We start from the raw sequence: 144,179 nt of genomic DNA, 5'->3' as shown, positions 1-144,179 counted from the left end.
TCGGCACAAGTTGCTGTTTTTTTATTCTTGATTTTGGCAGAGATATTAAGCATTTTTCAGCAAAAAAAGGTTAATAGATTCAGTAAAAGTTTAAAAATCACGAGTTTGAGTTTCAAAACTGTCCTCGTAAATGTTTTTGAAAAATTCATTCTTAAAAACATAAAATCTTAATAAAAGTAGGCAGATAAATGTCCTCCATTTATGTTTTCCTTTTTTGATTGGATAAATCCTATAAGCTTGATACAATTTGTAATCAGACCCTTTAAAAAAGTTTCTTAAATAGCATTAACTAGGTGCTATTAACCACTATAAAGTATTTAATCATCAGGTCTGAACCATGTTTCTCCTTAAAGAAATAGTATCGTTATAACTACCTGATCTTCTGTTAGTGTCATCAATATTTCATCGAAAAATATCCCTGGTTCGTCTTTTAAAAAATTATAAAAGTCATTTTCCGTTATTTACTGAGCCGAAAAATACAAAAGCATGCAAGGTAGCTATCCACCTTTTGGGCAGAATTGTTTTTAAGCCACCATGTGGAAAACTAAGTTTCTGATAAACAAGATTAGAAAGTAACGAACTAGGGCAGGGTGAAATTAAAAACAACTTTCCTTCAAAGTTTAATTTTCGTCGCCAAACTTTAAAAGTACGACGCCATAAATAAGGAAATAAAGTACCAGCGATGGCGTGAGAAACGTTAAGAGGTAAAGCATCAGGAAAAAAATAATAATAAAGAGGGTGAAAGTTCTATGTCAATATCTCGCCATTACCGAAGTTTTAAGTTCACCAAAGTTACCAATATGCCTTTATCTAAACTTCAGCGGCATAATAATTTCTACACCAGAGTGCGCCACCTTTTACGATGCAGTTAAGAAGAAGAAGCAAAAGGGGTAGGGAGGAAAGAAGGCAGTTAATGCAGTTACCAATATATTAGTTTTGGTAGCCAAAAGAATATTTTTATAAAACTTTTCTGCATTCTTCGAAATGGCTCATTCTTTTTGGTGTCGCTCACAGCCTATCTGAGAAAGAACGTTTTTCGGAATAAAAACTTACCTTCGCTCGTTTGGCAACAGTCTGGACTGGACGGTTTCCATGGGAATGGCTTGGGGTATAAAAATTTATTATGGAAGCCATGTATCAATGTTTCTTAACGAGGACGGGAGTAATTAAGTCATTGGAGATTCGGTCGATGATTTACTAAACCCCCTATTTCAACTGTTCATAAGTTCGGGACGGTTATGTGTCACGTGAAGATAGGGTTATAATGCGTGGTTATACAGTATTTTTTTTTCTAGTTTTTAATTCTGTGTTGCTTATCTCAAGTTTCTGTTGGAAAGGAAACTCTCACTTTTTTTTCGATTTTCTAATTTATTCTTTTTAAATTACTGATGGAGACTTTAAAGACCACTTAACGCGGCTTTTATAAGAGCTAAAAAATAAAATACGGTGTGAAAATAATTTGCACTGGCGCTTTCAGCACCATTTAGTTTTTTTTTTCTTTATGCACATAATCAAGATTTTGACTCAGAAGTCTTAATTTACTTGTAACAGAAATTTTTAATTTAAACTTAATTTCAAATGAAATACCATACTATACGTGGAAATTTTAATTCAAATATGTTAGTCAATTACATTTCTTCAAATGTTGATTAGTTTCGTTCTATTCATTCTTAGTTATTTACATTTGAAAAATCATTTTTATTGTAACCATTGTTAGTCATTTATCTTCCAAAAAATGCTGATCAATTACATTCTAACCATTAGTTGTCGTTTACATTCCGAAAACCATTAGTATTCAACCATTTGTAGTCGTTTACATTCTTGTAATTTACATTCCAAGAAAATTTCATTCTATAAATTTACAGCCCAACAAATTGTAACAAATTGTTGCCTTCATTCTATCCATTGTTATAATCATTTGTATTCTAGCAAATCTAGTTTTTCCTTTCTTTTTTTTTTCATTTTAGGCATTGTTAGACCAACAAATTCTAAATTTCTTCATTATAACCTTTTTTTTTCCAATGCCCGCCTTGGGAATGACCTACGTCATACAGGCATCTGAAGGGGAGATTTGTTGGTCACTTTTCCAGGGGCACCATATTAGATGGGCCAACGTTGCTCCCATAGTAAGGACAGATAGTACAGAGAATGAAAGAACATCCATGCTTTGCCCGAATAGTCTTTGCCCATATCCCTTCTGTTACAAGGCCAGTTCCCCGACCCCTACACAGACCGGTCGTTGCTGGTCATTCGAACCACTGTCAGTCATTGCATTACAACAACTTCCATTTTCTTTCGTCTTACCGTTGTATACATTTTGACAAATTAGAATATATACAACGGTTTGGTACCCCGATGAAATGCGCCAAGTTGTGCGCATTAGAGTAGAACAATTTAACAAAGACGTCTAAAACACTAGAAAAACCTCCGCCAAGAGAGACATTTACATTCTAACTAATATTAATTAGTTTAATACTAACTATTATCAATATTTATCACTCGTATCTATTTGAAATTTCTAAAAACTGTTGAAATGAATAAATATTGTATCCTTACAACATTGTTTTTTCTGTGTAATGCCGGATAATTTATAGTTGATTTCAATAATATGTGCTACGTTTTAGATACAAACAGATTTCTTCTATGAGCCATACTCATAGAAAATCACCAGAACTAAATTTGAAACTATGCAAAATTCGCTCTTTGTCTACGGAAGAGAAAAAAAACTACTGTCTACTGGCTGATATTTTAAACTGATCGCTTTGATATTTGGTATGTTCACTTTAAATACTGAAATTATTTCTCGTTATCACTTTAATTTTAAATTTTAAAGTTACAGCGAAGCTAATTTGACTCCGCACAAAAAGTTACTAAACTTTGAAGAGCTACTCCTTGAAAGGAAAAGTCTTTAAGAAATAGGACTTGTAGAGAAAATGTTAACTTTTTATTCAAAATAAGTACTTCAGATTTTAATCGAAAACATTTTAAAAGTTCCAAAAATAGCGAACACGGCATTTTTTTTTCGGGATTAGGGGAATAACAATTAATGCAACTTAAATACGCCGAATCTCTAAAATTAGAGAAACGCTGCGTCCACACCCGAAATCAGCTTTCTAAATCGACAAAGCCTTTCTAAATTAAATGAATAATCTCAAGAAATGAAGTGGAAGTACATACTTTGATAAAAACTTCATTGGCTTAATAATATGTAAAAATGGTAAGAAAAGTCGGCATGTTTCAAGCTCCTCCTATTCTCCCATTCTCAAGACTTGCAAGAAGAACGAAAAGAGTTCCTCTCTACCTCTCCTTAGCTCTTGGAAATGCATTTTGCTCCTGTGTGCCTCTCTTGGAAGCTGATGTTTTCCTAGTTTTTTTTTACCGTAGTTTAGTTTCTAGTTTAGTTTACCGTAAAGTGCCCGACTTGGCGCAAGTCGTTGCGCTGCGAAAGCGGAGGAGTCTTCAATTCTGCAGAGGATTAAAATCGTGATGGCATGTCTTCGGATGATGTGTGATTGCAATGGCATTCTCGGGGATGCTTCCCAGACAGTCGCCAGTAGTTCATTGTGCAACTCTAACGTGACATAAGAAAAACTACTACTATTTTTTATTTATTTTTCTGCTTCCCTCTCTGTTACCACGATTGTCTTAGCTTTGTTTTGAACTTTATTTTACCTTTTTCATTGGTAACTTTACGTTTAATGTTTCAAATCACTGTTGTTTTATTTTCATTCGCAACTGAACTGACTAGTTTGGTGAATGGGTGCCTATTTTTGAGCACTTGAAACATGTCAACTTTTTTTACTCTCTTAATTGTATGTTGGTTTGTATAATCGTTGAGTAAAATGTAACATTATAGTTTTTAGTGATATACTATTCTACATAATTCATATTGTTCTACTCATCATTCGAGCTATGATTACAAAACACATTTTATTTCATTTTTCAATTCGGATATACTATACAAGGCTACCAAATTCAAATTTAACTGTAAGAATATAAAATTTTATATTGACAAAATTCTTGGATTAAACGAGTAAACATTATATAGGAACAAAAACTACTAATAAGCATACCAAAAGAATTTTTTTTTAAAAAACTATATTCAAAATAAATGTCAGATTTTAGTTTTATATTTCAACCTAATACTTTCTCAATAGATGAAAATAAACTCTTAGAGCTGAATATTTTTTCCTATATGTTAAAAAAGCTTTTCAACCATACAAAACTTGGAGAATGAAAAAAAAATGAAATGGGGGGGGGGGAGAGAAACACCCACTGTCCAAACTTCTCTTCTTACAGATAGTGCGCGTATTCAAAATGGCCTTACCATTAGGATTAGCCCGGAATATATATATTGATTTTACTTTTTATATTTGCCGTGGATCAACTCTGTTTTGTAGCTCCCTTTTCCAAATAGTTTTTTTTTTCTTCTTCCCTTTATCATTCAGTTCCTCTATTTTCCATCACCCTTTTCACACTCTGAAAGGGAAAAAAAATCCCCAGTTGACTAAAATCGCCTAAATTCTACCCAGTTCCTCTTTTTATTATTATTCCACCTTCTGCATATTTTCTATCAGCTTTTCCCTTCTTGCACCTTATTTCTGAGAGCTTTAACTCTTGAGGAGACTTGCATATATTCAGGGGGCCTTATGTATAAGATTCACACTGCTATAGACCTCCCTACTCCCGACTGTGCAAAGTTTTATATGGGAACTTCATATATTTTGATATTTATTTATTTTATTTTATCTTTTTCACCACCCTTCCCTTCGTCATCATCTTTTCCCCTCTCTTTCCAACAAAAATTCCCCATTCAAAGTAGGGAAAAACTCTATTTTCACATAGACGTTACCTTCCGTTTACCCCTTATCTTATTCTAAAGGGATATAGAGCATTCGAAGAAGGGATAGGGGAACCCGGTTTATTTCTTCTACCGGAAGAAAAGAACTTGACGAAAAAGAGGTAAGGTTCTTGACACAATAGAAAAGAAAAAATTCTTCAAATTTTTTAAAATCTGTAGAAAAGTATGAAATGTGGAATGAAAAAATAAAAAAAAAAATTGACTAAAAAATCACTTTTGGCGATATGGTTATATGCTTTATATTTTCGCCACTCGATTTTACGAATCTTTCATGAAAAAAACCATGCATAAACATTCGCGTAACTGAAAATACTTGCCACTCTTTACAGTGAGTTAATGGATTTTTATATTCCATTTTTTCTCGCTTCTTTCCTCGGCGATTGGGACGATTTTAAGATTGGAAAAGTTCAAAAGAACTTTCTTGAGGGGGTATTCTGATTTTTTCTTTTTTTTCTGCAGAAGGAAAAACTCATCTAGTTTTTCTGCAACCTAAGCAAATCGCGATGCCTCTCCGATATCTTATTGATTTCCAAAGCATTTTTGGAATTGGAGATGTAGCCAGAACGTTTGAGAAAAAAAAATGTCGGTTAAGATTTGAAATGGTTTTTGTTGAATGGGCGAAGAAGATTCGAATCTTCAGTTTTCGAGAAGATTCCAATTTCTGTCTTCTTTAAGAATGTTTATTTTCCATGTGAAAGAGGTTCATTTCTCGTAATTTTAATATGGGGAGGAGAATATGTTAAGGTAGGCTATTGGTAAATCGCACTTTAAATTAGAGGGGCGTATCCTATCATATATTTTAGACTCAGTTAACCTCTTTATGATCATTTATTGCTTCTTTCATAAAAACTATAACAAAAATACACACTGCTCAGAGCCGTGGTAGCTCAAGAGACAGAACGCTCGTCTCCCAAATCCCAGCGATGATTGGCCGATAAGAATTCTGCTCTCAACTAGTATCAACCACAAAGATGACGTAAAATATCCTCAGTGGTAGACGGCTAATCGAGGGAGGTTTTCTTGGTTTTCCTCTCCATGTAACGCAAATACTGGGTAGTTTCCTCCAAAGTCCATCACGAAGGCAAATTTCTCCCAATACTTGATCCAGGAGTTCTCCTGTCCTCTGGACTGGATTCAGAATTACAAGGCTACAAATTTGAATATTGTAGTCGCAAACTCAAAATTGGGTGGGCTGTTTAACGACTGATGTATACTTAAAAAAACAATAAATGAAAAAATAAAAAATAAAAAACAGATTATACTGAACTTCCAAAATTCCGTTACCATTATAGTTGAGTCAGCTTACCACACTAACATGAAAATAATTATTTAGATAATTCAATTTTTATTAAAAAATAATTATTTAGATAATTCAAAACTTCCATAGCATACATATTCGAGAACTTTGTCTAAAAATATAAGTTGAAACCTATATTCTGAAGAAAAACGATTTTTTTTTTTTTTTGCTTCCAAACTTTAAATAGTGTTTTCGAAAAATCTTGAGTGCAATAATTACTTTAATTTTCAACCGATTTAACTTAAAATGTTGTAATTAAAATATTAATAGCTATACATGTAACTAATGTAATTTCTATCCGTTTGTTTGCAAAATCTTTTATCACTACTACACGCATCGATGTAAAAAGCAACTTTTCATTTTTCACTTATTTCATTTTTCCCATTTACTCTTAGGAAAAGTAAGCTCACTGTCAAAATATGTACTAAAAAAATCTAAATAAATTAACTTTTCCTAATTTTAAACTTAATATTCGGTTTTTCTTTGGGGGGGGGTGACAATTTTACTTTAGTGTTTTCAATCGATTCAGTTTTATTAAATTCCATTATTATACTCCATTATTTTTTCATTAAAATTATTGTCATAATTTTTAAATGAAAAATTAAACCAGGCACTATTTGAAATAAATTATTGCTTTTATAAAAATAAATAAATAAATAAAAAACGTTAAATGACAAAATTTGGGTTGGTAGGGCTTTTATATTTAACCTATACCTTATATTTGATACATATCTATTATATTTAAGATCTATATATTTGATATAAGCCATACTGTCTATAATACGAAGATTTTTCTATACGAACTTTTTATCTGGAGCTACATTATCAAGCAAATATCCTAGTAACTTCCAAGAGTCCGGCAAAAGAATCCCAATTCCCAAACCACTCCTCCAGGAAAATAGAATGGATCTTCATCCTCTCAATCCCCAAGTATCAACTTCCTCTTTTACAGTATTAGAAAGAAATGAAGTGAAAAGAAGAAGGAAAAAACATCATAGTGGACGAAACAAATGAAAAGTTTTCTAAAACTTAACCTCGGCCTTTCATAAAGTTTTGAACAGTAATCCTCTTTTCGTCTCCTGCCTAAAACCACATTGAATTTTTCCCCCTCCATTCTTTAATTACAAAAACAACAAAATGAAAAAAAAAAGAAAAGAATTTCAACCTACAGTAGTTTCCTATATTAGGAGGTCTCCTGTTGCCCTTAATCTTGCATTAGGGTCCGTAGGTTAAGTTACAAAACAAGGTAAAGTTGTAGTAAAACGATCTAAAATTCAACAACTCTCCTCCTGTTACGCAGGATTTCCTCCCCCCCCCCCTTTTCTTTTTTTAATCCTTCTGAACTAATCCGATCTGAAACACTGTATTGAGGGAGGTAACGTCCCTCAATTTTAATCTCCTCGATTTTTGAAAAATAGTTCCCCCTCTTGGATTTTAGTCTTCCATTCATTCAGCTTAGAGTTCAAAGCTAAAATATAGAAAATAAATTTATTGTACAGTGATCCCAAAAAAGAAAAAAAAACTGACCACTTTGAATAACTTTTAATCTAATGAACGGAACATTTATTTGCGTTCTAGAACGAAATCTTAATGATTCGAAGGGGTGACCTCAGTTATGCTAACTAAATAGTGTACACGCTATTTTAAGTTGCGAAATCAGACACAAAAACGTACTTTCTCTGAATAAACATGCCTTTTTTTTAAAGCTGATTCAGGTTTCTGAACCAAAAGATATAGGGGGTGGCCATAAATCGAGAACTTTTAAGCGAATCGAAAATTTTTCGCACACAATCATAAAACTTATTTAACCAACGATAATCCCGTGCAAAAAGTAAATTTTAGCAAATATTTATTATTTTATTTAATGATAGTCGGAAAATTTTTGAATCGTATGGTAGGCTATTTTTTGCATCATTTTAAAAATAATTTAAATTTTTCATAGCCAAATCCAAAATTTGAGCGAAATCGGTTGCATAGTTCCTGAGAAATCGAATTTTAAATAAAGGACTTTTTTTAATATTCTATTTCTCAAAAACTATTTGACTAATTTCGTTCATATTTAGTATTTTGCAATGTTAATTTACATTCTTTAAAATGACTTAAAAATTGAGTACCTTATAATACATTTTTCGACTATAATTAAGTAAAATAATAAATATTTACTAAAATTTATTTTTTTACAAGGAATTATCTTTAAATTACAATTTTTTTTTAATTGTGTACAGAAAAAATTTCCAATTCGCTTAAAAAACTTCAAAGATATGGTGAAATACGCAAAAATTCGAATAAACATTAAGGGTTCCAAATTTAGGACCACTATCCTGACCAAACTATGGGGTCCATATTTTCCAAATAATCCCCTTCCAGGCTACCCTCTATATTTTTAAGGGCAGAAGCCCGCATCCATTTGAAACAAAAAGGCAAGTTTATCCAGCGAAAATACGTTTTTGTGTCTGATTTCGTAACTTTAAATATCGTCATTAATTAATTAGCATATTTGTGGCCACCCCCTCGAACCATTAAGATTGAGCGCTAAAACGTGAAGATCTGATCAATAGATCAAAAGTTATTCAGGGTGGCTCATTTTTTTGGAGCTATGCACAAATACATATAAAAAAGTGAGATCGATGGTGTAGACTTACAGGGAACTTTTTAAGACCTATTGTTGTTTCTAATGCCACTAACCAGCAAGCTACCTTATGTTATACCAGCAAGTCTGCTTGGTTAAACCAAGCGAATTTAAGGCAGAGGGTGCGTTTCTCTTTGTTTAGTGGCGCCATGTATGGCCAAAAACATGACTCCAGCCCCACACACATCATAGCCCGCTTATAGGGCGGACCCATTAATTCATCCACAGATCGTAATTTTGACCTGAACCAGAGAACGATAAATCTCCAATTCAGTACCCCCATCGGTGTGATTTGTTATGGGAATATGAAGAACTTTGTGACCCGACATATTTAACGTGCACCAGTCACCGTTTATTACATGGGAGGGTTTGGGTTGGAGGGGATCGAACTCATAACCTCTTGGTCATGGGTCCAATACCCTACCAACCAGGTTATCCAGGTCCTTTCAAGATCTACTGGAGCAAAACTATTTGACTTATTTTCAGTTTCGAATAAAAAGAGCCTTTGTTTCAGTCGAAAACATAAGAAAGAATGTTGTTGACGAAAAGCCATTGTTAATTCTTTTTATGACACATTTTTTTTCTTCCGAAATATGTAAAACCAGAAAAATCTAACTACTCATCCATTTGTTTATATATTTAATTTTTATGATTTTAAAAAGAAAAAATATTTTTCTTGTCTATAATAATCTGCTTATACAAAATACTGTCGATATCTCAAAGTTGAGAGGACGCTAAAGAAAAATCGAGATAACAAGTTCACAACCAAATATGTTCTAAAAAGTAAAAAAAAAATTATTCTTAAATAATACTCTAAAACGCAGAGTCATGGTACGTCAGAATAAGTACTAATAACGATATTTGCATAATAGTTTGCAATAAGTCTAAATGCAGCAATGATAATGTCATTTTTAAATGAAACACAAAAATAATTATGCATTAAATGTAAAGGAATTCGTTTACAATAAACTTACATTAATAGAGTTTATTTTAAAAAAAATACCATTGTGGCAGCATTTCTTCCTTGAAACGCAGTAAAAGGTGGTGGTAGGCGTTGATTTTTCTAAAAAAAAATCCTTTTTTGCTTCAAAAAGTTTTCAACATAACAAGGTTTTGACAAGAAACTCTTCGACTTAGGAATTCAAATTAATATTAGTTGGATATGTAAGGCTAAGAGGAAAAACATTTTTTATTTTTTTGACAAAACAAGGTTTTCGAGATATCGAAGTTCGAGCTATCGAGATTACACGATTTCGAATTAAAAGAAGTCCTTACTTTGTTCAATATCTAAATAAAATAAGAAAAATTCTCAGTTCTATATTATTAAGTTATATAAATATTTGAACACTGAAGTTGATTACGTAGTGATTGTAATGACTATATTCCATACAAATAATCACACCAGATTTTCATAATAATAAACTTAACTTTATTAAAAATTAAAAGAAACTAGTCATTATTTTTATATTCGAGCATCCAGCTCTTAAACAACCAAGGGAGAACCTCTCCCGACCAAGATAAACATACCTCTACCTCGATTCCTAGCATGCCCCCGAAGGGGTGACACAATGCGCCAAGTGCGCCTGAACGATCGCCAAACAGTTGCCAAACATTACACCTTTCCCCCTAAGATAATGATTATATTACACAATAATTAATCGTTAATCTGAAAATTAAAAAAAAAAACAACTGTTTGCGATCAAAAAAAATAATAATACAGAATGATACATACGATAAACATGATTATGCAATATTTCCAATGACAACATAATAGGAATAATAAACAGATGAGATATTCAAACTACTCATATATAAACTCAATTATCATTAATTATACACTATAACGCTAGCAATCAACAATTCAATCCTATATAACCTTTTTTTTTATAGCAAAAATAGTTATAAAATAATATCTAATACAAGAATAATTATCCACCTTAACTATACCCTACTGAAACACAGTAATACTAATAATATTTAATACTCACATTATTAATTAAACAATTATTGCTACAAACCAAAATAAAAAAAATATATTTTTAAACCATAACACCTTAAAGATCATGTATAAACATTACAATTCAATAATTATACTTCCATGGATTTTAATCATATCTTAAAATTAAGCATATAAACAATGAAATTTACTATTTTTCAAACACTAAATCATTCATTTTTTTTTTTTTTTGAATTATAAAGATCTTACTTTAAAATATGTTTTCAAATTAATTAAGCACTTACCTCAAATATCTGTTATTTTAAATTTATCCACAAGTAAATATCAATATAAGCATATAAACACTTAGAGTCTCTAATAAAATAATATAAGAGTCATGAAATAACTTTTAACACTAACTGACCAAGTCTGCATTGACCTCGACAGTTTATTTATTTTTAATCACCTGAGATTGGGAGTCTGGAAAGGGCATCTGCGTTTTTAAGATTTCTTCCCGGACAGTGCTCGATACTTAAATTATATTTTTGTAGGGCAAGCGCCCACCTTTGGAGCTTAGACGATTGGGGAGCATTTTTAACGATGAATGCCAGTGGGTTGTGGTCGGTCACAATTTTGATTGGGGAGCCAAATATCCAAGGTTCGAATTTCTTCAATGCCCATACTATTCCATAGGCCTCTCGCTCAATAGTGGGCCAATTCTGTTGAGATTTAGAAAGCTTTTGGCTGGCATAACACACTGGTAGTTCTGAGTCGCCTTTCCGTTGAGACAAGCAGGCACCTACTCCCACCTGTGAAGCATCAGAGTGGATGATGAAATGCTCGTTGGGGGTAGGGGTAATCAATTCCGTTGTTTTCGCCAATTTCTCCTTGAGCCGTTGGAAAGCAGACTCATGTGTTTCTCTCCATTCAAGCATCTCCGGTTGTTTTTTTCTCGTGAGCTCGGTGAGGGGGTATGCGACGTCCGCATAGTTTGGGATGTATTCCCTGTAGTAATTCGTCAGTCCTAGAAGGCTTTTCAGATGAGTTTTCGTCTTTGGCGATTCCAATTTTTGAATGGCTATTATTTTCTCCGGGTCAGGTTGGTGTTTTCCTGATCCAATCACGTGTCCTAAATATTTGATTTGAGGTTTCGCAAAGGAACATTTCTTCACGTTGATGGTAAATCCTAATAATTCTAATTTTGTAAAGACTTTTTCTAAATCTTGAAGATGGGTTTCGAAGTCTTTTGAGAAAATAGCAATATCGTCAATATATGATCTTGAAAATTCCTTGAACTCTTTTAGTGACTTGTTCATAACTCGCTGAAAAGTGGCAGCGGCATTTTTCAATCCAAATGGGAGAACTTTAAATTGATACTGCCCACGGTGAGTTTTGAAAGATGTAAATTCTTTGCTTTCTTCCTCCATAGGAACGGCGTAATAACCTTTGAGAAGATCAAGCGTGCTTATTACATTGGCTCTTCCTATATTGTACATTAGATCCACTGCATCTTCCATCGGAAAATCGTCTGCTTTGGTAACCGCATTCAGAGCTCTATAATCAACACAAAGTCTGATGCTTCCATCTTTCTTGTTTACACAAACTACTGGGTGAGCTATCTCAGCTTCACTCTCCTCTATTAGTCCTGAGCTTAACAAATCTTCTATTTCGGCATCAACTCTTGTTTTCAACGCTTCTGGGATCCTATATACATGTGGTTTCTTTCTTTCTACATTTGGAATTAATCTGATCTTGTGGGATTCTACTTTAGCCATTTTTACTTTTCCTGTAAATAATGCTTGATGCTGGTTGATGAGGGTCATTAAACTATTCTTCTGAGTTTTATCCAAATTTTCTAGATCTAAATTTCCTTCAATTTTTAAATACTCCAAAGGGGTAGATAAGTCTTTTCTTGGTAGAGTTATGACTTCTCCAAAATCTTCTTCATTTTCGAATATCACTCCAACGGCGTTGACACGAGCTTGAAATTTTCTTATTTTGTTGGAATGAACATGTTTTATTTTTCCATCTGGTAGTCTTACTTTGTACGAGTGAGGAGGAATAAGACTCACTATTTCTCCTGGACCACTCCATCTAGCATAAAGCTTGTTGTTAGAGTCCGGTATAAGTAAATAAACTAGGTCACCATTCTTGAAACTTTTTGGCACGGATCTTCGATTGAAATATTCAGTGTATTTTTGTTGTTTTCCACTTGCGATCAATTCAGCTTGTTCTGCAGCTTGCTCCATTCTTATTTTCAACTGTTGTAAGTATTCGACAGCTGATTCACTCAAATTTGGAGGAATGGGTATTTCACCAGACCATGATGATTTTAGCACTGCCAAAGGTCCTCTTGGCTGTCTTCCATACATTAATTGAAAAGGTGATATTCCAGTGGTGCAGTTGGGGATTTCCCGATAAGCAAATAACAGGAATGGGATATGCTTATCCCAGTTAGATGGGTCACTCCTTATCACATGATGTAGCATCTGCTGTAAGCTCCTATTCCATCGTTCAACTAGTCCATTGGAAGCACTGTATCCAGGGGTTGAAAATCTAGGATGGGCACCCAATCTTTCTTGAAATTCTTTAGTCAGTCTTGACACGAAATTTGTACCATTATCACTTGCAATAGTATGCGGGATTCCTGTTCGCATGAATATTTCGAGGAGAGCTGTGCAAGTAGCTTTTGCACTTAAGCTCTTCAGAGGAATGGCCTCCGGCCATCTTGAGTGTTGATCTATAAGACATAAAACATATTTGTGTTTCCTCGCAGAGGGTGGATCGATGGGCCCAATAATATCGATGTTTACTATTTCGAATGGCAGTCCAGGTCTTGCTACTGGGGTTATTGGAATTTTATCCGACCTTTTCTCAGGGCTTCTTAATTGACATTCGCTGCATGTTTTGCAAAAGTGTTCCACATCTTGAGAAACTCCTGGCCAGTAGAAGGAATACCTAATTCTCTCTTTTGTCTTCCGCATGCCCATATGACATCCAAATACCGAGTTGTGAGCTAGATCAAGTACCTTCTGTCTTCTACTTAATGGGAGAACTAATTGGCGTATTTTTTCTCCAAACAATTTTTCTTCATGATGCAAGAGTCCGTCCATAATAAAATAGTTTCCCTTCTTTTCCTTCGACAACTTCCAAGGCTCGTGCAGAGTCGGGCATGCTTGTTGTTCTATGAACAGCTGTTTGGCTGTCGATACAGTAGACTCGATGGGATTGGATGTTGCATTATCCTCTAGCCACTCCCCAAAGCTTGACTGGTTGCCAGGGGCAACTGATGCAATGCCCTTCTCCCTCTCCTCCACCTCTTCATTTCTCTCTTCTGTCGTATTTTGTTTCTCTTTTTCTGTTTCAGTAAACAAAACGAACATTTTTTCTTCTTCGTTCTGACGCCTTTCTTCTGCGATGTCGGAATCCATGTTCTTTTCTGGGGGGTTGATCAACAGTTCATGTATTTCGGGAGTTAATAAACAAGGCACATTTAATTCATCCGTCACAGCAATAAAGGTATCCACTGAATTAAATAAGTTAGTTCCATCATTTCTTAAATAAATCGGCGTACGGCAAACTTTTGCTTCAATCTGTTGTCCGAATGCAGAAGTTAACAAGATTTTCCCTCCATCTCTCTCCTTTACATCCGGAATGAATGACGAATGTAGAATTGAAATCTGAGTTCCAGAATCGACGATTGCTTCGATTTCTTCGGAGTTGATAAAAATATTAACTTTCTGCAGGGGTTTAATAATGGTTTCTCTGACGTCACTCCGTAGATGAGATGAATCTACTTTCGCTACCACCGCTTCTTCTCGGCTTGATACTTTATTCGAATTTCTTGAAATTTTTGTGTGATCCCTTTCATTTCGCTTTCCCGTCATTTCATTCTTTTTCTTTCTATCGGAACAGTCTCTCGCAATGTGTCGATAGCTCCCACAAATGTAGCATTCTCTTTGCCTGACGAAATTGTTTTCTTGTCTCGGATATTCTTTTCTCAGTTGAGGGGGAACATACTTTTCGGGTGAATATGTTGCGTCTCCAAATCTCGGGCGTTTTCCTTCACTTCGGTATTCATCAAAAGATTTTCTTCGCGCTGAAAAGTAAATATCACACTCTCTAGCTAATTCCTGAGGCTTCAACCATGTATTTCCTTGTCGTATTGTGATATGGGACGCTGTTTCTCCGTCTAAAGTTTGGAATATCTTGTCGGATATAATTAGTTCTTTAAGTGTATCAATATCTTCCGCATTTCTTAATTTACAGTAATAATCCCATGTTGCGGTCATTCGTGAAGCGAACTGGATGTGTGTCTCTCCTGAATATCGTTTTGCTCTTCTGAAATTTTCCAAACAGGTTTGGGGGGTCGGTTCATATTCCTTCAGAATCAGTGTTTTTACTTTTTGATAGTCCTTTAAATCTTCTCCCTTGATATAAACAAGAACATTGGCAGCTTTATCCCCAATTAATTTCAACACTATCTCTGCTTTGAATTCGTCCGGAACATTCTTATGTTTAAATGCTCTTTCGATCGAGTCGAAAAATATATTCCATGCTTCCGCTTTCTTCGGTACTGGAATCGTCAAGGTTTCTACTCCTTTTATCAGTTTATCCAGGGAAATTTCGCTTTCTCCACGGCTGTGTTGAGCGTCTGGGGTTGAACTTCTGCTTTCGATACTTCGTGTCGTTCGGATCTTCGCCAGCTCAATTTCGTGTTCCCGTTCTAATCGTATTTTTTCTTCTTCTAATTTCGCTTTTTCTGTCTCTTCAGCTCTCTTCCTGTTTTCTACTGTAGTATTTAGTATTTCTTTAACAAAGTCCGGATCGTCTAAGTATTCCTTGCTATTTTGCAACATATGTTTCAGCTCCGTTAATTTCAGTTCCAAACTGGCTTCTTCACCTATCTCTGACAAAACTGTCACCAAATCTTCTTTTCGTACGTTTTTGAACATTTTTCACTCTGATCAGAATTCTCCAACTAACTTCTGATTCTACTTCCGAAATTGCTTTCTATAAGTGCAAATCTCTGGTGTTCGAAACGAGAGCGTGTTGTAATGACTATATTCCATACAAATAATCACACCAGATTTTCATAATAATAAACTTAACTTTATTAAAAATTAAAAGAAACTAGTCATTATTTTTATATTCGAGCATCCAGCTCTTAAACAACCAAGGGAGAACCTCTCCCGACCAAGATAAACATACCTCTACCTCGATTCCTAGCATGCCCCCGAAGGGGTGACACAATGCGCCAAGTGCGCCTGAACGATCGCCAAACAGTTGCCAAACATTACAGTGATAATGTTAATTTTTTGTTTAGGTAATATATTTTACGAGAAAACGCTAGGTAGTTCTGAATAGGTAATGATTGTCTACAGCAGAAGCGAAAGTACAGAGACAGCTAAATTTAAACATCTAATAGGCGAATTCTACTTCATCTTGATAATTTGAGCCATTTTCATAATAAATATAGACAGCTCTGTCTTTAGATAGGCTAAACTTGACCCAACCATCTTGAATAACAATTGGCAACTCACAGCAGTTATAAAAATGGCATATTATTCTCAAAAATGCATTTCATATTAAGTCGGAGTCTTCAAAAAACAGCCTTAATATCTTCAAATTCAAAGCTCAATCAGTCGCCAATTTTAAAATATACATAAATGTATATCCTGTTCTCATAATAAAACAAAAACACTCAAAAAATTAAAAAACATAGATTTTATAAATATTTGCCACTTAAAGATTAAAGTTGTAACTTCCTTTTCAGTGATGAAGAATTTTAAACTGACTAGAGTTCTGACTAGAGAATGCAGTAATTGAAAAACTGATTAGAGTAGTACAAACTTTTTATACATGGGTAAACAGAAAAAAATGTTACTTTTCTGAATTTGAGGACATTAAACATTCTAAATTCAATCATTCATAAACCTTGAACTAAAACATTTATGAATAAACACATCTTGTGTGCTCAAAACATAACAAAACCACTCAAAAGAACAAAACAAAAAATGTTGTCTTCATAAAGGTATCTAAAAAATGCCTCAGCAGGGAATAAAAAAATAAAAAAACACCTCTTTCTTTTCAACAAACCCAAAGATGAGGTTGATGAAATAAAGATGCGCATCCCTTGCGCAAAACATATTGGAGGGGGGTGCCAAGAGCGGCAGCTTCAAACGACTTACTAGAAGAGCGGCAAGAGCAGGGGTGGCGTAGGCGTTTCGGATTCGAGAGCATCTCGCACTGAGGATGGAAGAAGGTTCGGTTGCCATTCCGGATGGCTAAGTTTTCTTTCGGTGCAACTAGTTCCTCATTACTTTGACCAATGATGCGTGCATGCCAATTCCGTTCGGGCGGTGGCAGCAGTCGGTACGTCACGCTCACAGTTGCTCGCGTATGCCTTCTCATGCAACAAAGAATATGGGAGGAGTGGGAGGGAGGCAATACGTGCGGGTTTATGCGAAGATGAGGAGGATAGTTCTCTCTATATAAAAGGATGGGGAGGAACCTGTTGGAATTTTGAGTTCTTTTTTTTAGGCATAGATTATTCTGCGGTTGAAAGTGATGAAGGCAGACGAGGGATTCTTCAAAAGTCAGTAATTTTGAGGCTAATTTGGTTATCTCTTATCAACAATGAATGGTTTTGCGAGAATTTATTGAAATCGAGTTGTTCACTGAATGAAGAGACTGGGTTAAATAAAGAAAGTTATTTGGCTTGATAGATTCGTTTGTTTGGAGACTGTCTGGTAATATTGCTTCTGACAGTTGCCTGTGTTTGTTTTGAACTGAAATCTTTGGTTTTGAGAGTATGTCATTAGAATTGTAGAGACTGGTTCGATTGTTGTGAGAACTTAATCGGAATTTTTATTCGTGGGAGTTTGAATGTCGTATTTAAAATTTATTTGGTGCAGTCATTGAAACTTTCAGAGAGGAAAGGGAAAATAACGTGCATGTTTTTAATGCTACTTGAATGTTATATAACAGTGGTTACCAACTGGCGGCCCGCCGGCCGTATTTGGCGCGAAGCCTTTTTGTTGGCCCGCTAACTAAAATATATTATTTGTTGTCGTTTATTGCCGACAATTTTCGTAAAAAATCTATATGGGTTTAAAATACTTTTCTTTCGTTTAAAAAAGCAAATTTCTTCGCTTCTGTTAAATTTAACAAACCAACGGTGCAAAAAAAAAAAATTTCTCAGGTTTTGCATCCAAGAAAATATTTTATTCAAATACAAAAATAATCATGTATGTCGCTCTTTTTTATTTCGTTTTTCTGTGTTTTGTGAATATAATTTTAGCATGTGCGTATCAAAAATTTTCTCGAAAAAATTCTCCCATATAACTTTTTGAAACCACTCATTTTGGACGAAATTATTTGCATTTGTAAATTTTAATACACATAAAAGAGGGAATGAATATCATCTTTTATTTAAATTCCTTGAATTGAATATCGCATGAGCGGAAAAGAAAAAAAATTTAATTTCAGATTCTCCAGAATTTTTTTTTCTTGTTTCTATAATTCCTAAAAGGTCGGAAAAATGTTCATTTATCAAATGATTTGTAATGCTTGTTATTTTGCTTTTTATATTAAAAAAACTTTGATAAAAATTTGACAGTAATATTTAATGTTCCTGCAAACATAAAAGAGTCCTATATAAAATTTTGATCAAAGTTGTGGCCCACCATTTCATTGGTGTTTTTAATTGCGGCCCCCGGCCACATGTAAGTTGGGAACCCCTATTATATAAGATAATAAGATTGTTTTAAATATATGAATCCAGTTGTTAATTTTGTTAATTAAGAATGATTTTCATAAATTTAGTGAAATTTAGTGAAAATAGGGTCATTATAGCTTTTTATTTTCCAGAATCAAATTAAACTAGCAATTTTCCTACTGGTAAAATTTTATTTTTCCTCAATTATTTGCGACTATTTAGAATTACCGTTCAATAATTAACAAATTAGATCACACGCCAATACACGGCAAAAAATTAATAATTGACGGCATCGAAATTTTGAAATCGATAATATTTCGGAATACTTCAATAGATAGTTGAATTGATATTTGGCAAGTCATAGAATATTAATATACAATAATTTCTTTTGGTACAGTACTGTAGTATGTTATAATATAATACCTGACCGAGTTTGAATATTATAGGTTTATATTAAGGGGAGATATGGGGCTATGTATATTTACAGCATATGAGCAACAATTTCTCCATTTTAGCGCTTTAAAATGCAATTAGAAATATATGGGTGATTCTCACGAAACATGACAATTCGGACCAAAAAATTTCTTCAAATTTAGAGTCTTCAAAATAATCTAAAATTTTTTTTGTTTACTTCTTTAGCTACACTTATTAATATCTTATAGACAGCAGTGTAGTTTATTGACATTTGCTCGAGAAAAAAAATAAAATGGAAATGCACCAAATCTTGAATGACAGGAAAATGACATATTACCTTAGAAGTTTAAAAAACAGTCATTTTAAGTTAATAGTAAGTAACTCAACTTAAGCCTTCATGTTAGATGGACCATAAATAGCTTAAATTAATTCTTTTTATCCACTGTAGAAAGAAACAAAAAAAATATTGTTGCTGATATGTGCAGAATAAAATTTTGTATAATAATCAATCATTAAATAAATAAATAACTTTGATTGCATCCAAGCCTATTACAACCATACATAAACTTGGTATTAGGTTAATATTTGCTTTCCCCCTTTACAGTATTAGCAGTTAAAAAGAATTTCTGGTAACACTTCAATGTCCTGGCATTCATAAGCCAGGAAAATGACAGCCAGGATAATGACAAATTCGCCATTTTATAGCAGATAACTTTACTTTAATATTTTGACCGAAGACGTTTATATTCTGCAGAAAACAACAGTATTTCTTGAAATCAGATAAATCCATGTAGTTTTTGTTATTAATGATTTCAAGAAGCCAGGAAAATGACAGCATAAAAACCTACTCACCTTGAAAAATTTTTTGAAATAGATTTTGAACTGGAAAATTGGTTCTTTATTCATGCAACAAGACATGTTCAGATTGGAGGGTATCTAATCAATCTATTAACATAAGATATTGATTCCTGGCGCTATCTATTTTGGTTATAAATCACTAAATAAAAGTAGCCAGGAAAATGACAGATTTTCATGGGACAAACAAATTATTGACAGAAAAAATTATTTTAAACGAAGTTTTAGTTGACAATACCCTCTGCGTATATTCTAGAAATGCTAACATAGGATAAGATAAAAAAAATTTGATTTTGAAAAATGTATGGGAAGTTTTGAAGCTAGTTATTATTGGAAATATTGTTAGGGACATGCCAGAAAAAGGACATTTTGATATTCAATTAAATTTTTTAAGTATACAAAACAGTCAATGCTAGTGCAAAGTCATTTTAAGATGCTAACAGCAATGCTATTTGTTAATTTTTTTTTAAAAAAAGTTCTTTTAGTACTATAGTATTAGATCTTGGAGCAAGGGACAGTGAATGTCATGTTTCGTGAGAATCATCCATATATGTTACTGTGAATGACCGAAATCAAGAGAATGTCGACTTTCACCGGTGAGTCACTTTTGTGAATGTCCAAAATATTTGTTATATCGGATTTGATATTAATTTATTTGTTGATATTATTATATTTATTCGATATTTTAATATCTGCTGAGGATAGATTAGAAAAAACATCAGTGTTCGGAGTGCCGGTTAAATGCATACCGGGCAGTGGCATTTAACTTTTAAAAAAACATCAGTGAAGGGCATATCGGGCAAATGCATACACGGTATTGGTACTGAACCTTAAAAAAACATTGATGTAGTGCGTACCGGGCAAATGTATACTGGGCAGTGGCACTCAACGAGACCTAGTATATATTTCGGACCTTTACCAAAGCGACTAGGTGACTGAAAACATTCACCGGTGGAAGTTAACAAATATCAATATCTGTCATTCACAGTAACATATACTTAAATATTGTGTGACATTGTTAGTTGGCCCCCTACTTTGTTTGCAATAAATTCCCTTTGTATGGTAGTATAGTATGTTATAATATAATACCTGAACTACAGAAACACTTCCAATCAAACACATTAGGCAATGAAACTGATTTTAACGTAATAAGTCGCGCCTTCTTCTTTTGTGATTCGTTAGATTTCGATGGCGTTTTTGTTTTTGTTTTTTTTCATTGCTCAAATATTTATTTGCTTTTCTTTAATATGATACTTTTAATTCATTTTTGACTGGGATTCTAAAAATATATATTTCGAAGATTGCAAATCACCCTGCATAACTTTCTAAATCATTTCACTCAGCAGTAGATATTTTACAATTCAGGCGCAGCTTGGCTTTCGAATTGATTTTATTTGTCTTTCGATACAGAGTAAAAGCTGACTGCTTTCGATTTATTATTATTATCGTCATTCCTTAAATGATCTGCCCCATTTCATTTTTTCAGTTCCTTTTAAGTTTTAAAACTTTCTTCCCTTTATTTCTGCAGATCTTAATTTAGCGGCTCTCCGCACAGATGTTATTGAGCTCAAAAGTTCGGATCAAGTAATTAATTCAAAACAAGGAAAGAGAAATAGGGGAAAAGGGAAAGTTACAGTTAAGAAAAATGGAAAGAGATGGGGATGGGAGAGAGGAAATTGGAAAATGTTCGGACGAACCTCTTTTAAAAATGTTCTCTGGCTTGGAAGGAAAATTTAAACGATCTTTTTTTTTCTTCCCCTTTTTCCCTATTCGGATACTTCTATAATCCACTTCAGAAAGGGATTTTTTTTCTTGTTGTTTTTTAAAAGTAATTAAAAATCCATGAATTTAGTACTTCTAGCCTTCAAACTGAAGACGGGTTGGGGGTTTCTATCTCTCTTTTCTTTATCTTGCCGAAGTTTTTCTGAAATATATTGACAGATATTTTAAACTGGTAGCTTTCTTTTATCTGACGTTTTTATAACGGTATAAAATAACGTTTTTTATGGAAATAGATAAGCGCTGTTATAAAAATATTCAACAAGGTAGCAAATTAAAGTTGTTGTTTTTTAAATAAATAGATGTTTTTACGTTTCTATTGCAACTTTAAAAATTATGATTGTAATTTTTTACCTTAACGTCATACGTATATTTTATTCAGAATATGCATGAATAATTACTCTTCAAATTATAAAAGTCTACAACTTCTGAGGTCGAAATATTTTGAGAGGTTCATGATTTGCATGTATCGATGTAAGAGTTCGAACCCCCAACCTGCAGTAATCTGCGAAACCATGTGTTATGTATAACAATTAAAATATTATGAAGCGTCACTAGGACTTAGAGAGCCATAAATTTGTTCAATAACATTTACTAAACTCTCAGAAATAAAACTCTCACTTTGTAAGATTCAGCAATCCTTAAGCTGTATTTCGTTAATTTTGAGAATCATTTCGTCACAAAATCACGTGATTTGTGACGAAACGCGATTTCTCAACTGTATTACGAAAATGTTTCCTCTACTCGAAAACCTCATCGCAGTGCATTGTGCAAGATTGTTAACTGGAATGACGAAACTAGGATGAAGACTGGACAATCGAAGTTAAAGTGACAAAAAAAGCCATCTGAGCTGTCAAAAATTGGCTTCGTACCAAGAAGATCCCGCTTCGGGCAAGGGTGTAATCTATCTATCTGTTCTGTCTCTCCTTCTTGTGTTGTTAGGGCTATAATGATCTAGCTATATGGTTCCAATGATAAAGTGATTATTAGAAAGGTTAGATACATTAAGCACTAAGAGTTGTTTGTTTTGGAAAAAAGCAGAATGACGAAATATTAATTTAATTTTGACGAAATTCATTTCCTCGAAGAAGTGACAATAGTTTTTCATCTCTTTACCGAAAAATTCGTTCGGAGTATATAGTAGGAAACGGTTTCGTCAAAAACGAAGAAAGTTTCATGAAATTGGACTAATCATTTCTGCAAATCTTATTATCATGGACCTTATTTTTTTCTCAAGCTCTATAGTTCATGGTGGGCCTTCTCTCTGTACCACAGAGTTCCACTGCATCCTCTCACCTTTTTCTAGCTCTTGATTTTCATAACCATAGGCCTACTCCGCCATTTTCAGTTTTGGTCTACCACTTTTTCAGTTGTTAAAATGTTTTCCTTTCATAATTTTATCTGGCATATCTTTTATTTTTCTCCTTGTTTTACTACATGTCGTAGACTTTGTGTTCATTTCTCTTTTACGAATCTCGTATTCATTCATTTTACTTTAGAGGAATTTTGCTTTTACAAATCTCTATTGCATTTTCAATTTCTGGACTGTATCTATTCCTCCACATTCCATTTTACCCATATAGCAGAGGTTGGTTCATGACCGATTCCCTTTTCTTAATTATTTTATTTTATTTTATAACCGTCGTTGAGCAGCCGACCCACTTTTGGGTTTACGATACTAATGTTCAACTCTGTAGCCTTGTAATTTTGAACCCAATCCAGGAGGCAAGGGATCTACTGGATCAAGTAATGCTTTAAAGACGACGCGCTATATCAGGCTATCACTAGATGTTTATTATGCATTTTGCGGTTAATTTATAACTACTTAATAGTTTTCTGAAAATGAGTTATCGCGTAACAACGTTGCAGTTAGAAGGTTGGTGTGCTCCTGATATACTTTAAAACAATTCTAGCACATTATATTTGACGCAATACGTTGTATTAGATACACTGTATTAGACAAAATGCGTAAGCATCGTTTTTGACTAAGTAGGTCCTGTAATGCTGATAATTTATCCCAAAGTTGAAGTATTCTTTTAACCAGACAATGCATCCTGTTATACTGCCATCATTGTTAAAGATATGCTTCCTTCAAGACTAGTGTTGTTTCATTTGTGAAAAGTAATACAGATCTTTGTTGAGTAAAGTACCAGGCAATCTGCAGACCTCAACCCTATTGACCAACTGGGGGATAAAATTGAAAAAGGCATAAATCGTATAAATCAACAACCCTCCTGTCTCGCACTTCTGGAAAGTGCGGTAAAACATTGACGCAAACAACCCACAGAGTATTTGCTAAGGAGATTTAAGATTTTCAAAAGGACAGAGGTAAATGAGCCAGATTGAAGAGATGATCATAAAGAGGTCACACAGTCTAAAAATAAATAAATAAATAAAGCATGACACAGATGACTTGACACAGAGTGACATTACACAGAGTGTAGAGTACTTGTTGAGAAAATTCAAGATTTTGTTAAAGAAAATAGGTAATTAAATGAACCAAATTGAAGGGACGGTCATGGAGAAGCCACTCAGTGTAATATGATGGATTAATAATCATGATATCATGGTTGCACTAATGATACCAAAAAATTAAATCTAATTAAATAGTGATCTAGATTGCCAAGAAATCCTCAAACGTAAGGTATCTATTTATTTTTCATTTGTCCAACTACTATACAAACAGCTTACAAGCCTAACAGATAAAAACATTCCACTCAAAAATTTGCATTCTCATTTCGCCAAAAAATTCTTTCTCAATCTGCCACAAAATTCCATTGTGGACTCAATGAAGCTAGAACGACAATGAAAATGCGGCAACAAAGGCATCGCCAAGTAACAGTTGTGTGCGGCAGAATACATCTACGTATCGTCCTTTCTCGAGGATGCTTTGAATAGCAAAGGGAAGCTTTGAGCTCTCTAAGCCTTTATTCTGCATTCCTTTTTATACACTTTTTATTATTATTATTATATCCACGTTTGCCTTTGCCGGAAAGAAGGGAGAAAAAAATATTCCAAAAAGAAAAGGTTTTGTAACGGTCCGGAAAGAAAAAAAAAAGGCTTGGTGTAGGAGGGGTGGAAGGATCGAATTCCATTGCAGCATTTCCGGAAATCCTTCTGTTTAATGAACTGTATCTCTGGTGGGTGTAGCAGAGAGTGGTGTTGCATGGAACGATTTGCGAAGAATGTCCCTTCTCCTGCCCGTGAAACGTGCGACCCCCTGCCTTTGAATATTTTACTGACGATTAGACTCACATTACATGCCAGTCACCTACTGCTACCGGAGGAGTTAAGCAAACATTATTCTAGCGCTTGAACCTTTTGTGCCAAGTTAACTCATCTCTCTCGCCGGTCCCTTCATTCTTCTCTTGAAGAGATGTCGTATTACGTTCCAGTTCATCGAAAAATTGAATTATTTGAGGAAGATTCACTTAAAGTTGATTCCATAGATTCTAAATTTTCGGGATAACGATTCCATTCGGATAGGAAGTGTTTATTAGTGATGTGAAGTTGAATTATTAAGACATTAAGTAGAGTAGTAATAGTATCAAATATTATGTCCAATAATAAATCTTAAGTTAAATTTAGATATAATGCCACTCTATAATGTTAAGGAAATAGAAACAATTTTTGACTCAAAATATTCCATAACGAAAGATCGTACTGAAATATGGAACACAGCTTCGATACTGTAGAGACATTTTTTATAGTTTTTTTTTTTTTTTTTTTTTTTTTTTTTTTTTTTTTTTTTTTTTGTATAAAAAAGTTTTGCGTATATTCATGCAAAAAAAGAGATTTTTTTGATGGCTTTGTATATAATAAATATAAATCTTTTAAAAAATGTGGCTGGAGTGAAACAGGAAGAAAAAAATCAGACAATCGCTAGTTTTATTGTGCGAGCTTAATTTTTTTTAAAAATGTAGGATTCCTTAAAAACTTTTGATGTAATAATTAGATTTTCACGTATTTTACAATGGCAATGTATGGAGAAAAATCTCAACAAACGGCACTGTGAAAGATCGTCTAATGGTTTGTGTAAAAGGTAGGTTTGTGGGAGGCGCATAACATCAGAGGAAGAATTGAACTTAATAAATATTCTGAAAAGATTTGTGCAAACGATATTTTAACAAACGAATTCAGACATAAAAATAAATTTTCTCCGAATAAACATTCCTTGTGACTGACGGATTTCATGACCTTCAGAAAACATGGGCGGTAGCAGATATCTGGAAAAAATAATTCGGAAAATATAGTCAGAGTAGGTAACCCAAGAGAGAGCGGTTTAAAATTTGTATATATATACGTATATAAAAGTTAAAAATGTAGAGAAAACATAGAAAACAATAAAGATTAATGGAAATAGAAGAAAAAAGTTAATAAAATAAAATATTTAAAAAAAAACTGAAAAAATCTATATATATTTCAAAGCCGAAAGATAAAATAAAGTAAAGATATAATGTCTTCATCAGCTCACACGATTATATTCGCAAAAAGGAGGGCTTTAGATTGATAGATAAATAAAAGATTGATTAGATTGATAGATAAAAGAGTGCTTTTTTATCGTATCAGTATAGTCAAAGCAAAACATATCAATACAATAGTGTGAGGAGCACTCAAAAATTGAAACAAAATAGAACTCATTAAGTAAAAAATAATTATACCACGAGAAAAAAAATTATAATTTTGTTCATTTTGTTTTACTTCATTTTGTTATGTTTTTTTTATATCTTTTAATATTTTTTTTCCGGCTTTTTAATTGTATATGTATACTTGAAATATTTTATTTTAATTATTTTTCATTTTCTCTCATCATTGATCTTTATTATTTTCCATGTTTTTTCTACATTTTTAACATATTTTATGAGTTCATCTACCTCTCTAAATATATATATATATATATATATATATATATATATATATATATATATATATATATATATATAGAGAGAGAGAGAGAGAGAGAGAGAGAGAATATTTATAATAAAAGAAAAATAATTATAAGAGACTATATATCTTTAAAAATTTAACTATAAAATAATTATCTCTATAATTATGCGTAAAGTTATTGCTTAATCATTAGAAAAATATCTCATGGTTATTATTTTTAATAAAATAAAACTAAAATACTTAATTCAGTATAAATATCCTTCGCGAAATCTATAATTTAAATAGATATACACATATTTTAAAGATCTCCGAACCAAAATTGAAAACATACCATGTTCAGTTAGTATTGGATTTAATAAAATAAGTTTTCTCGATTCAATCGATTTTTTTTTTTTTTAAAGATTATAGAAAAAGAGAGAAACTTAAGTTTAATTTCTAATTTTACACAAAGTTCTCTTCATGTGATTTATAAGCGGCAAAATAAAAAGCGAAGCAAATTCTTTTTCTCAGCGAAACAAATTAATTGCCTTTTCCCGTCTAGACGATGAGAAACTTAGCCTTACCTTCTATGCATCTGAACTTAAAGAGTTTTCAAAGAACTTTTAAGAAAGACTTTTATATTCTCTGACACAACAGTTGGTAATGATTTATTGAAATGAATTCACGAGAAAGAAATATGAGAAATTTATATACATATTTTGTGCATGTTAATCTTTTAAAAGAAAATGATATCTTTCTGTTAATTTGACAAACTGAGTTGGAAATTCTTTGATAATTTCAAATTATTCATTTAAACATTTTATAAAGTTTGCATCACATTGAATTCTGCTTTGTTATAAATTTACACTATTTTGTTTATAACAATTAGCTACTGATTATTTAATGTAACTTTATTATTAATATTTCGATAGTAGTATCGTGTGTTACTGTTACAATAAAAATGTCTTAATATAATTTTGCCTCTGAAAATATTTTTTTCTTTTTCCAAAATCATGTTTGGGCAAAACTTTTGCAAAACATTTTATTGATGCTGCATCACAACACAAAATTGTTTAAACGATTAAGCTTAGTTCTTTTTTTTTCTTTTTGGTCCATTTTTACTAGAACTGGTTACGTTAGTGAATAATATATAACATAAGGAATGTATAACGTAATATATTCATATATAATATATTCCTTAGTACATATTCTGTATGCAATGTTTAATTTAAATATATTTGGAAGAACTCCTTACCAAAATTGAAAATATATCATGTTCAGTCAGTATTGGTTTTAAGAAATAAGTTTTATCGAGTCAATAGAATTTTTTTTTAAAAGATTATATTTTATTTTATATTTTATATCCTTCGTTGAACTGCCAATCCAATTTTGGGTTTACGACTACTAATGTTCAACTCAGTAGTTTTGTAATTTTGAACCAATCCAGAAGACAAGGAAACCCCCAGAAGTATAATTTGTTATGGGAACATGGAGGACTTTGTGACTCGACAGATTTAGCGTGCATCAGTAACCATTTACTACACAGGGAGTCTTCGGCCAGCGAGGATTGAATCTGTGACCTTTTGGACATGGGTCCACTGCCCAACCAACCAGGCTATCCCGGCCCCCCAGAAACCAAAAAAGATTAAATAAAAAGAGTAGAACTAATGTTTAATTTCTAATTTTACATAAAGTTCTCTTCAAATGGTTTATAAGCGACAAAATATAAAGGGGAGGATACTCTTTTTCTAAGCGAAGCACATTAATTGCCTTTTCCTTCTAAACGTTGAAAAACTAAGCGTACCTTATATACATCTAAACTTGAAAGAGTTTTTAAAGAAACTTTTAAAGAAATTTAAAGAAACTACACAAAAGTTTTTAATGATTTTTTGAAATTAATTAAAAGTAAAAAAATATGAGAAATTTGTGTACGTAGTTTATGCATGTTAATCTTTTAAAAGAAAATTATATCCTTCTGTTAATTTGACAAACTTAGTTGGAAATTCTTTCCTAATTTCAAATTAATCGTTTAGATATTTCAGAATTTAATATCATATCGAATTCTTTTTTGTTTTAAATCTAACTCTTTTTGTTTATAATTATCTTTTATTGTTAATATGTATGCGAAATATGGATAACTTTACTATCAATATTTTGATGGTAGTATCATTTATTTATCACAATAAAAATATCTTTACATAAGATTGCCTTTGAAAATCCTGCTTTTTCTTCTTTTTTTTAAATAATATATGGGTTATCATAATTTTATGAAAAACACTTTATTGAAGCTGCGTCGTAACAGAAAACTGTTTAAACTATTAAGCTCAGTTTCATTTTTTTTTTTAATTTTATTATTTTTTTTATTTATTTATTTCTCAAATGGCTACGTTAATGCGATAATAACTAATTTTTTACAAAATATTAAAAACTAGTAAAGCTGTTGTACTGAAATTTCTCGAAAATGGTTTAAAGGACTTTTGTTGACCAAACCTACAGCGTTGAAATAAAAATTACGTCATATGGACCAATCATCGCAAAAACAAAAAAGTTGTTATTAATAATATTGCCTGATAATACTATACACAATCTAACTCGATCAATTAATTAAAGATTTGATGAATATAATACTTAGAATGGCTTTGTAATTAAACTGGGACAATGCATACAGCTACCGAATCTAATATCAATATCAAACCAATCAGCCAATCCAGATTTGAAGATGCTTTCTCACGTATTACTCTTAGTGGAACTTTATAAACTTTCCTAAACAGCTCCCTATACTAAACTATACTCAGTGGCTCTACAGCCCATAGAGGGCCAAGGCCTACAGTGCTCATCTCAGTTTCCTTGAAATTTGGGCTCTGGGGTGAAAGAGCAGATGCTCCGGTTGGATGGTCAGCCCAACGTGGAACCCCAGTGTTTAGTTCCCAAGCATGCTTGATACTCATTTTATCGACCCACTAAAGGGTTGAAAGGCTGAGTCAACCATGCCCGGCCCGAGGATCGAACCAAGGACCTGTGGCACGACAGCGCGAAGCGCTACCACTCAGAGCACCGGGTGTCGCTCCCTATACTAGTCCTCACAAAGTTGTTCAATATGATGGCAAAATATTCGACATTCCCGTAAAAAATATAAACACATTTATTATTAGCATCGATAGAATAAAGCCAGCTTATATTTTAAAAGAATATACTGACAGTTTATAAGACATTAGTCAGCCTGAGAAAGAGACATTCCAACGAGTAAAAAGATGCGATTCATCACCCTATATCTAGTAAAAGCTGTTCTCTGTGCAAGAGCCAAGCTGTTTTGGATGGCAGCTACTTCTTGTGCTGCAGGGCCCCCGAGGGTCGTCGTCTACCGAGCGATATTGGGAAGCAAGAGCGCTCCTGACGAAATGACTTTTTACTTTCTTGTTTTGTTCCTGTGTTTTTGCTTTTTAACATGTCAATTCACCTCAGTCATTTGAAATAAATAAATATCTAGTAAAAACTTGATCTGGAAGACGTGTGCAGTTTCCTACTAAATTCAAACATTGTTAATTTTTTTTTAGGAAGAAGGGTGATTAAGGTTAACCTAAGCTTAAAATGCTGAAGTTAATTTCACTAGCAATTAGGTACTTGCAATTCAAGAGGAAGTGAATGATTAGGTCTAACCATGTGATTTAAATCAGATTTATTTGGATACCTGCAAGCGCCATCACGCGTCGAAATATGATTGTCTTCTGGATCGACAAAAGCCACGATTTACCTACGATAACGTCACTTGCAGGTATTCAATTAATGATATAATTATATGCTTCGAAGCAGGCTTGTTATTAAGTGTTTGTGCCTCTCAAAAAATCTTATTAATATCTTGCAAGTAAAATGTACACAGTTTTACAACCATTTTATTTAATTGCTTCCGTATATGATCTCAGTTTAAATGTTAATTGTTTACATAACGCAAAATATGTTGCTGAACAAACTATGCTAATTTAATGTTACCGTAGCTTAATACAATGATAAAGGCACAGAAATACTTTTCACTTCTTTTTATTAACATGCATAAAAGAGCATAATTTCAATAAAATATATCAATCTTAAATGCGAATATCATACGAACTTATTATTTTCCTTATTAGTTTCTTGCAAAAAAAAATTTATGTTACCAACAGAGACGAGGAAATACAGCTTGATTTATAGTACTATGTATTAGAAATATATTGATATGTCAATAGCTAACAATAAAAATAATACTAATAGAGATTTAACTATTCAATAGACTCACAGATAAGAAACTTAAAATCAAACAATAATTGTCCGCCATATTTTATGTTTAAAATGTAATGCAGTATTTTATACTTGGTTATCCATACCAAATTTCTGATTTTGATTGATAGTAATATTCTTTTCGAAAGAAGTATACCAAGAAAACGACTCAACTGGTCATTTAGCTCAATGAGCTTTTTTTACACTTTATACACCACAAAGAGAACAACTCAAAAAAAAAATGATCAATTTGATCGAGTGAAGCAAAAAAAAAATAATAATGGCTTTCGATCGATCATTGCAAAATCTTTGTCACCTCAAAACGGATACTGATATTATTGGCATGAGGCCATTGAAGATGGCATGCAGGCGTGGCACGGAGAAATTGGTATACATATCATGCCACATTCCTCACAAAATTCAGCAGCTCTATGTCGTCATTGTTTGAAGGGGGGATTTGTGGAATGAGAAACAGAGGAATGTAGAATGAGCGTGTCGAAACATTTGAATCTCCCACTATATCTTCCACATGTTTGCCTGGACTGTTTATGCTTAATAAATGCCTTTTAGGAATGGAATGTATGGAAGAACTTTCCAATGTTCCGTAATATTTCCTCGTTTCAAACCGCTTCGTGTCTCCGAACTACATTAATTAAGAAGATATATGAAGATTTAGTCTAATATAATGTGCCTATTTGAGAAAAATGGACGATTTCATAACTTCTAGAATTTTGATAACAGTAACGGAGACTTAGTCATACTTTTGTAAGTCCTCTACGCAGTTTATTTTCCCCTAACTATTAGCTAGGACTACTAATAGTTAGCTAACTAAGTAAACTATTTATTTTATAAAGCTTTTCTGAATTCTTTTGCAAAAATTATGCCATTGATAAAAAAATTACTAATTAAAAATTACTAATTAAATAAACGATTGAACTTTGAGGAATTATAACTTATACTATCAGAGTAATTGGTATAGTAATATATAGAGTATAAGTAAGTATAGTAAAATAATTGGAGAGTAATATATATATATATATATATATATATATATATATATATATATATATATATATATATATATATATATATATATATATATATATATATATATATATATATATATATATATATATATATATATATATATATATATACACACGCCTTTTAATCTGAATATAGATTTTGAAGTACCGTAAACCGGGGCGAGTCTACCCATTTTTTCAGTTTGTCAACTTTCAAGTGGTCAAACTTTTGCAAATATTAAAGAAAAAAGGCTTTTAATAGGTGTTTTGGAATCGCTATATATCCCTCTTTAAAGCTGTGAAATCGATTTTAGAAAATATTAACAGTTACGCTGTTACTGTACGTTTTTATAGAACTACTGACAAATCTCTCGTATGGGGCGAGTCTACCCATTCTACTAAAATGAATGTTAACATTGAAAATAATCAAATTTTACTATAAAATTGTTATTTTAGTTACTATATAGGATATTTATGAAATAAAATTCGTAACTTTATTATATATTAAATTTTTTTATTCATAAAATAACACAAATTGAGTATTTGATCGATTGTCACATTTTGATCACAGTTTTGTTTTTATAATCATTAACATTATAAAATAGCATTTTTTTCTGATTATTGGTGATAAAAATAAATTAAAATTAATGTAAATTTACAATTAAATAATTAATAAATAATAATAATTAAAGATTATTAACAAAATCGAAATTCAAACATTGGGAATCATGAAAAATCCTTTTCCCATTCTTTTGGGAGGTGTGATTTTTCTTACAATGCTTTCTCGTTGAAATATAATATTAAATAAAAAAAAAGTTAATTTTGTAATACAAAAATTGAAAAAATAGGTAAAATAAACATATTTTATATTTACATTTATATTTAACCTATAAATTTTCTTATTAATGATAAATTTATCAATGCAGAATTAAATTAATATACTCAACTTGATTTAAAATGACTTAATTTTAATATAAACAAAGCTCTAAATTATAATATTATGCTTTATTAAAACTAAATACGAATGGGTAGACTCGCCCCGCGAATTCTGGCTTTTTGTTTACAACAGCAAAACTTACATTCTTTTTGTTTTTTTTCATATAAAATTAATGTAATCTTAGTCTTAGATAAGTTTATCACTTAACCAAAGTGAAAATAGTAATAATAATAATATACTTACGGAGCACCAACTATAAGTTTGCTGATTTTCAATACAAATCTCTCAAAAGACGTTTGAACAGGTCGGTTAAAAAGACACCAAATAAATAAAAACGGATCAAACTACTACAGCGCCATCTTCCTTAGAGTTTGAACTAAGTCCTCCGTCGGTAAAAAATTTTTTATTTGCAATTTAAAATAGTGAAAATTAAATAAAACTAAAATGGGTAGACTCGCCCCTGGATGGGTAGACTCGCCCCGGTTTACGGTAAATGAAAACAATAACTGGAGAGGGAGATTTAGCTTTGAACTGTACAAGATTTATAAACAACCTGATATTATTAAATGCATAAAAATAAATAAAATGAATTGGATGGCCCACGTGATTTGAATGAGTGATGACAATACAATAAAAGGAATACTGCTTTTTAGACCCACTGGAACAAGAAAGTGGGGCTCAGTGGAATCTGATTTTCTCGCAATTAATGAAAAGAATTGGAGATCAAAGGTAAATCGGAAGTCGTCATGGAGAAATCTTCAGAGGAAGGCATTGGCTCACATTGGGCTGTCTGTAGAGAGATGATGATAGATTTTATGCGAGAGCTTCTAGTTAGTTTCTAAGCTACGACAATTGTTCTAGTTTCGAAATGTTTTGAAGATTCATGCATCTTAAGAGACTATACATCCATAAGCTCTTTAATTTATGGGCTATAATGTTATTGGTGTTTAAAATAAAGTTTCAGTTTATACAAATTCCTACAAATTCTGTCCTTTTGTTAAATACAAATTCATAAGTATGTAGCTTTGTTTTTGCAGGATGCTTAGTCAAATTTTCATGTCAAAAACAGTTGCTATATTTCAAAACTGCAATTTATAAAATTGAAATTTTCTAAAAAAAAAGTTGATGAAATTATTTTTTTAGTAAAATTATTCAATTTAATTTTTACTCTCAGTTATAAACGATAATTAAGTTGAAGGATCAAATCAAGAGAATTTTCTAAACGTCAATACACAATATTTAAATTTTAAATTTGCATGCACGTTGTATTACATAAGGCACTCTATTAGCACTTGCACGACATAACTACAAATCACGACGAACATTTGGTGCACAATCGCACCTAAATCTTCGAGTCATTAGGGTACTGGGGCACTTAAAATTGATAGAATAATGTTATTGTTTCTCTTGATGTCATTTTGATAAAATCTTTAGAAAAATTGTGCCACAGTAAAGTGTTACTGGAATCTGAGTATAACTTCATAAACCAACAAATCAATTTACTAATCAATTCCTACATTCCAAAACAAAAAGAAAACCTGCTCACCTTTGAACATTTTTCCCGTACTCCCCTTTTTCTTTTTTTGCACTACCCCGCCCAATCACGCGAGAATGAAAAGGAACTGCAGAATGTTCATTTTTCTCTTTCAAATGCGAAGCGACATAAAGATAAAAGGTAGAAATATCACGAAAATGAAAAGAAGATTTTTAGAAGGAGGGTACGAAAATACAGGTAAAGGCAATGAAAGAGGGGAGGGTAGAACAACGGAATAGGAGGTGCTTATGTCAAAGGTCATGACATCCATATCTGCCAAAGAACCATGTCACTTCTCTTGGGGGGGGATGATCACCCCCTCTCATCAAAACACACGTGTGAATGGTCGTCTCATTCATCACTCTGGCATATTTCTAATGAGTTAGAAATCTGCGGCCACTTTTCCTACTAGCAATAGAGGTCAGCCAACATTTCGGAAAAGGGGGAGGAGTTTGAAACTTCCCATTCCATCCCCTACCCCTCAAAATATGGTTTTAGAGAAATGGGATTGTTTCGAGAAGCGGTTTGTTCCTTTGGTCCGTTCCAGTTTCATCTTGATTAGAACTCTCTGAAGTAAGTTTGTTGAAAATGGGATAGACACGGTATATATAGGTGTTGATGCACATGCATGGGATGGTCATCTAACATAGGGAAGAGCATGGAGATCTGAAATTAGATTTTCCTTTGTCTTTGCCTTTTCTCCAACCTTTATAGTTAAGGGAGGAGTGTTGAGTTATGATTTGATAAGAATATTTGGACTACATGCAAAACAACGACACGCGTAGTCTTGATCAAAATTAGACTTCGTAGCGTTGCCCTCTTTGGTAAGCCTATTTCCCTAAAATTCACATCTCAATAACTTTCCAGACAATCAAAGAATATGATTTAATACGTAACTTGTGGACCTCATTATTAAGCAATCTTTAGATTACTGCTCCTAGCTTCAAATAAGAATCAAGTTCAGCCCAACAAAGTTCTTCTAATTAATTCCAAATATCTCACACGATGGAAAAGCATTGAGGTGCATAAAAGTTTTCAGAAATCAAAGTTGCAAAAGTTTCTTAGTGATGTTCTTTGGTATACTATTTGCTGAATCTTAAATATACATTTGTCAAGGTACTTAGTGCCAAAGGAAAACTCAGGTAGAGAGTCTTTGCTTGATGACTCAGGCGCTAGCAGATTTGAGTGCACGAAGGTACAACTTTGCTGTGAGACTCATACTTCAACTTTGATGTAAGAGTGACTCGGGCTAAATATTTCGATTCAAGGTTTGATACATAGTGAGTTTTACTGCGATTTTTTGTAAGGTAACTTGCATCTAAGTTTACTTTTTCAAGCTATTTGTCATTCTTGCCACTTCATTCCCATCTTACATGAGTGCCCTTCAACTATGGGGCTTTACATTCGAATTCTCCACCTAAGCCTTGTTGCTCAAATTCCCCTTTAAATTTTCCCATGTCTCTTTCGAACTCGATTTGCAGAAGTATCCTCCCCATATTTATTTTATTCAGACGCTAAACACCAGACCGAAAAGTCTCAGGTTCGATTCCAACCAAAGGTCAATGGGTATCTCTCGAAAACTTCTTTGACAATGATGGCCACGGGCAGCTAACTAGCAACTTTCATTCTCCTCGACAGAGGGCGGCACTACTTCATCTCTTTCGACAGTTCGCTTTGATTCGGCAAACAAATCACTTGGATCCCAAACACCGTAAAAGCTCGAACTGCATTGGAATGCAAATTCTTACATAGACACACAGCCGAATGATAAGAATACACACAGCTGAATGGCAGACACACAGCCATATGATAAATAGTTAGACGCATAGCCGAATGACAGACACGCAGACGAATGATAAGTAGTTAAACACACAGCTGAAAGACAGACACACTGCCGAATGAAACACGCACGAATAATAAGTAGATAAGACTTTCACCTTCATTAGAGACAAAACTATATATATATATATATATAAAAATTACGAAGTAACGTAACGAGAGTAAAATTCTCACAACTTCTAAGCGTGACATTTTTATAGTAGGCATCAAAGTTTTTTATTCTCTGGTCAAAGAGTTCATCACATACACGAGCATAAACTAAACTCAGTAGCGTGGCAGCCCATAGAGGGCCAAGGCCTACTCTGCCCATCTCAGTTTTCTTGACCATGGGCTCTGGAGTGCAGGAGCAGATGTTCCGGTTGGCTGGTCAGCCTTGCTTGGTTGCTAGTAATTTCATAGACTAAATGAAGGGATGAAAGGCTGAGTCAACCTTGCCCAGCTTGTGAATAGAACCCATGATCTGTGGTATGAGAGCTCTACCACAGGGCGATACAAGAGCATAATGTTCCACAAATCTTTGGTGTATCGATTTTTTAAAAACGTTTCAAAAAAGTAATCACATGTTACTCGAAATTAAATAAAGGGCTTTAACTTTTATCAATAGTATTAGGATCACTTCAAGAAAAAAAAATATTTGACAACAGTGCTAAAAATCTTTCTGTAATAAAGCAATAACATATTCTATTACGTGTTTCAAATACTACCTTGAACAAATCACTACAAAAAAAATCTTGATAACTCATAAAAAATATTAAAATAATTCAAATAAAAGAGTTAAACATGATATATTAACCTTTAAAAAACATGATTTTTTTTCTTTAAGGCATAAATCAAACACTCTTCATGAAATACACCACAATCCACAGTAATGATGGCCGACATAAATCAAGGACTAGTTAAGTGTCTTAGTCTAATACTATCGAAAAGTGTTTTCATTCATAGAATACAAAGATTCGCATTATCTTTTTTTTTTCTTCTTTTTTTCGTTTTCTGGTAGACCTTTCAGAGAGTGAGTGGATGAATGAAGCTGAGGAAGGGTCCCGGGTGGGGTCCCCAGTGGCGATGACGGGGCACACTGCGGGATGTCCGCACGAAATGAGCACCAACTGCTGGTAGTTTGGTTGCTCTCGGAAACACTCTTTTCCACCTTCTCTGCCTCATAAGAAGGATTACTCAATGTCGACTATAAATTTGTCAGAAAGCGGAAACAAGAGCTTGAGGAGTTAAGTTTTACAAAGTTGAATGAGAATGGAAAGTTATTATTCGTAAAAGTGAATTACTTAACGGAAGTAGGATGAGCTCAGATTGTTCGGTAAAAAAAAAAAAGCCCAAGGCTATATTGCATTATTGTTTGCCACCTGCTAAAATGCTTTATTAAATTATGGTTTATGGGGTTGTTTGGATCTTAATAAAGTTATGCAAAAAATCCTAATAAAATACAGCATTTAATACATTAAATAGATCATCAAGTAATAATTTGTATTGTATCTAGGTATAAAGAGTAAATTAAACCATTGAATGATGGTCAAATGGTTAATGCTGACACATTTTTATGCCCACAGACGACATGTTGTTATCATAAAAAAATTTATTATCGTTAGTATCCTTAGTACATTTTAGTATCTTTAATCCTAGAAAGTATTATGAATGTCATGCAATGGTTGAAAAAATTTTTCGCTAGATGTGAAAGGAAAGTGGCCTAACAAATAGACATCCATTTATTGTTTTATTTCATTTTTTTTTATCACCGGTATTAAACAGCCAACTTTATTCTGAGTTTACGTTTATCTATGCTCAATTTTGTAACCTTGTAATTATGAGCCTAATCTAGAAGACAAGGGATCTTCTGGATCAAGCTTTGGGACAAACTAGCCTTTGGGAGGACATGTTGATGGAACTAACCCCCGCTATTGCGTTACATGGAAAGGTAGATACTTTATTTACGTCACGCTAGAGCTGCACAGTGGGCTATTGGCGAGGGTCTGGGAAACATCCCTGAAGATGATCCGAAGATATTGCAGCGCAATTTTGATCCTCTGCATTGAGGATGGCTCCCCTGCCTTGGTAGCACGACGACCTGTGCGCGAAGTCGAGCACTTTACTCTAGAACAGTTTAACGAGAACCAATATCTCACACCTTAGGTCCCTACGCAGGCTGATCAAAGTGGTCACCCACCCACTTACTGACCGCAGCCGGTGATGCTTGACTTCGGTGTTCTACTGGGAACCGTTTCTTTACGATCAGTCCACTGCGGGACTACATGGAAAGGAAAACTGCGAAAATTTCCCACACTTATCCTGACTGCAAAGGAATTCTAACCACTGAGGATTTTTCACACCAGCGGTGCTGTCTGTGCGAGCCGGAAGCGGAACTTTTATCATCCAGCTGGAATTTGAACCTGGTTCACGTCATTGGGAGGCGAATGCTCGATCCCCTCTGCCATCATGGCTCACGTTTACCGTTTGTGGCTATTTATTTATTGCTCAAAATGCTTGCAACTCAATTCTTGAAAGTTTTCGAAGCTGACAAAGTGTTATTTCTGAAGAAAAAAAACAGTATGACAATAATGACAATACCAAATAAAATTCTTCTGCGAGCCGTGCTGACATAGAGCACTCGCTTCCCAATGGTGACCAGTGCTCGAATCCCAGCGATGACTGGTCAATACTAATTTCAACCCCGGCTCACACCGACCTCAGATAGTGCTGACGTAAAATATCCTCAGTGGTCAATGGATCATGGGTTAGAGGCCCATTGTCGCCAGGATAACCGCGGGAGGATTTCGTGTTTTTCCTCTCCATGTAACAGAAATACGGGTTAGTTCCAACAAAAAGCCATCTTCAAAGGCAGATTCCTCCCAATCTTGATAAGGAAGTCCTCCTATCTTCTGGATTGGGTTCAAAATTACGAGGCTACGGAGTTGAAAATTGGTAGACGTAAACTCAAAAAATTAGGTCAGCTGTTCAACGACGGTTATGAAATAGAATAAAATAAAAATTTAAAAAAAAAAATATTATAAGTTCAAATATTTGTATGATTAGAAAATATAGCTTTTCTGCTATGCTGCTCCCTGCTGTTGCTGTATTTTCTAAAGCTGTTATTTTTAAATTCTCTAAATAAATAAAGTAGTACCTTCTTTCTTAAATTCGTGTTATTTGCAGTATTGATGATCGAAAAAATTCTTTTTCTGGCAATTACTTATTAATACTTAAAGTGAATATTTTTCGTTTCCGAATTTCCTAGCATCACGCTCTGTAAATTTTCAACACGCTTTCTTAATATTTTTTCACATTTAATTATCTATTATGCGCGTAATTTAGTTTCAAATTTTCATAATCATTTTTTAAAAGTTAGTTTCCGGAATTATAATAATTTAATTGGGAATCTTGTTTTACTTTTGCCATAAACGCAATTATTAAAAAATAATTTTTTCCTAAAAAAAATTTTTTTTTGTTTTACAGAAAAAAAAATTCAGTTCTAAAAATCTCAAACTATTTTTTTCCCTCCTGAAATTTCATTTAACTAAAACATTTATTAAAATTTTTTCATAAATTTCGATTTAAAAAAAAAGGATTAAAACATTAATACATTATAAAACACAGAGATAAGAATATGCATGCTTTTGTTAAGACTAATGCGTTTGCTATACTGCATACAACTTAGATATCGGAATCATAACTTTTAGCTCAATGTAACTATATTAATTTCTTGATATTTTCTAAACATTAAGAAATTTGTTATAACACGTTCTGTTAGCTCTGTATGAATAGGTACCTCAAATTTAAAACTTAATTAAGCATAACTTTTTAACTAAGCATAACTTAATTAAGCATAACTTTTTAAAGAAATATTGTCGGATATAGATAATTTAACTTGAAAAAAAAATTTTGAAATTTATCTTGAGAAATAAACATTATAACAAAGTATTGAAAGATATTTTTCTTTATATCAATCTATAACAACACCACTTATTGCTTATGAAATTGAAAATATGAAATATGCTATCGTTTTCCTATAGTACATCAGAATTTCCAAATTTTATACATATATATATATATATATATATATATATATATATATATATATATATATATATATATATATACGTGGAACCTGTAAAAGTGACCACCTGGGTAAAGTGAGAATCTGAGTAAGGTGACCATTTTCTGCAAGTTTTATTTTAAGAGTCCTTTTTAAAGACTCTTCATAAAGTGACCACCTCTATATAGTGACCATTTGACTTGGTCCCAAGGGTGGTCAATTTAGACAGGTTCCACTGTATATATATATATATATATATATATATATATATATATATATATATATATATATATATATATATATATATATATATATATATATATATATATATATATATATATATATATATATATATATATATATATATATATATATATATATATATATATATATATATATATATATATATATATTTATATATATATATATATATATATATTTATATATATATATATATATATATATTTATATATATATATATATATATATATATATATATATATATATATATATATATATATATATATATATATATATATATATATATATATATATATATATATATATATATATATATATATATATATATATATATATATATATATATATATATATATATATATATATATATATATATATATATATATATATATATATATATATATATATATATATAAAATCTAAATATTCAGAAAAGATCAAAACAATGTCGTTCTTCTAAGTGCTTGCTCAAGCATTTTAGAAATATTTTTATATAATTATTTAAGTTATTTTAAAGGTAGGGCAAAATATATACAGTGGCATTAATTAACTAAAGGTGCTTGGTAATTGTATATAAGTTTCTAAAAATACAAATTAATTAGATTTTACTGCTTACTGTTGATTTGTTGAAAGCATTATTAATTTGTATTAAACAAATCCATGCTACAATGAAACAAAATTAATGTTCTATTGTCTTGAAGGTTACAAATAGCACAAAGTCAAAACTGCTATCTGATTTTAAAAGTCTACAATCATTAATCAACTTTTAATTAAAAACGCATTCTTCTAAATATTCAAATTAATAATAGCTCATTTTAATAAAAAGGTTGAATAAATAATATTAATATGAGAATATAATAATTTGTTTTAAACATGATTAGATGAACACAAAATTATTAATTTCACGAGATCAAGGCTAGCAAGTTTAAAGCGTCGCAATGTTGCTAACACATACAACTAGGAAGCATTTCAATGTGCCTTTCCTTATTAAAGTATGCGTAATTAACATTTATTTATAATCCTTGCAAATATGTTAGAAATATTTAGAATTTACTCTCAATATCAAGAAATAATAACTTTTTATGTGGAATTAACAATTAATTCGAAATTATAATATATAAAGTAATATCCTAATAATAAGCAAAATACATGTTTACTGTTTTTATTCTGATTTAAGACAAAATATCACTAATTGTCGTTACCTTTTGCTTTGCGCTATTTACCAATAAAAGTTAGTAAATATCTTCGGATATTATAATCAATATATTCTGATATTATTCTTTGCGAATGGCGGCAAGCTTAGTGGAAGAGTTCATTTTTTAATAGATGAGGAGAGGCGCGTAGGATGTGTACGCATTCCTTTTGGCGAGAACTTCAAACTGGCATATCATTTCGATACCTTAGTTCACTTTTAATTTAATAGAAAAGATTGTCTGATAGAAATATTTAATTTTTCCCTACAATATGCCAAATGAGTTGTCTCGAACCGCGATGGCTCAAGGGACAGAGCTTTCACCTTCCAATGAGGTGAACCGGGTTCGAATCCCTGCGATGGCTGGTTGATACGAATTCGCATCCGACTTGCACCGACCACAGTGCTGACGTAGAATATCTTCCGTGGTAGATGGATCGTGGGCTAGAGTTCCTTTGCCGCCAGGCTAACCGTGGGAGGTTCTCGTGGTTTTCCTCTCCATGTAACGCAAATGAGGGTTTATATCGAAAAATCCTCCACGAAGGCATATTTATCCCAATACTTGATCCAGCAGTTCTCTTGAACATAATTTACAGAATAATTTACAGAATAATGAAGAAAAAAAAGTAATTGGGTACTTGCGCTTTAAGAAGAAGAAGACCATGTATTCCCAAACATGTGACATATGACGCCAGCACCGGTTGATCGTTTATAAAAAAAATGGAGTGTTAAAGACAAACTAAGTTTCTCCACACAACTTAGAATGTTGACTAACTTGAAGTTTAAATACAGTACCATATCGAACATCGAATTTGTTGAAATATAATTCCTTCTCTTCTACGCCTTTTTTTCTTAACTTATATACATTATTTGTTTATGTATTTTATTGTAAACGTTACATATTTTGACTTTGTGTATGTACCTGGCCACTTCCACGCATAATCAGAATGTTTACGTTCAAAATAGCTTTATACCTGTCTTTGTGTTACTTAAAATATATATAATGAAAGAATTGAAATCCTTGTGAAAGAATGTAGAATGTGTCACTTAAGAGAATTCATAATTGACGGACTTGGCTTTCTCGAAGTAGAATGGAAGGAGCAGTTGCTAACATAAACAAATGACACTTTTCAACAACCAAACAGGATCGAGATGCCCACACTACGTAGCTTGCAGGCATCCCATTGTTAAAGCAGTGCTTTTTTACGGATGCTGTTTTGCAATGCTGTTTCTCCTTGCTTTCTCTACTACAGCTTTTTTTTTTCCTTCAAAGCTTTTTTCTGTTGTTTTAGTATAAAATTTCACTCATTGCGAAGATATTCACACACTCAAAGTGTTTGTGGCGAAAATGTGTAGTTGAGGCAATCAAAATCTATTAAAACTAGTAAAATTTAAATAATAATTTATTACAATTAATGAAATTTAAACAGTATTTAGGCCGGGATACCCAGGTCGGTGGGGCGCTGGACCCATGTCCGAGAGTTCGCGGGTTCGAACCCCGCCGGCCGAAGACTCCCCGTGTAGTAAATGGTGACTGATGCCCGTTAAATCTGTCGAGTCGCAAAGTCCTCCATGTTCCTATAGCAAATCAATACCTCTTGGGGTACTGGGTTGGAGATCGATCGTTCTCTGATTCAGGTCAAAATTACGATCTATGGATGAATGAATGGGTGTGTGAATGGGTCCACCCTATAAAACGGGATGTGACGTGTGTGTGGCTGAAGACGAATTCTTGGCCAAAAGATGGAGGCACTGAAAAACAAGAAACGCACACTCTGCCTTAAATTTGCTCGGTTTCACCAAGCAGGCTTGCCCGTGTGGCAAGTGACATTTGAAACAACAACAACAACAAGCAGTATTTATTTAAAATTATTTATTTACACGGTATACCATCAAAATTAATAAAATTTAAACAGTATTTATGAAAATTAAACAGTGTTTCATGAAAATTAATTTTTGTCATCATCCAGAAAAAAAACCAGACGTGATAGAGTAAAACGGTATTTGAAATAAGCTTAACAAACTGCATTAGAAAAGGTAAACAAAATGCCAGATATAACTTGTTCATCAGTGTTATTCAAGTGTAATAAAATGAATTTACCTAAAATGTGTAGAAGCCTTTTGATGTTGCATATGCCATCTAATTTTCATTTCATAAGGAATGAAAATTAATCAAAATCCTTCTTAATTCAGCAGATACAATTTGAATTTAAAAGTAATAATTCTTCCAATAATTTTTTATGACTTTTCAAAATCTCAGTTACAGTTAAATACTGATAAGTCAGCAAATTGTTAGAGTTTTTAAAACTCAAATACCTAGATCTTTTCACTTTAATTTTAAATTTAAAATATATCATACTCTTAACGTTATGGTTCTAATTCTTAGGTGCTATTAAGGAATACACTTAAAACTAAATTGAATGACCCTAAAAACAACAAAATAATAATTAATTAAAATAAAAACAAAACAACAAGCGCAACTTACCTCAAATTGCTGAAAAAGCCACGCAAAAAAGCACTTAGGAGTAAACATTTATTCCATATTTTTAAAAAATCAATCACATCTAAATCGTTTGCATTTCTACTGATTCCAAAATTTCAGGAATCATAATGCTTTGTTATTTGCTTTTATAAACAATCAACAGTTATGAGCAACGATAATTTTTAGCGAAAGCAAAATGAAAAAAAATCGCTTGCTCTGTTTAATTTTTAAATTCTTTGATAAATTTTAATATGTTCCAATTTAGTTTAGATTAATTTTAAATTATTCAAGGCTGTCATGCTTAAAGAAATTTTTTTATTAAGTGACAAAATATGAGTAATCGGAAAAAGGCACCAAATAATAGAATAAGCTGAAAAATTAGAAATTAGAAAAGAAATTAAATAAATAAAAATTTTACAACCCTTGTTAATTTAATGACTATTTATACCTTTATGTAGATTTTTCTTACATATGAAACATTATAATAATTGATACCAGCTATCTCCTTCCCAAAAAAATATTTTTTATGAAAAAAAAATGAAATTAGTTTGTTTGTTTTTTTAAAAAAAAGATTAAATTTTTGTGAATATATTTTAAAAAATTTGAAAATATATTAATTCTATTTTTTAGACAAATTGAGGGCAGAAAAAAAGCAAAAAATTGCCTTGAAAGAATAAATAGTGCAAATTATTGCGATTTTCGGATTTATTATTATTATTATTACTATTATTGGCTATTTTTGGAGATGAAAAACTACAGAAATCCAGAACCAAGTCTAATTATTGAAACAGATAATTATGAGTGTCATTAATATGAAAGAAGGTTTTTGGATTTCAGATTGATACGTTTCTTTGTCGTCAGCTTTGGTTTATAAGAAATGGTATCTTTGTAACCATAAAATAATTGCTAACAAAAAACGTTTTTAAACAAAGTACCCTATCCCACAATAGTAAAGACAAGGAAAGTTATATGAATTTGTTCAGATTGAAAGACAGCCTTTAAATTAATTATTGTTATAATAATATTGTTATAATATTATTATAATATTGTTAATTCAAATTATTGTTATAATAATAATAATAGTAATATTAATGTAGCTGTTTTGGGTCATTCTCACTGAAAAGGTATATATAGACTGAAAAATTTTCTTAAATTAAAGTAATTAAAAAAGTGATAAAAATTACATAAATGATTTTATTTATTTTTGTTATATACCCTTATAATAATGGTCAAGTTTTCTATTTTACTTTTTACAAGATTTAAAATATTTTAAATTCTGCCTTGTCCACGGAGGAGATGTAATATTCAACGGAGGAGACATTTTATGTTATAAAATGTCAATGAATTCATTAATTATTAAGTACAACTGATATGAGTTTAACATTAATAAGTAAATATTAAAATATTTCATTATCAGAGATAGAGCTACTTCCGATTAATCATGCTGCTGTGAAAGGAAACATCAATTTTTAACCTAGGTGTACAATTTTTAAGTAACTCTTACTGAATATTAATAAATTAAAATGCAAAGACTGTTGAAATTAAACTTCAGACTCCACATGAAAGTTGAGTGCTGAGGGTACTCTTTTATGAACATTTTATGCAAGTTAAACATACCGTCATCCAAATAACGTTTTGGTTTTTTCTCTTTTCTTCTTGTAATTGTTTCTTTTTCCCTGGGCACAAACGGCTTGCTCTATCAATTTCTAGAAATTTAAGTACATTTAATCACGATTTTTCTGTCAAATCCTTTTCTGATACAGATTTTAAAGCTTCTTGCTCCTTTTTTTTTTTTTTTTTTTTTTTTTTTTTTTTTTTTTTTTTACTTTCTTCAAAAAACATAGGGTTTTCTTTTAATTTCTGACTAACTTGTCTCATACTAAGTTTTTTCTGTTCCCTTCTCTTTTGCATTTAAACATTAGATTGCCTTCTTTTTTTATATTTTGGTTTTGCCATTTTTTTCCTAAAATTTGAAGAGAAAAAAAATGTTAAACATCACAGAAATTATTTAGAAAAATTGCCAATATTTACTTCTCCGATAAGAAAATGTTAAACTTAATGGATTTTCTTTAAAAATACAAACAAATTAACACATTTGTTCAATTTTAAAAAATATCAATCAAAAGAAAATAGTTTTTTAATTATTAAAATTGTATTATGGTTATCTAACACATTGTCTCTTCCATTGACTGTGTCTTCTCATCCGTGGATTTGCTATGTCCACGGAGGGGACGCCCACGGAGGAGACAAAAACTAGTTCTTGAATTTTACTGATTTTAGATTTTAAAGTTGCAAATATGGCGCAGTTCTTTTTATTAAATAAACTATTTTTGCAATCTAAAATTCATCTATCAAAAATAAAATAATTTTCTCTTACCTTCTTCATGATGTCCACGGAGTATACGGAGATAACTTTGCCAAACCCCAATTGAACACAACAATCCAAAACTGACACCAAAGAGAACAAAAACAACTGATATTTAACATTACAAAATAGAATGGTTACCTTTCCCAGCAGCTGTCTTATAGGAATTTCGCATATTCTGCCCTTTATTGCATATTTACCGAACTATATTAATTGTCCACGGAGGGAGATTTCAGTTTTGATGGACAAAGTTTACTAGTCATTTATTTTATAAAAATAATTTTTTTTTTTAAAATATTAAATAAAAAGTTACTATGAACATTTAACTAGGTAAAACTACAAAAACCATTAAAATAAGATTTAAATTGTTTAACAGCCATTAAAAATAATTCTGTGTCACAGACGTAGGGACGTCCACGGAGGGGATTTTGAAGCTATGTTTATTAAAAAATAAGAATGAAATATTAAATACATTTAGCAGAACTGCATATGATTTGTTAGTTAGAACTTTACGAAAAATGATGAAGAAAAATATGAAGGAATCTGCTGTATTTCCTAATATTTATTACTAAGGGACTTAAAAAATTACCTTTTTGTGAGAATGACCCTTATAATAGTAATAATAATAATAATAATAATATAGTTGTTATTATAATAGTAATAATAATAATAATAATAATAATAATAATATAGTTGTTATTATAATAGTAATAATAATAATAATAATAATAATAATATAGTTGTTATTATAATTACAATAATATAGTTATTATTATTATTATCATTATTATTATTATTATTATTATTATTATTATTATATAGTTATTATTTAATAATAATAATACAGTTATTATTATTATTATTTTTATTATTATTATTATTATTATTTTTATTATTATTTTTATTATTATTTTTATTATTATTATTATTTTTATTATTATTATTATTATTATTATTATTTTATTATTATTATTATTATTATTATAATATTAATAATATAGTTATTATTATAATAACAATAATATTATAGTTATTATTATTATTATTATTATTATTATTATTATTTTTATTATTATTATTATTATTATTATTATTATTATTATTATTATTATTATTATTATTATTATTATTATTATTGAAATAATGAATGCATTTTACACATCATAAGAAAATTTTAACTTACAAAAACATTTAACATATAATTAAGAAGTAATTCACAGTAACATAAGTACATAACAATTTGTAACTAGCTATAATGCATCAATACCAGGTATGGAAGATGCTGTTTCTCCATTATTTACAGCATTCTCAAGTGCTACTCAACAATTTTATTATATTATAAAGCCAGTCAACTAAATTAAAAAATCTCTACGTCAAAAAAATATATATATATATTAATTGTGAGCCTTTTGACAAAAATTGAAGTCAGCCGGTTGAAAACTGTATTAGTTAGAGATACAGCAAGAAAGAGAAATATGGATTCGAGTAAATTGCATTTAAAGCTCTGCGATCAATAATTCATATAAAAATATAAAATTTTGCAACTAACTATAATGCATCAATGCTAGGTTCGTAATATGTTTCAGCAGTATCAAGTGCTAGTCTAGCTCATTTTCCTGACGCCTTACCCTCATGTGAGCCTTCATATATTTTCATTAAGTTTTTGGGTTATTTTCATTTTGAGCAAATTCTTTAGCCGCTGAGTCTACATTTATTTCTAATTATTTTAAAACTGTCAATAACACTTTGCAACCTTCATTAAAAATTATTACGGCTAGACAAGTTGCAAATTTCAATTATATATATTAAAAGTAGCAATAATTCTTTTTTTAACATAATTTAAACAAATTATTTCAATAAATTATTTAAAATTATAGTATTTTGCTTAAATATTTTGACTGGAGTGAGCATTAGGAAATAGCAAATAGAAATAGGAGCAAATAGAATTAAGAATGATTTAAAAAATTAAATTTATGAAATTAAAGAAAATTTGAGAGCTAAGAAATACGTAATGCCTATAATGGCACCACAAGGATATTTTCTACGTTTTTGATAGAAAACTTTAAAAAAAATAATAAATAATAATAATAAAGTAGAGGTATAGTGAAAATAGCTATCTGTAGTGCATATGCATAATACTATTAGAAAATAAAAACTGTTAAGAAATAATCCAGGGAAAAAATAACCCTGTAATATTAGTTCCGAAATTCAATTTTTATTTATTTATTCAAATCTAAAACTGTTCTTTTCAATCTTAAAACTCTAAAAAAAAACATTTTTAGACTAATATAATAGTTTTAACATTCAGTTACAACTTTTACAATCTGATTTGCTATCACTTAATCAAAGCAATCTTCTCAACTGAAATCGCAATTCCATTTGATCTCCCATAAATATTCCTACATCCACTAAATACGCCACATCCTCTTTTATGGGAATCTCGCCAAGATCAAAGCCAAAAAAATCTCCAAAAATCTTATTACCAGTGGGCACGGCCCAAAGACGCCTACCTTATGTAATGAAGACCAACGTTTCTTCAAGACCAAAGTACTTCATCCTCTATGTCCACATTCTCTTCGTCTTTTCATTATTTAACTTCAACGTTTTTTTTTTCTCCGGATTTTTTTCCTTGCGTTTTTTTCGAAGATCAACTAATCACTTCAACAAGCGTCAATGCTAAAGGTGTGTGCGCGTTCTTACCTTTTCTTTTTTTTTCGTTCTTTAAATGGTAGGCGGTTCTATAAGCTTGGTAGAGGCCGAGCCTTATGAAGAACTAACAGGTGGTTTTGTTCGAAGCCGCAGATATGGTGTATTAGGCAAGAAAAATATCATAAAAAAGCACTGTTGGATAATTTATATAGATTTTAAGAGGATACTCGTATGTAAGGAGGGTTCTATTTTCGCTTCATTTTAGGGATAGGTTCGGTATTTAATTTTCTCGAAACGTTATAGGTCTAAAATTCCAGCTACTCTTGATACTAGGGTGTGTTCCATATGCTTTAGGTGTTTTTAATTTTTATTAGAATTAACTTTTTACTTAGGCCTAATAGTGTTTTTGATAATGAAGAATGGGATTTTTTTTTATCTTTGAAGGATAATACGAAATCAGCTTTTATTATATTTTATTTTTTTAATAACTTCTTTACTACTACTTTGAAGAGTGTATGATGTTTTGAAACGACATTAAAAAATGAAACTATCCATAGTGATTCATCCATAGAACAATAATGATAGATCCATTTTTTGAAACAATAATAAAGCAGCATTTTCAATATTTTTACGTTTTATAAAAAAATAAAATAAAAGAGAACCTAAAAATTTCCGATTATCTTCGGAATTTGATTCTCTAACCACTGGGCTACCACAACGGCAATTTTATAAACTTCTCCTATTTAGAGTATAGAAGATTTATATCTCTCATTTAAAGTATCTCTCATTTAGAAATAGCTGAAATGAATGCCTTAACCTTCATGAATATTTTTAGTTATACATGGGATCTTCAATCCTCAGGAAACTATGTCATCTTTTCCTATTTTTACTGGGTGTATTTATTTATTTATTCTGATTTAGTTTATTGATTTACCCTTTGACTTTCCTGATTGAGCTCGGAGTATCACAGTGATGCTGATTTTTTTTCTTCCTTTAGTGGCATTAAGCTCTGAATTCAGTCTCATACAAAACGTTTTATGTTGTTAAGAATGAAATTTATACTTTGGATATGTCAACTTTAACAGCTTATTATTTGAAATTGCGAACTATTTTACAGATTTCTCTTCTTTTTTTGATAAGTTATATATCTCGCCTGATTTTTTAAAAAAAAGCACCGTAAGCTCGAAATAGTATTAAAACCATTTTTTTAAAAATTACTTTTATTGAAAATTGAACGATCGGAAAGCGGAACTATTATGAACTATGAGTTTTAACAAAAAACCACAGCATTGCGAACCACGCGAAACATTAATAGAGTAGTCGACTCTAGTGTTAACTGACTTTAGTGTTTATTGAACAAGGAAAAATCGTCAAAACACATCCAAAGCGTAAAATTCAACAATTCTTTAAATAAAAATGATGGTGAGTGTTTGTTGCGCTAGCTTTAGTGTGATTTATTATGATTTCATGAAACCTACAGGGTAACAAAAAAGTATAGGGATCACTTTTGTGGCTATCTACCACTAAAGTTTTAAAACCTTTTTACATATATAGCTAACTGATCTAAAGCTCTGCTATTAGACTTTCAATTGCAACACTATTTCAAAAAATCACAAAAATGCCTTAGAAGAAATTTGACAAAAAGCTAATTGGTCAAGTACAAGCATTTTTAGAACTTTGCTGGAGCCACAAGATTATACAAACCCATTTTAAAAAGAAAGGTATTGCGATTTCACTCAGCCATATCAGTCGCATCAAGAATTCAAAACTCGGATCGATGCAAAATAATGCAAAACCAAAAAGAAGTGGACGGACAAGCAAATTGAAAAAATCAAATTTGCAGAAGCTTGATAAGATGACATCAAAACCGGATCCACCAACACAGGCAAGCATGGCTAAAGCTCTTAACGTGAGTCAGCAAGTTGTAAGCTATAAACTAAAACAAAAGTTGAAGAAAAAATGCCATAAAAAACCTAAATGTCATCATTTAAGTGAGAGATCGGTGCAGACTAGGAGGCAACGTTCATGACCCCTCTACAAGCTTCCCCGTAAGGACAGATGACGAAAGTTCATTACAACTGATGAAGCTTGGATCTATCTATCTGATACCAATGCTAAATCTAAAGTTCAATATCTTAGTCGCGGGCAGAACAGGCGAGACTTGACACCATCAACTACGGTGCCTCATCCCAAAGGCGTAATGGTTTGGATGGGCATATCCGCCCATAGTGTGACCAAACCTCGATTTGTGAAACCTGGGGCAAAAATAAATTCTGAGTATTATATACAGAAGATATTAAAGCCCTTTCTTAAGGATGATTACTGCAGATTGTACCCTAATGGTGATGCTGTGTTCCATCAGGACTCTGCCCCATCACATGCATCTAAGGTCACCCAGAAATTCCTAACAGATCAGCAAGTGCAATTCCTGAGACCAGAACAATGGATTCCAAACAGTCCTGAAGCTGCACCATGCGACTATTTCCTATGGGGACATCTGAAAAACAAACTGAATAAGCGAAGAATTTCTACATTGAGAGGCCTTCAAAGAGCTATTAGAGAAGAGATGAAAAAAATCCCCCAGGAAATCATTTTGCGGGCTTTAAAATCCTGGCCGAAGCGTTGTAGACAAATCTATTATGCCGGTGGTCGACATATTGAGAAGCATCGCTGAATTTATGTAATAAATTTTGGAAATATAAACATTCAAAAATGATCCCTATATTTTTTTGTTACCCTGTATGCCGCAATTTGATAAAGAAAAACATCCTATATTGGTAAATAGTTCACCTTATAGCATGGATTAGATTTTATTAATAACCGTTGTTGAACAACTGACCTAATTTTTTTGGTTTACGACTACTAATGTTCAACTTCATAGCCTTGTAATTTTGAACCCAATCCAGAAGACAAGGGAACTCCTGGACAAAGAACTAACCAGCATTTTCGTTACATGGGGAGAAAACCACGAAAACCTTCTAATAATAGCTTCACGGCAAAAGGACTCTTACCCATGATCCGTCTGCTACTGAGGATATTTTACATCAATACTGTTGTTGATGCGGAATTCGTATCGTCCAGTCATCGCTGGAATTCGAACTCGGTTCACCTCATTGGAAGACAAACGCTCTATTCCCTGAGCCATCACTGCTCTATAGCATGTATTGCCAAATCACATGCATCAGGAATGACTATGACAAAATTAAAGGAATTAGAACTCGTTCATCCTCCTCCATACTCACTAGACCTAACCCACATTCACTACCACTTCTTTCTGAAAGTAGGGGGAAAATTATAGTAAAATTATTTAATTGCGAAATTGCTGTGAAACTAGTCTTCCAGAAATCAACTTTGATTTTTTTTTTCTACAAGTTTCATATTATACGACTTTATAACCCCGTTTTAAACATAACCATTCTGCTTTAATTCCCTCTTTTGTTTATGTTTTAAACTATAATACCGTTCTAATTTCCTAAAACCATCGGAAGAAGAAATAAAATCTTGCAATTTTATCCATCTTACAAACGATTTAGTGATACTGTAGAAGTTCAAAGTAATAGCAATGATGGCGGAGAAACAGAACCACAAGCAAAGTCAACATTGGTGGAATGTCCCTTTAAAACAATGAGGAATTTTCTATATTCAAACGAATTGAATTTACAGAAAATTAAGAGCAATCTGATATAAATTTTTTCTGCGCCAAGAAGAACAGAAAATGTTCAAAATAAAATTCCCAAATATTTTAAGTGAATAAATGTTCATTCATCTTCCGTTTGCTCTGTAAATATTTTTGATTATATATATATATATATATATATATATATATATATATATATATATATATATATATATATATATATATATATATATATATATATATATATATATATTATATATATATATATATATATATATATATATATATATATATATATATATATATATATATATATATATATATATATATATATATATATATATATATATATATATATATATATATATATATATATATATATATATATATATATATATATATAATATATATATAGAGCCCATAAGAGCTATTACATTATGGGCTCGCCCAGGTTTTCATGGTTTCTCGCCCAGTAACAATGTTTTCATGGGGCACATTAGGACCCATAATCCTTATAGAACAATCCCTGACGTCTGTAAGCTACTTGAACATAGTTGCAGACCAGGTTCCCCCATTCATGGCAACAGTTTTTCCTAAAGGGGGATGGTGTTTACCAACAGGATAATGCACCATGTCATAAGGGTCGAATCGTCATGGATTGGTTCGAGGAACATTCCAGTGACTTTCAAGTCATGTCTTGGCCCCCAAATTCACCTGACCTTAATCCAATAGAGCGTTTGTAGTCCTACTTGAAAAACCAAATCCGTGCTGCCACGCTACCACCTCGCAACGTGAGGGAATTGCAGGACCAGTTGGTGAGCGCTTGGTACGAGATACCTCAGACTACCTATCAGCACCTTGTGGAATCAATGCCACGGCGGGTGCTAGCAGTTTTGAGGGCTAAAGGTGGTCCTGCATGTTATTAGCAGGGTGGTCATAAAGTAATGGCTCTTCGGTGTGTGTGTGTGCGTGTATATATATATATATATATATATATATATATATATATATATATATATATATGAAGCCTACTTACTACGTTATGTAATCTAATATGAATATGAGAAATAGCTCTGCGATTTTGAAAGTAAAAAGTTGACTTTTCAGATTTTTGAAATTTTTAGTTATGATATTCACACTATTACATATTGTTCAAAATGCCTATTAACTGTTTTTTTTTTATATATTATTATTATTATTATTCAGCGTTTTGTCAAGGCAGCAACAATTTTATGCCTCTTTATTATTTTATTTTAAAGCCATAAAATAATGTAAAGGATGCGGTTAAAGGGTTAAACTTAATATCCACTTATTGAAGTTTATCCGCTAAGAAATTATTTATCATATCTCTTTTCTTTTAAGTTCATTTTGGTCACGCCCCTGACGAATTCCCTTCTAATGAAAGTTTTACCCCCTTCCCTACCCTCACCCTCTTCATAGAACAGCCAGTAATTTATCTGTGTAATAGAGAGAAAAAGAAAAAAAAAGAAAGAAAACATTCTTTTAGAGGTCACAATGCACCTATTCAATCTTAGTCAAAAAGGGGGAGGTGGACGATCTTCTGGATATAATTCTTCTGTTTCTACGTTTTTCTTTACGGTTTATTTTTAATAGGTACAACTGTAACCGTCGTTAGTTCCTTAAATGGGGAGGAGTCGAAGCTTTGTTTTGCGCTGAAGAAAAACTCAAGTTTTAACAGCATTGCGTGATGGCGGTTAGACCAGACGAAATTCAGTTTTTGAAGATTTAGAACCCCTCCCTCCCCCCGCCCCCCTCTTAGGCTACTCCAGTGAGTGAAGTGAATAAAAAAAGTGAGAAACACCTGATAAGGTCGATGTCAAGTGATTTTGATAAGATTTCTTGTCGCGTTCTAAGCCTCACGCTTGAGTCTTAAGATCTAAATAAAAGATCTGAAGATTTAAAGCTTATATTACAGGAGAGCTACACTGTAAAAAATTCCTCATCAAATTACCTTAAAAAGTACCGGCACTTATGGTGCCGGTACTTTTTACAGTCGGATAATAGCATTTTTACCGAAATATGTTACGGCAGTGGCTCTTAAATGGTGCTCCGCAGAACACGAGGGTTCCATGGAACGATGAGAGGGGGTTCCGGGAGTTTCAATATTTTAAATCAGCTATGATTCTAGAGACCTGCAATCATATTTATATCTAAACATTAAATTATAATTTATTCGGTATTTTGGTAATTTTAATAAAATTATTTATGTAAAATGCCAGTAAGAAAAAAGAAACAGGAAAATTTATGTACAAAAAAAGTTTCATTGTTATTTCTCATCGTACTTTTCCATTCAAAACAAAATGACAAAACTCAAAAATAAATAATTATATTTCTCCCATAACCATTATCAACGTTTATAATACTTTTTTTTTCGAAAATTAAAAAACAGCTAATTTTACTCATTTTCAGCATCAAAAACAAATTTTGAACTGGAATTAAAAATTTAGAACCGCTCCAAGTTTTCAAATTCAACAGTTTCACACATCTATCATTTTAAGAGTTTTATTGGTAGGAAAAAATTTCTTCGCATTAAATATTTTCGAAATAATTTGTAGTCCTTCTTTGGTTATTATATTCATAACTGCAAATAAATTTTATTTATGCATGTGTCGTTCCGTCAGAAGATGCTCGATCCTTTATGGTTCCATAGCAGTACAAAATTGGGAACCACTGTGTTACGGAGCAAAAAATTCTGATATTCAGAATTTTTTACAGAAATAATTACCGTAAAATCTCTGAATCACTCTTAAATAAATATTATTTTAAAAAGATGCGATATAATATTTTACAGTGAAACTGAATTTTACGGTAAAAGGGTGCAGATGATGCTCTCAAAGTGTCGGTATTTTATACTGTAATTTGATCCGAAAAGTTTTACAGTATAGTTTTGCTCTTTATTAATGTGACTAATTATTTATATAATATTAATCATTCTCATGAAAATAAATATTTTTCTACGTAATATTCAAAAAGTTATAGTAGATTAAAAGTTTTGAAACTTTTCATATTATAATATAGTATGTAACGGCTTTATAGGAAAATATATATACCTCATGAATTATTTACAATATTTAAATAAACTTATTAATTTCAAAACTTAAAAAGTGGGCAAATGATGCTTTGTTTAAATTCCTTTTTTTAATTTAACTTCAAAACTCATAACTCCCCCAAATTTCAAAGTGATAACATCAAGAAATGCATCATCTATATTATGAATGCACTAATTTTAACAACAGTTTTTTATAGATTTGGAGAAATAAAATTTGCACAAATGATTGTCCCATGCATTGTTGTAATTGCATATTGGTATTATTGTAACTTCGAATTGTAATTTTAATAACATTTAAAGAGAAATAAAAACAATAATTGAATTTTGAACTACAAAAACTCATTGTTTGAGCAATTAGCGTTCCAAAAATCATTCCGTCAATGCCTCATTTTGTTGCATTATTCCCTAATTTTATATATTTGTGGGTCAATGATAATTTATAAAAGTTTCAAAATAACATTTAAGTTTTATTGATATCTGAATTTATAGTAATGTAACATATGATATAATAATGTGAGAAAGTAAAGTAAAATTATTAACTTTTTAAGTAACATTTTATTTTATTTTATTTCTTTTAAAAAAAGGTATGAGAATGAAAAATGCAAAATATATATTATCTTGTTATTATAATTTATTCATGACACAATGTTTCAGTGCTAATTAAAGTGCTAGTTCTAGTTTATATTAAAATATTTTATCCTATGGTAGTTTAGGAAGATTATGGTGTTCTGAGGAAATTATACAACACGCTGGAGGCAAACATTAAAATAAAGCTTCGGTGTTATTTTTAATCAGAAATTAAATTTAAAATTGATTATCTGAAATCTATATTTTAATAATCTTTAATGAATAATTTAAATTTGCAAATTTATTTCCTGTTTTATTCCTATTTATTTTTAAATTTATTTATAAATTAAGTTCTTTTTTTCTAAATCTTATTTTTAAATCAACAGCGCAGACAAGGAAGAGAATGACATATTTGTATATTTTTGTTAAATAAAATAAATAAAAATTAAGAAATGAAAAATTTTATTTTTAAATATTTATACTAAGAAAATGAAAATGACTATTTTTGCGGGAATGATCCAGAAAAATTTGTAAATGAGAAAAAATGGTTTCTATAAACATCAGTTTAAGTCTTTTGATAGGATTGAAAAATAAAATAAATATTTTGCTACGAAATGTCTATTTAAAAATATATTAAGGAGAAAAAAAATGTAAAGAAAAATCTTAGGCAAAAATTATGATAGTCTATTATTTAAAACTATAGCAATTAAAGTAATCATGTTCTAACCAACAAAGAAAGTATTCTGGTTGATTATTGTCGATGATACTCGTTACATTGACCACAATTTATGATGGTGTATTATTTAAAAATTGGAAGAAGAAAATTATGATAGTCTATTATTTAAAACTATAGCAATTAAAGTAATCATGTTCTGACCAACAAATAAAATATTCTGGTTAATTATTGTCGATGATACTCGTTAAATTGACCACAATTTATGATGGTGTATTATTTAAAAATTGGAAGAAGAAAATTATGATAGTCTATTATTTAAAACTATAGCAATTAAAGTAATCATGTTCTGACCAACAAATAAAGTATTCTGGTTAATTATTGTCGATGATACTCGTTACATTGACCACAATTTATGATAGTGTATTGTTTAAAAATTGGAAAAAATTTATGATAGTCTATTATTTAAAAATATAGCAATTAAAGTAATCATGTTCTAACCAACAAAGAAAGTATTCTGGTTGATTATTGTCGATGATACTCGTTACATTGACCACAATTTATGATAGTGTATTATTTAGAAATTGAAAAAAAAATTATGATAGTCTATTATTTAAAACTATAGCAATTAAGGTAATTATGTTCTAACCAGCAAAGAAAGTATTCTAGATGATTATTGTCGATGATACTCATTAAATTGACCACAATTTATGATGGTGTATTATTGAAAAATTGGAAGAAAAATTATGATAGTCTATTATTTAAAACTATAGCAATTAAAGTAATCATGTTCCAGCCAACAAAGGAAGTATTCTGGTTGATTATTGCGGATGATACTCGTTACATTGACCACAATTCATGATGGTGTATTATTTAAAAATTGGGAAAAAAATTATGATAGTCTATTATTTAAAGCTATAGTGATTAAAGTAACCATGTTCTAACCAACAAAGAAAGTATTCTGATTGATTACTGTCGATGGTACACGTTATTTGGCCCACGGAGAGAAAATCTGCTATAAGAAAAATTCTTTAAATTTCCTCATTAATCCATGTCGTTTTCAGATCGTTTCAGCAGTTATTTTAGTAAATGTTTTGTTTTTACGACATTTTTAAATGGTCATTCGAATTCCAATATTTTTATTATAATCTTATTTCAAAAACCTACTTTCGGATTCGCGTAATCCCTTTTTGATGTGCTTTATTTGAGACTATTTCATCGCCAATCAACATCATTTTTCAACAATTTTCTCAGCAGTTATTTTAAGAATCAAACTTGTCCATAAGTGGTACTTAAATAGATAAATTAAAAGTTACTTAGAGTAAGATGTATCTTCAATGTCTAACAAGATTCAAATCTGTTCACAATTCGTGTCTCTAAGATTGAAATCTGTCCATAACTTGCACTTAAATAGATAAATTAAAAGTTACTTAGAGTAAGATATATCTTCAATGTCTAACAAGATTCAAATCTGTCCGCAATTTGTATCTCTAAGATTAGAATATGTCCATAACTTGTACTTAAATAGATAAATTAAAAGTTACTTAGAGTAAGATATATCTTCAATGTCTAACAAGATTCAAATCTGTCCGCAATTTGTATCTCTAAGATTAGAATATGTCCATAACTTGTACTTAAATAGATAAATTAAAAGTTACTTAGAGTAAGATATATCTTCAATGTCTAACAAGATTCAAATCTGTCCGCAATTTGTATCTCTAAGATTAGAATATGTCCATAACTTGCACTTAAATAGATAAATTAAAAGTTACTTAGAGTAAGATATATCTTCAATGTCTAACAAGATTCAAATCTGTCCGCAATTTGTATCTCTAAGATTAGAATATGTCCATAACTTGTACTTAAATAGATAAATTAAAAGTTACTTAGAGTAAGATATATGTTCAATCTCTAATAAGGTTCAAATCTGTCCATAGCTTGTGCTTAAATAGATAAATTTGAAGTTACTCAGAGTAAAATATATCTTCAATCTCTTACAAAGTTCAAGTCTATAACTTATATTTAAATAGAAAATTCTATTCTTTTAAAAATAGTCTTTCCTTTAAACAAACTAAGCCCCGACTGAAATTTATGAAATCACGCATTTGAAAAATACAGTTCGCATTGAAATGTTCTTTGTTTATCATCGAAATAAATATGTTCTAAGCACGAAAAGCGGAACAAAACAAACAAAACGCAGCACGTTAACAAATTCTTTTGCATTTTTTCTCTATCTTCTGATAAGTGGAAACGTTCCTTCGAAACAAATAGAAGATAGACTGAACAACGAAAAAAAAAAAAAAGAAAGAAAGAAAGAAAGAAAAACGAAAATACACGCGTTCCGAATGCATCGAACAAATGAGTACGAGTGGCAAAGTTTTCGCCACGCATCTCGCACGCCTCCGTGATTTTACATTTTTACAAAAGAACGCGGGAAAAGAACGTGTCAAAAACAATGACATGAATACGCGGCTTCTAGCTCACTCCATCCTTACTTAATGTAAAATAAAAAATATTTTTTTCCCTTCTTTCATCATTATTCCTTTCTTGCACAAGCTTTTTTTTAAGAAAAAAAACACATTCTTTTTTTTCTTCTTTGGTCTTTCGGTAAGACAGACCGATCCGAGAATACATATTCGAATGATATTATTCATGCAGGGAATATATTTTTTTTCTTATTTATTATTATTTCTTTCATCCCATACCTTTCTTCTTATTCTTCCTCCTACATTTTATGAAGGAGGGGGATGTCCCCCGTACACACCACCCCCCCATAAACCCCATCTAAAAGCGAGGACAGCTGTGAATGTCCTCGTTCGAAATGAACATGGAACGTACAGCATACAAACCTTCGAGTTCAGCCAGCCAATCAGTTTAGACAAAAGACGATGTCACCTGCAAGCGACACTCCTTGGCTCTCGTCGCGTATGAGAAGGGGTTGGGATGGTGAAGAGGGGCAAGTACGACTCGGATAGCACCCCTCCCCCACTCTTGATCCCGAACACCCCCTCTCTTCTCTAGCTGCTCTCTAACATAGTGAGTTCATGAAATATTTACAATTTCTCGCAGTCCCTCTAACATAGCTTAGGGCGCACACACACATACTAGGGCGCATTACAGATTAAAGGCAGTGCTTCGTTTTCTTTTCTTTTCTTTTTTTTCACTTCACACCCTTCGGATTTGTTTTTCTTTCTTGAGATTTCTAGTAACGAAATGCGAAATGATATTAAGCAAGGGAGGCGTAGATGTACCTTTTGTTTTTGGGAGTTATTTTGTGTATTTATTTATTTTTTTCCAAATCACATTTTTTCAGAATTTCAGCTTAGAAAAAAGTTCTTTTAATTCGACAAAATAGAATCTTTTATTTTTTTAAAAAAGAAAAAAAATCTGATAAGGCTCTGCAGTACTGACAGCCGTTTCAAACTTCTTGTACTGTTCTTAATTTGTCATTAATAGTTTTCGTTAACATTCTTAAGATATGAAACTCTCACTTTTGACAATTCAGCAATCCTTGTGCAGTATTTCGTTAATATTGAGAATCATTTCGTCACAAAATCATGTGATTTGTGTCGAAACACGTGCTCTCAAATGTATGACGAAAATGTTTCCTCAACTAGAAACCCCATCGTTGTGCATTGTGGGAGATTTTTAACTAGGATGAAGACTGAACAATCGAAATTAAAGTGACAAAAAAAGTCATTCTTCATTTGGCTTTTGCTCATTTTTATGTACTATTTTTATGTATTTCATTTCTAAATGTACTGTACTCATAATAAAAAAGAGATTATTTCAATAACTTTATTCTAACAGTTTGATTTTCAACTAAGAAATTTCTCTTTCAATGATTGAAAACCCTGGAATTAAATTCATTAATTAATTATTTTATTTTATTTTTTCATTTATTCTATTTATTTATTTTATTTTATTTAGTTTATTTATTTCATTTCTTTAATTATTTATTTATTTACTTACTTAACATATTTTTTAATTTGGATTTATTTATTTATTCATTTTTTATTTATTTATTTATTTGTAGAATCTGTATTTTTGATCTTCAAAATTTGGGGATAACCGAAATTTAGAAAATATGGCTCAATAGTTTAGACAGAAAAGAGGTAGTCAATTTGAGTCCTTAAATGTTAATTACTCTTTTTTGTCACTGAATAGTATCAAAAGTGGAATTTTGAAATTTTTATTTCTTAACAACTATTTAACGAATTTAGTTAGCTTTTAATTTTGTCACTTGACATTACATGCTTAGAAATTATTTAAAAAATATTATATTTTATTAAATCAAAGTTTTGATAATTATTAAAATAAATAACTACAAATAATAAAAGCTTTTGAAACTCTATTATTTTTTACTTCCAATTGTCTTCGGATAAATGAGTTTTAAAATAATGTGGACATTTTCCATGTTGCGGTAACCCCTTCCCCATATTTAGAGGGTGAAGAATTCAATTCTGACCAAAAAAGTACATATATATTGAGAGACAAGATGTTTCAAAGTCTAATTTCGTAACTTGAAATATTGACTCTTATATTAATTTTTTAATTTTGTAACCGTCGTTGAACTACCGACCCAATTTAAAGTTTACAAATTGCCTTGTAATTTTTGCCCCACTGCTCTTGATGCTTTATTTTATTTTATTTTATTTTATTTTATTTTATTTTATTTTATTTTATTTTATTTTATTTTATTTTATTTTATTTTATTTTATTTTATTTTATTTTATTTTATTTTATTTCATTTCATTTCATTTTATTTTATTTTATTTTATTTTATTTCATTTTATTTTATTTTATTTTATTGAACAGTCTACCAATTCTTGAGTTTACACCGTAGCCTTGTAATTTTGAACCTAATCCAGAAGACAAGGGAACTCCTGGATCTAGTGATCAAGGGAACGCCTAGAAATATACGGCAACTAACAAGGCGGTATAACGCAATTAGTTAAATTATAGTTATATTATAACCGTCGTTGAACAAACGACGGCATTTTTGGGTTTACGACAACTAATTTCAACTCTGTAACCCTGTATTTTTGAACCCAATCCGGAAGACAAGGGAACTCCTAGATCAAGTGTTGGGAGAATCTCTTTTTCGTGGCGAGTTTTTGAAGGAGCTGACCGACATTTGCGTAACATGGGGAGGAAAACTACGAAAACCACCCATGGTTAGCCTGACAGCAATGGGATTCTAGCCATGATCTGCCCACCACTGAGGATATTTTACGTCAGCACTGTGATCAGTGCGAACCGGGTGCAGAATTCGTATCGATCAGCCCTCACTGGGATTCAAACCCAGTTCACCTCATTGGAAGACGAACACCCTATCCACTGAGGCACCACAGCTCGTACTAATTAATTAGCATATTTAAGGATAGGCCCTGCAGTTAAAGACTTTATCTTAGTATGTGAAATCATTAAATCAAAAGTTATTAAGGCACTCTCTTTTTATTACTTTGTGTTCTGTACATTAGTAAATTATATGACATGACTTTTTCATATACATTTAGTAGAACACTAGAGTAATATCAATTATCAGTTTCAAACCGAACGGCATACTTTAGCTTGAATCCATCTGATAATTCAGCTGAGACTGTAAAATAGCTTTTCTGCAGAAGTAGGCTACGAACTGTGAAACCATTTTTACAGATCTATTCTCAACGCATAGCTAAAATAGTTTTCACACACGCGATTGGATAAATAAAGGATGCCATTGTCTATAAAATCGAAAATCCTTCTAATAATCACCTATAAAACTTCAAATTTGGTAGAAAATCTAACAATTTACTTTAATTTACTCTAAAGTTATACAAAAAAAATTAAAAAATTAAAACACAAAATGATAGGTTTTGTGCTAAGCATCCCGTTAAAATATAATGGTGTCGTTGCGAAAACAACGTTTGCATATTAATCGCAAAGCATTTTCCATAAACAGGTTGAAAAGTGCCGCTCAAGAAGCCTGAAAAATTAACAGAAACCTTACAAACAATAAAATAATAATAAGATATGAATATGTTTTGAAACCAAAAGTCTAACCGATTCGCTAAGTACAGGTCACAAAAAAGTAGACGAACCACCTCGAATAACTTTTGATTTAATGGCCGGATCTAAGCGTTCGAAGACTCATCTTAATGGGTTGATGAGATGTCTACAAATATGCTAATTAATTAGTGCAGGTGATATTTTAAGTTACAAAATCAGATACAATAACATATTTTCTCTGAAAAATTAAACCTTTTTTCCGACCTCCAAAATTTGAGGCGTACCAACAATCTGGTAATATGGTCCCCATAGTTTTGGTCATTAGAGCGGTCCAAAGCTTGAACCCCGTAATGTTATTTTTACTTTTTGCCTATTTCGTTGTATCTTGAGAGCTTTTTAATCGAATTGAAAAATTTTTGCACACAATTATAAAATTCGTTAAATGCGGCTGTTATGCAAAAATAAAAATAAAATTATAAAATAAAATAAAACACCTCTGGGGGTACTGGATCGGAGATTGATCTTACACTGGTTCAAGTCAAACTTATGATTCGGTCTGGTTCAGATGTGTGAATGTGTCTTCTCTGTAAATAGGGCTGTGACGTATGTGTGTGGCATAAGTTCAATTCTTGGTAGTAGATGTACACGCCTCTGGAAAACAAAAAGAAGAGCATCCCTTTTGCCTTAATGGCATACGACAACAGTAAGAGGAACAACATTATTGCATCCAAAGTTCATGCTACCGACGAAAATTATTCGGGATTGGTCACATTTATATCACTCAAAGGCATAAAGCATATCATAACTCAAAATATATTGCATTTGTAAGATAGTATCAAAACATATTGCATTTGTTAGATAGTATCAAAACATATTACATATGTAAGATAGTATCAAAACATATTACATATGTAAGATAGTATCAAAACACATTGCATATGTATGATAGTATTAAGACATATTGCGTGTATAAGATAGTATTAAAGCATATTACATGTAAGATAGTATCAAAACATATTAAATATGTAAGATAGTATCAAAATATATTGCATATGTATGATAGTATTAAAACATATTACATATATAAGATAGTATTAAAACATATTACATATGTAAGATAGTATCGAAACATATTACATATGTAAGATAGTATCAAAACATATTGCATATGCAAGATAGTATTGAAACATATTACGTGTATAAGATAGTATTAAAACATATTATATATATAAGATAGTATCAAAATATATTGCATATGTATGATAGTATTAAAACATATTACATATGTTAGATAGTATCAAAACATATTACATATGTAAGATAATATCAAAACATATTGCATATGTATGATAGTATTAAAACATATTACATATGTAAGATAGTAACAAAGCATATTACATATGTAAGATAGTATCGAAACATATTACATATGTAAGATAGTATCGAAACATATTACATATGCAAGATAGTATCAAAACATATTACGTATGTAAGATAGTATCAAAACATATTACATATGTAAGGTAGTATCAAAACATATTGCATATGTATGATAGTATTAAAACATATTACATATGTAAGATAGTAACAAAGCATATTACATATGTAAGATAGTATCGAAACATATTACATATGTAAGATAGTATCAAAACATATTACATATGCAAGATAGTATCAAAACATATTACGTATGTAAGATAGTATCAAAACATATTACATATGTAAGGTAGTATCAAAACATATTACATATGTAAGGTAGTATCAAAACATATTGCATATGTCAGGTAGTATCAAAACATATTACATATGTAAGATAGTATTAAAACATATATTCTATATGTAAGATAGTATCAAAACGTATTAAATACGTAATTCCTTCTTTTTATGATCTTAAACATCTGACAAAAATACGAACATGCATGTCAATTTTTTTCTTTTCTTTTTTTTTCTTTTGTGCATCGAGATTTGGCTCGCTGATTGTGGAATTGTGTATTATGTCTTCTGAACTAACAGTTTCATTTGATTCGCATTGCCACTGCTTGTCCCATGACTCTGGCTCCAAGTACAAGATGTTCTATTTTAGTAGGTATGCGCCCATTTGCAGGAAAAGGATAGGATTTCATCATTATGAGAATAATAATTTCTTAATAAGAGATACTATTTCATATTAGGCAAAGTGCTGTATTGAATATTGAAAACTAACTTTGTTACATTAGGAATGCCACTTCACAAAGTATAGTTAAAATTTGTTCGATCATGATCATAGACATTATTAATGACAGAAAAGATTGTACAAAACATAACAGAACAGAATTCCAATTTTGTTGGGTGAATTAACATCAATATTAAATGCTCTAATGTGTTTTAGTTGCTTTAAAAAGATTCGTAAAAAAAGCATAACGAAATCTATTACTTTTTAGTGCTGATCTTGGCTTAAAAAAATCGCCAATAATAAGAGGGGCACACAATTGTAAATTTTTGCCTTTACATCTTTAACTAAAAAGTAATATGCTTCGACAACGAATTTAAGAAATCAATAAAGAATTTTCTTTTCTAACCCTAACCCTTTCTAATATCATTATTTCACAGCAGCTAATAGGTGGCTTAGATTTTCTTATTATCGTCTACGTGCAACATTCACGTGTTTTAGATAATTTTTGGCTGAATCCATCAGCCGGCTACAATAGGATGTGACATATTAGCCAACAATCACGTAACCTGTATCTTCCTTTTACATTTAAATAAATTGAATTAGTTTAAGAATAAAAATTAAGAGTCGTTTAGTTTTGCTTGTTCAATGTAATTATTTACATCGTAATCAAAATTTAAATTTTACCTTAAATTTTCTGTAGTTTCTACTTCCAAACTTTATTCCAGCATCTATTGAAAATTAATGTTTTATGAGGAATTCGTAATTCAGTATTCAACAGTTAACAATCGATTGTCATGCATTATTGTTTAAAGTAACTTGTCGAAGAAAAAAAATTGTAATATTGTTTTTGGCATTTTCAGTAACAATGCTTTCGAAATAGTAATAAAATCTACCTTAAGGACTTATACCTTTCTAAATTTACCTAAGGATAACTTAAACCTACTTAAGGATATATGCTTTTCTAGATTTCGAAAATAAACCGTTAGAAACTTATTTTGCCGAAATAATAAAGATATAAGCCCTCTACTATCCCTTTTATTGTATATTCACAAAGTGTATTTTAAGATAAAGTGAAGTATAAGACGTTTTTGAAAACAAAAAATTTATTTGTTTTTCCACCATGTGGCGTTTGTTACGCTTTCATTATTTTTAAAATTGTGATTATTAACACTGTATACCAATATTATTTAATTAAAGCTACATTTTATTTAAAAGCTTCATGAATTTATTTTTTATAATTTTTAAAAAATAAAATGTTTTAGTAGCATTTATTTAATATTAATGTATTTTTCAGAACGCTTTAACAAAATTTTACATGAATAAAAAACCTTTAGACCAGTAATGAGTGAATATATTTAAAGAGCAGCCAACTTTCTACGCTTTTTGTAAAAATTTATTCTAGTGGTAGCTAAGTTTATATTTTAGTGTATTATTTTTTTTTTATTAATTTAAACTTATTTTCCACACCACTACAGATAAATGATTTGTAAATTCATATGCAGCACCAGTTTGTTCCAGCTCTATCTTGGTAAGGCTTTTAAAATGTTGGCAAAACTACCAAAAATTCTAAAAGATTTGTTTAAGCGTCTACTACTCTATAAACTATTTTATCAAAAGTGTAGTAGTTGGCAGGCCTGCATTTAAAAAGCCAATTTATTCGATATATGACAGATGAATTAAAGTAAATACATACGGCAATTCTGAAAATTTTGAAGAAAATTTTTTTTTATTTTTAAATGAACTGTTTGTTAAAAATAAAATTTTAATGCTTTTTTAAGTTTAATTAAACTAGCTTACATGGTGTATTAAGTAGCATATAAAATTTAAGCATTCCTGTATCAGAATTTTGTATCAGCGTGTCCGAAAATGCCATTTTAAAAAAATTTTAAAAATTCAGATTCTTAACATTTAATATAAATTTTGATTTTCATTGTATTACTAAAATTTGTTTAATTTAAACACTTTTTTGTCCAAAAAAAAAAAACTCTTTGCTCTTCAGGACATTATATTTCCCTTAAAGAAGATGATTAAAAAAATCTATGAAATCTTAACATTATTCGTACAGAGAAGAATTACTTCGCAAGTAATAATACAATTCAAATTCCACCCTTCATGGTTTTAATTATTTTTATGTAAAAATACAGTTAAGTTTTAATTTAATGATAATATATTTCAATTCTTAAACTTTTATGAGGGTTATGACCAATTGATTATGCTTAAAAAAGTAACTTCAAAAAGTGGAATACATTCAAACAATGATCACTTATTTTAGACTGGGTCCCGCCATCTTTCGGCCAATGTCAGTACTACGTAGATTTCTTTTTAATAATGCGTGATGCGTCGTTTGAATTTCTTTAATTTTTCTTATTTCTTTTCTGTTAAAAAATATTTTGCTAATCTCTTAATTAAAATTAGCACAAATAATATGAAAAACGTGTTTTTGAGACAAATCATAACCATGATAGATATTTTATTGCTCTGTTTCTTATCTCGAACCAGTTGTTTTTTTTTTTTTTTTTTTTTTGCTATCACTTATTTACTTCTAAATTGAAAAACACTCCACAAACCTCGTGAAAGTGGAATTACTAAGCTTTTGTTTGATAACCATGAAGAGAAATATTTGAATACTTAAAATAAGTATTAAAAATTTTCTTTTAGTTTATTTACATTGCTAGAAGAATACAATATTTAAATTTGCAAACTCTTAGTAGTTTATATTATTTTCCATATCTTCCCCTTAACTTAAGTATTTTTGAAATTTATATTAAATTTGTAGGTTTAGTTTATATATGTACTTATATATATACAACTAGTTAGTTTATATATATATATATATATATATATATATATATATATATATATATATATATATATATATATATATATATATATATATATATATATATATATATATATATATATATATATATATATATATATATATATATATATATATATATATATATATATATATATATATATATATATATATATATATATATATATATATATATATATATATATATATATACAGATTCCTTTCTTTAGGGTGCACAGAAAAATGCTGTGTACTCATTTACTGTGGGTTCTGAAATGGATCTGGTGGCCAGAATCGTCTTTACTGATATGGATATTCAGCAAAATCTAAGTTTATTCGATCGAGTTTGCCAATCCATGACCCTATAGTCTTCTGGCACCCTGTATAACGTACAAAAGTGGACTATCTTCTTTATTTTAGATACTCAACAAGAAATTTGAATAGTTTTCTTGAAAAGTGATTATTGAACTATAGCTTTGAGAATCAGACTAGCGTGAATACATACAGTTACGGTTTTCAATATATGTATAAATAATTTTGAAATTTCAACTTTAACAAGGAGTAATTACATTTAAAACTACAATTTTTAAAAATGTAAACAATGAAGCATTTAAAACTACAATTTTTAAAAATGTAAACAATGAAACATTTAAAACCACACTTTTTAAAAATGTAAACAATGAAACATTTAAAACCATACTTTTTAAGGGGAGTCGGTAGGGCATATATCAACAATACTGAAACTGACCTTTTTCGATGTACCTTTTCTAAGAAACTACTTATGATATCGATATGCAAGTTTTGGGGGGTAATTGAGATTATAGCAGTTGTATGCTGTGATAATGTTTTAGCTTAACAGGAATACGTTTTGAGTTATCAAAGATTTTTGATGAAACTTTGAAAAAAATTTAAAGTTCTCGATTCATAATTTTTAAAAACGATATCTGCCAAAGATATGTATTAACAGTTATCACAGTGTAAACATGCGTATGCAAATATTATGTTTAAAAAAATAAATTGAAGCACTATCTTGTTTAGATACTGAGAAAAGGTACATCGAAAAATGTCAATTTTAGCATTATTGGTATATGCCCTACTGCATAACAATGAAAAATTTTAAACTTCAATTCATTATTTGATCTCTTCATGATCAATATTAAACAATGAATTAATCTTATAAAATAAAATGTTACAGCTTCTGACAAAATGTTAGTTAGCTATTCTAGTTAGTTCTAACAAAATGTGTGAAAGTTAGGAAATTCTGTGCTAAAAAATAAATAATCTTAAACTTTAAATCAGCGTTAAAAAGGAAACCTAATGTATCTGTAATTTTATTGTTGATGAATTTTAAAATTTTAATAGCTTTTCTACTGTTGTAGTATTTCGAAACACGTCTACATTTTAAAAACATTAATGCACCGTAATAAAATGATACTTAATCTAAAACATTCAAAAACAGAAGGGGGGGTTGTATAACTTAGTATTAATTGATTTCATGTGTGAGAGAATATAAACCTGACTTCTTCGGAATTTCGACTTATTTTCGATTAGATGGGGTACTTTAATAATCAGTTTCAATTCCTTCTTGACAGCTAGAATCAAGAGTTAATGTTTTTGCCGCAATCAGAATTAGTGTTTCCTATTATCAAAATTCTAATTATTTTTACTCTTAAAAAATTTTATATTTAATATTTTATTTAATTTCCATGCAAATGCTTTATTTCATTATTTAAATAAAGCAATCATAAAATGTTACATTGACTCATCAACATATGCTTTTAGCCAATAAAAGCTTTAAATTAAGAATTTCGCGTATTCAAACTATTATACTTTCTATAAATGTATTATTAAATTAATCACCAACCATATATTAGAAATTTTATCGAAAATAAAAACGCTACTAAAATAATGCGCAGAAGAAGAAAAAAAAAGAATATTTATTCTCTGGGTCATATATTCATCCGTTTTGCTCATCAATATCTTCTCCTTTCATTTATTACTGGTACATAACTCAATAATTGGTTATCTTCCCATTAAATAATTCCTTTTTTTCATACATTTTCTTGAGTAATTTATTCATTTCAATTTGCGAACACGATTCTCTGTTAATTCCCTGTTCCCTGTTAAATTCCTTCATTTTTATCCATTCTTTGATTATTTCTCTTTTTCCTTCAATTATTATTCATTCCTACACTGCTATTCTTCAAAGTTATATTTGTAGATATTTTGTTAAAATTCAATGGTAATACTGCAAACTAGTTTGAAATCTACGAATGAAGTTGAAACTGTAAAATAGCTTTTCTGCTGAAAAAGGCAATGCACAGTGAAAACATTTTTACAGATTTGTTCTCGCATACTAGTAACATAGCATACTAACTTGAAATCTCTAAATTAAGATGAAGCTGTAAAATAATTTTCGGTCGAGACAGGAAACGCACCGTGAAAACAATTTTTTTTTTTTTTGCATATTTGTTCTCTGAGTGTACTAGCTAACATATTTTTAGGAGCTCCATTAAATAGCTAAGGAGTTGCATCATCTGCAAGGTAAAATATAATAATAACGTATATTTCTGGACTTTATATTACAGGAAATTTAACAAGATCCTGAAAAAACCTACTTTGTAATTCATTTGATCTGTTTTGAATACATAAAAATAATTTATGATTAAAAAAACTATCACGTTTTATTTAGTTCGTTAAGTTCTGTTAAGTAAGAACGATGTCGTTCAAAATAACATCAGAAGCACATTAAATATACAGAATCTTCTGCAGATACAACGTTCATATACTCAGTTGCAAGTTAAGAGAAGACTATTGCTATACAGGATTTAAGTAAACATCCGCGACTGCATATAGTTCCGTTTCATTTCCTTATTAAATTATGCAAATATGTTTTCAAAAAAATATAAAAGCTTTTGAAAGTAAAGCACGTAGGGCAGAAATTTAATTCGCACTATCTCTTACGATGTATATCACAGAATTATATAAGAAAAAGTTTATAGTTTCGAAGTGTTACTGGGCGATATATTTCGCTAAATATAGAGAACATTCGTTTTTAAAAAGGAAACAACTATATGACGTTGCAAGAGCATTAGATTTTATTGGACCACTGAAAATGTGCGTGGCATACTGACATGCCCTTAACAAATCAAATGCGAGATAAGAAATTTTTTCCTTTGTTTCGTTGTAGAAGAAAATCGTCTGCAGGGAACAATTTTTATTACTCTTTCTTCAGTTTCTATAAATACGAATAAAAAGACGTATATTTATGATGATTTTTAAATATCATTTTTATTAATTTTTATTAATTCTTATTACTTGTTAATTGATTATTCTATAAGTTTTCTTTTCCTCGTTTCCCACGATTTAAGAAAGCAAGCAAAAAGAAGACTATGCAACGTCGTTTCAAAAATTGGCGATGTCAATACACGTTCATGCAGGGAGGGAGCTTGGCATCCATTTGGCGAACACTTGAATGCAAACAGGCTCTTTCCATAGGGATAATGAATTTTCCTTACCTTGCAACACAGTATAGTAATGAATGAAGTAAAAATCTATATATAATAGGGGCGGCAAATAAATATTTAAGTGGAAAAAGACAAAAAGCGTTCTTAAAATTAGAGTAATCGTCATTGAAGGGATAAAAAATATAAAAACTAATTTGATTGCCTGCTGATTTAATTATGAATTTTAAATCCGCTAAACTTCCACGGACAACCAAACAAATTGAAATGTTTTTGGTTGTCGTATTTCTACGTCGCTGATTCGTTAGGTTTTGATGATATTTTTATTTCTTCTTTACTTAAATAATATTTTATACAGTTTAAAGGTTATAAAGAATTAGTACATGAAATATACAGTTATGTACTTTTCTGAACTTACCGACCTAACTTTTTTATAAGTGTTAAATTAACCAATTATAAAATATTTTATAATTAGTTAATATCTCATAAATATTTTTAATATTTTATAAATATTTTTTATGAGTATAAAATTGTTAGTGAACGTAGAGGTTTCCAACGATATCTTAAATGCATTGTAATCAATACCTCATTTGCCTGGATAGCAATATCAGACACATAAATATGTATGAGTCAGAATTTGCTCTGTTTCAGTATTAAATAACTATTAGGTACGGTAATGTCTATTATATGACTTGGATGAGATTTTATTCGATTCACAATTAAAAACTACATCGGAAACATTATACTGCTTGCCTAGATAGTCACAAATATGTTTTTCCCGCCTTGCCCCCTCTCTTTTACAAGTAAATTCTAAATAAAAACTATTAAATTTCAACCTAGGGGGAGGGATGGTGTTAACTTCACATATTCATACTGGACCTAAATCACATATTTTAAAACTTTTGAATAAAGTTGAAACTGTAAAATAGCCTTTCTACTGAAATAGGCAATGCACAGTCTTCCAAGGTTGAAACTGTAAAAATATCTATTGTGTTACAATGGACAAACGCATGGTGTAAACATTTTTACTGATTAGTTTTCGTTTATACTCTGTGCTCCTTATCTTCTCATTACTATGTATGTATTTAATTACTCAGGTACGAGTCTCAAAGGTTGGGGCCATATTATAAAAAACTTGAATCAGTTACCATAGATGCGTGAATTAATTTTGTTTCAGCTCTGCTTAAGACTGTTTTTCGAAAGCTCCGTCGTAATATGAAATGATGCGTTTTTGTGAATAATATGCTATTTTTATGACTGCTGTGAGTTTGCAACTGTTTCTCATGTTACTTAGTTACTCATGTTCATGTTACATGTTACACTGTTACTTAGGTCAATTTTAGCCTATCTAAAGGTTCAAAACGTCAATAAGGAAAAAAATCACAGTTTTGTGAAAACCGTTTGTGGTCCGATTTTGTAATATTCAAAAACTTACTCCAATGCGAGCTCATAAAAATACCTGGGCTCATAAAAATTTACAAAAACTGAGAATAAAGCTGTGGTTTCGATAATTTTCCTCTGGGTGGAACAATGTCAACAAACTGGCGATTTTTAAGAAAGTTTAATAACTTTCAAAATATTTAAGTCATTTCTCTGCTCCAAAGCCCAGATAATTCATCACAGCAAGGTTATATATATAGTTCAAAATCATTTCATTACTTCAAGGGTAAGGCACTTAAACTATGGCTTTTCTTATTTTCCTTGGTGACAGAGCTTTGAAAAACTAAGTGAAGACTTCTTCTCCAACGAATTTCATGACTGTTTAGCTATAGCGAAGGTTGTTTATGCCCTTGAAAGTTGTGCAACACTTCAATTTATTTCTACCTTAACTCCAATTTTAAGCAAACGCCAAATGCAACATATATTGAGTTTTTCTAAGTACTACTTATTAGTATGCCTTCACAGAAACATATACCTATCTGGTTTACTGTTGGTAAAAGTAGATTTTGAAGATCAAATTCTAAAGAAATAGCTTATTTCGAAGATTTTTTAATGATCTTTGAATTTCGGCTCAAAGTTCCACTAAAAGTAATTATGTCTTAATAGTTAGTGTGAAAGTAGAACATGAAATAATGACTAGTACTGTAGTTTACTCATTTCACAAATATTGTAGTACTGCATGTTAATGACGAGTATTTCTCCAAATTTCAGATAATCTTTAGCTTGCTCCACCCCCCCTCCAAAGCCTTGACAAATAAAATTTTCACAAAAATAAAAAAAGCACGTGCCTAGCACTTTCACATAAAAAACGCATTCAACAAAATCAAAAATGTTAAAATTCATAACTTGCCAGATTTGCCCAAATTTCTTTTCCTTTTCAATTTGCTCTTTAACTTAAAATTTTTCAATACAAAACTCTCCGGTTAATCCCACTCTTTTCGTATACCATTCTGTACAATTTATTACTTAAAATAAATTACCTGAAGTTCTTAATGATAGTCAGTGATACATTTTAATATTATTCGTCTTTCAGCAGTGTTAAACTTTATATTTGTTTCGTCTTTCAGCAGTGTTAAACTTTATATTTGTTTACACAAAAGTATACAGCAATTCTTATCTCATACTCAGTAATCTATATTAAATAGAGCAAATTACCAGAAGAATTCGATGATTGAGGCCAAAGATACATTTTAATATCATTCATCATTCTAGGACGAAGAAAAAAAAATCAGTTTTTCCCGTGTTAAATATAAAATTTGTAAATACAAAACTCTACGGCAATTCTCATTCTCATCTTAAACTACTCAGTAATATTTATTACGTAGAATAAATTACCTGAAGTATTCGAGAAAAAAAATATATACATTTTCTATCGCTTGAACATTAATTTGGAAAAAAAGATTTCCTTTTATAATTTTTTTCAATTTTGTTCAAATAATTAAAAGCATTCAGATATTTCAGACTCAGAAGAAAAAAACGCTTTTGTTTTCAAGAGTTAAGTGAAATATGGTAATTAAACATTTTGTAAAGAAAATCGATTAAAAAATTTCGAGAAATTACAAAACATCGATGGAAAACAGGAATGGGAAAAATTAAAATAAGAAAAAAAATTACAAAAAGGAATAATTATTATTAAACTTCGAAAGGGCGTACACAATGTCGTAATCTCTTTCCATGCATATACGAATTTAATTACCTATAATTACCCCGGATGGGGTGGGGGGTCAGAAATAAAGGAAATTCCAATAATAATCTATTTAAACAAAAAGTGTTCCGAAGGAACGATCGAATACGGGTAAAAAACGATTGGATGAGGGGAAAAAATCTTAAATTCTAATGAATAAAAAAACCTAAACAAAAAAAAATCCCCCTGGGGCTTAGAAAACTTTTCAAACGTGATACAAGAAAAAAAATATTCGATAGAATTGCTTAAGCCTTAAGCTAGGTGAAGAAAAAAAAATCTATATATGAGTATGCACTGCTCCCCCTGGTGGTTGTCTCATTTTTGGTTCTGTCAAGATCAGAGCGCTGGGGAGGGTGTGCAATGTTGTGGGGTAGCATCAGTGAATGGAGGAGTATAAAACCTCTTTAAATGAAAAAGAATAAATCCTTTGTAACATTGGATAAATACCTTTGTTCGTTACTGGGAAGTTCTTTAGAGAGACTGAAAAAAAATAAGAGTTTTTAAAGTTCCTAATTATTTTAGACTTTTGTATCAACAAAAACATACATAAACTTAATAAACAAACAACACTTTCAATATGAAGATGCCTGTTTAATATTGGTGAAAAAAATGTTTTAAATAGATTTTTTCATTAGTATAGCTAAACGTCGTTAATAATTAGTATTTAGGTTTTTATAATCGATGCAGGTTATTATTGTATTTTCCCACTACTGCTATATATATATTATATATATATATATATATATATATATATATATATATATATATATATATATATATATATATATATATATATATATATATATATATATATATATATATATATTTATATATATATATATATATATATATATATATATATATATATATATATATATATATATATATATATATATATATATATATATATATATATATATATATATATATATATATATATATATATATATATATATATATATATATATATATATATATATATATATATATATATATATATATATATATATATATATATATACATTTTCTTGTCCCCAGTATATTTTATGTTTGTTTTTCAGCTTATGAAAAAAAAAATTCAGGGAAAGTGTCCTTCAGAATGCAGGCTAACAAAAGAATAAAAATAAAATCATCAATTTTTATTTTTTATTTATTTTAGGTAATTAAAATATACCAATATGTCATTCCCTCACTTGTCCCCACTGTTGATTTAAAAAAAGAGAAAATTGTTTCTGAAATAAAAATAAAAAAAATTACAAATTCGTGTTTTTTATTTCAGAATATTGAAATATGGAATTCAGAAAATCAATTTTAAATTTAATTTCTGATAAAAATATTAACACAGCACTATTTTAAACTTTGTCCCCAGTGTTTCGCGTCATTCCCTCACAACGATGCTCTTATCACCTGCAATCTTCTTAGAATAAAAATATTTTAATAAAACCTTTAGCAGTTAACAACTGGCATCATAGAACAAAATTGCAGTATGTTTCCATCTTCCAGTTAAAGAAGCTTTTCTGTGGAATAAATTTGAATGAATCAAACCAGGTAAAATTTTTTACATTTGTCATTCCCTCACGTCCTTTTTTAGAGTAAAATAAAATACAACTTCATCGAGAAAGTGGATAATTGTATGTTGCTTTCTTGTATGAATATAATTGTATGTGATTGATTTCAGAAATTAATTAGGCCTAACTGTTATTTTTAAATTTTATTAAATTTGTCATTCCCTCACTAGTGTATAAAGTGAGGGAATGATGCTGAAGTGAGGAAATGACGCTGAAGTGAGGGAATGATTCAAGATGAGTATATTATAAATTTTTTTTTGTTCAATCGTACCAGCCAATTTTATTTCCCAAACCTGTAAAAAATATTAAAAATATAAAACTAAATTATAATAAATATTAGATATACTTAGTATGTTATCATTTTCAAACTTGAGGTAGCTGTAACTTAGAGGAAAACATGTATTAAAATAAAATGTCATTCCCTCACTTTTTAAACAGTGAAATTAATTAATTTATTTAAATATTAAGTATAATTTATAGGATATATACTTTTTTTATAATGCCATTACATATTTCTATTAATGTAAAAAGTTTCAGAGATTTTTATTCACTTTACTTTTTTGAGATTTTATGAACTGAAAAATGACAGTTTTCGTGAGAATGACCCATATATATATATATATATATATATATATATATATATATATATATATATATATATATATATATATATATATATATATATATATATATATATATATATATATATATATATATATATATATATATATATATATATATATATATATATATATATATATATATATATATATATATATATATATATATATATATATATATATATATATATATATATATATATATATATATATATATATATATATATATATATATATATATATATATATATATATATATATATATATTATATATATATATATATTTATATATATATTTATATATTATATATTTTATATATATATATATATATATATATATATATATATATATATATATATATATATATATATATATATATATATATATATATACTATATATACTATATATATATATATATATATATATATATATATATATAGGGGGATTTTTAAAAATTTTCTAAACGTTGTCGTGAAAACATTTTTATATTGATTTGCATAGCGATGCCTGATAAAGCAAAATACTCAATTGAGGTTGGGCGATCACTTTTAGGCGATAGACTTAACTCACTGCTGTGTGGCCGAAACATTTGGGGACTTTGTTCGTTTTCACCTTCTCTCTACATACCATCAATTTGATTGGTGTCCCGGACTTGACAATCCTTATTAATTCATGAACAAAATTGAAGAAGCGATGTTAAAGGAAGACAGTTGTATAACAGAGGGAGTCTCTGGGTTCTTCTAGCAGCGATAGACTGGAATTACATTGTGAAGAGTTGTGCTGCTATACAGTGCGTCCCAGGATTTTTTGGGACAACCTTTGAGGGAAGATTGTGATTTAGGGAAACACTATAGGGAATACAGTAACATATATAATTCTTACAATTCCTGTGTGACTGTCGCTCCACCAGTGGAGCGTTGTGGGTTAAAACGAAAATAATAATTAACCACTTAATAATGTTAAGAAACTTAATATAATTTATGTTTAAAAAACAATTTGTTGAACCACTAAGAACGTATTCTAAATGAGAGGAATTGGGTAAAAAATCAGAAATTTTCATAATTCTCAAAAGAATTGTTAACTTTATATTAAATAAGATATAGACTTAGGTTCTAGTAGATATAGACTTAGGTTAGGTAGATATAGACTTACAAGGGAAACTAGGGAAGTGTGACTCGCCAATTTTGAAATTAACTAGTGGGATGTATGCCTTATGAAGAATAATTTTAGGGGGCAACATTCGTTTCGGCCCATAGAAGGTCCTGTGAGAGATTAAAAATAATTCAATATATAGAAAAATCGGTCTTTTATTACTTCAATGCAGACTATTAGTTATTGTAATTGTCACATAATCCAATTAGTTTGTAATTAATTGGATAATTAACTGATTTGCTAATTAATAAATTAATCAGAAAATTAATTAATTATTAATTAATTATTAATTTATTAATTGATTTGCAATTACATACTCCAATTCATTTGGAAAGTTTTTTAGAAAAAAAAATTTAAAAATTTGATGTAATTTTTTTTATTTTTAAATTAGCCTAACAGGTTTTTCTGAAAAACTACAGATATATAAAATTTTCGAAATCAATTTTGACAATCAATGTGCATTATATAACTAGTACATGAAAGTACCACAAAATTAATCGGAGTATGAGACAATTACAATAACTAATAGTCTGCACTGAAGTTATAAAATACCGATTTTTCCATATATTGAATTATTTTTAATCTCTCATAGGACCTTCTATGGGCCGAAACGAATGTTGCCCCCTAAAATTATTCCTCATAAGGCATACATACCACTAGTTTATTTCAAAATTGGCGAGTCACACTTCCCTAGTTTCCCTTGTTAGAAGAAGGCATACACAATTATGATAAATCATGTATTCTTATTCTACGCAATTTTTCTTAAAATCGTTAAATGATTTTAAGGCTTCTTTAAAATTACAGATTAGCATCATTATAGATCAAAATATTGTAACTTTATTTTAATCTTTAACATTATATATTAACATATTAGATTAACATTTTAGCCTACGAGTTCCAAATATAATATATGAAAACTAATGAAATAGCTGATATTTTGAAAAGTCGATTCTCAAAATTATTCCTCTTATAAGAATGGATATTTTATTAAAATTCTCCATAAGCCTTTGGAACAAATAGGACACCAATAACCTCTGTTCCTCTTATGTATCTATATATTTCTGAAGATCTAATTGCAAGTAAAAATATTTTTTGGAATTTTTTAATTAGAAAAAACAGCCTAATAGTTTCTAAGAAATCTGTTAGATTATAGGAATTATATTTGTACTAAAATATAAAAATACAAAAGGTAGTTTGAAAAAAAAATGTTTTTTTTCATTCGTATTCTACAATTTATCAATAATTTATTTTGCAAATTAAGGAAATTTCAATGATGAATTATTGTTTCCTTAAAGTATAAATAACTAGAAATAGGTGAGCATTTGAACAATCATTTATTTGAAAATTTCACTTTTGACGTAAAAAGAGACACTTGCATCCGATGCTGTACATCATAACCATAAATTATTAAAATACAAAATATAATTTTTTTTTTACTTATTTTGAGCTAAATTGATACAAAATAATGAAACAAGTATGAAAAATATGTTTAAGGAAAATTCTGCTTAAAAGTGTAATTTTGTTTTTCAAAGCTCTTTTGTCAACGAAAATAGAAAAGACACGATTTAACCATCGGGATATAGCTATAATTTTAAACCAGTTATGTCATGTTATAGTAAAAAGTTATCTTCGTTTCAGAACGGATAAATAGCTTAAACTATTTAAAAGATAAAAACTTCTTTAAAAATTGCCAATTTGTCGAGATAATTTATTCTAAATAAAAATCACAAAAATCAATCTTGAAAAATATTTTTAAAGTACTTATCAGAAATGAAAATAAGATAAAAAGTATGCGCGTTGGGTACCGTAAATGAATATTAAAGTGTGGGGGAGAAAACAAATCACAATTAAGGAAGGTGGGAGTACAGAGCATCAATAATTGTTGGATTACATGTTGGAACTTGAAGATGTTTCAAATAATCATCTTTCAACTCTTTCTTTCCACTGTCCGACAAGTTTAATATTTTCTATGCCCACCTTCCTCAGTTGAGATTTTCCAAATGACGATTTTTACTCAAATATTATTTCTGATCATTTCATTTGTCTTGAATTTTAATAAGAATAATAAAAATGCATAAAAGGCAATCTTTACTTGATAGGTTTTTAATGTATTACTATGGAAATAAATTTGCGCGTATTTGACTTGCAAGTGTAATCTCGATATTCATCGTTTCATGGCCTATTAATGCTAATTTCTGCCCCGTGTACAGAGCAATTCGCGATCGCAATGCTCGAGTACGCCGTCTAGCGGGAGCCTGTAAATATCGGACATTAATTTATCACGTTTTCATTTAGTTCCATCAAAGTCATTGACTGAATCAGACGCCATTTTTTAGCAGCAAATAAGAAACAAAATTTTCCTAAGGAAAAGGCCGAAGAACTTGAAAAAAATCTCCAGAATATTAGTAAATCTTTCAGGAACAGAACACGCCAAACATTTGAAGAAAAATTCCTCAATAATTTTTTATTTCTATTATCAACAAACTTGCAACTGATGACTTCCGATTTCGGATACTGTTACAGATGTGTGTATTAAGGTAAAATGCATTTCTTCTGTCTTCAATTCATTACGAATTAAAGTGAAGTCAACATTGCTTTCGTCATTCCAGTGAATAAATATGAATTCAGAACATACAGAATTGTAATAGTTATAGCATATTCTTCTTCGTTATAGAATAGTATATATTTCTGTATCCATATAATTCGGAAAACAACAATAAAAAATTATCCAAGTTACTTGAAATAGTGCCATTTGTGCTGATTCTTAATTAATTTAAATCGTTTTCTTGGTAAGTTTTTTTTAATTTTGAAAGAATAAGTTCAACTAGAATTCAGCTATTCTGTTTTTAGCTACATATTCAAATTCATATCAATTATAAAATTTTGCTGTGTAGTATGTTATCTAAAAGTAATGAAGGTATAAACTATGTATCTATTATTTGAGAATAAAGTTTTCAAACAAGGAACTTATCATTTTGGAATTCTCCGGGAATCATAAATCAGGTAAGTGCAATGATTTTTACAATAAAAAATTTGCTTGTAAATATTTTTTTTTCATTTGATGATGGTTCTCTACAGAATGGTTTTTTACGTCTGATTAAGAACTATAAGAATAATAAAAAAAGAAACAATATGAAAGTTTTTATTTCAATGTTAATAATTCTTAAAATCGTTTTTTTTTATCCTAAGAATTCTTTATTTTCCGTTTTTTAGTTTATAATTTTTTGATAAAAATTGTTCTCAAAATACTTTTGAAAAATTAAATGGTATAACATTATGTGTTTATGTATACTTCTTGTATATTCCAATGTTTGAAATAATATGATTCAGAAAAGTATGGAATAAAAATTCGGTACTTACGACGTATTAACGCCACCGCCGCTACAGATTTGGCAGTTTTTAAGTGCCGCCTATCTACACTTAAAATTTTTGCGACAGTTCATAAAATAAAACACTTTATTTAAAATCAAAATAGTTAATTGGATTTCGGTGGAAAATGAGCCGATATAGAGTTTAGCATAGATTCAAAACAATCATATCGCCATATGAACTCTGATGAATAAGATTCCAAATGAAATAACATTTCCAAAACGTACGTTTGCCAAGATAAAGTTTTATGTTGTGGGAATTGGTACATTTTCGTTTTTTCGGTAAAATATTTCCCTCCTGAAAAAATAAAATTGCATCTTGTTTTGTTTTTGGCAAATCCCAAAGACGAATATTCGTAGCACTAAAAATGGCGACAAAAAAGAATTGTTTTTTTTTTTTTGTTTTTGTTTCGTCAGCATTCTTTATTTTACGTTTCTTAGTTTCTAAATAATGATTTTTATTGAAACTTGAAATTTTTTGATAAAAATTATTGTCAAAAAACGTTTACAAAATTAAATTTCATAAAATTATGAGGCTTATGTATACTTTTTGTTCATTTTAATTTTTGAACTAATATGATTCTTAAAACTATAGAATGTAAAGTTTAAATGGGCCTTTCATGTTATATCATTAAATTTAGTAATACTATTTCTCGGGCTTTAGGTTTTAACTCTTATAAGAATATACATATTTCTTTCTGTTAATGTACAAATATTTTTCCGATGTGTTTTGGATATTCCTTCTCTAATAAAAAGAGATACCATTTTGTTTTCGTTTGCATAAGAAAGAATATCAAGCATTTTTCTTTTTTAAATTTAATAAGCCACATTAAAGAAGGAACGTTGCAATGCTACACGCTACATTAACGACGTCTCCAGAGTAACTGAATGACGGTTCATATGGAAATCGCAGGTAAGCGTCTCATACAACAACGCCCCCTATAGTTCGTTGCGATCGCGAATCATAAAAAATTGAAAAAAAAAACATATTGAGTTCACGTTTATTTTTCTCGTCGTGCTATCACAAATCCTGTTATCTGTTATACTGTCGTTCTTCATTACGAATCTAGACCAGCGGTTCCCAAATAGTGTTCCATGGAACATTAGGGCTCCGTGGAATGGTCTCAAGGGTTCCGAGAGTTGGAAATTTTTTTTTAACCTGTTATGGTTTTCAAAATCTGTAATTAAATTGAGATCCAATTAATATATTCATTATTTATTTAATATTTACGTTATCTTTATGAAAATATTTAATTGAACTGCTTGCTAAGTTATTGTAGTTGTAGTTCATTTACGTCGCACTAGAGCTGCACAATGGGCTATTGGTGACGGTCTGAGAAGCATCCCTGAGGATGATCCGAAGACATGCCATCACAATTTTTGTCCTCTGCAGAGGGGAGGGCACCCCCGCTTCGGTAGCCCGACGACCTGCACTCGAAGTCGAGCACTTTACGGTAGAACAGTTTAACGAGGATCCATGCCGCACATCCTCGGTCCCTACGCAGACTGATCCAAGTGGTCAACCACCCGCACACTGACCGCAGCCAGTGATGCTTAACTTCGGTGATCTGCTGGGAACCATGTCTTAACGATCAGTTCACTGCGGGACACTGCTTGTTAAGAAATGAATTTAAAAGCAGTGTTTTTTCTAATAATAATAAGCGAATGATGAAAAGGATATGCATTTATTAAAAAATTAATTTTCTATTTCGCGTCGAATAAAAATAACGAAATTCTTCTATTGCAAACAGTTAAGAAAGCATGTTCCTCTGATAACCTTTTTCAAAAGGTTTAGTTTCCTCATTTTCCGTTTTCATTTTAATGGAAACAATATTTTAACTCAATCTTTTTCAGTTAATGCATGCATTAAAATCAAATTAAGAAATAGACTTGACACCGCTCCAGACCTGTGAATTCAACTGTCTGACATAAAACCCAATTTTAAGACTAATATTTATAAAACGGTATGATAAAACGGTATCATTTACTAAATATTTTCAAAATAATTAAAAAAAATTAGATCATTACATGTTTTCAAAATAATTAATAGTGTTTCGTTAATTAATATATTCACAATTGCAAACGAAATTTATTTTGTGAGTTCCAGGGTTCCGATCACTAAGGGTTCCACAGACGAAAAAAATTGCCCTTCTCTGATCTAGACTATGACGAGATAAAATTTACAAAATTTAAAATTAAAGGAACTGTTATTATTAAGCAACTTTCAGAACTTGCAAATTTTATGTTTTTCTTCTCATTTATAATAACAGTCAGATTGAATACATTAAATGATGAATACTCAGTCTTTAATAGAAAACTCTGATTAGCCAAAATAAGAATTATGGAATAAATTTACTTTTTTTTTAAAAAAAAAAAAATATTCTTTCAGGTTTGAAACTTGTAACTCCTTTTGACTTAAAAAATAAGAAAAAAATGAATTATCATTTTGAAAGAAAATTCACCTTCCGTGATTGCTAATGCGCGAACTTTTTTTTTCTTCTTCTATAACTTTCCACAACACACAAAATTTCAAACATTAATTTTCAGATATGCAAATATTTTGAGTCTAGGAAAATGAATTTACCGTTTTCAGGTGTAAAAGTAAAAACAACTTTCTGCATAAATTAAATCTCCCTGTCTCTAGGGAAGAAGAGAGAAAAAAATTATTTTTAAAGAATGAAGAAGTGGAAAAAAAATCAGAATAGCTTGGGGTAGTTTCGTATTTTTTCACTAATTCTTTTGTGTGTTTTTCTTGAGGGAAGAAAATAAAGAATATAAAGAGTTTCCGAAAAAAAAAGAAGTCTATGGAAGGGGAGAGGAGGGAAGCGTTCTTTATATCCTCATGTCCTTTTAATCGTGATATGTATATGCGTGTGTTTGTGTTCTCTTCGGCAAGCGATCGGTTTCAAAAACAGATAAACGCAATCCACCTTCGAAATACGCTTGATTAAAGTTGCGTAATTAAACAGGCTTTACGAAAGAAACTAGCCACGCTTTTCTTTCCATCGTCTGCTTTTGTGAGAAGAACAGAAGTGAAGTGAAGAGAAGGCGTTTTATTTAAAGACCAGTGGTGAAAGTTTTAATACGTTTCGTTGGAGGAAAAAGGGGAAAAACAGCGTGTAGTGGAACGAAGACGTAAAACACACTCGAAAATCGTTTGTCTTTTTTCTCGCTTGAAAAAAAATAGAATTCTTATTTCTTTTGTTAGTTATCAGAGGTCTGTATTCTTTTTTATCTTTCTTTATATTCCAAGTATTTAAGAAAAAGGGAAATTTTTTATAACTTCGAAATCAGCATTTTCACTTGCCTTTCAGCTATCTGAACCATCTGATTTCTCTTAATGACTTAGGAATATCTTAACTGATGAAGTCCTCAAAAAATTCTTTCTTCCCACCTTTTTTTTTTTTTTTTTTTTATCTCTGTCTTGATTACCGCGGTTGATTAAAAAGTTCTTTCTTTTTTTTCCGTCTTAAATAAAACGTACTTTCTCCCCTAAATAGAGTTGTGAAGTTTTTGCTGAGTTCTTAAAAAGAGAATTCTTTGGGGAGTTCTTAGAGTTTGAATAGAGACTTTCAAATTAAGAATGTATAGATACTTGGGAGAAAAAAAAATCTTAATTTCCCCGAGCAGGCTACTAGTGCAAAATTTGTGCCAAAATATGAAGCCATTAATTTTTTTTTTTTTTTTAAAGCATATATAGCGCTTTGTTCTTTCAAACGAACAAAATTAAGTACAAATAAATATATTAACCTATCGTTAGTAAATAAAATTTTAAAATTAAGTCCATTCTATTGAACGAAACGTTGATTCCCCTCTATAATACTAATTATGAAAAAATTAAAAATTCCTTTACAAATTAAGAAAGAAATTATGCACTTCATTATAAACAAAATGGTATCAATTAAATGTAACCAGCCAGCACAATAGTTACCAATTAAAAAAGTTAAGAACAGATAACATATGTCTTTTTGTTTCAGTAATATAATAATCTTTTTATTTAGGACGTTTTGAAACGCTTTCACGCACAGTGCGCCAAAAAAATGGGCCATTCTGAATAACTTTTGATCTACTGATCGGATCTTCACGCTTCAGGACTCAATCTTAATAGTCTGAAAGGATAAACCTCAACATGCTAATTAATTAGTGCAGACGATATTTTAAGTTACAAAATCAGACACATAAACATAATTTCTCTAATTAAGCATACCTTAACGGATTCAGATAACCACAAACTGGGATATATGGTCCCCATAGTTTGGTCAGGAGAGCGATCCAAAGTTTAGACCCCTTAATGATAATTTTATTTTTTGCGTACTTCGTCGTATCTCGCGAACTTTTTAAACGAATTGAAAAAATTTTGCACACAATTATTAAATTTGTTCATCCAAAGATATTTTCATACAAAAGAATAAATTTTAGTAAATATTTACTATTCTTAATTACTATTTTTAATTATTTTTTAATAATAGTTCAAAAAGTTTTGAATCATTTTAAATTTTTGCATCATTTTAAATTATGTAACATGACGAAACAGACTGTTTACATGACGAAATGCAAAATTTGAGCAGAATCGCTTGAATAGTTCCTGAGAAATCAAATTTTAAATATGCGACATCTTTAAAATTTGATTTTTCAGAAACTATTCGACCAACTTCGCACCAATTTTGTATTTTGCCATGGAAATTTACATGGCTTAAAATAATGTAAAGAAATTGCATACCTTACAAATCAAAATCTTTTCCACTATTGTAAAATAAAATAATAAATATTTACTCAAATTTATTTTTTGCATTGAATTATCTTTGGATAAACGAGTTTTATAATTGCGTGCAAAAATTTTTCAATTCGCTCACGAAATATGCAAAAAGTAAAATTAACATTAAGGGGTCCAAAGTTTGAATCGCTGTCCTGACCGATTTTATGAGGACCATATTTCCCAGGTTGGTGGTTGCCTCCTATATTATGGGAGTCGGAAATCCGAATCTATCGAAAAAAAGACTGTTTACTCAGAGAATGTACGTTTTTGTGTCTGATTTCGTAACTTAAAACATTGACTGCTCTTATTAATTAGCATATTTGAGGTCACCCTCCCCGAACCATTAAGATAGAGTTCTAGAACGTGAAGAACACTTAAATCTCCAGCGTAAATCCGTGTGCAGTAACAATGTAAGTTTTAACCGTTTCCTGATCACCCTAAGCTGAATATATCACGTTATTGCTATTAAAGGATATTTATCGTTAATAAAAATTCCAGACACTTTATGAGTAGCTAGAGCACTCTGATTTTAACTGAAACTTTGTGCTGTAAGACACAATAATGTTGCTTTCTTTTCCTGATCAATACAAAATAAATTAATGCGATATTGCCACCAAAAGAAATGCATTGTTCAAAACTAAGTAAAACTGGTACTAAAATTTCCATTGAAGTCTTGTGCTAGATGACATCATAAGTTTCAATTTTTTTTTTTTTTAGCACTGCAAATAATATTTAAAATCATATTATCGCTAAGTAAAAATTTCGACCACTTTTCGAGAAAATCAATTTTTAACTGAAATGAATGCAAGTTTCAATTAATTTCTGACTGCTGCAAACATAATTTGTGGTCAACTGAAGTTTATCATCTATCGAAATTCAGACCATTTCTTGGCCAACTATAAAGTTCGAATTAAAAATCCCTCTCCTTGCTAGAAGTCTATACATTATATTGAAATAAAATAATAATAATCGTTAAAGTAAATACATTTCTTGACAGCTACCAGTTAAATTTACCTCCCTCTATCAAAATTTTGTCCATTTTCTGGCTTTTCTGGCAAAATTCTGTCAATTTTCTGGCTCCAATTTTTAGTGGAGTTCTATGCTACATGACAGTACAATTTTCAATTGTTTTCTGACCACAACAAGCTAAATATATCACTAAAGCATCACCAGTTGATAGACCGATACCAACAACTTCAGCGAACAATAAACTTTTGCGTCAATCAACATTTTGACCACTTTCTGACTATCTATTACTCTTCAACTTTAACTGGATTACAGAGCTGAATGACAATGCAATTTTACAATGGTTTCCTAACTGCTAAAATCAGGTTTATTGCCAAATAGAAATTATTGTAAATCAAAATTTTGACAGCTTTCGGAATAGCTAGGCTGCTGAACTGGTTTCTTTTGTCAATTCAAATTACAATTATTTTCTTAAAGGCGCAAATAATATTTATCATCATTCGAAATTTGGGCCTCTTTCCGATGTAAGTCAAACTACAGACTCTAATTTAAAAAAAGAAAAATATTAAATAAGATTTTTAAAAAAAAATTCCAATGCCCACCTTTTCTTAGAATGACACACCTGGGCATCATACAGGCAAATGAAGTGCAGATTTGTTGGTCACTCTTTCAAGGGCACCATATTAGGTGGGTCAACGTTGCACCCGCAGGTAGTACAGAGAAGGGAAGAACATCCATGCCTTGCCCGGGATTCCAACCCAGAACCTTTCTGATCATGGGCAGCTCCTTAACCCCTACACAGGCCTGTCAGCAGATAAAAATTTTAAGAGCTACGTATTTCAAATGGACTTATAATGAGAAAATAGATAAATTTTTCCATATCAAGAACAAAAAATGTAGAAAACATCACTTTTTTAATTCTCTTCTATCTTCTCTTAAAATACCTTCTATGTTTTTAAAAATTATGCGCATAGCATTTTTCCTTTTTTGTCTGATAAAAATAAAACTGTGTTCTTCTTTTTTAGTCCGCTTGAAAAAGTAGTTCTAAATTTCTTTTCGTTTTATTATCAATAACTTATTATGACGTATTTTTTGGAAAGAATGCGCATAAACTGCATCCTAACTCTTTATCCTCTAACTATCTTGAGAACCAGAGACATTGCAATTAAAATAATTCAAAATGGTGACTGTTTTTAAAATGGTTGAAACAATAAGTTACACAAAATCGGATATGAAGAATTTTAATCATAATACAGAACTTAAAAGTGATGCATTGTTTTATACCTAAAGGAAATAACGGGAAAAAAACATTTGCAAAAGAACAAAATAACCGTTCTAAACACGACAAATCTTAGAAATATTACCAATGTTGCCATTCGCTGAAGTAAAATTCTTTGATATTGTTAATGGATTATAAAAACAAAACGGAAGATTTATGACCGCTATAATACTTACGTCTTAAAATCGGTAAAACACTTTTTTTTAAAAATAACCAATTTACTTTGCAAAAGCTTTAAATGCTCTTTAAACATAAAATTTTTACCAAATGGATGTTTAATCAATAATTGAATATTCTTGTTTCTTAAAGCGATAATCGAGATTATAAATACTCTGCTTATTTGTATTGGACTATTGCTTTATCTGAAAAACAATTTAGACTGTTATCGTCCTTAATTGATAAACAATTTTCGAAACCAGGACATTACTTCGGAATGAACTTCGAATAATGTCAATCAATAGACATTTGCATATTTTTCTTCCTTTGATTTATTCTTTGAAATACCAAGAAATGTATTACCGTATCATAATTTTAAACATTTAAATTGAAAAATACGATTTTTAATCTACATTTGTATTTTTTTAGGCGTTTTGTTATGCTTTTTTCTAAATTGAATATTATTTTGCTCATCATTTCTCTCAAGTTAACTTATTATATTTATTTCATCACGGGGGAGCTGGGCCCATGTCCGAGAGTTCATGGATTCGAACCCCGCCGGCCGAAGACTCCCCGTGTAGTAAATGGTGACTGATACACGTTAAATATGTCGAGTCGCAAAGTCCTCCATGTTCCCATAACAAATCAATACATCTGGGGGTACTGGATTGGAGATCGATCATTCTCTGATTCAGGTCAAAATTACGATCTGTGGATGAATGAATGGTTGTGTGAATGGGTCCGCCCTATAAAACGGGCTGTGACGTGTGTGTGACTGAGGACGAATTCTTGGCCATAGGATGGTGCCACTGAAAAACAAGGAACGCACTCTCTGCCTTATGTTTGTTCGATTTCATCAAGCAGGCTTGCCCATGTGGCAAGTAGCATTAGAAACAACAACAATTTCATCACGGTCATCCGTCTTCTCTCATCGACCACCGTAAAGAACCACACTGATACTATTTTGCAGATTGTGTTTTAGTGTAATATCGTATTTCCTTATTAAAAAAGAATGTGGTACCTGCAAGTGACGTAGTGTGGGTATCTCGATCCTGATTGGTTGTCAAAACGGGGCATTTGTTTACGTTAACAACTGTTCTTTCCATTCTATTTCGAGTAAGCTGAGCCCCTCAAGCATCAATTCTCTTAAATGATGCATTCTATATTCTTACAGAAAGATTCTTTCACAAAGATTTCAATTCTTTCACTATATATTTCTTAATTAACACAAACACAGGCATGAAACCACGTGGAACATAAACAAACTAATTATGCATAGAAGTTGCCAGAGACACAAAGCAAAGATATATCACGGTTACATTAAAGTACACAAAGAAATAATAAATCTATGTAAAGCAAAAGGCGTTGGAGAGGAAGGATTATATTTCAATAAATTCGATGAGTGACACGGCACAGTATTTAATTAACTTCACATTAATTAAGATTCTAACTTATGTGGAGAAACTTAGCTCTTCTTTAAGACGCCATTTTGCTTATAAACGATCAACCAGTGCTGACGTCATAGGTCACATGTGTGGGTATACCTGATCTTCTTCTTTTTAAAGTGCAAGTACCCAATTACTTTTTTTCCTCATTATTCCGTATATTATGTTGGCCAAATGAAAATTAATTCTGACAAGTATGATATGTTTAAATGTTTGTTTGTTTAAATTTAGTACGACCGCAAAAGATTAAACGTTTTCTAAATCAAAATAAGACATTAATATCCTATTAATATTACATGATTTCTAAACAATAGCAAAATCTTTAAGCTCTCAAAATAAAATTATCGTTATTATTTAGTAGACTCTCGATTAATCGGGATCGGATTACACAGGTTGTGGATTATCTGGGAAGATTCAAATAAGAAGAGAGAGAGATGTGCGGGTTTCGGCTGTTGAAATTTGTAGGAAAACCGAATTCTTCTTATTGGATTCGTTGCAATTCTATTTCTTTTGAACTAAATAAACCAATAATCTTTTATTATAAAATAATTTTATATTTTCTATAGTTTTTTCATTAAAGTTTGAATAAATTGGATTATCCTTGTTATTTGCTTATCGGGGAGTAAGCATCTTTCGACCATCCCGTTTAATCAATATACTATTATTATTATAATATTATTATCATAATCATCATCATTATTATTATTATTATTTTTATTTTTTTAATGGCGGGCACTTGGGACATTGACCCATTGGCCTCATTTATGCCCGAACTGCTACTCTCTTCTCGTTACCCAGTGGGCACCGCTGGAGCAGCGTCGCCCTCGTCACACAACCACAAACCCGTTTATAGGGCAGGTCACATTCACACTATCACACACACAAAAGAGAATGACATAGAACACAGAGAGAGAGAAAGAAACATCCATTCTCTGAACGGGATTCGAACCCGCAACCATCGGCTCCGCAGTCAGGCACGCTAACCACTCGGCCACCTCGGCGATTATTATTATTATTATTATTATTATTATTATTATTATTATTATTATTATTATTATTATTATTATTATTATTATTATTATTATTATTATTATTATTATTATTATTATTATTATTATTATTATTATTATTATTATTATTATTATTATTATTATTATTATTATTATTATTATTATTATTATTATTATTATTATTATTATTATTATTATTATTACCCTTTCTGTATAATCTTCCATTAAGTCAACAAAAGAATTGACGATTAAATCATGTCATAATTTCAGGCTTCTTTTTCATTCTTTATTCTTATATCAAATGCATATGTCAACAAACCCATTAGCATCCAAGTCTTAAAGAATATTAAATTATTAATTTTTTAACAGCTATAGTCTTAAAGTTGCATAAATTTAAAAGCTATTTTATTTGTAAATGTAGTGTTTGCTTACATTTAAACAGAAAAAGCAATCTATAGAACGAATCTAATTTGAAACTTGTTCCTTATTTTAAATAATGCATTAAAATCAATTATTTATTTATTTACAATAAAACCGAAAGAAAAAATTTATTTTTTCATTCCTAATTCATGAAGCATTCACTATGTTTTTTTTCCGTAATATTAAAATAACATGTTCGAACTCTGCATAAAAACAGCTCAATTACCCGAAAAATGTCATTAACTTTTATGTAATAACAAAAACAATTTAAAGTAACATTCTTCATTTTCATTTTCTGATATTAAATTCAAAAATACAAACAACTAAATCTTATATTACACAAGCAATCTAACAATCATTCTACGTTGTTATAAAATAAAACAAAAATCAAAATCTTTAATACATCCCAAAATAATTCTTAAACGTAAATTGCAAAAGCAATGTCACCGTAATTATACATGATTTTCAACAACATGTATCAAGAATATGCAGTTCTAAATGGCCGATGTAATTTCGTCGTCAAAATGATATGTCACCAAAAAGACATCCATTATTTACTGGCGACCGCCACTAGCGTTGCCATTTCCTCATAAATAAATAAGTAGCATCGTAAGATAATTGACCGAATCCATGTTGTTTTTTACGATCTAATTAGTTTTTCATTCGTTCTAAAAATCTGATCTTGTCTAAAATGAAAGAAAAGCCCTATCATTGCTGAATTCTGAAAATTTTGTTGCCAGTCTAACATAATTAAAGCATTAATGGAACTAAGCTAAGCTGTCATTCATTTATATTTACATTTATTAATATTAAAACGATAATAATTGGTATGCTTTTTAAAAGAAAAATTTCTTCAATATTAAGCCTTTCTTTGTATGAAAGCTTTTATGGCTTTCTGTTTCTAAAACTCTTTTAATTTGGCCACTCATATTCAAATATTTTAAGCCAATATTTTTTAATTCCTTCTCTAACCTATTAATTAATGCAATTTATCTGTATGAACCACTAAAATAAAGATTGTGCCAAGAAAAAAAATTCATGAAAAATTATAAAAGTTTATGAATGAAAACTTCAAATCAAAATATACGAGAAAACTCATAATACACAACGATAAATCAATTCCAAAGTAAATCTTAATATACAAAGGTAAATTGGGTATAATATAGCCTACGTCACAGGTTGTGTTGTTCCTACTAAATTTAACCCATGAACGGCATTTTCTGCGAGCCTAACTTCAAGCCACAAATAAACAAACGAAGTGTTCGATCGTTTAAATAGCTGCTCGCCAGATTTTATTGCATTATAAACTAAATACAACTTTTATTGCATATATTGAAACTAAATACAACTAAATAAACAACAACAACTAAAACAAATAACAACAACTACTAATAACAATAACTAAATAAACAACAACTAAATTCCATTCGTTTAGCATTGCGTCATATGTTGTTCCTACTAAATCGAAGTAGTTGTGTTTTTTTCATATTATACCCAATTACGAGATAGCCCAGCTTAAAATAAACTGCAGTTTTTCTACTGAATTGAAATATTTTTGAAGTTATTCTACAGTCAACTGTAGAATGACTGCAGTCAACTAAGGATTGACTACAGTCCTCTGTTAAAATATTTCAATTTTAAAGATAATATCAAGTAATATTTCAGTAATTTATTCCAAAAAAATGTCTGGCTATTGTCTACACAATTACTGCAGTTTATGTGAAGTCACTTTAAAATTATAAATTTAAAAAAGCAATGGAACTTTAAATCCGTGGTTATACAGCAATAAATTTGAAGTAATTATACAACCATTATTTTAGAAGTATATTCTCGGATGTATCTGCAAAAAACACTACAGAAATTCCTCGTTAATAATTCTTCGAGGATGAGATTCTTGTAATTCTAATAATTCTTTGGAGGTAATAATTCTCGTTAAGTATTCTGAACATGTATATTAAGGACAGAGATTACATACTCTAACCATATTAATAAAACAATTCACAAAATAAATGCTTGACCTAATTGTAATTATTTTATAATTTTGAAGCATCGAAAATTTTTAAATAAGATTTTTACTCAATTTAATAATTTTTTGATCTGCTTAAGATAAGGTATTTAAACGTTTCTGTATTTAAGTAATTTTATAACTGACGTTGCTTCAATTAATTTATTAATTATTTATTCGTTGTTGACTTAAAAAATTACTTTTACACAAAGTTATGATGAAAACAATATTCAAGTAAATAATAAATTACTACCATTACTAAATACTATTACTAATGCATTATATATTGCTAAATACTATAAACTATTGCTAAATACTTAATAAGTTTTTTTTATTCGAATTCATACTAAACTAGAAATATTTTAAAACTAAAATTAGTCTTATCACTTTGTCTAATCGAAGTAAATTAAATTTATTTGTTTGGATTTCAAACAACTTCAAAAAGCGTTTGTAAAATTGAATTTGAAATTAATTCATTATTCACATTTTTTTTTCTTTTGCTTTATTGATAAACCTTTTCTTCACACATTTATAAATTTCAGTCTGTTTTTGAAATTTGTCTCAAGAAAATTTAGATCATTTTAAATATAATAAACCCTTTTAAATTGAACATATAACTTTGTTTTAAAAAAAATTGGTTTATAGTGTTTTCAATTGAACAAAAAATAAGCATAAGATTTAAAGAACTGCTTGTTTCTAAAATTCTTTCTAAAAATTTAAAAAAAGATTGACGTTTCCTTACTACACTGTTAGATTTTTCTAAAATAATAATTTATTTAATTGATATTAGTACAGTTGTTAGCAATTTCTTTAACTGTTGACAATTTATTTAACTGTTAGCAATTTATTGAATTTTTATGTAACCATATTCAACGAAAACAATCTAATAGACATAAAAAAGACGGTATTCAAACTGTGAGAAAAATCGTTTATTGATTGTTTTCACCTAATATGCTTAAACAACCTGAATTTTATCCAAGTCAACTAGACCTATTTTATGAAGCCACTTAATTCCTTGCGATTGGGTACACACTATAGGCAAGAGGGCTAATCTATCAAATTTATGACTGTTTGAAGGAAGGTTCGAATTTCAACGTTGACACCACAACATTTCTTACATGAACACAATGTTTCTTACATTGAAGACAACATTTCTTACATTGAAGAGTTTACAGAGCCCTGATCTCTCAGTTTGGTTACCCTGGACTAACAGAATAGAAAACTCTCATTCCCACATAGCACCACAGCGCAGAGCTGTGGTACACCGCAGAACTGTTTAATCCAAAGACGCTTGGTATTTCCCATCTTGCACGATAGAGGATACCACCAAATAAACTAATTAAGCCACATTCCACGATTCATTTGACAAAACACAACCATAAACTAACTCAAATGTCAATGCAACTAAATATTTATTACAGAATTTTTGGGGTTAATATAACGGCATATTTACTGTAGAATTTTTGAGGTTTGTACCATTATAAAATTACAGCAATTTACAAATAGCAATAATTTTGTAATTCTACAACTTAAAAAATTCTATAACGGAATCGGCCGAATTACTGCAATCTGCAAACTGCATTTATAAAAAAATCTGCAGTTTATTTTCATCTGGGAAATCATAGCTGTAATCAAAATAGGAAGTAAGTTAAAATATACCTTGAAAATCTTAATGCACAAAGGCAAATTTAAATGTAGGAGGTTAATCTTATAACTGAATCAGTAATATACAAATCTTATTAGTAAACCAAAATATATCAGATGAGTACGAATTTGCAAGAAAAAATTGAAATATACGATGAAAATCATTGTGTATATCATAATTCGAAACATTAAACTTGAATAAAAATTTATAACGTAAATCAAAATATGCAACCAAAATCAAAATACATAATAAATATCAAAATATGAGAGCGAAAATCGAAATTTAAATTTGAAAAAGGAGTTATTGTAGATCTATACCAATGTTTATTCTCATTCTCTGCTCTTCTTACATGATTATTCTCTAATGGTATGGTAAAAAAAAAAAAAAAGAATAAAAAATATTAATCATAAATTACGTTCGAATAAAATAACTGTAAATTTGTCATGAATTCTAGGTTTACGTTGCCAGTCTGACGCAACTTATCACTTAATTTATTCATCACATGGTCTGAGAATAAACCAGGTTCTTGCCCGTATACTTGCAGTAACGCGAAAACAGGCATGTCTACCATTGCCTCATTTAGTGTATAAACTTTTCAAAGTAATGTTATGGACTCAAGGCAAAAATCATCTTTCGATGAGATATGATGCAGAAACAATTAACAGTAAATGTTGATCACTTTATCTCATTCTAACTACGCATACATATGACTTTTTTAACCTGCGACATTCGATTGAATGAAGCATGTTTCTATTTCACATATCATTTCATTTTAATCACGTTAACGTCATAGACGACAAGTTACGTTTGCTATTACATGTGGATAGTTGACCGTGTGAAGCTAAGCGCAGATGTAAAGCTAAGTCCGTCTGGAAAAACTATAAAAAATTTATAAAAAAATAAACGTTCGTAGTGATTATTGATTTATATTTGGCTATTATTTACACGAGTTACATAATAAAGTATGTTATTTTAAATTTTAATTAAATACCATATTTAGAGATAAATTAGTAAAACTTTTAGAAAGTTATGTAAATAGACTGTCGTAGCTTTGATAATGGTTTAAAGTTAGCTTTGCCGCAAGCATTCTATTTTAATTTATAACCGACGAGGAACAGTCGATCCAATTCAGAGTTTACGACCATGAATGTTCAACTCCGAAGCCTTGTAATTCTGAACCCAACCCAGAAGACAAGGGAACTATCCTGGATCAAGCCTGGACAGAAACTAGATTTCGTGGATTACTTTTTGATGTAACTAACCCTCATTTGCGTTACATGGAGAGAAAAACCGCGATAACTGCCCATGGTTAACCCGATGGCAAGGAAATTATCTGTCTACCACTGAGAATAGTTTACTTGAGCACTAAGACAAATGCGATCCGGGTGGCGACTTTACACATTGTCGACTCCCGGGCACTTCTTTGGCACCGTATTTTGAAATTCGCCAATCTTACATTCGCCAAGTCGGGTTTCAAATTTTCTCGCGAAAATCTTCGAATATTAATTCGCGCATGTTTCACTTGCGACATACGATTTAAAAAACGCATGAGTGAACATGAGGTGTGAATAAATTTAGCTGCTTTAAAAATTTTTGTGTATTATCATTCTCTCTTATTCGGACTTCCTGAAACACATATTTATTTCTTACTTTTTTATTTCCTTTTTAGGATAAAGTTTTGTTGTGGGTGTAGGATATATGAGTAGGGTATAGTTTTTTAATTATTTTTATAAAATTATTGCAAATAATTTATGGTGTCTTTACCAAGTATGTGGACACAATATTCTATAATGCAGCATGGTTTTGTACCTTATTGTTTAGTTTTTAGAACCTTTAATTTAAGTAATTACACAATTTATGAGTTTTAAGCATTTTCTTTTTATATACGTGTAATGATGAGGAGATTGTTGCTGTCAGCTTTATACATGAATTTATTCTTTTTTACTTTTCTGACATTAATATCTATGATTAAATTTGATGTAATGATTCCCATTTGCAGTGCCACAATATTTGCGTCCAAACAATTGTACTTAGATTTGACACTTTTTTGTAAATGTTATGTCCCAAACGATAAATTCCTTCATACGTATTAGCCTACTCCACAGCTTTGGTAGCAAAGACTGAAAAATTTGTAGCAGTTAAAGTATATTTATGAGGTGAACACAATTTTGATTAAAGAAAACTTTTTATGATTTGTAAAATAAAAATATAATGTAAACAGTAAGCATCAACTTTGACATTCTCATATCATAACTGTATAACAATATAAGGGCAATCTGTTTATTTATTTCTGATTCATTAAAGACAAGATATTGAGTCAAATAAGAGAATCTTAACAAATTTTAAATTTAATAATTTTCTTTAAATAAAGAAAGTAGTTTTAAAGCAATTGGGTTGAAAGGCTGAGGACTTACACTTTTCTAAAAAAAATTAATCGATAAGACACACAGACTGCATGACAATCCAAGAATAAATATTTGAACTTTTAAAGCAAATTGCATACAATGAAAGCTATTGTGTAAAAAAAAATTAAAACAAGTTGTTACAAATGAGACTATTATATGATTCCAGCAACTGAAAAATTCTTTTGGAATTTTAAAGACTAATGAAGACTATTAAATAATAACAGAAAAGTTTTCTGTGTCTCTTTTGTCTCATTTTTGAAGTAGAATATAAATTAAAATACATATCTCACTTTTTCTGATCCTGCTTTTCTCTGAATCTTTCTTATTAAAATAGATGAATCGTGTTAAATTACGTTACCTTAAGTTAGTAAATGTGTTTTCGCACTTAGGAAGAAAAAAAGGCCGAATTTTAGATTGATAATAAATGTAATAATTTTCATAGTATTTTTTCCATATCTTATTTAGAAGCCCAAAAATTGAATAAAAAAATTTTTAAAATATATAGACCAATTGTTGAGTTATAGAATCTAATAAGCTGAAGTTGTTATAAAATTATGAATAAAAAGTTACAAGATGGATATGTTATGAAATTAATGAAGCATAGAATGAAAGGATAAATATATATAGCAAAATATATGATAAAATTAATTAGGAAACAATTAAAACGACGGTGAGTAATTTCAGATATATACAAATAATAGTGATAGAAGCAAGAAAAATGGAAAATATCGGAATTTTCCCTGACGGATTTAAGAAACATTAAAGAAAGTTAAGCAGCCACAACTTTAAGTTTCAATAAATATGATTTGATGTTATAAAAAATAAATTAACTATACGAAAATAGTAGTGAATATGTCATAGATTTGTTTCTTTATGTCATGGCTTCACTAAAAATATTTTTGCTCCTTGTTTTCCTAATAGCACGCATTTCACAGAAAATATTTGAACAAATTTAATGAAAATATTTTCAAATTTTTTTAAAGACTCTCTTATGAAGAAAATACTGTCAATCAAAAGTTGTTCAGTATAAAATATATGCAATTTTTTTAAGATATTGTTAAGCATTTTGAAGAATACATATTTTTTCCAAAATAGAAATAATTGATAAAACCTGGTAAAAATGAAGGAAATGAAAATAATTATTTTTCAAACTGAGTAAATTTTTTTTAATACTTTTATCTTTAAAAATATGTACACTTAATAATGTGATGATTTATATAGGGAATTATTTTTTTAAACTTTGTTTATTAATTAAGATATTCAAAAGAAATTGATTATTCTGAATAATTGACTATTTTATTACTCCAGATTTTTATTTAATTTACAAGAATAGTTTCTATTTGAAATTTTTTTTAATCGAAATATGTATGTAATTAACTGAAATAATTGTGTGTATGTAAATTTTTCTTCCTCTTTCTCTAAAGAAGGACGAAGTATTTTGTTCTCGTTATTTGAATTTTTCTAGTCTTAAACGAGGATAAAATTTTAACTTAATTCAACAAGCAACTTTTAAAAATATCCATTAGCGCGAAGATTCATTTATGACTTTTGCGAGTGCTGTATTGAGGTGAGCGTAGGGTTGCCTCTGAGTGAGGGTTACTAGATAAGGCGGTGAAACAGTTGACAAATAAAACCGCGGCGAGTGGAGGTGCCCGGGAGTCGACAATGTGTAAAGTCGCATCCGGGTGCGGGATTCATATTGACCAGCCATCACTGGGATTCGAACCTGGTTCACCTCATCGGAAGCTGAACGCTCTATCCCTTGAGCTATCGCGGCTTTTGGACTAGATTGAGGATAGAACTCTCACCTCCCAAAGAAGTGACCAGGGTTCTAATCCCAGCCCTAGCTGGACGATAAGTATTCCGCACGAGGTTCGAATCAACCACAACGTTGGCGTAAATTATTCTCAGTGGTATTCGGATCATGGGGTAGAGTCCCCTTAGACTAGGAAATCTGGAACAAACTGGGCAATGAGTTGGACAGAAATGGAAGTTTAAAAGGCTGGCAGAATTGACTGCAAATTTAGGAAAATTTAACATTTAATAATTTCTAAAGTATTTCAAAAATCTGATACAGCAGTATCATTAGCAAGAGAATTTTCGTTTTAATAAGGTAAAAACTTTACCGAAAAATCCAGGTCAGGGCATGAATAAATTTATAAATGATTCGATGTTAGGTTAACAGCATTACTTCAAATGTCAAATTTTGAATAATTCATGTCCATTAGTTTAATAGAAATGGAAATTTAAAGATTCTACTTTCCGAAATTTTTCAGTTTTCGAAATTTTTACTACCAAATTCTTTTAAATTTGACTTTTATACGTAAATCACACGAATTGACTTTTTATATACGATCATATTTAAACAAAATAATGTAAAATATTATTACAGTGTATTCTTTTCATGAAACTATTTTTTTGTTAACGAATTTTCTATCTGAATACAAAAAATAAATAAATTAATTAATTAATTAAATAAATAATTCAGTTCCAGAGTAAAAATAAAAACTGTAAAAAGGAAGAAAAAAACATAGCCTTCCTTCTCACTTACACATTAAAACTGCTATGGACTTTCAGGTGATCGAGGAATCTAGCTTTTTTCAGCCCCACATATAAATATATGTATATCTCTTATTTTACAATATTTATTTTTATTCTGTTCAGCTGTTCACTGTGACATATAAAACTAAGAACTTTCCCATTAGACAGGAATAGGGGTGTTTATTTCCTTTGCGGGAGGACGAGTAAAGGATTATTTGGTAGTAGTTTTAACCAGGGAAATGTCGAAACTCACTTGAATTAAAGAAAGTTTTTTTTTTAAATTCGGACACAAAAAAATTACGGTTCTTTTTTAATTGTAAATTAAATTACACAAATATTGAGTGAAAATTGTGATTTTAGAAGGGGTTGTATCATCATCTCTTACAAAACGTAAGGGGGCTAAAGCCCCCTTTAACCCCCGGTCCCGCAGTCCCTTGGATCAAGAACCGATATGAGTGTGATTCGTGAATGCGGAAGACATGCGTGAACCATATACAGTGAAAATGGTTCCTCCATGGAAATTTCATCCTTGCTTTCTATCACTGAAACTGGCAATGGCAACATGCGTTTGTTTATATTTTTAAAATAAATGTCATGGCGGGTTCGACAATTTCTGCAAATTTCGGAAATACTCCAACATTTCAACCCTTTCATGTTAGTTATTCATTCCAGTTTATATACTTAATGATCAATAAATTATTTTATCACATTGTAGTTGTTCCTATTGTTTGCTAATACTTTATGGTAACATGAATTCATGACGAAGTTGAAAAACAAAGCTTATGTTTTCTTGCTCTTTTCTTATTATCACTGAATTTTTCTGTTTATATTTTACTTTTGTTCTATTACATGCTTAAATCGAGTCAATTTTTTTTATCTTTTGTATCGAAGATAAACTCATGGATGCAGACCAAAAGAGTACATCCAACATTTTTATAGTTATTAAAGAATTAAATCAATTAATTGATTTTCGAAATATACGAAATAGGTAATATAAGTGGGAAGCCAAATTATTACTTTTGGATTTTTTGATATTAAAGATTTCATTTAATTATAACAGACTTTACTGTTAAACTTAACAAATTTAAATTTTTCTTATAATGAAACACTTTGTTTTTCAAAATCATTCAAATATTAATTGTTTAACTTAACATATCCTTGGAAAATAGCTGTGAAGTATTATTATTTATCATTTCGCAAATGATATAAGATTCTACATAATTTTTTAAAATTAAAGTGGATCTAAAAGAGTAATTAAGAATGATTTTTTCAGCAGTTTTGGGACAAAGAAGTTAGGTTCTACAGTTTCGTGTCAAATGATGGTAAAAGCAATGTGACAAGTACTATTTACTGATCACCTAAACTTCATAGATAACTCATGATTGATCTGGAACTTCAAATGAACACTGCTTATACAGCCCCATTACTTCCAGCTAAATCCTGAAAAAAATTAGATTTCGTGACACTTTTAAATGCAAATTACTTTTACTGTTAATTTTATTAATGCGGATAAAAATATCTTAAATTTTGTTATATTTTAGGATTTTTTTTTGCATTGAAACAGAAAATAAAATGAAAATTTGTGAAACTCACAAAAAACATAACTTTTTACCATTCACTTTATTGATGTTTCATTTATATATATTAAGAAATCAAATTTAAGGATTCATTGATTAGCAGAGAAGTAAAACAAAAGGCATGATTGTACTCACCAACATGCGAAACCTTTTAAGTAATTTTTTATTTATTATTATTATTTTAGCTACGTATTGCATTTGAAACAGGAAATAAATATATATACTTTTAATTTGATTAAATAAACACTGAAGCTTGCTTCAAAAAATAGGAGGTAAATTGTTGGAAAAAAAATAGTTTTTTATGTGTGTTTCTGTTGTAAGGATTTGGGTGAGACTGTCAATTTTCAGAAAAAGAACGATTTGCAATTACTGTTTTCTATAGTGTGCAAAATGGGATTTTTTTTTTTTTTTGTAAGTGTGTATGTTTTCCTGATGTGGGGATAATAATTTGGCCGAGACTGTCAATTTTGGAAAAGACCGATTTGCAATCACCGTATCCTATAGTGTACAACATTGTACATTTTGCTGTTGTACTGATGTCTTTTGTTGACTGTGAGTGGTTTTAGCATTATGAACACCACAAAAACAAAATTGAATGCATGCAACAAATTTCAGTGTAATATCTGCATAAAGAAACGGACCAACAAGGGATTCGTTTAATTTTGAGACAGCATTTGCAATTAAGTTGAACAGAACTTGAAAAATAAGATATTTTTTATTGTTACTTATTATATTAAAATGAAATTTTTTCTTTATTTTTTTCTAGTTTGTAACTAATAGTTGAATTTAGATCAGTAACTTGAAATATAGAGAGATAAATAATTTTTAAAATATTTTTTTTTGTTGGCAGATTTACCAAATTGCTAGGGTTAGTTAATAGCCTAATTAGTTAGTGACTATTTAATTTTTAAGCTGATATTTCTGTTACCTGATGTCTAAAAATTTATTTATTTAAATTGAAATTATTTAATAATTTTTCGTAAGAATTTAGATTTATTTTGTGTCCCTTTTTATTCTTTCACTAAGGTACTGGCATCCAATTTACGTATTGATATCTTTTTTTTTTTTTTTCATGAAATGTTTTTTCTAATTTGTTTTTCATTATTACATGTCTGATGTTTTTGTATAATATTGCACCTTTAGGGTCCTAATATTTGTTTTTATTTGCAGAATAAATTTCAAATTGCGTTGTCAAGTCCTATCTTAACTGAAAGATGTTTTCAAATAACGCAACTTTTACAGGATGCTCCTTTAAAGGTAAAATAAACTACTATCTCTTACTACGCTGTTTAATCTTCCAGAATTCTAAAGTAAAATTATAAATTTATCAATGATTAAAATTTATTATGTAATTTTATAAATTAAAATTTATTTTACATTTTCAGTCTGGTTGATAAAAACTCTCCTAGGTGGTTTTTTTTTTATGAGGTATTGCCTGTAAAATCCTACTGGCAGTGAAAATTTGTATAAAGTTTAATATTTTTCACGAATATTTTTTTTTCTTCAGAAAAATTATTGTATTGCATTAATTAACTGTTGAGTTAATGCACAAAAAAGTATAAAAAGATCACTTCTTTGCAGCTTTTTCTGTTTAGAAATCACCAAATATAAAAAAGAAAAAAGCCAGTTTTGTTAAATTTTGAAGAAAAAAAACCTAATTTACGAGAAGATCTTACAACATTAGAATGTAACCTAAGAGAAATAATGAAGAAAAGTAAAAGCACATTTGTTAAATGAACTATACATAAAATAAATTTCAAGCTTATAATTATTTATCTTTAAGCAGAAGAGCACTCTGGAATGCTTAGGAAAAATTTTGTTAAAGAATCCACTGATCAGGCATAAAACTATCTAATTCGTGATTGTTGCTTGGCAACATATTAGAATTTGATGAAACTTTAATCTCTCATTATCAATACCAGATCTTTCTCATTACTACTACGCAACCAACTTGTCTGCAGACAAATTCAGAGAACATTTCTAAAAAATCAGCAAAAAAAAAAAAAACATTTTATGACACAAATAAAGATGCAATTTTTTTACCCCAACAGGGAAGACTCTGATTACAGAAAAATAAAAGTTTAACAATATGTAGGTACAAAAACTAACAAGTAAAATCTGAGAAATAGGTCAAGCTCATATCAATGAATAATCTAGTGTAATTCTTTATATATAACATAAACAATAAAAAAATGAAAGAAGAGATAAATTTGAAAAGAATAATTCAGTTTACTGTGCATGAGCTTCAGGGTGCATAGAACCCTTAGTATAAGATAATCACAGGAAAGCATCAAAAAAAATTATTTTTTTAAAAAAAAGATAAATTTAAAAAAAGTTAAAATTTAGAAAACTTTGATATGAAAAGATATAATCTCGTTATCTGCCCACATGATTATATCTGAACAATTACTGTTTTCTGATATTACATTAATGTTATATTTGCATAATACATTTATATAGTACATTTGGTTACATTTATGTAATGGAAAAAAAAATATATCAATAGAATAGTAAAAGGAGCATCAATTTATTGATGATTTAGTTATTTTATAATTTTCGCAATTATAAAAATTTTTTTTAAATGTTACTTACTCTGAGAAATTAATATTGTCGCACATTAATGCAGAATGATAATTTTAATTTTTTTGGATTTAAGTATTAAAAAGGGGGGGGGGGATTCTACAGTATTGACATTTACGATTAGTGGAATAATTTTAAGTTTAATATTAATAGACTGATTGCATAGAATTCTTATGTTTCTATTGTTGTATGTTTCAATTTATTGATGATTTAGTTATTTTATAATTTTCGCAATTATAAAAATTTTTTTTAAATGTTACTTACTCTGAGAAATTAATATTGTCGCACATTAATGCAGAATGATAATTTTAATTTTTTTGGATTTAAGTATTAAAAAGGGGGGGGGATTCTACAGTATTGACATTTACGATTAGTGGAATAATTTTAAGTTTAATATTAATAGACTGATTGCATAGAATTCTTATGTTTCTAGTTTATTATTTTTTGTCAGATTAATAAATTCAAAAGAACTTTTAATAATATCTTTGTAAAAAAAAATGGACCTATTTTTCAAAAAATAAAAATTTTCTAACAGTAGTTAAATTCTATGTGAAATCATTGAATTGATTGAATCTTAAAATTATTAAAAATAATTAAGAAATTGAATACAAAAATAATTTATTTAAAAGCACTAGATTAATTGTCATGATCAAATCCAAGATTTTGTGTAGATAGTTTGAAATTTTATAACTACCTACAACATTCAATTAAATAAAAAATATTGTTTATTAAATGTCAATAATTTCTATAAAAGCAATTGAATTAAGAAGCTCTATTTAAAGTGCAACCTTTTACTACCTAATTATAATTTTTGTTATCCAGTTTAATATTTTATTACTTTGAACATATCCATTTTCAGGCAAATTCAAGGTAAAGAGCCAGTCAGATCAATTCTTAACTTTATGAACACACCTTAAAATATTTATCCCACTACCTTCTATTGTCCTTTCATTTCACATTTTGTAATTAAGCAAGAAGTACATGACGTCTTTCTCTCTTTTCCTTTTACATGGCTTTTTTGCATTTCATTTAAAAAAAATTATGAGGTTTTTTTTTTCCTTCATTAAATGATTAAATTGTATTAAAGAATCAGTCTAATTTTTTGGTGCTCCTCACACTATTGTATTGATGTATTTATCTTTATCTACGAGGGTTGTAAATTAAATAGTGGCAACTTAACCTTGAAACTCACAGAAGGGCGGGCATGCGCAAATATGATATGGGAACGGTGAAGTGGAGCTGTTGTCGATGTGTAGAGTGCAAAAAACAGTCGATCTGCTTAGAAGGGTAGTTGTTGTGTGGCGTTAAAGTGAGGAGTTTAGTTTCCATCGCTCTAAAGCATGTTTTTTCAAAAGGTGATCAGCGGTCGTCGCTTAAAATCGAGGTTGCCCGTGGCAAAAATGCAGCAGGATGCTATCGAGGATTAGTGGAAGCTTGTGGCGCAAATGCTTTACCGTATTGGACAGTAACACGATGGGTTCAAGCATCTCGTCTTTTTCGTCACTAAGCCTTTTGAAAACATGCTTTAGAGCGATGGAAACGAAACTCCTCACTTTAGCGCCACACAACAACTGCCCTTCTAAGCAGATCGACTGAATTTAGCACTCTACATATCGACAACAGCGCCACCTCACCGCTCCCATATCCTATTTGCACATGCCCACCCTTCTGTGAGTTTTAAGGTTAAGTTGCCACCATTAAATTAAAAACCTCGTATATTAATGCAATATCAGAAAGAACTAATTTTTGCTGGTTGAAAAAGGAGTTATATCCTTTCATTGAATCTTACTTAAAATATTCATACAATTTAAAATTGATACATTTTGAAATATGCTATAATAGGAAAAGATTTTTTATACATTATCATTTTTATTAATTTTACTTTTATATTTTATATATTTTTCTGCAATTAGTTATCTGATTCTGCAGTAAATAATATTTGCTTTATTATTGTTTTTTTTATGTGCAGAATTTGATAAGTAGTTAGAAATATATATTTTTGTTCTTAATCTCCTAATGACATATTCTGTAACATTTTGTTTTGTGTACAACTCCATATTTTTACAGGAAGTGCAGTATATATTTCCTGGTGTGATCGAAAACATATTTGGAGTACGTTCCGGTATTGATTGGGGCTTTCTCAAACTGGATAAAAACACTCAATCTAGGGATTTTGACAGTCTGAGAAAACTATTGGCTCCTGATGGACCAATTCTAAAACTAGTTTATAAATTTACGGAAGATGTATCACCTAAATTTGAATTTCCTTTCTCTTGGCTACCTGTAAGCGAAATTTATTTATTTTTTTGAATTGTAAAATAAAAATGATATAATTTTTTTTGCCTGTCAAATGGTTTTTATTTTAATCAATAATAACCTTACATCTAGATACCATATTGTTATGATTATTAATGTAGTTTTTATTTGTTGTTTATTCTCGTGGCAAAGTGTCAATAGTTTAAATCAAAATCTTGATTGTATTTATTTATTACATGATTTTAGTCATTTTATTGTTTTAAAATTATTGTTTTACTGTTTTATTAATTTTTACATATACTAAGTCTTATCATTTATATTATTAATACAGTGAAACCTCTCAAAAAACCATCTATATGTACAGGGTATCTGCGCACCTGGAAAGTCATGAATTTAGGTATTGAACAAAAATTTTCATGAAATTTCATGATTTTAACTTCTTTTTTTTTTAAATCACGGAAAGACATGGATTTAGGTCGCCAATAAATCTAATTTTAAAATGTCATCTCCCCCCTCCTCCAATTTCATGGTGTTCCGAATATCTGAATTTGTAACAAAATCCCCACTCACAGTCATATTTTATTGAAACATAAAATGTTTTTATCATGCTCTTTAAAAATTATGCTGTTTTTTAAAAAAAAGATGAAAGAAAGAACATCATTTCTAGATCGAATTATCTTTTAAACTACTCTGATTTCCGAATTTTTTTTTATTGTTTCTTATTTTATTTTAACAATTTGAAATTCTAGCTAAAACAAGCCAGAAAAGTATCTTTAGAATATAATTCTGCAGAACTTTTTTTTATTTGCTTTTGTATTTTTTTCAGCTATTTTATTGCTTCAACCCTTTCTTTACTCTGTTTTTTAAATTTAAAATCTCTAAATATGAAAATGCAGAATATAACAGTTTTGGTTCTACCTGTCATTTCAATTAATGTTGTTGTAATGCTTTTTTAAATTTATTGTTGTATTTTTGTCAGAGAAAATAGTAACTTCGTTAAGTAGAGAAAAATTGGAGTCATGGATTTGAAAATCTAAAATGTAGGAGATAACATGCATGTAGCAGGGCTGATTGTGCTCCGGAAAAAATCCGGATTTCCGGAGTTTCCGGAGATCGAAGGTCCAGATGTTTCAAAAGATCATTGATCGCAGAAGTTTCCGGAATCAAATTTTCAAATGTGGACTTAAAAACGCAGTTTTATTTTATTTGTTTGTAAGGGAGAGCAAGAGAGATACTTTATAAGCTTATATTAATGATTAATATTCATTTTTTTTTATCAGTATATAGTTGTTATAATCATAAACTTAAGAAAGAAAGACATATTTGTAAATTTTAATTACTTCTCCCGGTCATTATAGGTACGTATAAATGGTATAGGTATGTGTAAAATTTTAAATATATTTTAAGTAAACTAAGAAATATTGAGAAAAAGGAAAAAAAATCTTGTTTAAATTTTTTTCAATTTTAACAGTTTTTTTTCCCAAGAAAAATGTTGTTTTTTTCAAGAACTCAAGAAATTTTCCGGAATTTTGACTTGGGCTCACAATCACCCCTGATGTAGCGACCACCTCTATTTACGACCACTTTTTGGGGGCACAAACAAATTTCCATAGACTTAGTGTTGAAGAAAACCTTTAGGAGAGACCATTAAAATCTCTCCCAAGCGACCCTACAAACATCTTAACTCAATGTAGAAAAAGTCAAATAAAGAAACTTTAAAAAGTATCGAAACAAATAAGTAGAATAAAATGTATTCAAAATATTTGTGTGAAACTCTTATTTAGAGTGACTTTTTGACGAAACAACCTCATGTCATGTTACAGCGTGCACTAAAAAAGATGCTATCAATTATTTACTTCTAGAGTTGAAAGTTAAATTAGAAAAAAAAAGTTATTTTTGAAAAAATAAGCATCTCAAACAAACAAACCTCTTCTCATATTTTAAAGCCAACTAATTTTTATGGTAGACTATTAAATGCAAGCTTAAACAAAAAACATAATTGTTTATTAATTTTAAAATAACTTTATCATTCATGATTGGTAAATTTGCTTTTATGCATAATTCTATCAATTGGAATAATTTTTGTTGACACTAAATTTCATTCATAAATACGTCTTTTCGTGACCCCAACAGAAGTTGCATTTCCGCACCAAGAAAGTGACACTGGCTAAAATTGAAATTGTTTGCGAAAAAACATGTACCTTCAATAACAAATTTGAAGTCAATGGAAGCAACCTCTAAGCTTCGTGGCGACATTGCCGCAGAACAATACAGAGTTCCTGCAGAAAGATTTTTTATTTCGGAAGCGAAGAAGTTTGGGTTTTTTTATCTGCAGAATTTACGAAATATTTTTTTTCCTGCAGAACATTTTTGCTCCTTTCTGCAGAATTATATTCAAAAAATATCTATCGGAGGGGGGGGGGGAAAGCGCTCTTGATTTTTTTTCCTACTTTCTTTTGCGAATAAAAAAATTCCGCAATGATTGGCTTTACCTAGAATTTCAGATTGATATTATAAAAAGTAATTTTCAAATAGCAAACATTTAAGAAAAATTAACTCTGCAAATATTCTTTAAAACAGGAGAATATTGCCAATAATATTAGAATATATATTCTTTTAGATTTAAAACAAAATCTTACATTTATTGTTAAAAACAAATTTGTACTGTTCTGTTCTATACATGAAGGCTTCTTTTGCAAACAGAAAGCCCTTCTGTTACTTTAAATTAGTAATGTATATATTTGCTACTATTAAAAATGTCTCTCAGAAAGATACTAGAGAAAATTGTCACAGAAAACTTACAAAAATTCTGCCACAGGGCCTTTAAGAACAACCAACCTCCATCAGCAACTATTTTACTGTGGAACTGAAAGGGGTCACTCCCAAGAGGCTTCATTGTATATATTATTAAAATCATCACTTTGTTTGAAATTTGCACCAAAAGTTAAAACATAATACTGTCTTTGACTATATTATATGAAACACAAAAATGTGTATGTATATTGTTAAATAATTGATGAAGTATCTCACTCTTTGCATCAAGCATCTAATATATCAAAAAGTGAACATTCTTTTATTTTAGGGCAACAAAAAGTTGTAAGAGCTTTGTTGTCAGTATTAAAATTTCAACTTGAAAGTTTATTAGATTGTATGATTAATTTTCAATAGTTAAGAGTCAATGATCAACAGTGATAACTTAAAGGTAAAGTAGTTCTTCATTAAGCATATTGCTATTTGAACAAATGTTAGAGACGTGACAAACAAGTTAAGTGCCATCATCAAATAACTTGTGAATTATTTGTTTCTTTTTAAAAACAAATTCTCTTTGTTTAGCTTCCAGAATACTCAGATGAAATAACATGTCATTCTGCCCAATGTTTTTATTATTATTGTTTACCAGTATTTTGAAAGTTCAAGTTCAATTATATTCACCCTATACTTATAAAACTTATTTCCTGCCTACAGTTTATGTATGAAAAAATATTTTTTATTATGTGTTTTATGTAAAAATGTTTCCCACCTAAAGTTTAGTGCATCAAAAATGGTATCTACAAGTATAAGAGAACGATCGGAAAGCTCATTATTACTTACAAATTATTGTATTATAGTTTATCACATTTCATCTGTAACATAATTTTGTTTTTGCAAATTTTTAATTTATATAATCTTTTTCTGCAGGTACCTAGTCAGCTAATGCTGCAGGAGGGTAAAGTTCCAGGTTTATATGTCAACAAATTACAAATTTCTGGTCAGAACATATATTCATCCTCTCTGCAGTTAAATATCCTTTCTAAATGAATAGATTAAATGTGATAATCAAAAGTTCATTTCAGTGTAAAAGTTTATTCTTATTTAATTGAAATTTAGAAAATATGATGACTTGAACAGCAAATATAAATGTAATATTTCAATTCCCAAGAAACATGCTTTTGTTAGTTTGAATTATTTCTTTAAAAATAATTTTTTTAAGCTTTTCTTACATAACTTCATATTCATTAGACTAAAACTTGCTATTAGTTATTTTGTTGAATTTTATAAGCTTGTTTTGTGATTCTTAACTGTCTTCAAATAGCTTGGAATTTTATTTCTTTCATTTTTGCTATTATATTGTTAATCCTGTTTTGAAGGTTAGTAATCTTTTTATTATTATATCTATTGTTATTATCTCTTAGATGTTACATTTCAATAGTGTATTTTATTTTTAACTATGAAAAAAAAAATTTTTTATTTGTACTGTAAACTAGCTGCTTTTATCTAACTTTGGTTCCATATTTATCTTGCCCTATACAAACTCACTGTAGCATAGATTCATATAAACTCTGCTTAGCAATAGTTGTAAAATATATTGTAATACTTCTAAAGCAATTTAAGATATTATGCACATTAAGCGTTCCATCAATAGGAATATCAGTCAGTGCTGTGAAATGACTTTTTGGAGGCACAATATCAATAACACCTCAGTCTTTTTATCACGTAACTTATTTTTGTAGTCCAAACGCTAAATTAAATTAAAATCGATGCATTTAATTTTTTTTTAAATTAAAATACATGTATAACATAATAAAGACTAAAAAAATATAAGGAATTCAAAGGGAAATGAATGAAGTTTTATTTACTTCAATATATAGAACTTGTGTTTCATAGGCTGCAAATATATAAAACTCGTAAAATAAGTTAAAAATGTAGAAGAATATATAGAGAAAACATGGAAAAATTTTAAAAAATTATTAAAAAAGAAAAACAATTAAACAAATTTTCATTTATTGTTATTTTGTTGACATTTTATTATTATTTTGTTTCTGATTTTTTCTTAATGGATGTTTTTGAAAAAATTTTAATTTCTGATTCTTTTTCTTTTTTAGTAAATCTTTTTTGTATTTTTATTTTCATCATTTTTAACTTATATATATATAGTGATAGATAGATGTTGTATGTTTAAAAGAGTAAAAGCACAAATGTGCTAAATATATCGCCTGGTCATATATGTTAAAAAATGTCACCTGTAAAACGTATCACTGATAAGGGCTTTATCACGTTAAAACATTTCCTCTTTATTTTTTACTGCCAATACCAAATCTAAGTGCTTCTTAGTTGGCAAGATGAAAATAGTCTTTGCCTAACAAGACTTGAGTGATGGTTTCCTGCTATAAAAACTTGATATCATATAGTATTATATTTCTCCAACCCACCGAGAGAGAAAAAAGAGTAACTATAAGGTATCTGATTAAAATAGTGTGGAACAAAATCCCTTGTAATTGAAATACAGTGCAACATAATCTCACCCTGACAAAATATCACAAGGCAAAGGCTTTATATAAAGTTGGTTAGAATGTTTCCGATTATTTTTTAATTGTCAATCTGGTTATCTTAAAATATTTCCTTTTTATCTTTAAATGTCATGTAAAATTTTTACATATTTTTGTAATACATTTACCTTTAAACTAATTGTAAAAACTTTATTGGAAAAGGCATCTTTCAATTGAAGACCTTGGAAGTTAAATGTGATTACCCTCATTTTTGTAGTTCTAGGAATATTAAGTAGGTAATTCATTTAGCTGCACAATGGGCTATTAGCAACGATTTGGGAAACATCCATGAGAATTATAAATTTAATAATAAATTAAAAGAATAACAAGTTTTCATTTCACAGGCAGGTGTAGGGATTCTTATGAAAGTTATCCAATAGTGTTGTTGTTTTATCTCAACAGACACTGTGTGAAATTATTTGACTCTTTTTCCCAACCGATGCATTACTGAATCTTTTCAATTTAAAAAAAAAAAATTATTTTACTTTGTTTGTAGATGATTTTATGTGAAGGCAATATTCGAAATTCAACTTCAATTAATTTATTCACTTAACTCATTTATTCAAATGAAAATAGAATCATTATGTTGCTCATCAAATCATGCACAAAGAATCTATGAAAGAATTCATATAATAATTTCGCTAAGACTTCGGTATTTCTTTTGTTTTGCTAAGTTGTCAATGCATCTCTTACCCTTATTGCTTTTCTTTAATTTTTTATGATTTACTGTTATTTATTTTTTCATGTGGTCATTAACGCTCATTCCAGAAACTTAAAATAGCAATTGTAGATATTTAAGGTTGAACATGTTCAAAATCACATTTTAATGTGACTTTTATCAACTGCTGAATCTATGAATTATCGACAATCGACTGCCAAATCTATGGATGTGTCAAAAATTCTTAAATACAATGAACTTTTTCCTTTAAAATATTTTTAATTATTTCACAAAATAAATCTTGTTCTATTCGTACAACTGACCATCACACGTTCTTAGAGTCAGAAATATAAATATTTTAAAAATGATTCGTAATAAGTTGTTCATTTTGGTCAAGTATTATTTTGTATTAATTAAATACAGTCAAACCCCGTTAACGCGAAATCGCTTACCACGAAATTTCGCTTAACGCGAAATAATTGTTAGTCCCGTCGATCGAGTCTGAAGAATAGTGTTAATTAATTCTTTTAACGCGAAACCCAAATCGCAAAATACCGCTTAAGACGAAAAGAATTTTTTTCACTCCAAGTCAAAATTTCTTCTTTTACAAGAGTTTGGAATTAGTGTTTTGAAATTTCTACTCCTACCCTCGAATCGAGGTCCCGTCCTTCCATAATTATCTCTTTTGATTGGTTGCTGCTATTCTGTTTCGGAATGTTCTTTGCACGTGCGTGGAAGGGGGTGGAAAGGTGCATAAGCACACATGATCGTGGTAGAGTCCGACTGTCAGTTGCCCTTGAAATTTCGTAAAAATGAGTCGAAAACAGCAATCCTTGTCCTTAGAGACTAAACAAAAAATTTTGAATGAAGTTTGTGATGGAATATTAAAGAAAACAGAGATCGCGACGAAATATGGAATTCCCAACAGCACGCTATCTACGATTATAAAAAATCGTGAAAAAATTGAAGTCGCATATGCTATCAATCAATTTGAGCCAGCTAGAAAGCGAATGAGAACAGGGGGAAATGAGGAGATCGAAGTAGCGCTTTTGCGATGGGTGCGTGAAGCAAGGAGTCAGAATCTGCCTTTAACGGGTCATGTATTGCAAGAAAAAGCAAAAGTTTTTGCGGATGCTCTCGGCGTGACAAATTTCGCATCTTCAAACGGTTGGTTAACACGATTCAAAAAGCGTCATGGAATTGTGTGTCATAAAATCTGTGGCGAAGAAGCAACTGTAGATAAGGAGACTGTGGAATCATTTTTGTCTGAAAAGTGGCCTGCTCTTAGGAAAAATTACGCGCCACGTGACATTTTCAATGCTGATGAAACGGGACTCTTTTTCAAAGCATTGCCCTCCCGTACATTGAGCATTAAAGGAGAAAAATGCTCCGGCGGAAAATGCTCTAAAGAGAGAATTACTGTTTTGGTCGCTTGTAATATGGATGGGACCGAAAAATTGCCCTTGTTTGTCGTAGGTAAATCAGCGAACCCACGTTGTTTTAAGAACTTAAAAACTTTACCCGTTGTATATGCTTCAAATAAGAAAGCCTGGATGAATAAAATGCTTTTTAAGAAATGGTTAACAGACTTGGACAGGAAACTATTTCGGGAAAAAAGAAATATTTGTTTGATGCTTGACAATTGTAGTGCTCATAATGATATTCACGGACTAAAAGCGATTAAATGTGTTTTTTTACCTCCTAACACCACAGCAAAACTTCAGCCGTGCGATCAAGGTATCATTCATAGCTTGAAGGTGCAATACAGAAAAGAAATGGTACGCAAGATGATCCATTGCTTTGATAATAAAATTACATTTTCTGTAAATCTATTAGACGCAATGAGATACTTAAAATGTGCTTGGAACAATGTTTCTTCTGAAACAATTATAAACAGTTTCAAGTGCGGTGGGTTCACAGATGGAAAAGAAATGAATCTTCAAGAAATAAGTGAAGCAGAACCAGAAACGTTGACTAATTTGATCGAAGAAGCGGAAAAACGCGGGATTCTATCAGCCCCTTTGTTCAAAGACTACACCACTATAGACGAAGATTTGCTAACATCGGATATAACCACCGATCAAGACATAATCGCTGAACTATCGGCGAAAAATGATGATGTCGACATGGATACAACTGATGAAGAGTCCGATATTGAACAAGAAAATCCAGTTACTTTAAATGAGGCGACATGTGCAATGAAAGTAATTAATCGTTTCCTCATGCAACAAGAAAATGCTATGGATGCATTAGATAACTTAGAACATATAAATGACTTTATTAATAAGTGTTATCTTAAGAAATTAAAACAGAAGTCAATAACTGACTTTTTTCAACCTTGATTCCGTAACGGATAAATAAATTCGTAATTTGGCGTTCAATTCACTTCATTATTTCTTCTCCAAATTTCAAGTTATTTTTAAATGTTTATTGTTTTTAGTATTTTTAATTTTATGTTAAATTCACTTAAATTTGCAATATGTCTTCATTAGTAACTTTTAAGAACTGTAATATATAAGTAATTGTTTAGTAGTTCAATAATTGTTGACTAGAGGCCGCCACTACCTAAACGGTTAACACGAAATTCGGTTAACACGAAAAATTTCGGTGGTCCCGACGATTTCGTGTTAACGGGGTTTGACTGTATATATATATATATCTATGATTTCTTTGTTAAATTTTTATGAAATAAAATCTAATGTTTTATGTTTGTAATTTATTTTAATCTATTTTTTCCCCTAGAATATCACTAGTACAGTTAATCAGCAGGATACATTATATGCCCACATTCTTGAAGATTATTTAGCCTATTTTTTGCCAACAGAAAATAGAACTGTTCCCTTGTTTCAAGCTCAAAATGCTCAGCACTCTCCGATTTTAACTTCATCTCTATCTTCTAACTTTGGAAGGTAAAACTATGTTACATTATTTTATCTATATATATAAGTTCGAAATGTAGAGAAAACATGGAGAAAATTACAGAACAGTGAAAAAGGAGGGGAAAGAAAAGTAATAAAAATAAAAAACAAGAAACCGGAGAAAAAATTTTATAAAAATCCGGAAAATAAAAGATATAATCGTGTCAGCTGATGAAAATATTATATCTTTTATTTTCCAGATTTTTATTAAAAAAAATTTTCCTTTTTTCTTGGATTTTTTTCCTGCTTTCTTGATATATTTTTTTATTATTATTATTTTTTTCCCTCTTTTTTTCATTGTTCTGTAATTTTTTTCCATGTTTTCTCTACATTTTGAACTTATTTTATGAGTTCTATTTACTTATAGCTTATGCGCAGTAAATAAAACTTATTGTTTTTCTTAATTTTCTTAGTGTTTATTTTTTCTTTTTGCATTCATATATATATATATATATATTATTATTATTATTATTATTAGTTGTTTGGTTGCTTTCGCAAACTTTTCAATTTTTTAAAATTGTTTTGGTAACTGTATAAAGATGTGCTACCCGAAACTTATTCTGGCATGCTTTATTTAAAGATAATATTGAAGAAAAAAACATTATTTTGCTTGCAACAATTTTATAATTTACTAGTTATGCAATATTTATGCATTATTTTTTGTAGAAAAGTCAGAATTTTTCCTGTAATTGAACAAAAAAATAATTATAATTAATATTCTCTAAGTTATTTATCTAAATAGAAATTGTTAGAACTAATTACTCTGTCAGTTTATTGTCTTCTATGCATTAATTTAATCTTATTTCTGATTTTTAAAAAAATTTCAAGTTTTTTCCTGTTATTTAGTAATGGGAGATTATAACTTTAGTACTTTGAATTATTTATTAAATAATAATTGTTAAAACTGAGTTTAATGCCCCTTGTGCATTAATAATTTAGCACTAAATGACAATAATGCTAGAATGAATAACTAATTGGTAATTTCTAAGTCTGATTAGATTTTATTAGCTCAATTAATTGTCCTTTGTTGCACAGTTTAACTTGAAGATTCTTTTTTGTAAATGTTTGCAGCTCTCATGCTTCTCCCGAAAGCCGTCATTCTTTCAATGCGAATAATCGAGATTTCCTAGGACCGGCAACACCTAAACCGAGCTTGTTAAAAAAAGATATTGTAATGATGGTTACATCACCTGGATCTGATTCTTCGAGTGGTTTTGGAACATCTGCTTCAGAGAGCTGGAGATCTGAAACTTTCATCCTAGTTTTAAAAGAAATGCTTCTCAATCAAAATTCCACTGATCATCATCAGCAAAATATCCATGATTTGATTCCGGTAAATCATTACCAAAATTATGCAAAATATTTTATAATAATTAATGTCTTTCTTGCCAAAAATACCACCATAAAATATTTCAAAAAAATATCTAATTTAAACTACTTGTGTAATGTAGATTTTTTTAACAGACAGGAAATTTTTTCCAATTTATGTGCTGTTTTACATACCATTGTTCTGTTTGCAATTCTGACTAAAGCAGAGCTTTTTTATCATATTGTGCATTGATATATTTCTTATTTGGCATGAAAACTTCATTTTATTATTTTGCTTGTTTGTAAATGATTATTATCTTTTTTTTTTTTTTTTTTGTGAAGAACTATCATAGTTGTTGGTTATTTCTTTCTAATTCAAATAACTAAGCATTTTCTTTGATTTTTTAGAAAACCTTCATTCCAACTCATTATCACGTGTGGATGGTACGAATCCTCGTAAAACACTTGCACTTCTTTTTTAATAGTACGCTTTCTCCTAATCAAACTACTGGACATGGTCAGATCATGATAGACAGCTTAGGTCGATTAAAAAGGTACTGATATGATTTTTTGTCAATTATAAAATTACATTTGCTTTTATAATTTGAGCTGAAAATTTAAAACTGAACAAAATTCAAAACTATCAACCGTAGGTGTTCATTACCTGTAACAAAGAAGTTATTTGAAAAAATTTATTATGACTTGAGGAATTTTTGACTCTAGTATTTCTCTATATCTATACTATTGCCTCGACTCTAGTATTTCTCTATTGTTCGAAATTCATACATTGACTGTGTGTTTGTTTGGCGAGGAAAATATTATTAATGAGGAATCAAATTTAAAATTCCACCAAATAAAAATTTGCATTCAACATGACGTCATGTATTAATTGCTAAAATGTAAGCCAGGATAGCTTGGTTGGTAGCGCACTGGGCCCATGCCCAAGCGACCGTGGGTTCAATCCCCGCCAATCAAAGACTCTCCTTGCAGTAAATGGTGACTGGTGCACGTTAAATCTGTCGAGCCTCAAAGTCCTCCATGTTCCCATAGCAAATCATACCTCTGGGGGTACTGACCCAGGAATGGAGTTGAACATAAGTAGTCATAAACCCATAAAATAGGTCGGCTGTTCAACGACTGTTATAAAAAAAATAATAAAATGTTAGAAAATAGTGTTTTAATTGGTTTTTCACTGTTTTGTTCTCTGAACCAAAAAATCCTTTATATTAACACCCAAGGAAGTCATTTTGACTGCTTTTTAATTTCAATTAGAAAAACAATGATGTATATAATGACATAATTTTTTAGACTTTTTGTGCAAGATATAATTTTTTTAATTGTTAATATTTACTAATAACTAGTCATATAACTGTGAATTATATAAAAACGTATTAAAAATTAATTTTAAACAAATTTCTTTACACCTTATTTATTCTTTCACAATCCACAGTCATTTTGACTACTTTTGGGCTATATAGGTATACACTAAGTTTCAGTCTTTTTAGTGTTAAATAATATGTTTCTAATTTATCTTTAACAGCCTTGGGATGACAAGTTTGATACAAAAAGAAATTTATAGCTTCTTGAAGACTGTATTTGATCACTGGCCATTGGATGCATCTTTTAGGGTGGTATGTAATTTATTTCAATATTATAAAATGCATACTTCGAGAAAATGCTTGTTTTGCTGAAGAATATTTGTGGGGAAAAAATATAAGAACTAATTTCATAATATATGTAATATGTCGATTATAAATGTTTGTACTTTAGCCAAAATGTGTCATGTCATACTTCTTAATACCCTGTCCCTACCCTTTGTCACAATTTAAAAAAAAAACTCCTCCCAATATGACGTTATTTACGAACGGTATCCAAAGTGAAGAAAGAAAAAAATTTAACTCATATTAAATCAAAATGCCAAATGTAAATTAAAACAGATAAGATAAAATATAAATGTATTAATTGATTTAGCTCTGAGTGTATTTGCAAAGTATAACAGTGAAATTTGTTTACTAATTTTAGATATGCCAGTTTATAAAATTAGTTGCTTTATGAAATCTAATGTCCTCTAAATGAATATATATGTATTTTAAATAAAAAGTGGTCACTACACTTTTATTTGAGTATACTTTGAAATATACAAAGGATTTTCTAATAAAAATTAGAAATAGTAATTTTTTTTTTTTAAAGTAGGTAGACCTTCTAAGGATTATTTTTCTTACTGATATTAATTGCAATAAACTATACATAATTTTATGATCTTTATATTTTATATAAATTGTATTTATAATATATCTTATTCTTTTAATAAAATATATATTTGCAGCCACTTGAAACTTATTTAAGCTACATTCAGCCATGGAGATATATTCAGTGTGATTTGGAGCCTTCTACATGGTAATGTATTACAATTATTTTGGAATCCATTGTTTTTGTATTTGCTACATCACAATCAATAATCTTTCTTATGCTTGTATTATTTGTATGTAAAGTCGTTGCATATTTATTTTTATTTTATAAGATAAATGTTTTTTTCTTGTGTAAATTTTATATCCTAACTAAAATGTGCTTTTTTTTTTTTCTTTTCTTTTTTTTTAGTTTTTTAGTTTTTATTTAATATTACTGTTCAAAAATTATGTAACACTTTCTGTTGTTTATATATCATCATATTGCTTACAAAATTGAATTTTTTTTATCTGTATATATCAATAATTAATAGAATATTAATAATTAATAGAATAATAAAAACTGAATAACATTAACAATTAAATCATATAAAGTTTTTCCTGCATTGCTTTTATTTTTTAATAAATTGCTTGCATATATTCTATATTTATTTTTATTTATTGCAAAGCCGTTAGATTACCTACATTTTACTTGTTTCTTGAGTATAGGATCTTCTTGAAATATGAAAATCAAACAAGTGAATACCTTTAATAGTCTTCTATGCTATCTTAAATTTGGCGAAATAAATTTGTTTGGAAACTTATAAAGAGGAAAGAATTACACTTGTGCAAAGAATACAAAATGTTCTATGAACTAAATTTAGAAATAACAGTGAATATTACTTGTTGCAATGAAGACAAAATTTAAATTGAAAGAGTAACATAACTTTTACTCTTGAATATGTGATATTATTTGTATTAAAAGTTTAATTTCCTTTTCTCTGATTATTTAGGCAGAAATTCTTAACTGAGAATATTCTGTTTTACACCACCATTTTTGTTCAGATTCTAAGAAGGTTTCTTAGAATGGATTTAAGCTGTCCTAAAAATGCTTACATGCTGTACAGACTGACAAAAGTTAGTCATTCCTATTAATATTATTAAGTTTTATTACAAGTATTACTTGAATTTCTAGCTTTTAATTTACTTGGTTACTTTTTTAGGTCCTTTGTACGAGAGAGCTGAGACAAATGATCACACAAGGTTTGAATCATTCAATAAATTAAATGCTTGATTTTAATTAGAAATAGGTATTCAGTTTAAATTCTATATTTTTAAACCATTTGGCCAAATATTAAACTATTTTGCTGACAAGTATGTTTTTTTTTTCTCCAAATAATAGAATAATTAATAATTAGAGATTCAAGGGATAAATAATTTCTTGTTAGTTATGGACTAACACTGTATTTAGTGAATAGAATTTACTCTATTGATAGTACTGATTTGTTATAAGTTTTAAAAAATTGCTTCTTTTTTTCTATGCGTTAAAATTTTGAAGAAATTTTGTACTGACATAGAATTAATGAATAAAATATAATGTATTTTAAAATGTTTGTCAAACTTTTTTTTTTAATATTAAACTATTCTAAGAATTAAATAAAAAAAGATTCAAATTCTTTTTATGTTAGACTTTTTTATCTTGTTTCTGTTGAAATAACTAGTTTATTAGTTGTTTCATACTGCAATATCCAGAATGTGAAAACTATTGTAAATTCAATCAGCTTATTATATGTTTTTTTTTTTTACTCAAAAATTTAATTATTTAGATTAGCTCATTAATTTGTGTTGAGTGATCTTAATACATGACGTTCATCTAAAATCTCTATTTAGTACAGAGTATGCTTAGTTTTAACTTTAAACTAATTTCATAACTCATTAAATAAATCTTGTTTATTGATCTAGCTGAAAAAGTGTGTGTTTCAAAGCCTGCAAATGTTGGAATGCCTGGATTCTTAAGATCATCTGAAAAGCTGTTTTATCAAAGGATGTCTGAGATAGAAATGACTGGCTCTAACTATTTACCTCTTTTTAGTGAGCCAGTCTTTGTTTTGGTACTTATTGATTTAATTGTTATTTTATTTTGAAATTCAGTTTATTGCTTCTCTATTGTCAATTGCTTTAAAATGTGCCTCTAGTTCCTGATTTATCGTAAAACTGGAGAAATCCAAGCTTAGGGGCCCATAAATGTCACAAATATGTTCTATTTGTGTTTTTACTGAAGAATTGTGCATTAGAAACTTATCCATATTATCAATGAGTGCAACATACGGAGTGATATTTTCAACATTAATTGCTATTAATAACATAAAATTGTTCTCTCTAACTGTGATTTGTCCAAAGGCAATTTAAATATTGGTTTTTCTGCAAATTGTTGATTTAAAAACTATTTCATGCATTAATTTCAAAACTTTTTACAGGTTTCGCAACTGGTATCGTCCATTGCTGCTGCTCGTCAAAAGTCGAGCACCGAAAATCTCTCTCAAAGTATTGTCAACAAAAGCTTCTTCTCTAAATTTGCTAGCCTGTTTGATGTCTCCAACGATGAAATCAATTCTGATGATAATAGCCCATCAGAATTGCAAAAAGTCTCTACCTATTTAGATATGTCTTCTAAACAACTCTGCAACTTTTTTTCAGAGGTTAGTCTGACATTATATCTCTCAATTTCTTAGAAATTTTATTGAATATTATTACGTGTACTTATCCACTTTTTTTTTTTTTTTTTTTTTTTTTTTGGATTTGGCCATATTATATTTCTATATTTGTAGTATAATTTGATACTACAAGGGTTTCTTTTTATATTGCCAAATGGCGCCCCATGTGAACTGTGTACTGTTATCTTAATATTGATTTTACACATGTAAAATTTTCAGGGTTTTTAACTTTGTGTCACAATTACCCCAGTTATGTGCAATGAGATCTACCTTAGTGCAACCTCTTAGGCTTTACATTACTTGGTGAGAAATTTTATCTCATTCCAATATTGAATAAAAAATTAATGTCACTTTGAGTCACAATTACCCCTGTTATGTGCGATGAGATCTACCTTAGTACGACCTCTTAGGCTTTACATTACTTGGTGAGAAATTTTATATCAATGTTGAATTACAAAATAACGTCACGGTTTAGCTGCGCTTAATGTTATGATTCGCTCTCCCTATCCCAGTAATTTTTTAACACCCAAAAGATATCGTAATTCCTAAATCACGCTTCAAACAAGGAGCACATTTGCTTTCCTGAAAAACTTTATCTATGAAACTAATGCTTATTTGCATTACAGGGAGGGGAAAAACTTGTAAACTTCCAATAGTATACTGTATGGTTGGAGAACTTTAACAAAACTTGTTGAAAATTGAGTTTCTTCATCATCATATTTGGCCAGACAGCCCAATGTGGGCCAATGCCTTTCTCCCTCTGTCTCCATAACAACCTCTGATTTATCTTTGATCTCTGATTCTTTTCATTAATTGCAAGAAAATCGGACTTCGCCAAATCAGACCATCTTAACCGCAGCCTTCCTGCTTTCTTGTTCCAGTGGGTCTACAAAGCAGTATCTTTTTTATTGTATTGTCATCACTCATTCGAATCACGTGGGCCATCCAATTTGTTCTATTTATTTTTAATTTATTGATCTATAATATGTAAGAACATGCTGTCTGGTAAAAACTTAGTTAAAAAATACTGATAGCCGATTTTACTTATGCGTGCTACCTTTTATATTAAACATAAATCAATTTATACTGAAAATATAAAAAAAGTTTCCAAGTGAGTTAACCCACTGACGGATCTGCACATAAAAAGTTGTATTTTAACCCGCAGTCTTCTCCACATAGCAAAACTGATTTTTTTTTGTTATTAGATAGGGAAATAGTGTATTGGGGAGAAGCATTCTCCCAATCTTACCCTCCTGCTAGACCACCTGTGGGTTGAGTTATAAATAAATAAAAACTACCTCCAAAAAGTTTATCAATTTTTGATTTAAAAAAAAAAAACTATCTCGGTTTTAGCATGTGCTTTTATTTACTAGGGAATAAAATCTTCAGCAATGTTCAAATAGCATTAAAATAATGTGTTTTGTTAAAGAAAATATCTAGGTTCTGTTTGCAACTGTTGTCTAACATACTTTCATGAAGCGTGAATCCCACAAACCAAAATAATAAAAAAAATTAATGCATTTTTTTTTATCTGCTGAAAGCAAAATACAATATAAGAGTTATACATTCATATATCACATTTATCTATAATTATCTTTACATTTAACTTATTTTGTTAAAATAGTTTTTTGCATTAGATTTCTGAATTTTCTTGAGTGAATTTCTTAATTTTTTTTCTCTGAATTTCCTTTTTAACAGACACTTCTCCGTAACAAACATGTTTCTCAGTCTGGAAAATGTACATTTTATCAAGGTCCTTGAATTAAAATTCTGCATAAAAGTAAAATACGCTGAATCTAAACAGTTATTTCAGCTTGACTATTAAGAAACTGAAATATGTGAATTTCCAAAACTACATATATAAATAATTCAAGGTTACTATTATTCTGAATATGGTTGTAGCGAACATAAATGAATATTACATGATTTAAATACATGATCAATAGGCTGCGTACAGGAAACCAGTTACCGGGTGGTAACCGGGTAATGAATATCTGACAAGTTCCTGGGTGGATCACTATTTAGAATGTTTTCTTATTTCTTTAAAATATTTATTTAAAGATAACTTTATCTTTTTATGAACTAGCTATTGCTTTTTTTATTTCATTTTTTATATACTAAAGAAAACCACAATAGAATAATTTGAACTGAGTTGCTTTATTTTATTCTAAAAAATATTTTCTATGCCTATTTTCTTACTTGTTGCTTGACAGTGGATATGATCAAAAGTTTATAGATTTGTAGATAGTAAACCAAATGAAATTGCAGAAGTACGTTTTATCACCAAATATTATTATATATTCTAAGTAAAATTAAGCACATATTATATAAAAAGAAAACATTATTTCAATGCATGCTTTGAATACAATTACGTAAAGTCCTAAAACAGGCATTTAAATTGTTGTATTGAATTTAATTGGATTCATTTTTAAATAAATAAAAAAAATATTAAGAAATAATAAATTCTCGTTTCTATTTAATTACTCTGATAAAGTTAAAAAAAATTGTGTATATCTTGATGATTTGTGTATAATAAGTAAAAAAATCTCTTTATAGGTTGTACCTCCTCAACAAAATAATGCATCGCTAGGAAACCTCTCCCTCTCAACCTCTGATCAACAATCGCGTTTGAATAACAGTGGTGACACAAGTGAAAAGTTTTCAAACTTAAAAGCAATCAACAGAATGCTGGTGCTAAATCAAAACAAAAAACAAGATGTTGAATATCATGATAATCCAGATTTGCAACCTGTAAGGACTTATGAAGTTGGATTCCTTGTTAAAGTTCTAAATGAAATCTCACAGCAAATAAATGAAAAGGTGAAGATTTTAATTTAATAATATTTAAATTAATATTATTTTCTATTTCATCCTGAGTTTGTTAGTTTTTTTTCTTCAAGTTTTTGCATTTTGTGCATATTGAACTTACTGCTTCTAGTATGTTTAGTTTCCAATAATTAAATCCAGGGAACACTCTACAGTGTTTAGAAAAATAAACTTCAGTTTTTTTTTTTTTGTGTACAAAATTATATCTTATACAATTTTCATACCTGACTCATCTCCTGTTTTTTAACGAAAACTCCTGTATTTTACGACTACCTCCTGTTTACCCATATATTCACAAATTTTTTCCATATATGTTGAAGAAATTTAAAAATAAATAAATTTGCGATTAAAATATTCGCTGATGGCAAAAATACTTCTCTTATTCCTCAATAGATAGTGCTATTGCCAGTGCTACAGTATGTTGAGTATTAATAGTTTAAGTAGCTGTGGTGGCTTAAGGGATAGAGCATTTGCCTTTCAGTAAGGTGACCCTCATAGATCTGACATTAGTCAGATCAACTCCAAAAAGTTGTTGACAGCCAGAAAGTCGATGACAAGAAGGGGATCGGAAATTAAGTCCGCCGTGGACAGTCCGACACAATAAGTATATGCTTCGGTGAGGCTGGTTGGATACAGCATTTTTTACAAGTCGGGTAAATTTTTGTGCCACGTTCGAATGTTAGACATTTTAGGTGACCAGTTAAGAATCTGGCGAAGGCAGTCTAGGAGCTTCAATCGCAATTGATGCCCAACAGAGTGCCAGGAGATGTTGCGGTGTACCATTGGTGCATAGGTGAAGTTTGCCAGATTGATTTTTGTCTATATTTTTCATTTGAGTAAAGTTCCTGGTAAGTAAGTGATGACCTAGTAGGCATATCCTCACTGCCCTCTTTGGCCAATCTATCTGCTCTCTCGTTGCCACCAATATTAACATGTGATGGAATCCAGTGGAGATGTATGTCATGGTGCTGAGAAATCTTATACTAGATATACTAGTTTCATCGCTTGCAGTGGACCAGCTACTAAGATGTTGCAGGGCACTGCGGCTGTCCGATAAAATCCGGAGTTCTCCATAATCACTGTCGTAGGGCCTCAAACCTGACCCGGGTTTGAATCCCAGAGGTGGCTGGTCAATACGAATTCCTCTTCCAGCTTGAACCGATCACCGTGCTGACGTAAAATATCCTTAGTGGTGGATGGATCATGGGTTAGAGTCCCCTTGCTGTCAGGCTAATCTTGGGAGGTTTTCCTCTCCATGTAACGCAAATGCGGGTTAATTCCATCAAAAAGTCCTCCATGAAGGCAAATTTAGCCCAATACTTGATCCAGGAGTTTCCTAGTCTTCTGAACTGGGTTCAAATTTACAAGGCTACGGAGTTGAACCTTAGTAGTCATAAACCCAAAAAATTGGGTCAGCTGTTCTACGACAGTTATAAAATGAAATAGTTTAAGTAATTATAATTGGTTAAAAAAAATCTTTAGATTAAGATTTATATACATATTTTTTACTTCACTAAATGTAAGTTCTTATATTATTTCCAATTTTAAATTTCTCTTTTTGACTTATGCATGATGTATCAAAACTTTACTCAGACCCTAAAAAATGTCTTTTGTAAAATCTCGTTATTTTATTTCTCCAATGTTGGCAGGTATGAATTTTCCTTTTTATCAGTTTAATGCTTTTTTTCTGCAGGTTTGTATTATGATTTTTATTTTTATTTATTTCTGATTTTTTTATATTATGTATTTGAATTTTATTATTTTTATTTTATTTATTAGAACTCCTAATATGTATCTATTATGATTTTTATTTAGTATTATTTTGTAAGATATATTTAAATTTTTTTTTTTCCCTTTATAGTATGGTTCAGAAATCGAACAACTCTATTTCAAAAATACCCTGGTTGGAAAAATGTGCCGCCGACTCGTAGCTGCTCCCGTAACATACATTAATGTCATCAAATCAAAGGATATGATGTCTGTCTCAAGCTATCCGGTGCATCTCCCACCCCGTGTATGCCTACGTTTCCTATCTCACAAACAGTTACTAGCTTATATATTTATCTTTCTATTCCTGAACTATTTTTTGTCATCAAGTCCCATCTTCGGGATATTTGTTTTTACGCTCCTATTATTTGTGTTACTCTTTTTGAGTGCTTTATTCTATCCAGTTGAAGTACATCCAAAAGATGATTGATTCCTATGAGTGGAGTTTGTAACTGTGTATAAAATATGTGTATTCCTTTTAAATTACTTTTTGAAACTGTAAATATTACTGTATGTCTTACAATAAATATATATTTTTTATTGAGTTTTGCTTTTTGAATTTATTTCATTTATATTTCATAGTTGCCACTGGATTTTCCTCTAAACTACAGGGTTTTGCGAGTTTCTCCTGGTCTACTGGTTTAAAAAAATTTCTGAAATTGAGTAAATTCTCCCCCCCCCCCCAAAAAAATTTTTCTTTTTTATTCAAAACAATTTTTACCCATTTTATTGTTTGTTTAAATGTTAAAATAGGTATTACTAAATACACAATGAATTGTAATAAGTTTTATTTTTTGGTTCTAAAATTTTTGGCTTATTTTTATTCAAAACTTCCTTTTCTTAATGAATTAAATGTCTATTACTATTCAAAATGAGTAATCATAAATGGAAATTATTGCAAGCCATTTATAGTCTATTAGGGTAATAAATTTATTTTTTAATGACGATAAAATTCCTTGTGTGTAGAATATTTGGTATATTATGCAACAGTTATCAAATTTTTATTATTTCGTAAAATCTACTGTATTTTTTCCAATCCTTGTTGGCAGCTATGATATTGATATTTGTTACTTGACATGGTAAAAGTTATTCTTTTATATCTATTTTTCAATAAAAATAGACAGTCATCATCTCTAAAATTTATAAAACAAACTTCAACACCGTTTTTAATTTATTTACTTCCTTTTAGTCTGTGGGAAGATAGGATTTTGCAATCAAACCCCTGTTCTACTAGCTAGAGCACTCAAATTCCTATGAAAGTTCTGTGCCTGAAAACAATGCAAAATTTAAATTATTTCTTAGTAATTACTAGCAGTATTTATCTGGATATTATGGCCAAAAGGAATTTATCGTTATTCAAGATTCTGACCCCTTTTTGAGTAAAGCTAAATCATTCTAATTTTGAATAGAAATTTGTGCTGGATGACAAATCAAGTTGAATCATTCTTTTACATTTACAAGCAGAATTTATCTTGATACAATTTACTTTCAGACTAGCTAGAGTACTCTAAATTTCAACTGGAGTTCCCTGCCCGATGGCAATGCAGTTTATGATTGTTTCCTAATTGTTGAAATTAAAATTTGTCTCCCTTTTATTACCAATTAAAATTTCTATTGTTTTCTGACATAGGCAAATTGACAGACACAAAATAAATAATAATTAAGTATTTTTTTTAAAATGAATGAATATAAAAAAATATTTATATATTTTGATATACCTAAAGCATTGAGCACTTCTGTTTGTAATAAACTGTATCTCATCTCGCGTCTTTCAAAAGTAATGTGGCCTTTTCTCCTTTTTAGTCTACTTAAAATTCAAATATTAAAATTATGTATTAATAATTTTAAATATATTTCAAAAACTATACGAAGAGTATTCTGTAACCTTAGCTCTTAATATAGATATATCCTTACTAAAAATTTATAAAAGCAAGGATACTAATAAGAATTCTCCAACTAATACACTGATGTTCAAAAGGTGTTTTTTTTTCTTCTTGATATTATTTCCAGAATCGCTGGAATAATTTGTGAAATTTGATTCGAAGATGTGTTGACAAACAAAATAACCATTCCACGTTTAAAATATACAGGCATAATCATGTGTAACACTCATCAGGGATGTCGTCAATAAATGATGTCACACTTAAAAAAGGTAACAAGAAGTGTGACAATACTTTTTGGTTAGAATTTAAAATCAGCAGTTGAAATATTTTTATGTGAATAGTTTTTTTTATCAAAATAAGTACACATCTAACCATTGTTTGTTATGTGCATAATAGTCATTAAAATGCATAGTTAAGGTTTAAAAATAAAATTTGAAATATGTTCTATAACATATGTGTTTAGTTTCTAACCTACTAATACAGTGAAACCTCTCTGGGGGGGAGGGGGACCATTCTCCATTCCACAATAAAATGGTCATTCTTGGAGGTTATCTCCATTGTGACTTCAAAATTACTATAGAAGGTATATGATTTTTCGCAAACTGTTTTAATTTTAGTCAGTGTCATTTTCTTGGTGCTACTTCTGTTGACGTTATGAAATACCGGCCTGATGAATAAAATTTAGCATCAGCAAAAATGATCACAACTGATATAATTATGTGTAACAACAAATTTACCAATTATGAATGATAAAAGTATTTTAAATAAATGAACAATTTTGTTTAAGTTTGCTTTCATTTTTATTTCATAAAAATTAGTTTTAAAAGAGGAGAAGGGATTTGTTTGAGATGCTTGTTTTTTTCACTAATTTAACTATCAACTGTAGAAGTAAATCTTTGATAGCATCGTTTTTAGTGCATGCTGGCTGCAACATGAGATTGTAGCGTCAAAAAGAGCTCTCTAAATAAAAGACTCATACAAATATTTTGAATACAATTTTATTAAATTTTTCTGTTTTGATATTTTTGTGCAGATGTTTACCCGGTCGCTAAAAGAGGTTTTGATGGTCTCTCCTAAAGATTTTCTTCAACACAAAGTCTATGGAAAAAATTCCGTGCCTCGCAAATAGAGGTGGTCTTTCCTGTAAATTTCATTGTATATGCTTATTTTATATAGCGTAACGCCTTGCGATAAAAGGGATGAGAAGATTAAAAATATTGAAAAAAAGTGTGTCATTTATAGAAGACAGACCCTCAGAGTCAAAAGATATAAAATAGTAATTAAAGAATCGAACCAAAAAATGGATTATTAGTGTTCTCGCAATCAATTTCATATGATATATGGTCATCATAACTTGATTTCATGCTGGAGAGACATTTTGTGGTCACATTCTAATGTCCTGTTTTCAGGCCGGGCTGATTGTGAATTATAATCGTCCTCACCAATGTGATCCAGTTTGAGCTTTGAAGAGTTTAAAGTATCTGCGTGGCTAATCCACCCAGCGACTGCTTGGCAAAAAATGATCAAATACATAAGCTAATGGTGGTCGCACATTGTACATTAAAATTAAATCAAAGCCCACTGCACCCCTTAAAGTTGGTAGCTGCCACCGTAGAAAAGTTTCTTGCTTTAATTGCTCTGTTTATTTTAAAAAGTTAATTACAAACAATAATTACTTATCTCTATATATAATCAAAAAACCTAACAATTGCTTAAACTATTGGGACCATCTTTTCCAGATTGCTACTACCCATATTTTGAGAATCAAGAATCAAAATTCGTCGATAAAAATGTGTTTTTATTCAGAAAAAAAAAATGCGCTTTTGTGTCTGCTTTCGTAAGTATCGTATAAATTAATAAATATGCATATTTTTAGATTAGATTCTCAAACCATAAATGATGATTCCTAGTACGAGATAATTCGATCATTAGATTACAGTTATTCAGGGTGATCGCTTTTTTACTAATGCACATTGTATACTACGCATTAAAAAAAAAAGCGGACCACCCTGAACTTTTGATCTAATCATCGGATCTTCACGTTCTAGGACTCAATCTTAGTGGTTCAACTGTGACTAAAATTTATTTTTTGTATTTTAGTTACTAAAATTTATTTTTGTGTGGAATTATCTTTGGATAAACAAATTTTGCAATTGTGTGCAAAAAATTTTCGATTCACTTAAAATGTACTGAGATATGGCAAAATACGCAAAAAGTAAAACTAACATTAAGGGGCCCAAACTTCGGATGACTTTCCTGACCAAACTATTGGGACCATATTTCCCAAGTTGCGGCTACCCCCTATATATTAGGGATCGGAAACCAGCGGGAAAAAAAAGAAAAGGTTTGTTTATTCCGGGAAAGTAAGTTTTTGTGTCTGATTTCGTAACTTAAAATATCATCTGCACTAACTAATTAGCATATTTGATTTGAACCATTAACATTGAGTCCTAGAGAGTGAAGATCCAATCATTAGATGAAAAGTTATTCAGGATGATTGCGGGGTTTTTTTGGGGAGGAGGGGGGAGCAGTTACATACTTCATCGAGCGTCATTTAATATTTTTTTTATAATGATAACCTGTGATGAATATTCAAAAATGAATTTCTCTGTCTATGATGACCGTTCAGTTTCCAGTTTGTGTAGAAACATTTTTCTTGGTATAGCTATTTAATGAATGACTCCATGATTCGGTAAGTGAATGAATTAATAAATAAGTGAGCGAGAAAATAATGCGAATCACGTTATAAATAAATCTACTACTTAGCAAATTTTAAACGAATAAAAAAAAAATTTAAACCTATATTTGTTCTTATACCTAATTTTAATTTTATAATTTAAATCTATAACATTTGTTAAAAAAAATTTAAAACTTTAATATATATAATAATATCTTATAATATTGTTTTATTATTATTCTATACGTTTACTTTCATACAACCATTGAAAATGAAACATATAATTGGGTAGAAATACTTCTTTGAGTTATTTTTGCGCTCCTCAGAAAGCTTTTTAGAAATAGTAAAGAAAACTTCATAATTGATTCTTAAACACTAAATATGTAGAATTCAAATAACTAGAATTCGAATTGGGTGAGACTTTTATTTTATAGCCAATGCCATTCAAGTCAATGCAATACCTTGTCTCAGAAACCTGATAAATAAAAAAAACGTTGTCACTTCAAAATTATAATAGAGAAAAAACAGATAAGGTGATATCGGTGTATCTTAGCTGCGTAAATATCTTGCCACCAGTTTCTGATAAATGCTGATAACTATAGCCGAAGAAATCAATAGATATGGTTCAAACGGTAGTATTTAAAATGTTTTATGGGTGCATTGGCACTCTGCTGTTTAGAAATAGTAGTGCAATTTGAAACAATAAAGCTTTTAGAATTTGGATGAGGACATGTGTTAAAGTCTAAATTACATTTTAGACCCCATTTAGAGCGTTAAAATTGTCAAAAAGACAATTTTTCAGACGATATTTTGTGTTGATGTTTTAATAAGGAACAGAAAGTGTTAAAATGGTCTGAATAAATAATCTTTGATGAAAATTTCTCGTTGTTTCCTTCTTATTATAAAGGATTGAAATAGTCAAATGGAATAATATCTGACGATAGTTTGCTTTATGATATTTCAGCCAAAAAGAAGTATTTATTTAAAGAATTCCTGTTTGCAAACGATAACATATTGAAAAGGAAATATCAATGCAAGATTCTCTGAAACAGATAACTCCATTTCTTGCTATAGTCATAACAAATTTACTTTAATCTGGCAATTTATGTTTGGAAAATGATGACTGAATGTGGCAGTTTATATTGTTAGAAAAAGATATTTTTAAATAAGAAGGAATAGCACGTTATTCTAAGTGTTGGTGTCACCTGAATAGATGGTAAGTTTATTATAACCTTGTTGTTTTATCTTACTGATTACTTTCATACATAATTTTTATATTATAAAATTGCCAATTAAATATAAACTCACCGTTTCTCGGAATCACCCTTTTATTTAAAAATAACTTCGATCTCGTCAAGAAATTCCATGAACGGTGAAAGAGAATGTTAGAGGCTCGAGCCACTGAAGTCAATGATGAACCTCGCCGCTTACGAGCGCTAAAATATTATTGTTATTATATACAGGCTTCCAAAATTTGAGGTGCAACCTGTTTTCTATATCTAATTTGAAATAAGAAATATGTAGTAAGAAATATGGAGGAAAAGTGTGGTAAACAGTTTATTTACTGAATGTAATTAAAAATTTACATAAATTAAAATTTTTACATCATTTAAGACTTAAAAAAAAGTACATTCGATATGAAAGCCCCTTTAAATAGAAAACACTCCTCTGCAGCTTAATGTAAAATCTTTTTATTTATTTATTAATTTTTTTTGTTATAATTTTTTTTAAATATATTTTATTTTATCCTTTTTTATAAAATTGTAAAATCAGGGCCGAATGAAACATGTATCTACCCTTAACTGTATTGTAATGATAGCGTCGACTTGATACGCTACCAATTAAGTTGACAGTCACCAAAATGGGCAGCAAATACAAGGTATACATAGCAGAGTTGGCCGTTGATTACAGTAATCGATTACAACTGTAATTGATTACAGATAATTACAGCTATGTAATCAATTACTTGTAATCACGATTACAAGTAATCAATTACTTGTAATCGCGATTACAACTTTCAAAAAAATTTGATTACAGCTGTAATCATGATTACAATTTTGATTACAGTAATCAATTACTTGTAATCGTGATTACAAGTAATCAATTACTTGTAATCGTCATTACAACTTTCAAAAAATTTTGATTACAGCTGTAATCATGATTACAATTTTGATTACAGTAATCAATTACTTGTAATCATGATTACAAGTAATTGCGATTACAAGTAATCACAACAAAAACGATTACAAGTAATCAAAATATATGATTACATGTAATCATGATTACATGTAATTGTGATTACTTGTAATCAAACTATACGATTACAAGTTATTACGATTGTATACTAAAGTCAAATTTTTTATGTAAGTATTCATGTGTTTACATATTTTTATATACATAGAATGTACGCACGCATGAACGTACAATTTGCGATTCCTATACATACAATGTATGCACAAACGTTGTTTGTACGTACAATATTCATAATTATATTGTAATATACTTAATGCAATGCGCATATGCTTAGTACATATAATTATGCATTTATGATACATGTACGCATGTATGTTAGTTTGTACAAAAAGGCAATGTTTTGTATCTTTGTATACATAGACAATGTATGTATGAACGTATATGAAAATAATGTTTATGCGTTTGCATGCTTTTATGTACTTAAGTGCATATATTGTATAAATTTACGATAATAGCACGTATATACAATGTACGTTTGTATATAAAATTGTACGTATTTGCGTACAATATGTAAAAATGTTATTTAAAGGTACAATATATGCACATAGTTGCGTAAATAAAATGCGTACATGTATACATGCATATTTATATGTACATCGATATATGTGCACGCAAAGTATGTACTTATGTACAACTTACGTATGTACTTGTATAACTACATACTTTGTTAATACTTATGCGCATCTAATGCATGGATGTACAAATAAATAGTTATATGCACAATGTATGCATGTGCATACAACGTATACATGTACATAATTACAAGTAATGTACAAATACGTGCGTACATTTATGTAATTACAATATACACATACATTGTGCATACATTAAAAAAATTTATATGAGTAAAGTTATTAAAATTTGTTTTAAAATTATTCTTAGGTATATGAAACTCGACCTCATATTTTTTAGAAAGCAAACGATAATTTTATTTGGAATTTCTAAATATTAATTCCACATGTAAAATTTACCGTTTTTCTTACCATTTAAAAAATTTCTATGAATCATGCAATATGTTATATAAAAAATTAAATCTGTATTGTCAAACATTTCATGAAAATACCTGAAAATAATTTTTTATTCAGAGAATTTCAAAATGATATAGAACAATTAAAGCTGAAAACTAAATTTAAATATCGTTTGATTTTGTCATTTAACTTGCTTGAGTCATTAAAAGTTAACTTACATGCATTTTATTTATTGCATTGTACACATATTTAGACATAAATGTAATGTACATATGTATACGTGTAATGTATGCACGCATGTACAATGTATGTACATACATTCATGTATTGTACGTGCATATATAGTACATATGGATATGCATACATGGAACATACGTGTATTGTACATGTGTGGATACATTCATTATACATATATACATTGCACCATATGCATAGATAGGGATAGCATGCATGTACACATGTAAAATTTGTACGAAAGAATTATGCCCAATATATTTATGCACATACGTATTGTATATGTACACACATATGTACATTATATGAACATTATATGTTCATTTCATCATATGTACATTATATGAATATACATCTGTACGCTATATGTATATACATCTGTACAATATATGCATCTCAAATGTGTGTACGTACGTTATGCATGTCGAATGCATGTATGAATATATGTGAAATATAAATACGCCCAATGTACGTACAATAATTCACAAATGTATTATGCATATTTGGATACTTACATTGAGCATGAACATATTATGTACATGTACATAAATACACTGGACATGCATATCATGTACATGTATACATACATATATTGTACTGTACTGTTCATAAATAAATTGCACATACATGCATGGGACATACATTGTACAGACAATGTATGTATGTTCGTACAAACACAAGTACTTGTATATACATGCGTACATGAACATAGATATACATTTTACATACACAAATATTTGCATAAAATGCATATATTCATTGTGTATAAATGTACATGCCTACATTGTTTGCACATACATACGTAATTATTATCTATATACATACGTACATTTATTTTATACCTACAATATAAGTGTATGTACATGTGTGTGATACTAAAATGTCTGAACATATGCACTAGATAAAATCATATGTACATACATTTCAGTTACATTCATTTGTACGTATACAAATACGTACAAAATGCAGTACATGTTAATACGTGCAAAATGTATCATTATAAAATACATTCTACTATCTACCTATCTACTGTAAAATATAATCATTTATAAGAATACAATAGTCTTGTAATCGTGTAATTAGATTACATGTAATCATGATTACATGTAATCAAATTACATGTAATCAAATTACATGTAATCATATATTTTGATTACTTGTAATCATAATTACTTGTAATCGTTTTTGTTGTGATTACTTGTAATCGCAATTACTTGGAATCATGATTACAAGTAATTGATTACTGTAATCAAAATTGTAATCATGATTACAGCTGTAATCAAAATTTTTTGAAAATTGTAATCATGATTACAAGTAATTGATTACTGTAATCGACTATGTAATCATGATTACAGCTGTAATCAAACTTTGTAATCACGATTACAAGTAATTGATTACTGTAATCAATATTGTAATCATGATTACAGCTGTAATCAAAATTTTTGAAAATTGTAATCATGATTACAAGTAATTGATTACTGTAATCAAAAAATGTAATCGATTACATTTTTGGCCAACTCTGATACATAGTATAACATTTGTTCCATTCCAACTCATGTAATAACCGTGGAAGAGGACTCGATACTCAAAGGAACAGCTTGACAGCCAAGGTAGTATCAAATTTTCTCTACCAGATTCACGTCTGGATATCTGACTGGCCAATCCATCTGGTGAATTCAAATTCCAAAAAATCCTCCTCATGCATCGTCGCGCACTCTCATCCATTGTTGTTGTTGTCGTCGGCTATTAAGGCAGAGGGGTGCGATTGTTCTTATTTTCCAGTGGCGCCATCTGTTGATCAAGAATTCGACTTCTGCCACACCCATACGTCACACCCGATTATAGGGTGAACACATTCATACATCCAGTCATTCGCCCACAGATCGTAATTTTGACCTACACCAGAGAACGATCAATCTCCAATTCAGTACCCCCCAGAGATATTGATTTATTCTTATGGGAGCATAGAGGACTTTGTGATCCGACAGATTTAACGTGCAAAAATCACTATTTAATACACGGGGAGTCTTCGGCCGGCTGGATTTGAACTTCCGTTCTCACAAACGTGAGTCTAGCGCACTGCCAGTCAGGGTATCCCGGCCCTGTCATCCATTAAAATGAAATAATAATCAACTGGGTATTATCTTAAAAGGCGAAAATAAAACACATCTTTACACCAATAACTGTGCATTTGTAAACTCATTGTAATTGTCATGCGAATAAATTGTTACGCCGTACACAGTTTTCGCCCCTCCCTCGACAATCTAATTAGCAGCATGAAGAGTCGTTACTACAAAGTGTTACAGTTACCACGTGTTTCAAGACGATTTTCAAAATATAAAACTGTGTTTTTTTTTCCATTTGAGAATTCTTTATCTATCCAAAAAAGACAAACAAACGCTACCGGAAGTCTTAAGGTCCTCTTTTCTGTCGTCATGGCATTGAAGTGACTATTTCTTTTTGGACGTTCTGGGTTCGTTTGTCAATGCTACGATTTTCTTCGATTTCTCTATGAATAAAGAGTTTTAATTTTAAGACATATTTTGGCTCCTGCAGTATTAGTGTAATTAAGTTTAACTTGTTTCACAATACTTCACGGTAAAATTGCAAAACTTACACAATAACAATGATTTCAAAATAAAGTAAACATTTTAAAAAAATGATTAAGTTCTATGAATAAGAATGCAATGAAATTTTTTAAAACTAATAATGGAAACGATAAAAGCGTTAAAAAGAAACCTTTGTTTTTCTTCTTTTTTTTTTCAAATGAAAAACAAATGCTCGCAAACTTCTATTTAAATTTTCATTTATTGAAACAATGGCAAAAATTGTTTACCTAAAGTTGTAATGGAATAAAAGAATTAAATATTTAATCAATGGAAAGATAAGCAAACCTCTAACGGTAAATATATTAAATATTTCCTCCCTCTCTCTGCGACTAATTGCTTTTCAGACAAATAGTAAGTAAATATAAAAATTTATATTTAAAACAAACAACTTACAAAAATCTTACTGTTATATTTATTAATACACACACACATATATATATATATATATGGTGCTCCTCTATTGTTTTGATTTTGCTTTGGCTATATTAATACAATACTAGAAAGCACTATTTTGCGGACATTATGTGTGAGCTGATAATAAGATTATTTCTTCGCGTTGTTTTGTTTTCTAGGTTTTTTAAAATTTAATTATTATTTTCAAAAATTTTCCTTTTTTTCTTTCTACAAATTCTTTATAATATTAATATGGGTTAATATACTTGCAGCTTATGCGCACTTAATGAATCTTTATTTTTCTTTGAAAGTTTCTCATTATATATATATATATATATATATATATATATATATATATATATATATATATATATATATATATATATATATATATATATATACATATATATGTATATTATAGTCATTATAATATACATATCTATTGCCTACATTATTGAGTTGCCGAGTGGAAGGATAAAAACAGGTCTTAGGCAGGGAAAGAGGGCACACAATTTATTTAATAAATATTACATAGAGAACAGTTGTCAAAGTGACAAAAATCGTTGTGCTCCTCAATAAAGGTTACGGAAAATCTTGCAAAGCAAATTCGTAAAATGTTTAGTTTTAGGGAATACCAGATTTCTCAGTAACGGTGATTGGCCTGTTAAATGGGTAAAAAGTCTTTCCCTTGTATTAGTTAGAGGGATAATAGCCAAAATGGTAATTAATGCATACTTGAACTAAGAATAGATTAAAAGATAGGATGTGAATTTTAAAGTGTAAGAAAGAAAACGATTTTTATGTTACACACATTCATATATATATATATATATATCATTAAACGTTCCAATCCTTTTATGTTATTACTTAATCCAAATTCTTCTTAATTTATTATAGAAAACTAAACGCTTTCTCACTCTTTATCTTTTCTTATTCTATATTTAGATCCCAAGTATGCATGAGTAAACATTTTGTAGTTTTCCATATGCGAGAAACACATTATTCCCTCAACCTTGAATGGACCATTTGTAATCACTCAGGTTTCCCTTTTTACATGAAACGTAACAAAATATCTGTGCTATTTTGCAAGATTTTCCGTAATTTTTATTCAGGAGCACTTCGATTTTGTGGCACTTGAATGATTGTTCTCTTGATAATCATAGTTAAATAATCATTTAACAATTAATTAATTATTAAATAATTAATTAATCATTGATGTCCTTTTCCCCTTTCTAAGACCTCTTCTTATCCTACCTCTCGGTAACAGCTTTATAAGCCGGCAGGATAAAACGGTATGGTTGAAGAGGCACATCGGGTGTGAAGATATAGATTATCTGATCTTAATTTGAATTAATTTATTTTAATAATTTATTTATTAAATAATTAATTTATTTAATTACTAATTAATTTATTTAATTTCATATAATTTATTAATTATAATTAAATTAATTTTAATAATAGATTACCTGATTAAAGTTCTTGCAAATTAACTGGGTTTCCGATTTTTCAATATAATTTTAATTAATAAAACCGGCTTTTCATAGATTTTTTGCGACATAGTGCATATTCTCCATTGAAGAGAAGAAGCAGTTCATGCTTATGAAAGCTAACTTTGAGATAAAACTAATTTCAATTTCAGGTGTAAGTATTCGAAAGAAATCGTAATAATAAGAATATACATTCACAAAAATTTCAGAGCAAAATTACCAATTTTTGATGTTGAAAATAAAATAAAAAACTGTTTTTTCATTAAAATTCTGCCTCAATCGCACTTTTACTCCAGTCTTCTTCCTCTAAATTTTTCTCTGTTCTTGTATGAATGTGGTCAGGAACCTTTTTTCTAAGCTAGCCTATCTTAAGTTTGTGTAATAACTAGGCCGTGGATAACCTGTTTTCTACGTCATTGATTTGTCAAAACTTAGTAATCTTCAAAATGAAACAATCCAATCATCATTTTTGAGAAAAATGGACATCTCCTTGATCTTCAATCGGATATCTGCAAGTGACGTAGGGTCGGTATATCGATTCTGATTGGTTGTTGAAACGTGGCATTGTTTACGTTTGCAATTGTTCCTTCCATTCTATTTCGAGTAAGCCTAGCCCGTCAAGTATCAATTCTCTTTGAGGACACATTCTATGTTCTTACACAAAAGATTACTTTCATTATGCATTTCTTTCTTAACAAAATGAGAGACATAAAGTCATGCAGAACCAATTATGCATCGAAGTTGCCAGGTACTCAAGACTAAAAATATATCACGGTTACAATAAATTACATCAAATCTAGGTTAATTAAAATACGTAGATGGGAAAGAATATTTCAACAAATTCGATGTGCGACACGGTACCGTATTCTATTAACATTTTTATTATTAATTATGTGGAGAAACTTAGTTCAACTCTAACACCCAATTTGAGAGTTGCTCAAAATGTAAAATTCACAAACAGTACAAACCCACTCACGCGTTGCAGATTGTCACGCCTGGCGAAAATGTACTAAAAAAAAGTCGAGTCATTATCGTTTAATGCATAAATGAAAAATTTTAATGATGCATTTTAAACGAAAGTATGAAGTAATAAATTACAATGCAGTTTTAGTCAGCAAAAGGGCTGTAACTTAGAAAGTCAATACTTCCTTTAAGGAGAAATGAGGCAGTTGAATTAATGTTTAACATACAGTATGTTTTTACTTAAATCTATCCTGATATAAAATAATTTATAAAATATAATTAGATCAGGAAGATAAAATGTCTCATAATTAGAGGAAAGAAGTTTAATAGACTAAAACTGGAAAAAAGGTAAACAAAATTTTCTTTAAATAACAAGGCGCTTTTACAATAGTTTAGAAATTAGTGCGCGGTTTCAGTAGTACGGCAGGGTATTAAATCTGAAATCATAACTTTTCATGGAGTGAGAGAATTAATGCTGTTATTACTATTTTCCTGTACGAAATTCCCTATTATTAATTTCTTAGACAGAAGTTTTGTGTTCTGTCATTTCATATTAATATTACCCTATATTATATAACTTTTCAGTGTACAAGTTGCCTTAAAAAAAGACTAACGTCAAGATCCGATCATTGAATCAAATCCTATTACCTTTAGTTCTTGAAAAAATATCGCATAAATTGGGCGTATAAGAAAAAGATATAGCCAAACATATAAAGATTGAAAATAGTGGGAAAATTTCAGAATTTTTTAATTTTCAACATAAATTTTGCATTGTTAAAAATTTAATAGATTAAGATATCACTAAACACATAAAGAAGAAAGCCTGAATATAGTGAGGATTCCTGGTAAAATTTCTTAATTGTAAAGATAAATTTTGCATTGTTAAAAACGTAATTGATTATGACATATATTATAGCTAAACATATAAAGAAGAAGGCCTGAAAATAGTGAGGATTACTGGCAAAATTTCTAAATTTTTTGTCAACATAAATTCTGTATTGTTAAAATTGTAATAAAGGATAAAAAAAAAAAAACAGGAAAAACAGTGAGGATTCCTATTTAAATATCGTTGGGCAGAATCTTAGGAAGCTTTTTGACAGAAACAGAATTTCACTCAAAGTATCACACAGGATTTAACAGATGATCCATTGACGGTGTTGGATTTTTTGAGGGTGTATAACGTCATGGACCTGGTCTAGCACTGCTGGCCAATGGGGGCGTACAACAACAACAACAACTAAGTATTGTACAACAATGCAGCATACCCATGAAAACCCAACTAACATGCAACAGAATCTCTTCTAAATTTTAAAAAAAAATTACCACAAAATTGTCTTAGAATTAGGTTGTGGATACTTATAAGTTAACAGCATTCTAGTACTCAGAATCAGAGGCGTATTTAGAGAAAATGGCGCCTATGGCAATCCTCCCTATTGGCGCCCTTCTTAAAATATTTTTATTCTCTATTGTTTAACACATATCAATTATATCTATACACACCAGCATAGATATATATATGTATGTGTGTGTAATACAGTACTGAAGCGCGTTTAATTTGTTAGTTACCAAGGATTTGCTCGAAAATGGATATGCGCAAAGTGATATTATACTGGATAAGTTCATAATTAATAAAGTTGATATTTAATTATAAAATTTTAATGATTTTAGAAAAATAACATTTATTTAAGAGGGGGGGGGGGAAGAGAGAAAGAGACATGAATTGCCATTTTGCGCATATTTTTAGCCACGGAATTGCCAGAAATGCATTTGCACATGGTAGAAATTATATAAATTAACCAAGAAGTTTTTAATAAACTTATTTATAACAACATACAATTAAATCAATGATTTCACATAGAATTTTATTACTTCAGTTGAGTATCCATTGTTTCTTATCAAATTTTTAAAGAGTTTGTCTATTTTTTTTTGGATAAATAAGCATTACTTTATGTTCTATTTAATTCTATTCATTTAATTAAAAATGGATTTAAATAGATAGATTATAATTCTAAACATTAGAAGCATTTTAGAAACATTAGAATTCTCAAGTAATTAGTTTATTTATATTAAAATTAAAATCATTTCTTTTATCGTTTAAATCAACAAAGCAGATATTTTTTTCTTTTATAATACCCAAATGTAAAAAATTATAATTAATATTATCATCTTGATTACAAAACAAGATTAATTCCTCCGGGTAAATATTATTTTAAAAAATTGTGTAACCTTGAAAATTAAAGATAATTAAATCATCAATAAATCTAAACTAAAAATTAAACTCAGTGGCGCGACAGCCCACAGAGGGCCAAAGCCTACTGTGCCCATTTCAGTTAACTTGACCTTGGGCTCTGGGGTGCAGGAGCAGATGTTCCGGTTAGGTGGTCAGTCGAACGCAAAACCCCCAGTGTTTAGTTCCCAAGCATGCTTGGTATTCATTTATCGACCCACTGAAGGGATGAAAGGCTGAGCAATAAATTTAAAAAACATGTTTAATGTTAAGAGCATGATTTTTTTCTTCATAATAGTGCCAAAATAAGTCAGCTGAGAGAGATGAAAAATTAGATCCTTGTGGTAGTCCATCAATTTGAATAAAAATTCTATTCATTGTAAAGGTAGTTATTAAAAAGACAAAAATTAATAAGAATTTTCCAATGATCAAAATCACAATGAAGGATATTTTTAAAATCATAGTAATAACTCAAAAAGACATCTTTTAGTTTGGAAAGGGGAAAAGATCCTGGAAATCAAAAGTCACAATAGATTTTATTATCTGTAATATATTCTAAACTCGGGTGATTATTAGTGATAATTCAAGAAATACCTTCTTTAATAATACTGATAATAATTAATATTAAAGTAGTTAGAGAAATTGGAAACCACTATGTACATATTTTTGAGCCATTGTGCTTGAAATTTTTAAAGGAAAATAAAGGCACTAAAAGTATAGACATTTTAGTTTCGTTTCGCATTTTTTTTTTCTTTTTAGGATAATAAAACTTTTTTTAAAATCGTATTGTAGACTTGGGACTATTCAAAAGAATTAAATATTTAATTAAAAGTTTGTGTATTTAAATTAAAAATTCTTCGCTTTAATTCTTGTTTGTTCATTTTATACACATAAGTCCGAAGGTGGTTGGAACCCATCAAGTAAATTAGAAAAAGAATTACCTTTGATAATCCTAATTATTAGCATCAGATAATCATGTATTATTACAATTTTAATGGTTCGATAGGGAAACGTTAAATCTTTTATTTTAAATTACAAAATATTGCTGTAAAATTGTAAGTTACTTTATTTTTCTTTAAACCCATAGAAAAAAGCTAAAAAATTAGTGCATACAGTAACGTGATCAATAAAATCAAATGTGGAAACGTAAACATACTTCCCCTTAATAAACACATTTTTCATCGAATTTAGGTTTTTGACCTTCAAAATATTCCACAGATGCTTATACTGGAAAGCAGGTCGAAATTCTGTGCATCGTAATGATGCTCCTCCTCCCCCTAATATATTTCCCTTAAATTTAAACTAAATAGAATGTTATTTTTATGTAAAGAAACGAAAGTACAATAATAACTGAAAACACATTTAGAAAATCTGCTCTAATATTAAAATGTTAAAAACACACATTAATTTCTTTTGTTCATATTTGTCACACAATTTTCGCATATTTCACAAAGTAAATAAATAAATAAAATGAAGGATAAAAACTTAATTTCTAAGAAGAAATATTCTGAATTAGTATAATAAATACAAACTGTTTTACAATAATCTTATTTTTCCAAATATAGCCATGGCTACTGTACCAAGGGTATTGTTAAAAAAATCCATAAGAGATATGATTAAAAAAAAATTGCTAAAAGAACTACCCCCAAAAAAATATATAATATTTTGAGCGGGTATAAAATGTTTTTTAAAGCAAGGTATGTAATATTATTATTAAATATTTTGAATAGTTCTGAGAAGTTTCTATAATTACAGTTTATTAAAACCAAAGTAGGCTGTTATGTGACCAAATTACTACGTTAAACCTTAGTTAATAAAAATGTCGTTTGGTAAATTTTACACTCAAGCGGTAATTAGGTGAAAATATAAAAAAAGGAAAAAAAGATAGAGACAAAATGCCTGTTTACAGAGAAAATGATTTAAAATTCATATGATCAAATTTAATCCAAACACATAGATCGATAAATACATAATTATTAATAAAGTAAATTTTTCCTTAGCCGTTATTCGTTTAAACATTTAATGATGCACACACATTTTTCTAAAATTTAAATATTGTCTAGGGTGATAAGTAAGTTTATAATTTTAAGCGGTTAAAAATTTACCCAATCGAGAACCTTTACATTAAAATGCAACTTCAGTTTACAAGCAACAAATGATTAATATTTTTAAATAAAGGATTTAACCATCGATATATTTTTTGACAAAGCTATTATCCGAATAAACTTGAGCTTAAGTTATTAATTTAAAATTAAAATTGTGTGTGAATAATATTTCTGTGACTTAAGAGCAAAGAAAAAAAAAATCAGTTTGAACAATTAACAGATACGTTCCTTACTCCATCCATTCAATAAATACATAAAAAAATAAATTAATTAATCAAAAATAAATAAATTGAACTTTTATGAGTGTTTAAACCTAAAATCTATCTTTTAATGAATGAAAAGAAATCATTTCTCGGTAGTTGGCACTCTTAACTGAGCCAATGCTTCGCAATTTATGCTAAAATATTTACTTATTGCAATAATTTTTCAGAAAACTTAAAAAATTATGTTTCCAACATTTCAAATTTTAACATTCGTTTTTTTTCCCATTAAGACATTGTTTTTAATAATAATAATACAATAACGAGCATTTAATTA

At 29.7% G+C, this 144,179-nt stretch overlaps 2 protein-coding genes across 2 annotated transcripts; one reads left to right on the top strand and one right to left on the bottom strand.

Moving 5' to 3' along the window:
* Positions 1-11,181: 11,181 nt before the first annotated feature.
* LOC147802997 (uncharacterized) lies at positions 11,182-15,678 on the bottom strand. Its single transcript, XM_087152819.1, has 2 exons — positions 12,773-15,678; positions 11,182-12,715 (listed from the first exon to the last, which is right to left on the bottom strand). Exons 1-2 carry the CDS (start codon positions 15,676-15,678, stop codon positions 11,182-11,184), a joined length of 4,440 nt encoding a protein of 1,479 aa, XP_087008945.1.
* An 84,594-nt stretch (positions 15,679-100,272) lies between these two features.
* Positions 100,273-126,387, top strand: LOC107449883 (sphingomyelin phosphodiesterase 4). The gene is made up of 16 exons (XM_071184021.1): positions 100,273-100,422; positions 102,516-102,602; positions 105,993-106,208; positions 109,860-109,960; positions 110,248-110,308; positions 114,888-115,054; positions 116,135-116,396; positions 116,780-116,925; positions 117,912-118,002; positions 118,698-118,768; positions 119,550-119,673; positions 119,760-119,799; positions 120,499-120,647; positions 121,014-121,235; positions 123,807-124,070; positions 125,938-126,387. Exons 1-16 carry the CDS (start codon positions 100,363-100,365, stop codon positions 126,271-126,273), a joined length of 2,397 nt encoding a protein of 798 aa, XP_071040122.1. The 5' UTR covers positions 100,273-100,362; the 3' UTR covers positions 126,274-126,387.
* The last annotated feature ends 17,792 nt before the right edge of the window (positions 126,388-144,179 follow it).

This window comes from Parasteatoda tepidariorum, chromosome 10, assembly GCF_982258835.1.
Source record: "Parasteatoda tepidariorum strain Cologne lab strain chromosome 10, Ptep-v5.0, whole genome shotgun sequence".
Taxonomy (NCBI): Eukaryota; Metazoa; Arthropoda; class Arachnida; order Araneae; family Theridiidae; genus Parasteatoda; species Parasteatoda tepidariorum.
This window is presented reverse-complemented; position numbering and strand designations above follow the sequence as displayed.

Bases quoted from the DNA above. Each gene is read 5' to 3' on its own strand.
- LOC147802997 (XM_087152819.1), bottom strand. From the start codon at position 15,678: ATGTTCAAAAACGTACGAAAAGAAGATTTGGTGACAGTTTTGTCAGAG. The intron at 12,716-12,772 runs GTACAAAGTAAG...CAACAAAATAAG, and splicing joins AGTCTTATTCCTCCTCACTC to AAAATTTCAAGCTCGTGTCA.
- LOC107449883 (XM_071184021.1), top strand. From the start codon at position 100,363: ATGGCGGGTTCGACAATTTCTGCAAATTTCGGAAATACTCCAACATTT. The intron at 109,961-110,247 runs AAATATCCTTTC...TTAACTGTCTTC, and splicing joins TATTCATCCTCTCTGCAGTT to AAATAGCTTGGAATTTTATT. The intron at 121,236-123,806 runs GTTAGTCTGACA...ATCTCTTTATAG, and splicing joins TCTGCAACTTTTTTTCAGAG to GTTGTACCTCCTCAACAAAA.